This window comes from Diceros bicornis, chromosome 26, assembly GCF_020826845.1.
Source record: "Diceros bicornis minor isolate mBicDic1 chromosome 26, mDicBic1.mat.cur, whole genome shotgun sequence".
Taxonomy (NCBI): domain Eukaryota; kingdom Metazoa; phylum Chordata; class Mammalia; order Perissodactyla; family Rhinocerotidae; genus Diceros; species Diceros bicornis.
In genome coordinates, this window is record NC_080765.1 from 21,939,638 (window position 1) to 22,074,793 (window position 135,156).

The window sequence follows — 135,156 nt, forward strand, 5'->3', positions numbered from 1 at the left end:
ATGGGAGATAAAGAAGTGGTTGTCATTTTAAATCACAAAGTTTTGGAGTGATTTACTCTGCAACAGGTAACTGGGTCACCCAGCTCCACTCCTCCCCTTGTAGACATCAGAGGGTTCAGCCTCTGGACCAGAGGAATGAGGGAGCATATTGAGCTTGGGTAATGATGAGCAGCAAGGCCAGAAAGGTGGGTGGAGGAAGATCAGGAAGGACTTTGTACGCCACGCTGAGGGAGCTTCAACTTTCTCCTGAACGTGTTGAGGAGCTGATGGAGTTTTGTAAGGTAGGCATATTATGACCAGGAAGGTGACTTTAGCAATGCTGTAAAAGATGAATCAGAGGAAAGTGATTAGTCAGGGAGCTAGCACAGTGGTCCAAGCAACACAACTCAGGCAATGGTGGTGGGCATGGAGCCAAAGGGAGAGATTCAAGGTCAAGACTTCCTTCTCTGCGACGCTCTCCCCAAGGTGCAAATGGAACATGCAGGTCAAGCCATATACAGATCTTCCTTGACTTAGGATGGGGTTACATTCTGGTAAACCCATCGCAAGCTGAAAATATCGTAAGTTGAAAATACATTTAATACACCCAACCTACTAAACATCACAGCTTAGCCTAGCCTGTCTTAAACGTGCTCAGAGCACTTACATTAGCCTATGGTTGAGCAAAATCATCTAATACAAAGCTTATTGTATAATAAAGTGTTGAATATCTCATGTAATTTATTGAATACTGTACTGAAAGCGAACAACAGAATGGCTGCGTGGGTACAGAATGGTTGGAAGTGTATCAGTTGTTTACCCCCGTGACCACGGGGCTGACAGGGAGCTGTGGCATCATGAGAGAATGTAGTATGGCATATTGCTAGCCCAGGAAAAGATCAAAATTCAAAATTCGAAGTACGGTTTCCACCGAATGTATATTGCTTTTGCACCATTGTAAAGTTGAAAAATTGTAAGTCGAACCATCGAAAGTCGGAGAAGTCTGCAATTGGCAGTCAGAACTAGGGAGTGAGTGTGGGGGCAGGTTTGGGCTGCAGAGACAGATTGCGGGTTGTCAGCGTTTGTAGTTGCAGCTGCAGATGTGCATGAGATAGTGTGGGGAATTTGGGTGCAACAGAAGAGGTGGAGTCCTGGGGAGTACCCTATAGATAAGCAAAGGGAGAGACACTGCAGGGGATTGTGAGAGAAAGCTCCAGAGCAAAGAAGAGAACCAGGAGAGAGTGGGGTCTCAGACGCCAAAGAAAGGAAAAATTCCAGAGGGAGGGAATAGTCAGTAGCATCAGATGATCACCAAACTGGGCTTGTTTGATTTAAAGATCAGGAGGTTATTGATGGCCTTGGCGAGGGCAAGTCTGTGTGCAACGGTGGGAGCAGAAGCCAGACTCACATAGGTAGAAGAGGAAGTAGGAAGTGAGGGAGTGGAGACAGTGAGTACGAGCAGTTCTTTCAAGAAACTTGACTGTGAACCCTAAGAGGAAGATAGGGATGTGCTTTGAGGTCGCCAAGTTGAGAGGGGTTCCCCAAAGACACAGGGGACTTAAACTTGTTTTTACACACTGAAGAGAGAGGGTCTGGGGAGAAGAGAACTTGGCACAGCAGGAGAAAGAGGTTAAGTGATGGAGGGAGGTCACTGAGGAAATGGGGAGGAATGTGTCCCAAGAGGGAGGAATTAGCCTTGGGCCCAAAGAGGACGGCTGCTCTGTGATAACAGTCTGTGGCTGTTGATAGGAGCTGGAGATGCTGTTGCTGGTAGGAGCAGAGAGGTTGAAAGAGGTCTCCCTCTTTTCTCCGTAAAATAGGAGCAATGGTCATCTCATGAGAGTGAGGAAGGCGGCTTGAGTAGATGGCCAGTGAGAAGTGGCCAGCCAGGTTGACTTAGGCCTGAGCCTGTGGACATGGCATCCTATATGCCATCATAAGCCAGGATTGGTTTTTGAATGTGGGTCAGGGCTGAGCCTGCAGGTGAGTAGAAGACTACAGCTGTGAGAAGGCCTGGGGGCCACAGGAGCAGGGGCCAGGCTTCCAGAGTAACCTCTTGCAATAAGACCCTGTTACTTCTCAGAGACTTGTGTGGGCTTCTCCTTGCCTATAGGAGCGAACTCCTTGAGAAGACACAGGTTGAGTTCCCTCATGATCTGCCTTCTGCTGATCCTCCTAGCTCTGCCACTTTCCCCTTCATCCCCTAAAACGGCATTGTCTTCTCATTGCCTTTATTGGAATTGCTTTTCTCCCTCTCCTCTCCCTTCTCTACTGGGCAAACTTGTATTCAAGACTCTGTTCAAATGTAATGTCATCCATCTACTCGCCAACATCTATGGAGGATCTAGTTTTGTTCCCAGTCTGCCCTCTGCACTCCACTGCTCTCCACTTTTGTGCACGTCTCTGCTTCGAGAGGTCGCTGGACGGTTTGAATGGACTCATGGGTTTCAGAGTCAGGCAGATTTGTATTTGGATCACAGTTTGTGTCACCTAGGGTAGGTCATTTATCCCCTCTGAGCCTTGATTTCATCATCTGCAAAAGAGGGACAATAAAATACCTGATAGGGCTCTTGAACCTCTTCAGTGATGGAATGTTAGGACAGCACTGAGGACCTGGTGCTGCTTGGAGCAGTCAGGACCCTTTTGGTTGTAAGTGACAGAACCTAATTTTTTTTTTTTTTAAAGATTTTATTTATTTATTTATTTTTTCCCCCCAAAGCCCCAGTAGATAGTTGTATGTCATAGCTGCACATCCTTCTAGTTGCTGTATGTGGGACGCGGCCTCAGCATGGCCGGAGAAGTGGTGCGTCGGTGTGCACCCAGGATCCGAACCCGGGCCGCCAGCAACGCAGCGCGTGCACTTAACCACTAAGCCACGGGGCCGGCCCGACAGAACCTAATTTTTAAAATCTCCTTTTACAGTTGATTTGTTTGAATCAGGATCCAAAGAAAGTCCACATATTACAGTTGGTTGGTATATTTCTTGACTCTTTCAATATATTTCCTCTCCTTTTCTTTTAGTGCCATTTATTTATTGAAGCCAAGTCATTTGTCCTATAGAATTTTCCACATTCTAAATTTAGGTACTTGCTTCCTTGAGGTGTTACTTGACCTGTTCTTCTACCCCCTTTATTTCCTATAAACTGGTAGTTAGATCTAGAGGCTTAATTAGATTCAAGATGATGGTGATAATGATGATGATTTTGCTAAGAACACTGCACAGGTGCTGCTACATACTTACTGCCTCACTTTACAGGAGGCGCACAATGTCTGGTTGTCCTACTTTTGGTGATGTTAACATTGACTGCTGGGTTCTTTTTTTTAGGCAGACATGGAAATTTGATCATAACTTGGGTATTAGATGATATTAAGAAATTATTCCTGAATTTTTTAGGTGTAATTGTGTATTGTGTATTGTGTAATGGTATCGTGCTTAGGTAAAGTAAAAATCCTTATCTGACATACAAAAACAACATGGATGAATCTCAAAACATTATGCTAAGTGAAAAAAGACAGACCTATACTGTATGATTTCATTTGTATAGAACATTCTAGAACAGGCAAATCTATGCTGACAAAAAGCAGATCAGTGGTTGCCTGGGGCTGAGGGTGGGGATTGATTGTAGAAGGACATGAGGGAACTTTTAGGGATGATGGAAATATTTCTTATCTTGGTAATGGTGGTAGTTACACGGGCATATACAATTGTCAAAACTAATTGAACCATGCACTTAAAATGAGTGTGTTTTATTGTACGGAAATAAAGGTGTATTTTATTGTATGTAAATAAAGTTGATTTTAAAAAGAAATAAAATAAAATAAGGCTACAACTAAAATAAGAAGAATCCATTCAAAATAGCCACAAAACTATAATATACCTACAGGGGTAAAAATCTAATGATATACAAGACATTTACAGAGAAAATTATATTAAAGGACATAAAAGAAGACAAAATATATGGAGAAATACACTACATTTGCGAATGGAAATCTTAATATCCTTCCCAAGTTAGTCTATAAAGTGAATGCAATTGTATTAGAAACTCTAAGAGGTTTTTAAAAAGTTTCTCTCTTAAGAGGTAAATATGAAGTATTTAAGTTGAAAGCTGTGATGTCTGGGATTTGTTTTACTAGATTCCAAGAAAATAATGTGGAAGAAGAAATAAATCAGTATTGGCCACATGTTGATAATTGTTGAGGCTGGGTGGTAGGTACACATTCTATTTTTTTTTTGGTAAGGAAGATTAGCCCTGAGCTAACATCTGTTGCCAATCCTCCTCTTTTTGCTGAGGAAGACTGGCCCTGGGCTAACATCCACGCCCATCTTCCTCTACTCTATATGTGGGACACTGCCACAGCATGGCTTGATGAGCAGCGTGCAGGTCTGCACCCAGGATCTGAACCTGTGAACCCCGGGCTGCCGAAGCGGAGTACAAGAGCTCAACCATTACACCATCGGGCCGGCCCCCTGGGTACACACTGTAGAAAGTGAGCAGTGCTGTGCACCTTTTACAGGTGACGGAGCATCACTACACCGGGGCAGCAGGAGATGGTGAAGCCACGGTTCTCCAGGCCTGTCTGACTCCATCATGCCCTATAGCCTCTTTAGGGCAGGACAGACCAGAGAAGTCTTGCTGGCCTTGCTAAGGAGTTTGGACTTAGTCCCATGTGCAGCATTTCAGTCCCTCTTTACTGCATGTATCTTGCACCTTGGAAGGGCCTCGGCTTCTGTCTCCCTCCATGGTGGGTGTTCCAGTCGGAACTCTTTCCATTGTAAGTGCCAGAAATTCAACTCAAACTTATTGGCTTATGTGGAAAAAAGGAACTTACACTTTATGTGACAGAGAGGTTAAAGAGTTCAGGCACAGCTTGAGCCAGATACTCAAATGATGTCAAGAATATGTCTGTCTTCATATCTTGCCTCTGCAGTCCTCTGTGTGGGCTCATTCTGGCCAGCTTTTCCTACATAGTGACAAGATGGTCACTATTAGCGCTGGGCTCAGAGCCCACCAGTTTACTAACCCCCAGTGGAAAGAGGGCTCTTTTTCCTAGCAGCTCCAATGAGCCAGCTTCTGATGGCATAGACTCGAATCAAGTGCCCATCCCCGAACTAATCGAAAAAGGTTGCTTTGACCAGGGAAGTGTGGGCCATGTGCCTACCCTGGAGCCCCCTCTTGACCCTCAGAGACTGCCAGTGAGGAGATGTTGGTTCCCCAAAGGAAAATCCAGATGTGGCCACCAGTAAAGAGGGGATGGTAAGATGCTGGGCCAGCAGCACCCCCCAGGAACACCCTCCCAGCACCCCTCATAGGGAGGCATCAGCCCCTCCTTAGACACATGAAGAGCCTCATGGCAGGGCCTTCATCAGCCACCACTGAGCTAACTCTCTTGTGTGCCACTGCCGGCCTCGCGTCTGTCCTCCGTAGCAGCCCCGCACTTATCTGCCCCCATCCTGCACTGCAGACCAACTGCATGTGGAAGCGGCGTCTGTGCTTCTTGAACTTTCCCTCGCCAGGCCCATCAGGCTCTTGCCTTTGGGGGCATGGTTTTCAGGTCCCTCATCAATGTGCTTGTCCTCTGGAATGAGATGCTCTAGGGCTGAGGGCAGTGTGTGCCGCAGTCTCGTCTCTGTAAAGTGGAGGTAGTATCTGCCACCTAGGGGCGGTGTGAGGATTAAAGGAGTGTGGCATATTCATAGTGCTTAGAACAGTGCCCAGCACATAGCAGGCACTCAGTAAGCACCTGCTGTTATTCTTATCACTTCAGCTGGAGACTGTACATCACAGTCCCTCCTCATCCCTGTCCAGTCCGGTCCAGCAGCAGGCGCTCAGGTACAGTGCACCCCACAGGTTTTTACCATTGAATAACGTGTGGAACGCTTTTACATACATTGTCTCATTCGAGCCTCATAACTTTATGAGGAGGGCAGGACAACTCATATTTATCCCCCATTTATAGATGAAGAAACTCAGGTTCAGAGAGGTTAGACCTCTCGCTCAGGATCACACAGCCAGTTTGTAGTGGAGCTAGGATTTGAACCAGTCCCTTGAAGGCTCACGTTACCGGGCTTTGCTCAGGCTGCCCCTCAGCCTACAAGACCTCCTCCAGTCATGCCTGTTGGCGCTTTCTCACCCTTTCAGGTCCAGCCCAGATACTCTGTAAACAGTAATAATAATAAGGGCTAGCATATAGTAAGCGCTTGCTAAATTCCAGATGAGGCGCATAAGGCTTTCCTTGCCCCATAACCTCATGAAGTAGGTATGACTTTGTTACAAAGGGAGAAACTGAGGCTGAGAGAGGTTAAGTAACCTGCCCAAGGTCACTCAGTAGTGTGACAGCCAGGAGTCAAACTCATCAGGAAATCTGACTCTAGAATAGGCCTTTCTCGCCCTCTGCGTTGCTATCATCATGACAGGGTCTGTTATCCAGGGAGGAGAACAAACTCCTCCTTCCTCTTGAGTCTGAAGTCCAGGCTGCTGCCTCTGCTTAGCTCCCTGAGAGCTGTTCTTCACTCCCCTACTTCCATTAGGTCCTTGGGGGCAGGAACCTGACTCATTCACCTCTACAGACCCCGCCAAAGAGGCGCTCTGCATGGCCAGATTATTTCATTTGTTCCTTGTGAGGCAGACATGGCAGAGGTGCTCCTAGATGAAGACACGAGACGTGGGCGGTTAAGGGACTCTCCCAAGGCCACCCATCTGCAGATGTAGGAGCCTGGACAAGACCCAGGTCTCCCCGGTGCAGGGCGGCCCGGGGCTCTCCCTCCTCCGAGCCCCTCCTGGCCTCCATTCCTTGTCCGTGCGGGGAGAGAAGGCAACACAGCCTTAGCTGGGGTGGGCGTGGGGCCCGATGAGCGGGCCTGATGGGCGATTTGATGAACGCCAGGGAAAGGATGGTGAGTAGGCTGGGGATGGACGGAAGGAGGAAAGAAGGAACAGGGTATTTTTGCATTTTGACATTAAAAAAGTGCAGATTAGATTGTCAGTGAGTGGCCAGCAGCATCTGTTTTGATTCGGAATTGGCAGCGTAAGGCGCTGAGCTCCCCCGCGGCGGGAGGGGAAGGGAGGCTGCGGGCTCGGGCGAGGCGGCGCCTCCGCGGAGGGAAGGGCTATCCCTTTTAGGAGCTCCGCCCAAAGGGGCGCTGCCACCCCTAAGGAGGCGGGCGGCCGCCGCTTCTCATTCATTGTCTTGACAAGAGCATCCTCAGCGGGCAGTCTCCGGCTCCTCCACCTCCTTCCGTCTCCTTCTCCTCTCCCTCCTCCATTTGGGGGTCACTCAGCTCTCAGCAGCAGGTAAGCTTGGGGTGCCCGGGAAAGGGACTAGGCGTCGCCGCCCTGGGCCACCTGTGGGGCAGGCGTGAGCTTGGCAGAAGCCGGCTCTGGGGGCGGACAGACCGTCAGAGTGAGCTGGCTCTGAGATGGGGATAGAGACCATCCACGCCCCGCGTGCAGGGGACTCGCCTGAGGGTGTGGGGTGCGCGTGGGAAGGTCCATCTGTGTGTCGAGAGCATTGTGAAGGGGGAGCTGGTGAGGGACCACCAGAGCCAAGATGGAGGTGGGGGCGGGGGGGGGGGGGGGGTCAGGACATGAGCCGGCCCTGACTCTCCCCAGAATGGGAGTCTTTGGGATGGGGGTTTGGGGCAGGGTGGGGTGAGCCTAGCAGCTGCCCTGAGCTTGGAGACAGGAAGGAGTTGAGAGCAAAACAAGAAAAGACCAAGTTCCCCTTTCCGTGGTTTCCGGGCCTGGTACCTGCGGTGGGGGAGGAGGCAGGGTGGGGCGATGGCTTCCTGTCCCCCAACCTCCAGTTTGGGGCTCCCCTCTCCCCAGACCCAGGCTTCTCACCTGGGACTGATCCCCCTTTCCCCAGACTGCTTCTTCTCACACATGCTCCTTGCCTGCTTCTGGGCAGGCAGACCCAGAAGCCTCCTGGAGAGTCACCCAGCGGGCAAGGGCGGCTGGAGCCCCCAGTGAGAAGGGCCAGGCCCGAAGGCAGGGCAGATGGGTGAAGCTGGGGAGGTGGAGTAGAGGCCCTGGGGAGGGTGCCCTCAGAGCAGGCAACACGGGCCCCTACTCTGGGCAGAAGGCGATGCGGTTGGGCACCAGGATGGGGCCTTGAGCCTGGGGATCCAGAGGCAGTCCCCTTGGCTTTGCTTGCTCTCTGCCCAGCCACGGCAGGGGAAAACCATCCTAGCTGGACCTCAGAGAAGTCAGTGTCAGCCTCTCCCTTCCTGTGCATAGTTCCAGTGGGGGTGGAGATGGCACTTAGGGCACCTGCTTAAGTGGAGGCGAGAGGCAGAAGAATGGGGAGAAGGAGATACTGGGACTCGAGCCATCTGCCTATTTCTGGTGCCCAGAGACCTACTGGGGAGGCCATCCTGCTGCTGAGGACATGCCTCCTGGGCAGACCACTTTCCTCTGTGTGTCCAGCCCTGTGCCAGGAGGCGAGGTAGAGCCAGGCCTGCCCCTGCCTTTAGAAGCTCCCCATGTGGGTGTGAGGGATGTGAGGTCTGGACACTGAGACTGAGAGAACGCACCCTCCAAGCTGTCTGCACTGAAGCCCCCGGAGTGTGAACTATCAGAAGGGAAGGGCTCTGTGTCTGTCAGCCAGTCGGTTGACAGCTCGGCACTAGGTGCCACCCCACCTCAGGCTCTACTGTCGGGGCCGAGGGCACACAAGTGGGGCCTGGGGTGGATGGAGAAGAGATGGGCGTGAGGAAGACGAGCGTGAGGGTAGCAGGATGTCAGTTACAGAGGACAAGGGCAGGGAGCCCAGGGATGTGATGCTGGGGAAGCTAGCTGAGACCTTAAACTCCAAGCTGAGGGGTGTCCTGGGGGCCACGGGGGCCACTGTAAGGTCAGAGTTGACCTGAAGGGAGAAAAGCTCTCAACCCATGTGCTCCCCAGGATGAGCCGGCAGGTGGTCCGCTCCAGCAAGTTCCGCCACGTGTTTGGACAGCCAGCCAAGGCTGACCAGTGCTATGAGGATGTGCGCGTCTCGCAGACCACTTGGGACAGTGGCTTCTGTGCTGTCAACCCCAAGTTCGTGGCCCTGATCTGTGAGGCCAGCGGGGGAGGGGCCTTCCTGGTGCTGCCCCTGAGCAAGGTGAGCCCCTGGAGCCCTGGGGGCAGCAGTCCTCCACCTGAGGGGGCCTCTGGCTATCCAGTGGCCCCTTGGGGGTCCTGATTAGGTGATTGTCACCAAGCCTCCCTGGGCCGCAGCGCTGTCATCTGTAAAACTGAGCTGGGCACATGAGCCTTAAGCTTCCTCCAGCCCCTACAGGCAGTGGTTGAATGGAAACTGAAGCTCAGAGGGGAGTGAGAAGGGTCACAGTGAGTTCTGCAGACCCAGTGCCAGGTCTTCCAAGTCTCAGCCTGGGGCTTTCTCCCCTTGGGAGCACAGAGAGTGCTGGGATGGGGTCTGGGCAGGCCTAGCAGTGCTCTCAGGGTTGGGAGGGACGTCAGGTCTAGGCCTGTCTGAGCCTTTGGAGACCCAGCAAGCTGTGACCCCCAGTTCACAGGCAGGGATGATGTAAGAGGTGCTCTCCCCTCCCCAGCCCTGCCCTCCTCTGATCCTGCTCCCTCCTCCCCCTGCTGTCCGCTGACTCCACCCCCAGCACACTCCTGTGCTCTTGAGGGGTGAGACGGGAAGGGGAGATGGGCCCTAAGTTGTTACCTTAAAAGGGCCGATGGAAGCAAAGAGAAGAGGAAGTGGTTGTCGGGGTGAGAGCTGGGCCCGCGCCCTGCACTGCTCTTCACACCGGAAGCCCTGCTGTAGCAGCTGTCCCCGGAAGCGGCCATTTCCAACCCCCTGCTCCTGCCTAGGGGCCAGTTGTGGCAGACTTACCAGGTCCCTGCCCTTTTGGAAGGACCCAGCCCCACCATTCACACACACTTCCCTGGGGAACCCCCACCCCAATACAACCTACCCTCCACTACCTGTCCTGGGCCCAGGGCCTTGGCCTGTGGTCCCATGGAAGCTTTACTCAGGGAAGCTGGGGTGGGGGTGTGGGTGCCGGCCCCCAGGGCATGGATGAGAAACTGAGATAGAGACAACAGGAGCTTGGCCAGGGTCTGACAGCAAGGCAGGACCAGGGCCCAGCGTGGCCCTGGTGCTCAACCCTGCACCCCCATCCTGCGCTACTTGTGCCCAGCCCTCCTGAGTTGCCCAGACAACTCTGGGACTGGGGCACAGGACCAAACCCTCCCAGCCTAGGCCCTGCTCCGCCTCCCAGGGACCCCACAGCCTTCCTCTCTGTGCCTCTCTGAAAGGGTGTGGGGAGGTTGGCTTGCATTGGAGGGGAAAAGCGCCTCCCTCAGAGGCTCTGCTGTGCCCTCTAGACTGGACGTGTGGACAAGAATGCGCCCACGGTCTGTGGCCACACAGCCCCTGTGCTGGACATTGCCTGGTGCCCCCACAATGATAACGTCATTGCCAGTGGCTCCGAGGATTGCACAGTCATGGTGAGTGGGGGGGGGGACGCGGGACAGGAGGGGGCTCCAGCACTGGATCTGACATTTGGAGCCCCCAAGACTTACTCACTCCTCTGCAGGTGTGGGAGATCCCTGATGGGGGCCTGGTGCTGCCCCTGCGGGAACCCGTCGTCACCCTGGAGGGCCACACCAAGCGTGTGGGCATCGTAGCCTGGCACCCCACAGCCCAGAATGTGCTGCTCAGTGCAGGTGCCTGCGGGGAGAGGAGGGGTGGGCTAGTTGCCTGGCAATGAAGGTGGGGGCTCATGGCTTCTGACACTGGGGCCATCACTCAGGTTGTGACAACGTGATCCTGGTGTGGGACGTGGGCACTGGGACGGCCGTGCTGACACTGGGCACGGACGTGCACCCGGATACAATCTACAGCGTGGACTGGAGCCGAGATGGCGCCCTCATCTGCACCTCCTGCCGCGACAAGCGCGTGCGCATCATCGAGCCCCGCAAAGGCACTGTTGTAGCTGTGAGTTGCCTGAAAAACTGTGACCCTTGACTCTGGGACCCTTACCCCTCCTACCCACCACCAACCAGGCCCCTAGATGCTGCCCTCTCTTGCCTCCAGCTGGAGTCTGGCCCTTAAGGTGTGTGTCTGGGTGCCTGACGGACCACCTCCTTTTTCTTCCAGGAGAAGGACCGTCCCCACGAGGGGACCAGGCCTGTGCGCGCTGTGTTTGTATCAGATGGAAAGATCCTGACCACAGGCTTCAGCCGCATGAGTGAGCGGCAGGTGGCGCTGTGGGACACGGTGAGTGCCGGGCGGGAGCAGAGACTCAGAAGGCAGGAGGCTTAGGCCTTGCCTTGCCACTTGCCTGGCTATAAGGGCATGGGCCTCAGTTTACCCACCATGAGATGGGGGTTTCCGCTGACTGGTCTTTCCTGGGTCACTGCTCATGAAGAGCACCACCCCTGGGCCTGACATGGCCCCGCTCATTGTTACCTCCTGCCCGTCTTTACAGAAGCACCTGGAGGAGCCGCTGTCCCTGCAGGAGCTGGACACTAGCAGCGGCGTCCTGCTGCCCTTCTTTGACCCCGACACCAACATCGTCTACCTCTGTGGCAAGGTGGCCCAGCTGGGCAGGGGGTCAGGGGAGGGAGGTGGGCAGTGGGGCTTGGAAAGGACTGCGGATGGAGGCATCTGTCGGTGTTGATCCTCCCTTGCACCCACCACTTGCAGGGTGACAGCTCTATCCGGTACTTCGAGATCACTTCCGAGGCCCCATTCCTGCACTATCTCTCCATGTTCAGTTCCAAGGAATCCCAGCGTGGCATGGGCTACATGCCCAAACGTGGCCTGGAGGTGAACAAGTGTGAGATTGCCAGGTGACTGACTCCTGACTCTAACCTGAGCATGCTCCTTGGGCAGTGCTGACCCCATGCTGACCTTCAGCCCCAGCCCAACCATGCTGTGGGCGCTGCTCACCTTCCTGTTTCCACAGATTCTACAAGCTACATGAGCGGAGGTGTGAGCCCATTGCCATGACAGTGCCTAGAAAGGTGATGCTCCCGTGTCCCTCCCTGGGCTCTGGGTGGGGCACTGACCTCGTGGAGTTGCAGGGTGGTGGTGTGGCCTAAGCACTCTCTTAACCAGCCTTGGCCTTGCCCACAGTCGGACCTGTTCCAGGAGGACCTGTACCCACCTACTGCAGGGCCGGATGCTGCCCTCACGGCTGAGGAGTGGCTGGGGGGTCGAGATGCCGGGCCCCTCCTCATTTCCCTCAAGGATGGCTATGTGCCCCCAAAGAGCCGGGAGCTGAGGGTCAACCGGGGCCTGGACACTGGGCGCAGGAAGACAGTACCAGAGGCCAGTGGCACTCTTAGCTTGGTAAGAGGCAGATGGGAGCCCAAGAATCAAGATGGGAAGATGGGGTAGGGCAGGGGCTGCTACTGATGTGGTCATTGACCCAGTGGAAAGAGGCTGGCATTTGGGGCATCTTAAACTCACAAAGTTGGGGATCCCTTGGGGGCTGGGAGTGGGTAATCCTGAGGCCTCAGAAAACAGGTTTCAGGTTTATAGGCCTCCAGCTCTCTAGGCAGCGACTAGCTGAGAGAGGGAAGGGCTTGAGCCCTGGGGCTCTTGGGAGGGGGCTTAGGGGATGCCAGGATAAGGGGAGCCGAGGGAGGCTAATGCAGTGCTGGACCCCCAGGATGCCATATCCCGGCTGGAGGAAGAGATGAGGAAGCTCCAGGCCACGGTGCAGGAGCTACAGAAGCGCTTGGATAGGCTGGAGGAGACAGTCCAGGCCAAGTAGAGGACCCCTGGGCCTTCAGCTGGGGCTCGTGGCATCACCACCCTCCCTTCCATTCGTACTCCCACTCCTCAGACCACAATGGCACATAAAAAAAAAAAATAATAATAAAATGGCTTTATTTTCTGGTATCTCTGAGACTCTGATGACTGGTCATCTAGAGGCTGGGTCTGCTGAACTAACCTGCCCTTGAGCTTCCCTCTCCGTAGCCTTGATGGGACTATTCCGTGGCAGGGGCGGGGGGATGCCCTAGACCACAGGAAAAGGCCTTGGTGGGCGGGAGCCACTCCATGCTGATGTGGGTTGGGAGCCTGCTGTTTCCCAGCTCCTTCTCAGAGACAGCAGGTCTCAGGTACTCAGGGCCCTAGCCTGGGGCCTCAATAACTCCCATGTTTACCCCAAATCTGCCTTTCCTAGTCAACCACACATCAGGTTGCATGCAACTGTATTGACACTGTTGCTTGGGGAAATGAAACAACTAGCATTTACATGACATCTTTCAAACTATCAGCCCAAGGGATCAAAGGAAGGGGACCTTTTGTAAAGAAAAAGCTTAGAACCAAAGCAATGGCCCAACTCTAGTTTAGAGGTGAGGAAACTGAGGTACAGAGCAGGAGAGGGGCTTGCTGAAGGACAGATCCTGATTCGTGACCTAGGTCTCTCCCCTTCTAGTTCAGAGCCTTCCCGGCACAGTGCTGTCTCTCGAGCCCTTCGAGAGGCTCCTCCTGGCCTGGCCCCTGTGAGAGGGACCTGAATACATCTGTCAGGCCCTATCAAGAGGGGGCTTGAAGTCAGTTTCTGATGCCCAGCTTAGCAGGTGACCCCCTGAGCTGGGACACAGGGCTACTAGGGATGGGTGTCCTGGCCACAGCAGGGTTGGTTCACCCATGCAAGGAACACAGCAAGGACTAAATGCCCCATTCGCAGCCCCTGCTCCCTCTTCAGTGTGCTATAGAAAACTATCTGGGTAGAGAGCTGCACAAGGCAGCCATACAAACATCCCTGTCTGCCCATTTTGGTCTCAACCCCTGTGCAAGCGATGTGACCCTGGGCAAGTCACTTCCTCCCCAGGCCTCAGTTGCCCAACCATAAAACAGGGAGTGATACCATCACAGCTCTGTGAACGCAGTGGGTGGATCCAGTCACGGATGTGGTAAAGAGAATCAGAAAATTGGAAGCCTGGGCCTCATAAAGAGGTGAGGTCTCTTCTCGGAGCCTCTCTGGGGATAATGGGCCCTTCTAGTGAAGTAGACCTGTGAGTAGACTCAGTCACTCCTCCTGGCCCAGGGGAACTGAAAAAAAGTTCAGAAAGCATCCCTGGAACCCAGAAGGGTTAACCTGTCATGACCATGACTTCCAGCTTTACCAGCCCATTCTCTCTAATAGGAACAAGATGGGGAGGTAGGCGGTGGAGGTAACTTAGGGGCTAAGAAACCGGCCTTGAAAACACAGGGGAACAGGGTGGGTAGGATGGTTGAAACCTGCCATTTCTCTCTCCCAAAGAGCCCTGGCCCCAACTGGGTCACTTGCTATCCCTCCTGGGACTCAGGGACCTCATCTGCACGAGCCTCACCAACTCGGGCACCTCTGTTTACAACTGATCATAGGGGCATCCCCTGCCCCAATTTTGTGGCTCAGGTCGGCCTTACTTTCCTCCTCTAACCCTATCCCCATCCCCTGCCCACACCTCCATTCCTGAAAACCTCACGGTCTCTCCCTTAACTTCCCACATTAAGCCCATGGCTAAGGGGTCACTGGACCTTCTCCAGTGGGCCAGAAAACATCAGCATTCCAGGTGTTGGGGAGCCGCTGCTGGAATACTACATTCCTGAGGCTGTGAAGGGCTGGGGGAACTTGCAGGGGAAGTATGGAATCCTCTATGATGCCTCTGACACTGGGATGCTGCTGGGGAAAGGGAGAGCTTTGTTAAATTGGCCAGGGTCCTTTCTGAAACCCTGAGCACTTTCTCATCTGTGCATCTGGAAGGCAGGCAGAGAGCAGGAACCCCCATCAACAGTGAATGAATAGGTGCTATGGGTGGGTAGCGGTAGTACCCCTAGCAGTCTACCAGAAATTACAGAGAAGGCCTCTGAGGCTCGCCCTGGAAGGAACCTTAAGAACAAAACTTTTTATAAGTGCGGACACAGGCCTATCTGTGGAGAGGGACTTGCCCAAGGTAAAATAAGGGATGGCGGCGGGGCAGGGAGAAGCCAGGCCCTAGACTCAGTCTCAGGGCCCTCTCACCCTTCCACACACAACACACTGACACAGAAGCTGGCCCTAATTCATAATTTAATGGCTGTGCTGGTCCAGGTCCCTTATTTCTGCCGATCACGGGCCCACTGCTCTGGGGTTAGGGTTTTCTGCTCAAAGGCATGGATGTGCGGGAGTTCTTCTGCTAGGCACGTGTTCACCAGCCTGGGAGGAGAGATGGGATTAGGAGAAGGTAGACTGGGACCTGGGCTGTGGTCCCCGAAGCTAGAGTGACCCGGGCGGCTGGAAGTGTCTCCCAGGTCGTAGTCCCGGGGACCTGGGAACAAGCTGGGAGAGGGCCTAAGTCGAAACACCACGAAGGCGGGATCCTCGGGGTCGTGGTCCACAGTGCTGGACCGCGTTGGCTCGGATGAGGGAGTTGAGCTGCGGGGAGTGGCCGGGGTGTGGTCCCGGAGCTGGGACCGCGCTAAGCGAGGTGTTCCCGGGGCCTCACCGGTGTCTCTGAAGCAGCGGCTTCCCCTCAAACTTGGCCGACACCACCAGGACTCGGAAGCTGGACGCGCAACGGTCAGGAGTCGTGTCCTCCACTTCCTATGGGGCAGAATAGCGTGGATGGTGCCAAACCCTGCCCCCGGCAGCCCTTTTCCCCTCGTTGGGCGAGTCTTGGCCGCTCAACTCACCACGTGCTCTGCCTCCAGGTCCCGCTGCAGCTTCTCCCGGAGGTACTCAGCGCTGAGTTCCATGGCCGCAGCCCAGCGGGGGCGGCACCCGGGCTCGGACCCGGGCCACACTGCTTCCGCCCTTACCGACACCACTTCCGCTGAGATCTCTACTTCCGCCCTTACTACGGCGTCCGTAAACCCAGCACTTCCGCCCTCCCGCAAGCCGAGCTTTCCAACAGTCTCGGGTGTCCGCGCTTACCAGCAGTCGGCCAATCAGAGTCTGCATAAGGACGGACTCGGCCGGAGCGGACGCTAATTGGTGCCCGCCGCCTGCACAGCAGCCGGTTCTGTGGGCCGGTTTGGACACCCTAGCTCTAGCCAGGGAGGGGGCACGCACCTGCATGACTGTGGCCTCTAGGGTACCTCGGGATCTCCCCTAAGCGCTTTTTTCACATACAGGCAACTTGCGACCCTGGCCACCCAGCCATCCCCGTGCTCATAGGCCACAGCAATCAACCCACAAGACCCGATGGGCCCCGCGGAGGGCGCGGCGAGTCCCGGCCGCTTCTTCGGCGTCTACCTGCTCTACTGCCTGAACCCTCGGCACCTGGGCCGCGTCTACGTCGGGTTCACCGTCAACCCTGCTCGTCGGGCCCAGCAGCACAACGGAGGCCGCAAGAAAGGCGGGGCCTGGCGCACCAGCGGGCGCGGGCCATGGTAAGAGGGAACGGGTCACGGTCAGGAGCAGGGCTCCAAGGAGGAGGAGGGCTTCAGGTAGCAGACCGGCCCGGCGGAGGAGAGGCCAGTGACAGTGGGCGGGGCCCCTGTGGAAACTGAGAGACAGGATGTCGCTGGGAGGGCGGGGCGAGGGTTGGGGCGAAGGCGGGCCTATCAGGGGAGGAGCCTGGCGGGGAGGCGGAGCCCTGTGAAACTAGACAGTGGGACACAGAGACCGGGGTTGGGTAGGAAGGGGACTGATTCTAGGCTTGGTCCAGCGACAGGAGGTTGCTGAACGAGGCTGGGGCTGCAATAGAAACAGCCTGAAAGGAGATAAACTGAGGATAGCGGTGAAGTACGTGTTGGAGGTGGGGCCTGAGGTTGGCAGGTGCGAGGGGGCGTACCACAACGAAGGCGATAGGTCCTCGTGGGCTACACTTGAAGCCACGTGTGAGGACTCCACTCTCGGTTAGGACTAGAGGATAACCCTGGCGAAGGGATTCGACTTGACTCGGGGTGGGGTGGGGTGGGAGGGCTCACAGACCGCGCCTTCGTTCTCTTCCCCAGGGAGATGGTGCTCATCGTGCACGGCTTCCCTTCCGCCGTGGCCGCCCTTCGGGTAAGAAAGGCAATGGGGGCGGCGGGAGGACGGACTGGGGCTGGAGCTTCCCCGCGCGGCCCTCTTCCCAGGGCGGCCCTGAAGCCCCGCACCGCCCTCCCGCAGTTTGAGTGGGCCTGGCAGCACCCGCACGCCTCGCGCCGCCTGGCGCACGTGGGTCCGCGCCTGCGCGGCGAGGCCGCCTTCGCGTTCCACCTGCGCGTGCTGGCGCACATGCTGCGCGCGCCGCCCTGGGCGCGCCTCCCGCTCACGCTGCGCTGGCTGCGCGCCGACTTCCGCCGTGACCTCTGCCCGCCGCCGCCGCCGCACGTGCCGCTGGCCTTCGGGCCTCCGCCGCCCCGGGCCCTGGCTGCGAGGCGCTGCACCGTTCCCCTTGCTGACACCGAGTCCACGCCGGACCAGGACGCCGAGGCCCGCTGCGCCCTGTGCGCGCGTGCGCTCCAGGTGAGAGGCGCTCCAGGGGAGATGCTCCACCTGGTCTCCAGGTAGGGGCGGGTCTAGGATTCGGAGGACTCAGGATCAAGCTGTTTCTTGACGGACTGGGCAGCCACTCACACCCCTGCCCTCTCTGCCCCCATTCCTCCACACCAGTACCCTCCTGCTCAGGGCCTTTGCCCTTCCCCTTTGACTGGAAGGTTCTTCCCTAGACCTTCAGTCTTGATAGAATGCCGCCTCTCCTTCTCCCTGAGGTCTTCCTTGGCTCTCCATCTAAGGTTGCTGGTCCTTCTTGTGCACTTCCCTGCCAGCCTTTCTTCTTCTTCTTCTTTTTTTTTTTTTAGCGTCAACACTTATTATTGTCTGATATACTATGTATTTTATTTATATTGTCAGGCTCTCCCACCCCCCATACTGGACTCCACAAGGGCAGTTCTTGTTCACTACTGTAAACGGGGTCTGGCACAGACCAGGTGGCCAGTAAATATTTAATAGATTAACTGAGATGATGGGCCTGACTTCTGTTGAGCTCTCAGTGAATGTAAGGAAGGTGAGTACTTGCCATTCGGAGACTGAGCGACCCGCCTGAGATCACATAGCCTGTAAGGAACTACGGGTCTGGTTGCGGTGGCCATGCTGTTATATAATCACTGCTAATTCTCAGAGAAAACTGGCCAACTTAGTCCCTGTGGGCAAGTACTGTAACTTCCTTCTCTGTGCCTGTTTCTTTATCCATAAAATGCAAATAATAGCAGTCCGTTCCCCATAGGGTTGTCGTATGTAAAGCTCCTGGAACAGTGGTCCACAGAACTCGTCATGCGTGTTAGCTACGTCATTACCCCGTTTTCCTCTTACCTGCCTGCCACCTCTGACAGGATGAAGAGGACCCTCTGTGTTGCCCCCACCCTGGCTGCCCGCTAAGGGCCCATGTGATCTGCCTTGCAGAGGAGTTCCTGCAGGAGGAGCCAGGGCAGCTTCTGCCCCTAGAGGGCCAATGCCCTGGGTGAGTCCAGCACCCCTACCCTAGCCTGGTTTAGCTCTGGGAAGATGGTACCCAGTTGTCAAGGTCCAGGCCCGGGGCAGCTGAGCCCTCATCTTGGCACCCAGGGCCTGGCCTGGAGGCCTGCGATGCCTGACTCTGTATCTCCCACCAACTGCACCCCTTGGTAGCTGTAAGAACTCACTGCTGTGGGGAGATCTGATCTGGCTGTGCCAGATGGGCACCGAGGAGGAAGAAGAGGACTTGGAATTAGAAGAGGTGAGAAGCGGCTTTGGCCCCAGCCTCTCTACCCTACTTCATCCTCTAGGCTTCTTTTGACCAACACTGTTGTCCCCACAGGACCACTGGACAGACATGCTGGAGACCTGATCCTCAGCATCGCCAAAGCTCCACCCACTCCTCCTCTGTGCCACCCCCTGCGGTTCTGGGCCGTTTTTACTTGAGTACAATAAAAAGTCTGAGCTAAGGGTACCTCTGGTGTTTGCCGGGGGCAGGAGGGGCAGTGGAGCTGGACGCAGAGGCCCCACCAGTCACTGGGTCCTGAGGAGACCAGAGGAGGGAGGAGGGGCCGCTGGCCCCAGCATGGACCAGCCTCTGCCTGGAGGCTCCTCTGCCTCAGCTTTCCCCAGCAAGCTTTTTCTGAGGTCACACAGTTCTTTCAGGGCTTGGGAGACTTTACTCTTGACCCAGAACCCACCCACCTCCAGTGACCAGCTTGACTTGAGACTTGAAAACAAATAGTAAGCACGAAGGCCAAGGAGGGCAGGGGGGTGGCTCTGGCCGCAGAGGCCCTGTGCCTCTCCAGCCCTAACACCTTATCTCTGTCTGTGGAGCCCTCTTCAAACCCAGGGAAACAAAAGCAGCTTCTAGGGACCACTGTTCTTCCAGCAACCACGAGTGAGGCTCCATGAGGTCCCACGGCAGCCGTGGAGCTGGGCTCACTCCCAGGGTTATTACCCTCCAGCGTTCTCGCTCTTTCCTATCCTATGCTGCCTCAAAAAGAGCTTGCCCTACCCTGCTCTGCCCCAGACCCCATCACCCTGCCCCCCCACATCGCTCTGGACTGCCCTTGTGGTCAGAGCCAGCAGTTCCTGTGGGGCCACCCCCGGCCTGAACCCTTGGCGTCTTTAAGAGTGGCCTGGAACCAGCAGACAGGTGAGTGGCCCAGCCCATGCCTTGCCATCAAGATTTCCCCTCCACTCCTCTGCCCTCTCTGGACCGGGTCAGTTAGAAAGAGTTGTCTTTTGGGACACCCTGCAGGGGTGGAGTTTAGAGGGGAAGTAAGGAGTCAGGATTACACAACAAAACCAAAAAGAAAACGGTTGGGTGCTTTTGTCTAGTTGCAGTCCGTCTTTTATTTTCTACATGCTAAACCCACATCTTGGGTTGTCAGGCCACTGTAAGCTTGGCTCCGGCTGGGGTGCTAAGGAGGAGAGCATAGAGGTTCCTCCCATCCCAGACACCACCCTTTCCTTTCTGGAGGAAAGCCAAGTCCCAGTGCTGGCTCCAGATCCCTCCCACTTTGGACCTATAAAACCTTCAGCTCAGAGAGCAGTTCTGCACTCACCACACTGCGCCCACGCTAAGCCACAGCACAGCGAGGTGGTCAGAAGGCCAAGATCAGAGAGGTGAGGTGAGTGCCAGTGGGGGGACAGGCTGGGCCAGACCTCCCTCACCCTGCACTGCTAGCTGCTATCCTACCGTTTGATCTCTCTGCCTCTGCCTCTAACGTCCCTGCCCTTTCCCCACGGATAGCCCATCTCGATCTGCCAATTCCAGCCCGGCCTCTTCAGCTGAGTCAGCACAGTCTTGCTCATTCGCATACCACCCTCTGGCCCCCAAAACAAGCTCCGTTGTTCAACTGGCTGTGTTAACCCCAAGCCAAGATGGGGTGTGGCTGGGCAAGTGGGATCACAGGCCCGGCCAGCCTTCAGGAAGTTTCCATGTGTGAGGGGCCCAGGGGACTTAAGGAGGGGATGACGGGGGGAGGCTGGGAGCCAAGCAGGAAGGAGTAAGGCAGAAAACTGGCTGGCATGGAGTTAGGTCAGGCAGATCCTAGAGGAGTATTTCTTTCAAGGACTTGTTGGAATCTCCTGGAGAGCTTCCAAAAAAATTGCTATCTGGGTCCTGTCTGCAGAGAGTGATTTAACTGGCTTGGGGCAGGGCCCAGGCACTGGGAGTTTCAAAGCTCTGCTGGTAAATCAAAGGAGTAGCCAGAATTGTGACCGACTGTGCAAGCGTTAGATCTGGCTTTGAGTTCATCTCCACCACTCACTAGCTTTGTGGGTGTGGGCAAGTCGCTCAGCCTCCCTCAGCCTCAACTTCATCTTAAAGCAAGAATTCAACAGGTGGCATTCTTGTGACATCGTTGAGGGAAGTAGGCCACACTCTGGCCCCTGACACAGCAGCATGGAGCAGGTCCAGGACACCTCCCGCCCACCACTGGAGTATGTGAAGGGGGTCCCTCTCATCAAGTACTTTGCGGAGGCACTGGGGCCACTGCAGAGCTTCCACGCCTGGCCTGACGACCTGCTCATCAGCACCTACCCCAAATCTGGTAGGTGATCCTCATTACCACCCACCCTTCTCCTGGGCTGCAGTCCCCGCCTTGGGCCAGCAAGGGCATGCCCTCAGACCTGCTCACCTCCTGTTTCCCTCCCTCTCCAGGCACCACCTGGGTGAGCGAGGTCCTGGACATGATCTACCAGGGTGGTGACGTGGAGAAGTGTCGCAGGGCCCCTGTCTTCATCCGTGTGCCCTTCCTTGAGTTTAAGGCCCCAGGGCTTCCCTCAGGTGTGTGGCAGGGCGCTGGGAAGAAGTGGAGCAAAGGGTGGGAGGACCAGGGCTCCAGCTCAGAAGACCTTTCCCTACCCACGGCTTAGGTTTCGAGGTTCTGAGAGACACACCAGCCCCACGGCTCCTCAAGACACACTTGCCGCTGTCCCTGCTCCCCCAGACCCTGCTGGATCAGAAGGTCAAGGTGAGTGGCAGAGGAAGCCAGGGAGGGAGGCTGCTGGGGCCATCCCTGCTTTGGCCCACCTTCTGGGATGGTCTCCTACTTCCTCCAGCCGCCGTCTCACCTTAAGGCGGGAGGCCATCTGCCTCTTGTTCTGATGGAGTCAGATGACCAGTGAAAGGGAGCCTCCTCTGTACAGAGCTGAGAAGAGCAGAGTCTGGGTGCCCACCGGCCCATGGAGGAGGGGGCTGGTGGGCATCTGGCACACCTTGTTCCCAATGTGGGTATGCTGGCACTGAGGGGATCAGATTAGTATAAAATGTGGTTCCAGAGACAGGCCAGGACTTAGGCATCCGAGCAGGGTTCAGGTCCCAGCTCAGTGATGCCAACACCCATGGGAGCACGACCAGTTCATCCTCTAAGCCTGTTTCCCCCTTGGTCAAACCAGGAGGTAACCTCCCTCGCAGGGATGTCGTGAAGCGGAGATCCTCTAGTGCCTGTGTGCTGTGTGGTGATGACACGGGGGGTGGGGGGTCATCCGCCCCTCCAGGTGGTGTATATTGCCCGCAACGCAAAGGACGTGGCCGTCTCCTATTACCACTTCTACCGCATGGCCAGAGTGCACCCTGACCCTGGCACCTGGGACAGCTTCCTGGAGAAGTTCATGGCTGGGGAAGGTGGGCCTGACTCTAGAGGAAGGAGTGGGTGGGACTGAGGGCCAGCCAGCGCAAACTAATACCAACCCTTGTGACTGTGCCCCCTGCCCTTTTCCTCAGTGGCGTATGGGTCCTGGTACCAGCACGTGCAGGAGTGGTGGGAGCTGAGTCACACCCACCCTGTTCTCTACCTCTTCTATGAGGACATGAAGGAGGTGAGAGCACCAGCCACCACTCCCTCCATGTCACGGGGGGGGGGGGGGAGGCGGGAACCTCATGGGGACCTGCCAAGGCCCTCTAAGCCCCCGTCCCCTAGGGCAGCCCCCACCCCGCCTTCCCTGCCCCGGACTCACAGCTGCAGTGCCACCTTGGCGGCAGCACTTCGTACAGCTCTTACTTCCTGCCACCTGAGTCACCAAACTGCCACCAGCAATCTGTCGTTTACTGCTGTTGCTTCTCCCTGCGGCCAGAGTTATGAAAGAGCACTGGCCTGCCCTCAGCCATAAGGAGCCAGAGCTTATTCCAGGGCCACAGGGCAGAAGGCAATTTAATTTGCCCCGTGGAGAGAGGAGCAGAGAGTCAAGGAGCTGGGTCTGAGGTCTCTAAGCGGAAGTGAGAGATCCCAGAGAGGTTAGAGAGGGGCCTCCCTTTTGTTTGCCCAGTGAGCAACCCAAACCTCCACTGAAGAGCCCTTCTGCTGCTCCAGAACCCCAAAAGGGAGATTAAGAAGATCCTGGAGTTTGTGGGGCGTTCCCTGCCAGAAGAGACCGTAGATCACATTGTGCAGCACACATCTTTCAAGGCGATGAAGAAGAATCACATGGCGAACTACAGCACTATCCCCACAGACGTCATGGACCACAACGTTTCTGCCTTCATGAGGAAAGGTGGGTGCCCGCCCAGGACGGGCATGTGGGGAGGCAAGGGTGAAGGCAGCAGCTAGAGCCGGCCCCGAGCCACGTGGGGCCTCCTCTGTGGCCAGGACCTCCAGCCTCCCTCCCTCCCTCCCTCCCTCCTTCCCCAGGCGTCGCAGGGGACTGGAAGACCACCTTCACTGTGGCCCAGAACGAGCGCTTTGACACCGACTATGCTGAGAAGATGGCAGGCTGCAACCTCAGCTTCCGCTCAGAGGTGTGAGAGGTGTTCATCGGACATCACTGCAAAGGGAGTGGTGTGAAAGGAGCCCAATCCCGGCCTCGAGAATAAAATACGATTTGTGTCACACAGAGAGCCTCTGTTGGAAGCAAAGAGCAACCTGAGCTGAAAGAGTAAATGCCCCCTGGGGCCAAATGAGCCATCTGCCCTGTGGCCTCCAGTTCCCCAACTCGCCCTACATGGGGCAGGGAAGAAGGATCTGGAAAAGTAAAACCCAGGAGACACGGGCAAGGGGGAAGAATGTTTATTTGTTCACACAATCTTTTGTTGCATTCCCGCTTGAGGGTGGCAGGCGATAGCGAATCTGCCAGCCTGCTTCACTTTTTCTTGGGCTCCTTACAAGCCACCACGTACCTCTGGGCCACATTGAGGGGAGGGGAGTAACCATCTGCATAGGAGGTGCCTTCAAACAGGACCGAGTAGTCATCCTGGGGCTGTGGCAGGGGGCAGATAGGAGGGGCTGGTCAGAGGCCCCCAGGCCTAGAACTACAGGAACCTCGGGTGCCTAGGCTCCCAGCCTCTCCTGTCCTCCTCTTCGCTCAAGAAGTCTAGATGTTGGAACCCAGGCCCTGCTACTACAGGGCTCTTTCCTCAGCAACAGAGGGCCAAGGGTAGGGGGTCAGAGCAGGGAGAAGGGAGACTGCCTACATGGGTGGGCATAACTGGAGGCTCTGGTGCCTTTCGGGGACCCTGCTTAAAGGGATCAAGGACAACTTAGAGGGCAGTGGGCAGGCATCCTGGAGGAAGAGGGGACAACAGCCTTGAAACTGCCATCAGGTGATGGGTGAGCAGGGTGCCAGCAATGTCCCAGGAGCACAAGGGAGAGCAGCTTCAGGCCAGGAAAGGGGCAGTGGTGCAGGAGGCAGGGGTGGGAAGACAGGCCCTGGGCATGGCGCTTCCTGGCTCAGGGCTCAGGCTGCTCATCTCAGTGCAAAAGCGAGGTTAGACTAGAGGACACACAGGCTCCATTGCACTCGAGACTGGCTAAGGCTCTTAGGGTGGGAAAGAGGAGGGTCAGCTGGCGCTGCCCTGGAGGACAGGGCAGGAGGGGAGTTACAGGGCAGAGCATGAGCAGAAGAGGGAGGGCAACTCGCAGGACCCTCCCAGCCAGAGAGGCCGTGAGATGAGAAGAGGGGAAGGAAGTGGGACGATGACCCCACGACCCATCTGGTCATCCCGGTCCTGGTCTCTGGAGAGTCTCTCCCCTGGGGGCTGCCTTACCCGCTGTGGGGGCGTGTGGATCAGGGCACGGTAGAAGCAGTTGGTCTGGGGATACAGGGCCAGCACGAGCTGCTCCTTCTGGAACAATGCTTCGGGGTCCGTCTCAGGGTTGGCCTTCACTGGGGCAGTGGGATAATGCGCCACTGGCCAGCGTGTGTCTCCTGGAGGAGGGGCTTAGCTGAACCCATGGCCAGCTTGGGGTTCCTTCCCAGCAGCTCGGCTGTCCCCCAGGCTTTCACGGCCCCTCCCTGGCCAGCACACTCACTCTTTGCCTTCTTCATCAATGTCATCTACCTCATACCTGCAGGAGAAGGAAAGGAAAATGGTGGATGCAGGGAGGTGCAAGTTGGGGAGCTGTGAGGAGGGCAAAGAGCAGGGTGAGGAGGCGAAGGAGCAGGGCGGGGAGGAGAAGTAGCCCAAGGAGCCGGCTGCTTCGCTTCACCTGCCATCCCCGTCCCCACAGGCACCCTGTGGGGAAGCTCTTCTCCTGTCCTGCAGATGGGTGACAAAGGAGTAGCCCACGCAGGTGTGATGACAGGAGAGTGGCCCACAGAGCTGGGTGTCCACTCACTTGTTGGTGGCATGGCTGTAACTGACCACCTCAGCCAGGATCCACTGCTCATCCCCATCCATGGCCTTGACCCGGGCTGCCACCTTGTCTCCAGGTTTGGCCACATAGTCCCCAGAGGCCGGAATGGCCCCACAGAGGGGTGGGGGCCTGAGGGTGGGAGAAAGTGTTAGTCCTAGCCCCTTCCATGCCAGCTCCCTGCCAACCCCCGGGCCTGCCCTCACTTGTCACCAGGCTTCCCGATCCACAGGGGCAGGGTCATGGCTGACTGCTGCAGCAGGGTCATCAGCACGCCCCTGCGCATGGTCTTCCGAGGGGGCTCCGAGTCATTGTACAGGCCCGCGATCTTGGCCGCTGTGGGAAGGGAGCTCGAGGCACCAGGGACAGGTGCCTGTCCCCAGACCCACCCTAGCACGCCTGTGGAGCTGTCAGAGGAGTTCAGCCTGGAGCCCCATCCCCCGAGTTAGCACCAAGGGCCCAGATGTGATCCCTGCCCCTCCCACTAGACGCCCACGGTGAGAGAGACGGCCAGGCTACACTAACTGATTGGTGAGACATCAGGTTAGTGGGTACCCTTGGGGCGAGGGAACTAGAGGGGGCAAAAGAGGGCTTCTGAGGTGCTGTCATGTGTTTCTTGACCTGGGTGCTGGTTACATCCGTTTGTTCAGTGAGTGTAAATCTCAGCCGGCTGTAGGTACACTTACGTGCACTTCAGCAAGAGAGAAGTGGGAAAGCCTCAGTCTGAAAGCATTTGCAAGCCACACCCTGTGTAAACTCTGCCTGAAAGGCTGGCTTCAAGACACCTGGGGTGTGGCTCTCAAAAAACAGCCAGGTTCTCACCACGTCAAGAAATGGGAGTCGGGGGAAGGAGGAAGGTGACTGCCCCGTCTGTAGATCAAGAGGGAGAAACAAGAGGGAGCGGGGCAAATCGTCCTGGTCTGCAGAGGGAGAACTGGGAGACCCTGCCTGAGCACTGGGCATGCTCTCCATTCCCACCCCAGTCCCAGGCTGCACAGGTGTGCTTCTCTGTCAGATGCCCACGGAATGATCACACCAGGCTGAGGTTCCAGGCTCCTCCACAGGGAGACGTGACGCTGCTCTTAGGGCCCCTCACTCCGCCTGGTCAAGGAACGCCGAACTTGTCTCTCACTCACCAATCCGCCTCTCTTCCAACAGAGACTTGATTCTGCAATCTTATCTAGGGCTTTCCGGAGGATGCTGAGGTTGGGGAGAAGGGAGAGAAGAGGTCTGGATGAAGGACGAAGCACAGGCTTCTTTTTCTGGTTGCGGGAGGCCGGCTAACTCAGACCGAACCTACTGCCTAAAACTAGAAACCCTACGTCTGTGTTTCTTAATGTGAAAAGCATGAAAGAACTGATGAGACAGTAAGAAGTAGCAGGCCAAAACAATCGAAGGATCCTAGAGACATAAGCAAAGCAGAGAGAGCTGCCTTTGCCTGTGTGTGTTTGACAAATCCTGAAGAAGTTTTGCTGAGTGCTGGCAGCCTCCAACAACCTCCTGCGATTCGGAGGACAGAAGGTCAAAGTCAGGTCTGCCCAAGGCGGGACATGTAACAGGAGACAGTCCAGAGGACTGTGGGGAGTTTTCTTGGCTCAGAGCAGAGCTGGGGTGGAGGGGACTCGTCCCCGAAAGGCTGCAGCCCCAGGAATTCTCTTGAGGGAGGAAGAAATCCTTGTGGGAGGAAGGCTTCTTTATCCTAGACCTTGGAGAAGGTCCCCCAAAGAATACTTCAACAGCAATCAGCAGCACAGACTCCACTCTGGGTCATCTACTCTCCACCATTCCTCTAGCAAACCTTTGGTAAATGCCCACGTGGTTCTGAGGCCTTTGTTCATCGGGAGGGAGACACATGAGAACACAGCACAAGACAGTGTCCCAGTGGGCGTCCTAGAGGACTTGACTCTTGTGGATCTCATCAGGCAGAGGCCAGAATGGGGGCAGCCTTGGTAGAGGGAAGCGGGCTAACCAAAGCAGGGAGGGTGAACACCTTGCCCCATGTGCTCGGGGCGTCGCAGTTCAGCGTTCCTGGGCAGGACCCTGGGAGGGCTCAGCTAGCCCCCCCCGCAGGCTTGTCAGCACTGGGACACAGGGCCGTCAGCATCCAGGAAAGCAGAGACGGAGTAAAAGCAAGGAGGCCAAAGGGAACTTGGAAAGTCTGATCATTGCTGCTGGGCCTGTGAGGAGGACACGGTTTTAGGTAGCATGTCCTAAGCTGTATTCTGTGAGATATTAATGGAGTGGTTTTCAGCCCCAGCTGGACATTAGAATCCCCTGGGGAATTAAAAAAAAAATCCCAAATGTTTTAAGCAAGAATCGTAAACAGATGCCCAAACTAGTGGGTCTGATGTGAAATGGGACATTTACATAGTCTCCCAGTATCTTCCATAAGACACTTACTAATTACGTGGTGGAAAACAGCAATAACTGGATGCGGGAGAAACCAGGAAGAGACCACCTTAACCCACGGGACAGTGTCTTGCTCCTTCTAATATGATGCGCTGGGGACACCATCACTTCTGTGCTGTTACTGCCAAGAGCGTAAAACCTGAATGTAACCCTGAGGGAACCTCAGACAAACCCAAGTGAGGGGCATTCTACAAAGTCACTGGCCTATAATCTTCAAAATGTCAAGGTCATGAAAGGCAAAGACAGCCTGGGAACTGGTCCAGATTGAAGGAGACTGGAGAGACCTGATAATAAATGCAGTGGTGATCTGGGCTAGACAGATGGTCTTTTCTTTTGCCATAGAGGACATTAGTGGATGGTGATGAAATCTGAATAAGATTTGTAGGTTAGTGAATAGTTTTACATCAGTGTTAATTTCCTGACTTTCAGACATGTAGTACCACCGTTGTAAAAGAGTGTCACTGTCCTTAGGAAATACTGACTGATGTATTTGGAGGTCAAAGAGGATTGTGTCTGCAACGGAAAGGGTTCAGGAAAAAAAAAGGGTGTGTATACATAGAGAATGATAAAGCAGATGTGGTAAAATATTACATTTATGTAAGTCTGAAATTACATACAAATAAAAGGTTAAATCAATATCAACGTCTGAGCTCCACCTCAATTAAACCAGACCCTCTGGGCGCAGCCAGACTTGAGAACCAGAGTGTAAATGTATTCCACTGCCAGCAACTTTGTGAAACACTGAGTTAAAGAAATTGTTGTAGAACTTGGCAGAGCCTTTAATATCTTAACTTGCATCGTGAATCTCTAGGAGAGGAAGGCAGTACTCCATTTCGTAAAGTCATTGCAGTTCCACTGCAGAGACTGGACGAAACCAAGTTTTAAGCACCTCCACAAAGAACATGTACCTCCCTGAAGGGTGCAGGGCCTCGCGGGCTAGGCTTGAAGCCGTGTGTGCTTCAAGTCCCCATACTGGACTCCACAAGGGCAGTTCTTGTTCACTACTGTAAACGGGGTCTGGCACAGACCAGGTGGCCAGTAAATATTTAATAGATTAACTGAGATGATGGGCCTGACTTCTGTTGAGCTCTCAGTGAATGTAAGGAAGGTGAGTACTTGCCATTCGGAGACTGAGCGACCCGCCTGAGATCACATAGCCTGTAAGGAACTACGGGTCTGGTTGCGGTGGCCATGCTGTTATATAATCACTGCTAATTCTCAGAGAAAACTGGCCAACTTAGTCCCTGTGGGCAAGTACTGTAACTTCCTTCTCTGTGCCTGTTTCTTTATCCATAAAATGCAAATAATAGCAGTCCGTTCCCCATAGGGTTGTCGTATGTAAAGCTCCTGGAACAGTGGTCCACAGAACTCGTCATGCGTGTTAGCTACGTCATTACCCCGTTTTCCTCTTACCTGCCTGCCACCTCTGACAGGATGAAGAGGACCCTCTGTGTTGCCCCCACCCTGGCTGCCCGCTAAGGGCCCATGTGATCTGCCTTGCAGAGGAGTTCCTGCAGGAGGAGCCAGGGCAGCTTCTGCCCCTAGAGGGCCAATGCCCTGGGTGAGTCCAGCACCCCTACCCTAGCCTGGTTTAGCTCTGGGAAGATGGTACCCAGTTGTCAAGGTCCAGGCCCGGGGCAGCTGAGCCCTCATCTTGGCACCCAGGGCCTGGCCTGGAGGCCTGCGATGCCTGACTCTGTATCTCCCACCAACTGCACCCCTTGGTAGCTGTAAGAACTCACTGCTGTGGGGAGATCTGATCTGGCTGTGCCAGATGGGCACCGAGGAGGAAGAAGAGGACTTGGAATTAGAAGAGGTGAGAAGCGGCTTTGGCTCCAGCCTCTCTACCCTACTTCATCCTCTAGGCTTCTTTTGACCAACACTGTTGTCCCCACAGGACCACTGGACAGACATGCTGGAGACCTGATCCTCAGCATCGCCAAAGCTCCACCCACTCCTCCTCTGTGCCACCCCCTGCGGTTCTGGGCCGTTTTTACTTGAGTACAATAAAAAGTCTGAGCTAAGGATACCTCTGGTGTTTGCCGGGGGCAGGAGGGGCAGTGGAGCTGGACGCAGAGGCCCCACCAGTCACTGGGTCCTGAGGAGACCAGAGGAGGGAGGAGGGGCCGCTGGCCCCAGCATGGACCAGCCTCTGCCTGGAGGCTCCTCTGCCTCAGCTTTCCCCAGCAAGCTTTTTCTGAGGTCACACAGTTCTTTCAGGGCTTGGGAGACTTTACTCTTGACCCAGAACCCACCCACCTCCAGTAACCAGCTTGACTTGAGACTTGAAAACAAATAGTAAGCACGAAGGCCAAGGAGGGCAGGGGGGATGCTCTGGCCGCAGAGGCCCTGTGCCTCTCCAGCCCTAACACCTTATCTCTGTCTGTGGAGCCCTCTTCAAACCCAGGGAAACAAAAGCAGCTTCTAGGGACCACTGTTCTTCCAGCAACCACGAGTGAGGCTCCATGAGGTCCCACGGCAGCCGTGGAGCTGGGCTCACTCCCAGGGTTATTACCCTCCAGCGTTCTCGCTCTTTCCTATCCTATGCTGCCTCAAAAAGAGCTTGCCCTACCCTGCTCTGCCCCAGACCCCATCACCCTGCCCCCCCACATCGCTCTGGACTGCCCTTGTGGTCAGAGCCAGCAGTTCCTGTGGGGCCACCCCCGGCCTGAACCCTTGGCGTCTTTAAGAGTGGCCTGGAACCAGCAGACAGGTGAGTGGCCCAGCCCATGCCTTGCCATCAAGATTTCCCCTCCACTCCTCTGCCCTCTCTGGACCGGGTCAGTTAGAAAGAGTTGTCTTTTGGGACACCCTGCAGGGGCGGAGTTTAGAGGGGAAGTAAGGAGCCAGGATTACACAACAAAACCAAAAAGAAAACGGTTGGGTGCTTTTGTCTAGTTGCAGTCCGTCTTTTATTTTCTACATGCTAAACCCACATCTTGGGTTGTCAGGCCACTGTAAGCTTGGCTCCGGCTGGGGTGCTAAGGAGGGTAGCACAGAGGGTCCTCCCATCCCAGACACCACCCTTTCCTTTCTGGAGGAAAGCCAAGTCCCAGTGCTGGCTCCAGATCCCTCCCACTTTGGACCTACAAAACCTTCAGCTCAGAGAGCAGTTCTGCACTCACCACACTGCGCCCACGCTAAGCCACAGCTCAGCGAGGTGGTCAGAAGGCCAAGATCAGAGAGGTGAGGTGAGTGCCAGTGGGGGGACAGGCTGGGCCAGACCTCCCTCACCCTGCACTGCTAGCTGCTATCCTACCGTTTGATCTCTCTGCCTCTGCCTCTAACGTCCCTGCCCTTTCCCCACGGATAGCCCATCTCAATCTGCCAATTCCAGCCCGGCCTCTTCAGCTGAGTCAGCACAGTCTTGCTGATTCGCATACCACCCTCTGGCCCCCAAAACAAGCTCCGTTGTTCAACTGGCTGTGTTAACCCCAAGCCAAGATGGGGTGTGGCTGGGCAAGTGGGATCACAGGCCCGGCCAGCCTTCAGGAAGTTTCCATGTGTGAGGGGTCCAGGGGACTTAAGGAGGGGATGACGGGGGGAGGCTGGGAGCCAAGCAGGAAGGAGTAAGACAGAAAACTGGCTGGCAGGGAGTTAGGTCAGGCAGGTCCTAGAGGAGTATTTCTTTCAAGGACTTGTTGGAATCTCCTGGAGAGCTTCCAAAAAAACGGCTGTCTGGGTCCTGTCTGCAGAGAGTGATTTAACTGGCTTGGGGCAGGGCCCAGGCACTGGGAGTTTCAAAGCTCTGCTGGTAAATCAAAGGAGTAGCCAGAATTGTGACCCACTGTGCAGGCGTTAGATCTGGCTTTGAGTTCATCTCCACCACTCACTAGCTTTGTGGGTGTGGGCAAGTCGCTCAGCCTCCCTCAGCCTCAACTTCATCTTAAAGCAAGAATTCAACAGGTGGCATTCTTGTGACATCGTTGAGGGAAGTAGGCCACACTCTGGCCCCTGACACAGCAGCATGGAGCAGGTCCAGGACACCTCCCGCCCGCCACTGGAGTATGTGAAGGGGGTCCCTCTCATCAAGTACTTTGCGGAGGCACTGGGGCCACTGCAGAGCTTCCACGCCTGGCCTGACGACCTGCTCATCAGCACCTACCCCAAATCTGGTAGGTGATCCTCATTACCACCCACCCTTCTCCTGGGCTGCAGTCCCCGCCTTGGGCCAGCAAGGGCATGCCCTCAGACCTGCTCACCTCCTGTTTCCCTCCCTCTCCAGGCACCACCTGGGTGAGCGAGGTCCTGGACATGATCTACCAGGGTGGTGACGTGGAGAAGTGTCGCAGGGCCCCCGTCATCATCCGTGTGCCCTTCCTTGAGTTTAAGGTCCCAGGGCTTCCCTCAGGTGTGTGGCAGGGCGCTGGGAAGAAGTGGAGCAAAGGGTGGGAGGACCAGGGCTCCAGCTCAGAAGACCTTTCCCTACCCACGGCTTAGGTTTCGAGGTTCTGAGAGACACACCAGCCCCACGGCTCCTCAAGACACACTTGCCGCTGTCCCTGCTCCCCCAGACCCTGCTGGATCAGAAGGTCAAGGTGAGTGGCAGAGGAAGCCAGGGAGGGAGGCTGCTGGGGCCATCCCTGCTTTGGCCCACCTTCTGGGATGGTCTCCTACTTCCTCCAGCCGCCGTCTCACCTTAAGGCGGGAGGCCATCTGCCTCTTGCTCTGGTGGAGTCAGATGACCAGTGAAAGGGAGCCTCCTCTGTACAGAGCTGAGAAGAGCAGAGTCTGGGTGCCCACCGGCCCATGGAGGAGGGGGCTGGTGGGCATCTGGCACACCTTGTTCCCAATGTGGGTATGCTGGCACTGAGGGGATCAGATTAGTATAAAATGTGGTTCCAGAGACAGGCCAGGACTTGGGCATCCGAGCAGGGTTCAGATCCCAGCTCACTGATGCCAACACCCATGGGAGCACGACCAGTTCATCCTCTAAGCCTGTTTCCCCCTTGGTCAAACCAGGAGGTAACCTCCCTCGCAGGTATGCCGTGAAGCGGGGAATGTCTAGTGCCTGTGTGCTGTGTGGTGATGACACGGGGGGTGGGGGGTCATCTGCCTCTACAGGTGGTGTATGTCGCCCGCAACGCAAAGGACGTGGCCGTCTCCTATTACCACTTCTACCGCATGGCCAAAGTGCACCCTGACCCTGGCACCTGGGACAGCTTCCTGGAGAAGTTCATGGCTGGGGAAGGTGGGCCTGACTCTAGAGGAAGGAGTGGGTGGGACTGAGGGCCAGCCAGCGCAAACTAATACCAACCTCCGTGTCTCTGCCCCCTGCCCTTTTCCTCAGTGTCGTATGGGTCCTGGTACCAGCACGTGCAGGAGTGGTGGGAGCTGAGTCACACCCACCCTGTTCTCTACCTCTTCTATGAGGACATGAAGGAGGTGAGAGCACCTGCCACCACTCCCTCCATGTCACGGGGGGGGGGGGAGGCGGGAACCTCACGGGGACCTGCCAAGGCCCTCTAAGCCCCCGTCCCCTAGGGCGGCCCCCACACCGCCTTCCCTGCCCCGGACTCACAGCTGCAGTGCCACCTTGGCGGCAGCACTTCGTACAGCTCTTACCTCCTGGCACCTGAGTCACCAAACTGTGCCACCAGCAATCAGCCGTTTACTGCTGTTGCTTCTCCCTGCGGCCAGAGTTATGAAAGAGCACTGGCCTGCCCTCAGCCATAAGGAGCCAGAGCTTATTCCAGGACCACAGGGCAGAAGGCAATTTAATTTGCCCCGTGGAGAGAGGAGCAGAGAGTCAAGGAGCTGGGTCTGAGGTCTCTAAGCGGAAGTGAGAGATCCCAGAGAGGTTAGAGAGGGGCCTCCCTTTTGTTTGCCCAGTGAGCAACCCAAACCTCCACTGAAGAGCCCTTCTGCTGCTCCAGAACCCCAAAAGGGAGATTAAGAAGATCCTGGAGTTTGTGGGGCGTTCCCTGCCAGAAGAGACCGTAGATCACATTGCCCAGCACACATCTTTCAAGGAGATGAAGAAGAATCCCATGGCGAACTACAGCACTATCCCCCCAGACATCATGGACCACAACGTTTCCGCCTTCATGAGGAAAGGTGGGTGCCCTCCCAGGACGGGCATGTGGGGAGGCAAGGGTGGAGGCAGCAGCTAGAGCCGGCCCCGAGCCACGTGGGGCCTCCTCTGTGGCCAGGACCTCCAGCCTCCCTCCCTCCCTCCCTCCTTCCCCAGGCGTCGCAGGGGACTGGAAGACCACCTTCACTGTGGCCCAGAACGAGCGCTTTGACACCGACTATGCTGAGAAGATGGCAGGCTGCAACCTCAGCTTCCGCTCAGAGGTGTGAGAGGTGTTCATCGGACATCACTGCAAAGGGAGTGGTGTGAAAGGAGCCCAATCCCGGCCTCGAGAATAAAATACGATTTGTGTCACACAGAGAGCCTCTGTTGGAAGCAAAGAGCAACCCGAGCTGAAAGAGTAAATGCCCCCTGGGGCCAAATGAGCCATCTGCCCTGTGGCCTCCAGTTCCCCAACTCGCCCTACATGGGGCAGGGAAGAAGGATCTGGAAAAGTAAAACCCGGGAGACACAGGCAAGGGGGAAGAATGTTTATTTGTTCACACAATCTTTTGTTGCATTCCCGCTTGAGGGTGGCAGGCGATAGCGAATCTGCCAGCCTGCTTCACTTTTTCTTGGGCTCCTTACAAGCCACCACGTACCTCTGGGCCACATTGAGGGGAGGGGAGTAACCATCTGCATAGGAGGTGTCTTCAAACAGGACCGAGTAGTCATCCTGGGGCTGTGGCAGGGGGCAGATAGGAGGGGCTGGTCAGAGGCCCCCAGGCCTAGACCGACAGGAACCTCGGGTGCCTGGGCTCCCAGCCTCTCCTGTCCTCCTCTTCGCTCAAGAAGTCTAGATGTTGGAACCCAGGCCCTGCTACTACAGAGCTGTTTCCTCAGCAACAGAGGGCCAAGGGTAGGGGGTCAGAGCAGGGAGAAGGGAGACTGCCTACGTGGGTGGGCATAACTGGAGGCTCTGGTGCCTTTCAGGGACCCTGCTTAAAGGGATCAAGGACAACCTAGAGGGCAGCGGGCAGGCATCCTGGAGGAAGAGGGGACAACAGCCTTGAAACTGCCATCAGGTGATGGGTGAGCAGGGTGCCAGCAATGTCCCAGGAGCACGAGGGAGAGCAGCTTCAGGCCAGGAAAGGGGCAGTGGTGCAGGAGGCAGGGGTGGGAAGACAGGCCCTGGGCACGGCGCTTCCTGGCTCAGGGCTCAGGCTGCTCATCTCAGTGCAAAAGCGAGGTTAGACTAGCGGACACACAGGCTCCATTGCACTCGAGACTGGCTAAGGCTCTTAGGGTGGGAAAGAGGAGGGTCAGCTGGCGCTGCCCTGGAGGACAGGGCAGGAGGGGAGTTACAGGGCAGAGCATGAGCAGAAGAGGGAGGGCAACTCGCAGGACCCTCCCAGCCTGAGAGGCCGTGAGATGAGAAGAGGGGAAGGAAGTGGGACGATGACCCCACGACCCATCTGGTCATCCCGGTCCTGGTCTCTGGAGAGTCTCTCCCCTGGGGGCTGCCTTACCCGCTGTGGGGGCGTGTGGATCAGGGCACGGTAGAAGCAGGTGGTCTGGGGATACAGGGCCAGCACGAGCTGCTCCTTCTGGAACAATGCTTCGGGGTCCGTCTCAGGGTTGGCCTTCCACTGGGGCAGTGGGATGATACGCCGCCGGCTCAGTGTGTGTCTCCTGGAGAGGGGGCTTAGGTCAACCCATGGCCAGCTTGGGGCTCCTTCCCAGCAGCTCGGCTGTCCCCCAGGCTTTCACGGCCCCTCCCTGGCCAGCACACTCACTCTTTGCCTTCTTCATCAATGTCATCTACCTCATACCTGCGGGAGAAGGAAAGGAAAATGGTGGATGCAGGGAGGTGCAAGTTGGGGAGCTGTGAGGAGGGCAAAGAGCAGGGTGAGGAGGCGAAGGAGCAGGGCGGGGAGGAGAAGTAGCCCAAGGAGCCGGCTGCTTCGCTTCACCTGCCATCCCCGTCCCCACAGGCACCCTGTGGGGAAGCTCTTCTCCTGTCCTGCAGATGGGTGACAAAGGAGTAGCCCACGCAGGTGTGATGACAGGAGAGTGGCCCACAGAGCTGGGTGTCCACTCACTTGTTGGTGGCATGGCTGTAACTGACCACCTCAGCCAGGATCCACTGCTCATCCCCATCCACGGCCTTGACCCGGGCTGCCACCTTGTCTCCAGGTTTGGCCACATAGTCCCCAGAGGCCGGAATGGCCCCACAGAGGGGTGGGGGCCTGAGGGTGGGAGAAAGTGTTAGTCCTAGCCCCTTCCATGCCAGCTCCCCGCCAACCCCCGGGCCTGCCCTCACTTGTCACCAGGCTTCCCGATCCACAGGGGCAGGGTCATGGCTGACTGCTGCAGCAGGGTCATCAGCACGCCCCTGCGCATGGTCTTCCGAGGGGGCTCCGAGTCATTGTACAGGCCCGCGATCTTGGCCGCTGTGGGAAGGAAGTGAGCCCGAGGCACCAGGGACAGGTGCCTGTCCCCAGACCCACCCTAGCACGCCTGCGTGGAGCTGTCAGAGGAGTTCAGCCTGGAGCCCCATACCCCGAGTTAGCACCAAGGGCCCAGATGTGATCCCTGCCCCTCCCACTAGACGCCCACGGTGAGAGAGACGGCCAGGCTACACTAACAGATTGGTGAGATGTCAGGTACCCTTGGGGCGAGGGAACTAGTGGGGGCAAAAGAGGGCTTCTGAGGTGCTGTCATGTGTTTCTTGACCTGGGTGCTGGTTACATCCGTTTGTTCAGTGAGTGTAAATCTCAGCCGGCTGTAGGTACACTTAACGTGAACTTCAGCAAGAGAGAAGTGGGAAAGCCTCAGTCTGAAAGCATTTGCAAGCCACACCCTGTGTAAACTCTGCCTGAAAGGCTGGCTTCAAGACACCTGAGGTGTGGCTCTCAAAAAACAGCCAGGTTCTCACCACGTCAAGAAATGGGAGTCGGGGGAAGGAGGAAGGTGACTGCCCCGTCTGTAGATCAAGAGGGAGAAAGAAGAGGGAGCGGGGCAAATCGTCCTGGTCTGCAGAGTGAGAACTGGATGACCCTGCCTGAGCACTGGGCATGCTCTCCATTCCCACCCCAGTCCCAGGCTGCACAGGTGCGCTTCTCTGTCAGAAGCCCACGGAATGATCACACCAGGCTGAGGTTCCAGGCTCCTCCACAGGGAGACGTGATGCTGCTCTTAGGGCCCCTCACTCCGCCTGGTCAAGGAACACCGAACTTGTCTCTCACTCACCAATCCGCCTCTCTTCCAACAGAGACTTGATTTCCGCAATCTTATCTAGGGCTTTCCGGAGGATGCTGAGGTTGGGGAGAAGGGAGAGAAGAGGTCTGGATGAAGGACGAAGCAAAGACTTCTTTTTCTGGTTGTGGGAGTCTGGCTAACTCAGACCGACCCTACTGCCTAAAACTAGAAACCCTACGTCTGTGTTTCTTAATGTGAAAAGCATAAAAGAACTGATGAGACAGTAAGAAGTAGCAGGCCAAAACAATCATAGGATCCTAGAGACATAAGCAAAGCAGAGAGAGCTGCCTTTGCCTGTGTGTGTTTGACAAATCCTGAAGAAGTTTTGCTGAGTGCTGGCAGCCTCCAACAACCTCCTGCGATTCGGAGGACAGAAGGTCAAAGTCAGGTCTGCCCAAGGCGGGACATGTAACAGGAGACAGTCCAGAGGACTGTGGGGAGTTTTCTTGGCTCAGAGCAGAGCTGGGGTGGAGGGGACTCGTCCCCGAAAGGCTGCAGCCCCAGGAATTCTCTTGTGGGAGGAAGAAATCCTTGTGGGAGGAAGGCTTCTTTATCCTAGACCTTGGAGAAGGTCCCCCAAAGAATACTTCAACAGCAATCAGCAGCACAGACTCCACTCTGGGTCATCTACTCTCCACCATTCCTCTAGCAAACCTTTGGTAAATGCCCACGTGGTTCTGAAGCCTTTGTTCATCGGGAGGGAGACACATGAGAACACAGCACAAGACAGTGTCCCAGTGGGCGCCCCGGAGGACTTGACTCTTGTGGAGCTCATCAGGCAGAGGCCAGAATGGGGGCAGCCTTGGTAGAGGGAAGCGGGCTAACCAAAGCAGGGAGGGTGAACACCTTGCCCCATGTGCTCGGGGCGTCGCAGTTCAGCGTTCCTGGGCAGGACCCTGGGAGGGCTCAGCTAGCCCCCCCCGCAGGCTTGTCAGCACTGGGACACAGGGCCGTCAGCATCCAGGAAAGCAGAGACGGAGTAAAAGCAAGGAGGCCAAAGGGAACTTGGAAAGTCTGATCATTGCTGCTGGGCCTGTGAGGAGGACACGGTTTTAGGTAGCATGTCCTAAGCTGTATTCTGTGAGATATTAATGGAGTGGTTTTCAGCCCCAGCTGGACATTAGAATCCCCTGGGGAATTAAAAAAAAATCCCAAATGTTTTAAGCAAGAATCGTAAACAGATGCCCAAACTAGTGGGTCTGATGTGAAATGGGACATTTACATAGTCTCCCAGTATCTTCCATAAGACACTTACTAATTACGCGGTGGAAAACAGCAATAACTGGATGCGGGAGAAACCAGGAAGAGACCACCTTAACCCACGGGACAGTGTCTTGCTCCTTCTAATATGATGCGCCGGGGACACCATCACTTCTGTGCTGTTACTGCCAAGAGCGTAAAACCTGAATGTAACCCTGAGGGAACCTCAGACAAACCCAAGTGAGGGGCATTCTACAAAGTCACTGGCCTATAATCTTCAAAATGTCAAGGTCATGAAAGGCAAAGACAGCCTGGGAACTGGTCCAGATTGAAGGAGACTGGAGAGACCTGATAATAAATGCAGTGGTGATCTGGGCTAGACAGATGGTCTTTTCTTTTGCCATAGAGGACATTAGTGGATGGTGATGAAATCTGAATAAGATTTGTAGGTTAGTGAATAGTTTTACATCAGTGTTAATTTCCTGACTTTCAGACATGTACCATCGTTGTAAAAGAGTGTCACTGTCCTTAGCAAATACTGACTGATGTATTTGGAGGTCAAGGGGCATCGTGTCTATAACGGAAACCGTTCAGGAAAAAAATAGCGTGTGTATACATAGAGAATGATAAAGCAGATGTGGTAAAATATTACATTTATGTAAGTCTGAAATTACATACAAATAAAAGGTTAAATCAATATCAATGTCTGAGCTCCACCTCAATTAAACCAGACCCTCTGGGCGCAGCCAGACTTGAGAACCAGATTGTAAATGTATTCCACTGCCAGCAACTTTGTGAAACAGAGTTAAAGAAATTGTTGTAGAGCTTGGCAGAGCCTTTAATATCTTAACTTGCATCGTGAATCTCTAGGAGAGGAAGGCAGTACTCCATTTCGTAAAGTTATTGCAGTTCCACTGCAGAGATTCGAGGAAACAATGTTTTAAGACCATTTACTATGTAAAAAGCACTTTTCTGGAACTGAAACTTCTCCATCTCAGAACCATACAAGCTTTAGTTCATCTAGTATTACCTCCCAGGCAAAGCATGGGCCCCTACCTTCTGACAGGCAGCCAGCCTGCCTGACAGCACCCTTCGGGGATGGGGCCACCCCAAGAGTCCCCCTTCACCTGGGACAGTTAAGGAAGGGCTTTTTTCTGGCTGACGTTCCTTTGATCGCAGCCAACAGCCCCAAGCCCTAACCTTCCTCCCCCGACCCCAGCACCTCCTCCCTGACCATTAGCAAGGGGCTAAGACAGTGTGGGCCCTTTAAAATAATCCAATACAGCTGCATACAAATGCACAGTGTAATAATTTGATTAGGGGAACCTTTTAAAAAGAAAAAAGATAAAAAAAATTTCCTTTTAGGCCACCTCTCTGGCTGAGATGGTTGGAGTTGTGTTTGTAGAGCATCTTAGAAGGAAAGCAGCTGACCACAGGGGTGCTGGACAGGTGGAACCCTCCTCCCCTCCGCCCACCTAGAGCAGGAGGAACCTGCGGCCGCACCGCTGGCTTCTTTGCACCCTCTCGGCTGCAGGCTGCAGAGGGGGAGTGGCTGCAATAGAGGGATAAGGTAACAGGTGGTAGCTTCTCAGGCACATGGCTTCTTTGCCCACCTCTAAGTGGTCTCTGTTTGAGTGTGGTCCGTGTCAGGGGTGAGGAGGGAGAAATACCTTTCTCTGGCTTCCGAGCTGACACATCTCGTGACATGTCTAGACTAGAGCACGACCTCTGGTCAGCAACATGGGTCAATATCCATGCTGCAGGTGCCCACCAGCAAATGGTCTGCTTCCAGGCCTCAGCACCTGGCTCAGAAAGATGGTCCCACCACCACGGCCTTCATTCTCTCCTCCAGGCTTGTGAGTCATTCAGGCCCTTGGAAAGCTAAGCTACACCTCTGCCTGCACTGGCTTAGCCACTATTAAACGACCTTCCCTAGCTGGAACTGAGTGGCTGAGGCTGTTCAAAGAAAGAGAGATAGCCACTGTCTGTGGCCAAAGTGTCCCAGAGGACACTATCCCTTACGCCGTGCACTCGGCCCTTTGAGAGCTGCAGCTTGAGAAATGCCTTTTGAACTCTTAGAAAATCACTTTTTCCCACCCAGGAATGGCTGCCCATCCTCCACTGGAATATGGAGAGGGAGGCCTTTGACCTTGTTTCCCTTTGACCCCTGCTGCCAGTGTGCCACCTTAAGGCCTTTTAAAAAAAGAGATGATTGTTAAATGAAGACACAGGGGCTACTTTCCATTTTCTGCAAAGCAGGAGGAGGAGAACCAGCTGGGAGGCAGCTGTGGTGCACACGGCAGAAAGCACAGCAATGCACCACAGGACTCATGGGACTCGGGCTAGTTCCTGACTAGGGCTCTTGGCCTCTTCAGTTTCTTGAGAGTTTTAATTAATCCCTTTAGAAAATGGGCTGATGTGTGTTACACCACCTGGATCAGCGCCATAGGAACATACAGTAACGTATGTTTTCCCCAACTAGACTCGGAGCTCCCTGCGGGCAGGGGGAGTCTCGGCCATCTCGCCCGCTCTCCCGTTCCCAGGATGGCGTTTGGAGGTGAGGAGGCCTTACTCGGTGTTTAGTCAATAAATGTACGAACGTTTAAGAGTCTGAAAAGTGAAATGCAGCAGAATTGCAAGAAGTTGGGACTGCAGTTATGAAACAAGCTTATAAATGTTTAACCCTAGTTCAGTCAATGCCAGAGAGAGCCCACACCAAACTGGTCTCAGAAGCGGTCACCTCACTTTGCCAGCAGATGAGAGGGGAAGGGACAGTTTGCCTTTTACTGTCATGTGAGCCTGAGTCACTCTGACTTACGCAAGCCAAACTCCAACCAGGTGAGTGGGAAAGGGCCCAACTGTGGCCAGATGATAAACTTGCAAATCAGGGAGAATATGGGGGTGGGGAAGGGTGGGCTGGAGAGCCAAGAAGTCAACACCTCCAATCAGAATTCAGTGTCTCCTCTCCCCACCCCTAGTCGGCCTCACCCTTTTGTTCTGCTCCCCAACCTGGCATAGGGATCCCCATCAGATCCCTTTGTCCAAGCTAAAAACCTTGGAATCTTCAACTTCTCTCTTCCCAACTGGTCCCCCAATTTGATCTCAGAAATTGCCCTTGAACCCATTCTTGCTTGTCCATCCCCACTGCCACTGTCTCAGCTCAACTCCATTACCATCTCTTGTCTCCTAACTAGCCTTGCATCTCACCCAGTCTACTCTCCATGGAGCCTTCATTGGCTCCCTGTGGCCTCCAGGATAAAGTCCAGGTATTGGAGGCCCTCCACATCCTGCCCTCTCCTTCCCCAGCCATACAGGACTAGTTCTCACTCCCCACATGCACTGCCCTGCAGGCACTCCTTCACGGCCTTTGCACACTCTGTCCCTTCTGCCTGGGCTCTCAGTCTTGTCTGCCTACTGACCCCTAGCTCATCTCTCCTCCTTCCTGAGGCTGTCCCAGATCCCCAGGCACAGTAAGCCCCATCTCTGCCAGCCCACCAACTACACTGTCCTGTAACTGTTTTTTTTAGGGTATCTCTCCTTTCTGGACTGCTTGCCCTTCAAGGCAGGATCCTTGCTATCCTTGTGTCTCTCTACATGGGGACTGCCTAGTGCCAGGTGCAGGGTAAGCACCAGCAAAGCTTTGCAGAATGGCAGCAGGCAAAGAAAATATGAGACCACGAGCACAGGCAGAGCCTGTGAAGAGCCAGATGGGAAGAAAAGAAGAGCCCTGGAGCCACCAATAATGCTTAGGGTGTTGACTCCGGTGCATGGTTGTCACCCCCACTGGGCCCTGCGTGTGCCACCACCCATGTGTGCAAGGCAATTATTTCAACTGCAGGCTGAGACTCATTAGTGAGTCATGAAACTATTTCTTGGGTAACAACTGCCACTTAAAAAGTAAAACAGAGGGGGCCGGCCCCATGGCTTGGTGGCTAAGTGTGCGCGCTCCACTACTGGCGGCCCGGGTTCGGATCTTGGGTGCACACCAACGCACCGCTTGTCCGGCCGTGCTGTCCCACATACAGCAACTAGAAGGATGTGCAACTATGACATACAACTATCTACTGGGGCCTTGGGGAGAAAAGGGAAAAAAAGGAGGAGGATTGGCAATAGATGTTAGCTCAGGGCCGGTCTTCCTCAGCAAAAAGAGGAGGATTGGCAGATGTTAGCTCAGGGCCTATCTTCCTCACAAAAAAAAAAAAAAGTAAAACAGAAATAGACTATACATAGTAACAGTAAAAACTATAGTTCATGTTCCAAGTCTGATATATATACATATAAAATAAATATGTATGCTGTGGGAAGGCAAAAGAATATGGACTTTGGGTTTAAAATTGGGCTCCTCCACTTATTACCTGTGTGACTTTTGGCAGATTACGTATCCCCTCTGTGTCTCAGTTTCCTCATTTGATGGTAACCCCCATTTTAGGGTTGCTCTGAGGATTAACTACATAAAGTACTTGGAATAGTACCTGGCACACAGTAAGGCCGCATAGACATTATTATTATTATTATTATTGGGCCACAGTAGAGAATATATTTCCTACAGTGAGTTATGGTCAAAAGAGTTTGAAAAACACTGGTATTAGGCACTTTATACCATCATCCCATTTTATTTTGACAATTCTGTAGGCAACTGTCATCCCTGTTTTAATGATGGAGAAACTGAGTCTCAGCTGAAGTGATGGCCTAAGGCCACGTGACTAGTGATTGGCAGCGCTGGGATTTGACCTCCACCTTGCTGCATCTATAGAACAGGAGGGCTAGTGGGATGAGGGCACCTAGAAGTGGGCTCTAGGGAAGGTGGGCCCCAAGGGAGAGGCTGGGGAGTAGGAATCTGCTTATCCATGGCAGGAAAGGCAAGCTGGGGTTGTGGCCTGTAGGCTCCTGCAGCCCAGCGCCCGGCCGAGGAAGGAGGAGGTGCCGCAGACCAGTGGACGGTACTCACTTGCACTCGGCCTCTGCATCGGCCTTGGCAGTTGTGTAGAGGCCCCGCAGCTTTGTCCGGTAATAGGGAGAGACTGCAGAGTAAAGACAGGGAGAAAGAGGCATGGGTGAGGGGCAGCTGGCAGTAATGGGGTGCTGCTTCCAGGAAACTGGAATCAGACTTTGGGAGGCGCAGAGAGGCCACGGACCGAGGTATGAGCTTTACTGGCTCAGAAGTGCTCCCCGAGGCAGACAGCCCAAGTTCAACAAGTTTACATTTTCATATGGTAAAATGCTCTCGCTGCATCTAGGAGAGGACTTTCTAACCTTTGCCATAGCATGACACACGCAGAAAATATTTCTCAGCATAGGAGAAAACAGAAAACAATTCTCAAAGCTGCTCAGAGCTGGAAAGCACCAGCCTAGGAGCCTGACTGTCTAGGGCCTTGGGGCATGTGCAGGGCACACTGGGAGGGAAGCTGTCTCTAGAAAACACCAGCTAACTGGGGTGCCTGTGCACTCTAAGGGGGGTCCTGGATGCCTCCTAACAATTTCACTGACCTTCCAGTCCCTTGAGTTGGGGGATTCTAAGGTCCCTTAGCACTAGGCAGTCTGTCATCTGTCTCTGGGTCACCTTAGGTCACCCAGCCTAAAGGAAAACTGTCCCTCTGGCCTAAGGAGCAGTTCATTTTGGATTATGCAGATATATGCAATAGTCCCTTTCGGAAATGACACCACGTTCCCAGTCTTGGCCCACACCCCCACTCATCCCCTCCTCTCCTGAGCCCAGCTACTCACTCTTGTTCTCTGTCTGCATCCGCTCGTGGGTCTTCTGGATGTTCACTAAGTTGTGTTCGCTCCGCGAACGCTCTTCCTGCAAGGATCAAGTCAAGAGGACATGAGGAGGCCCTTCATCCTGCTGTGACACCCTGCATTCCAGGCCCGAGGACCCATAAACATGGCCCTCATTTCTAAATCCAAATTCAGGATAAGTTCAAAAGGATTTTCTTCCCTGACTAATAGAAAAGCGTTACAAAAGGCATTAAAGTTAAATCATAAGTTATACATTTAATGACTCTCCTTTACCAAAAAGAGAAAAATTGATCTACAGATTCAATGCAATCCCCATTTAAATTACAGCTGAATTCTTTGCAGAAATTGACAAGCTCATCCTAAAATTCATATGGAAATTCAAGGGACCCAGAATAGCTAAAAGAATCCTGAAAAGAAAAACCATGTTGGAAGACTCACATTTCCCGATTTCAAAATTTACTACAAAGCTATGGTAATCAAATAGTCTGGTACTGGCATATAGATCAATGGAACAGAACTGCGAGTCCAGAAATTAACACATATATCTATGGTCAATCCATCTGGGGAAGAGGGAATGGGGAAGGATGCTGGTACAATTCTTCCCCACATCAGAGGTCCTGGGACCAGCACTGCAACTAAAGATGCCGGAAGCAGAGATGATTCCTCAAGAAGACATTGTAACTATACGTTTTAACCTTTACATCAGAATTTCTAAGTGCCTGAGGGGATGGGTTGTGGCTTCACCCCTTCTGGCAAAATGGGGTTAACAGTGAACACAGCTGTACTGCCTAGTGGTCAGAATAGCCCACCAGTTCGCACCTATGTAACCCAACCCTACATGAATGGACTTGCTGGACTAGCGCTGCTGTCAGCAATCTGGACCAGCACAGTATAGCCAAACCTAATGTCCTTCCAAAGGTAGAAAAGTTGGTGTAAAAATCAATCACAAATGGATAGAAGGAGCAACAGTAGCTGAGGGTCAAAGAATGAATAAATGGGTTATGCAATGAGGGAAATTCAATAGTTAATTAATATCTTGAGAGAGGCTGAGAGCAAGAGAATAATATTGGCTCTTGGCTCAGTTATACCAGATGACCAGTTTGCCAAGATCACCCCTGCTTTTGGAACCTGACCAAGTCAAATGGATGCCTGCAAAGCTGAGTGGCATCCCTCTGAGAGGCATTTTAGTTATATGGTATAATGATAAACTAGACTAACTGTTGATGACTGAACAGAATTCTAGTAATGTGTATCTTTTCTTTCTTTATCTTTTAAATTTTATTAATAAAATATTTTTAGAGCAGTTTTAGTTTACAGAAAAACTGAGCAGATAGCAGATAACAGAGTTCCCATATACTATACCTGCTCTCCCCTGCACAGAGTTTCACCTATTATTAACATCTTGCATTAGTGTGGTACATTTGTTACAATTAACGAACCAATATTGATAATGATTATTAGCTAAAGCCCACAGATTACATTAAGGTTCACTTGTCGTGTTGTACATTCTATGGGTTTTGACAAATGCATAATGTCCTGTATCCACCATGACAGTACCCTACACAATAGTTGCACCTCCCTAGAACTCCCCTGTCCCCCTATCCATCTCAGCCTCTCTCCAAGCCCCTGCAATCACTGATCTTTTTACTTTCTCTATAGTTTTGTCTTTCCCAGAATGTCATACCGTTGGAACCATACAGCATATAACCTTTCAGACTGGGCTCTTTCCCTTAGCAATGTGTGTGCCAGTATCTTTTGACTCTTACTTTTCAGGTTACACCCCACTATGAAGGATATCTTCCGGGAAGGAATTTCCGGGAACTGCTGCCTCCTAAGCCATCGGGCTGTGTGGTGTGTGGCTGCCAGCACATTGACCACTGTGGAACTATAAACCGGGATGATCGAATGCTTAGAAAGGTCCCAGTTATAATGGACAGAATACAGCAGCGCATGCCCAATATGCCACAGCGAGTTATGCACAAGTATGTATCACCTTTGTTTTTGTGAATGAAACGCTATTTTTTAGAATAGGAAAAAAATGGGTTTCTGATAAGATTAAAGCAGCAGACACCACACGGTGGGTCCAAATTCCCCTGGGGAACAGCCTCACCCTGAGATGAGGAAGGTTTTGAGAGGCCATATGATACACTCAGGCTAAATTACATCTAGGTGTTCCCACCACGCATCTAACCCTAGTGTGGGGCACCCAACACTTTCGGGTCAAAGTATGTATCCTACCTGCACCCAGACCATGAGCACACAACAGCAACAAAATGCCTGGCGGAGTAAGCAACATTGTCCCACAGATAGAAAAGGGCTTTAGGGGAGACAGGTGTTGGTGTGTCCACGTGGGACAAGTTGAATTCACTTTTGGTTTTTTTTTTTTTTTTTGTGAGAAAGATCAGCCCTGAGCTAACATCCATGCCAATCCTCCTCTTTTTGCTGAGGAAGACTGGCCCTGGGCTAACATCTGTGCCCATCTTCCTCCACTTTATATGGGACGCCACCACGGCATGGCCTGACAAGCGGTGCATCGGTGCGCCCCGGAGATCCGAACCCGGGCCGCCAGCAGCGGAGCACGTGCACTTAACCGCTACGCCACAGGGCCGGCCCCTGAATTCACTTTTGGAGAAGCAGCATTACGGAGGGAAAGATTTGTTATTGAGAATAAACAGACTGAAGTGAGTTCTCCTGCAGGAGGAAGGCAGGAGAGTTAGCCTGGAAAGACAATGAGACTTTAGTAAAGCGGGTCAGGCCAACCCAACAAAGTAACGCCTGATAATTCTAGGACCTATCTGTTGCCGAGAAAGGGCTTGCACCCTGACCCACCAGAGTCTCTGGACTATTTTAATACAGATGGAGGCTGAAGTAATGGGGCAATGGCCCTCCGTCCTACCTGCTGAGCCCCAAGGGGCACACCTATGGGAATCTCATGGACCTCCAAACCAATGGAAGCCCTCTAGAGGCACTTGTAATTTACACTGATGCACCATGACTACCCTTGATCCAAGAATAGATCAAAGTAAGACATATGCTAAGTACAGCTAGCAGAGATAGGACTTTTACTTTGAATATCACCTGTGTCCTCCTTGTAGGTGGGAGGTAGGTCCTGCTGTACAACAGCACACAAGGGAAACCAATCTCAGTACAAGCTGTGAGCTGAGACAGAGTGCCTGGCTTTGTCCCCAGCTGACTTAGAAATAACTGAATCGTGGCCAACTGTAATAAGGCCTGTCCATAATAATATCTGTTAAATGGGCAGGGCCAATCCTCTTGGGAAGGCATAACAAAGAGCTCTGTAATTCTTACTGATTTGTTTTGTAATGAAACTGAGTTTTACCATAACCATACCTCAAAGAGGTGTCACACTCCGGCATTTTTTCTAAGATTCAACCACCTTATATAAATAAGTCTATGATAATACTGACACTAATGACAAAATGTATTAGGAGATTGAGTAAAATCCTTCTCAGAATGTAATACTCATGGAAAATGAGGAAAAACTGGATTTAGCTAAACATCAACTAATTTCTACGCTAAACAGTTCTGCACAAATTTATCAGGAGGTACAAATAGTGGTTGATGAAGGGAGGAAACGAATATAAAAATATGAAAATGTATGTACTGGTTCCATAGGACAGATGAGTTATTTCTTTAAATCTATCCCTACCCCACACTGGCTCCTCCAAATATCAGGCATATTCATACTGATCTGCTTGCTGTATCTGTTATATAAATGCTACACTAAATGTAGATAATCAGACAAATATGACTGTTTTGCTATAAAAGGGCCCAGCTCAAGGACCAGGGAGGTGGTGTGGGCAGTAAAAGATTAACTCAGCAGGCCTGGGTTTTCAAACCCTGCACATTTCAAAAAAGGTTTGGCCCTTGACCACCTCCTGGGAGATAACCTCTAAACCCTTAGAATACCTCGCCTGATAAGAGTTTGTTTACCTGGGGTAAAGGGGGGAGGAAAAGGGGAGTGGCTGCTATTGGGTACCAGGCATTTTTGTCAGGTAATGAAAATGTTCTGAAACTGATCGTGGTGATGGTTGCACAACTCTTTGAACATACTAAAAACCACTGAATTGTACACTCTAATGGGTGAATTGTGTGGTATGTGAATTATATCTCAATATAGCTGTTATTAAACAAAGAGAATCATGAAATCCTGCACATGATAGAAAATCAAACAGGAATGGTAGTCAAGATTACATCATCTTGGTTACTGCATGTCCAATCTCTCTGAACATTACATCCCCACCCCACCCCCTCGCGGCTCTGGGTCACAGTCCATGTTCCCCTCTAGGAGAGGAGGTCGTGGCTTTTTACCTGGGTTTGTTTGATCAGCTGATGGAGCTCTGTGAGAAGTTCTGCAATGCGGGAATCAGCAGACACAAGGGCCATGGTATATGGGGGCACCTGGGGTGGAGGAGGAACAGAAGAGAACCTCATTAGTGGCTGTTGTGGGTTAAACTGTGTCCTCCAGAAAGATATGTTGAAGTTCTAACCCCTGGTACCTGTGAATGTGACCTTATTTGAAAATAGGGTCTTTTCAGATGTAACCAAGATGTATGTTAAGACAACGTCATACTGGAGTAGGGTGGGTCCTTAATCCAATATGACTGGGGTCCTTATAAGAAAAGGAGAAGAGACACAGAGATAGACACACACAGAGAACACCAGGTGGAGAGACGGACACACACAGAGAAAAGTCGGCCAAGTGACAGAGGCAGAGATCAGAGTTATGTAGCAGCAAGCCAAGAAGTGCCAAGGAGTGCTAGCAACCACGGGAAGCTGGGAGAGGCATGGAACAGATTCTTCTTCTGAGCACCCAAGAAGGAACCCATCCCGGACTGTGGAACCAAGCCGACCCCCTGAGTTTGGAATTCCAGCTACCAGAACTGTGAGAGAATACATTTTTGTTGTTTTAAGCCACCCAGTTTGTGGTAATTTGTTACAGCAGCCTTAGGAAACTAATACAGCGGCAAGTTGTCCTGGAATTCTACCCCAATCCAAGGATGTCTATATTCAGTATGTTCACCAAGTCAAGCCGTACTTATTCAGTACCTTCCAAAAGCAGCATGCCTGGCCCTAGCTCTGCTGCTACTCTCCTGACAAATGATTCAAACATTCTGGTCTCCATTTTTTTAATCTGTAAAATCTTATTTAAGATTTTATATGAAGACATTTTCCCCGTCACAAAACACTTACTTCCTTACTGTACAGGGGAGAATTATTAACTACTAAAAAATATCTGACTTAAGATAAGAAGAATGTATTCTGATGAAAATAAAATGTAATAAAAATTAATTGGAAAAAGAATAAAAGACAATAAAAGGTAATAAAGGAGGAGTTATCTTTGCTATTTATTTTAACTAGGTAAAAATGGACATATGCCTAAAGATAAAGATAGATTGGAAAAAACAAGAAGAAACTTTTTAGGGTGCTGAAATTTTTGCATGATACCATGCCTTCTTAGAAAGATTGTTCAATTAATACATCTCTATATCCACAAAGATCAGATTCACACTGAATAGAATAAACTTCCCCCTCACTAATAAACTGTGAACTCCATGTATTTAAATACTCATATCTTCTTAAATTTTCTGCTTCTCTTTATTAAAAAAGCAATATACAACCTAGGAATAGAGGGGGAGCTTCCTCAACCTGATAAAGGGCATCTATGAAAACCCACAGCCAACATCATACTTAATGGTGAAAGACTGAAAGCCTTCCCCCCTAAGATCAGGAATAAGTCAACACTGTTCTGGAGGTTCTAGGGAGGGCAAGTAGGCAATGAAAATGCAATAAAAGAACCCAGATTGGAAAAAAAGAAGGAAAACTCTCTACTTGCAGATGACATGACCCTGTATACAGAAGATCCTGAGGAATCCACTAAACAACTATTAGAACTAGTAAAAAAAAAAAAAAAAAAGTTAGAACTAATAGCAAGGTCACAGGACACAAGATCAATAGACAAAAATCACTGTATTTCTATACAGCTGTAGTGAACAATCCAAAAATGCAATTAAGAAAAAAATTCCATTTACAATTGCATCAAAAAAATAAAATACTCAGGAATAAATTTAACCAGAGAGGTGCAAAAATTTTCACTCTGAAAACTACAAAACATTGTTAAAAAATTTTAAGAAGACCTAAATAAATGGAAAATTATCCTATGTTCATGGATCAGAAGACTTAAGAGTGTTAAGATAGCAATAGTCCCCAAACTGATCTATGGTTTCAATGCAATCCCTATCAAAATCCCAGCTGGGTTCTTTGCAGAAATTAATAAGCTCATCCTAAAATTCATTTGGAAAGTCAAGGGATCCAGAATAGCCAAAACAATCTTGAAAATGAAAAACAGTTTTCCCAATTACAAAACATACTGCAAAGGTACAGTAATCAAGATGGTGTGGTACTGGCATAAGGATAGACATAAAGATCAATGGAGCAGAACTGAGAGACCAGAAATAAACCCTTATATCTACGGTCGATTGATTTTCAACAACAGTGCCAAGACAACTTAATGGGGAAAGAACAGTCTTTTTGATAAATCGTGCTAGGACAACCAGATGTCCCCATGTAAAAGAATGAATTTAGATCCCTACCTCTGACCACATACAAAAATGATCTAAATAGACAGTTTTCCAAAGAAGTTATCCAAATGGCCAACAAGCACATGAAAAGATGCTCAATACCATTAGCCACCAACAAAATGCAAATCAAAACTACAAGGAGTTACCATTTCACACTCGCTAGGAAGGCTGTAATCAAAGAGATATAAGTGTTGGCAAGGATGTGGAGAAATTGTATGAATGGATAAAGTGTGGTATTATCCATACAATGGAGTATATTACTCCACAATAAAAAGATATGAAGTACTGATTCATGCTACAACATGGATGAAGCTTGAAAACATTACACTAAGTGAAAGAAGCCAGACACAACAGACCACATTGTATGATTCTATTTATATGAATTATCCAGAATAGGCAAATCCAAAGAAATCGGGGGCGGCGGGGAGGAGCGTGCTGAGGGAGAAAGGGGAGTGACTATTAATGAGTAAGGGGCCTTTGGGCCAGGTGATGAAAATGTTCTGAAATTGATTGTAGCACGGCTGCACAACTCTGAATACACTGAAAACCAACGAATTGTACATTTTAAATAGATGTAAATCCCCATCACCCCCAGCCCTAAGTAAACCCTAATATACTTCCTCTCTAATAGATTTGCCTATTCTGCACTTCATTTCTTTTTATTGCTGAATAATATTCCATTGTCTAGATATACATTTTGTATATCAATTCATCAACAGATGGACATTTGGGTTGTGTTGACTTTTTGGCTATTATAAATAATGCTGCTATGAATACTCACATACAAGTCTTTGTGGATATATTTTCATCTTCTAGGTATATACCTAGGGTGGAATTGCTGGATCACATGGTCACTCTGTTTAACCTTTTGGGGAACTGCCAGACTGTTTCCAAAGTAGGTGCACCATTTTTACATTCTCATCAGCAATGTATGAGGGTTCTGATATCTCTGCATCTGCACCAACACGTATTATTGTCTTTTTTATTACATCCATCTTAGTAGGTGTGAAATGGTAACCAGTGATTTTGATTTGCATTTCCCTGATGGTTAATGATATCGAACATCTTTTCATGTGTTTATGGGCCATTTGTGTATCTTTTTTGGAGAACTGCCCTTTGCCCATTTTTATTGGGTTATTTTTTATTATTGAATTGTGTCCTTTGAAGCACGTTTCTAATTTTTATGAAGCCTAATTTATCTATTTTTCTTGGATTGCTCGTGACATTGATCCATTTTTTCTCACATGTGCATCACAATTTTTACCAACACAGCTTTATATCATGCATTTTGGTACAGAGAAGAACATGTGCCTTCAAAAAAAAAAAGTCTAGTTGCATTAGCTAGGACCACACGAAATAATGGATCTCGAGTTTAGACATTGGAAGTGGATAAATTTGAGAATGATCAGCATACAGGTCGTTACTAAAGTCTTGGGAACTGATGACGCTAGGGACTGTCTGCTGAGTGAGAAAAGAGGAAGGAAGAAAGAGCCCCACTGAGCCACAAAGGTGAAGGTGTGGACCCAAGATACAAGTTCAGCGGAACGATGCTGGGAAGGAGGGAATTAGCATGGAAAAGGGTTGTTCTCTCCTGCTAAATAAAGAAGGAATCCTAGTCAGACCCACCTGCTTTCTACATGCCCACACCTGTGCATATTAAAATTGGGGGAGAGGGTCGGCCCAGTCGTGTAGTGGTTGAGTTCTTGAGATCCGCTTTGGCAGCCTGGAGTTCACAGGTTCGTATCCTGGGCGCGGACCTGTGCACTGCTCGTCAAGCAATGCTGTGCCAGCATTCCACATGCAAAATGGAGGAAGATGGGCACGGATGTTAGCTCAGGGCCAATCTTCTTCAGCAAAAAAGAGGAAGATTGGCAATAGATGTTAGCTCATGGCTGATCTTCCTCACAAAAAAAAAAAACGAAAATTGGGGGAGGCCCCACAACCGGGCAGGTGGGTTGTCTTGATATTGCACCGTCACCATATGGCCAGCAGGCACTCCCACCGTGCTGCCAGGTGACCCAGTTGCCCTTCCCTCATGATTCTGACATTTCAACCTTCTCTCTCCTCACCACCCTTGCTCCTGCCCTCCGATCGGGCCTGGGCCCCCTTAGCTGATGTCCAAGGTGCCTACTTTGCTCAGAAGAGAAGCCAAAGACTTTATTCCCATCATCAAAATGAGGAGCTACTATCAAAATGAGCAGCACCTGTCACCTGGGCCGCCCCCTATAGTGGGAAGAACTGTCTGTTACTTACTGAAGATCAGCCCCTCCTCTGTGCTCCGAACCCCATCTCCTCTGGGACCATCTGATACTCCTTTCCTAGCTTTAGGAGCAAACAAGTATACTTTAGGACAGCCCATCTTAAAAAAGCATAGGAGCTTCTGAACCCCACACATCTCTGTTCCTCTTCACAGCAAAACTTCTGAAGTTGTCCAAGCATGTGCCTCTACATCCTCGTTCCCATTTTACTTTTCAACCCACTTCAATTTAGCTTCTCTCCTCACCAGTCCAGCAAAAATGCTCTCAAGAGAATAACCTCCTACAGGTCAAAGCATTAGATCCTTTCCGGCTTTATCCGACCTGACCCGTTAGCATCTTGACACAGGTGCCCCCTCCCTCCTCTGACTTCAGGGCCTCCCTCGTGCGTGGTTCGCCTCCGGCTCCTCCCTAGTCTCTTGGGCTGGCCCCTCTCCTGCCTGTCCTCTAAGTGCTGGCACTCCTCAGGGCTTGAGCCTGGCCACTGTCCCACACACTCCTAGGTCTCCTCCAGCCCCCACCCCTCCCCCTGCCCCCGTCTGTGTGATGACATCTCCGTCAAAGCAGGAAAGTGTACACAAGGGGGTGATTAACAATACTGAATGCCACAGAAAAGGACGCGAGCTGTCTCTTGAACCTGACAGGACGTTATTGAGGACCTCAGGGAAAACTCTTTCAGTAGGAGAGACAGAAGCCACCATGCAGAAAGGGTGTGGTTCGAGGAGCAAATGTAGCTATTTCCTCTTAGCAGGCCTGTGACGCCAGAGAGAGCAGGTACAGGCTTGAGGGGGAGGCAGAGTGGCCAGAGAGTTTACAGGTGGAGGAAATGTGAGTGTTGGCTGAGCGGCGGGAGCATGCCTAGTCCAAGGGACAGGAGGGTGAGGGACGGGACCAGCCCTGAGACAAATCCAGTGTCCTCTCTCATTATTTGCTACATTCCCTCTGGCCTGTCTTACCTACACACAAACACAGATGTCCTGTCCCACCCCACCCTACCCTCCATAGAGGCTGAATGGCATACCCCTTCTCCTTGCCAAGGATACAAACGTTACACTTTTTTCAAGGACCAGCTCAAGACTGGTCTTGCCTGACTAACCCTAAATAAGCCATCGTTTCTCTCGGTTGACTCTTCCTGGAACCTACCTTGACTTTCCAACCTTTCCAAAGCCTTTATAAACTGGCTTTCTAGCCAGTTGATGTAGGTAGATCTTTTCTTCTCCAACCAGACTGGAAGCTCCTCAGGCAAGAAGAGCCTTCTCTGCTTTCATCAACAATCACCTTTCTTCAACAACCCCACTGATAAGCAGTGTCAAGGACTTGGCAGGAATCTCATAATTTTTTCTACCTTACACACCATCTCTCTCCTGCCCTGACCCCCATCCCCGCAGTTGAGTCCATCCTGAATTTCCCGTATCACCTATTCCAAACTTCTTTTTCAAGTGTAGGCTTTTTCCTTGGCTCTGGGCTACCGCATTATCAACAGTGAACCACATGGTACCGACTCATGAACCACATGGTACTGACTCCCGAACCTATCTCTAGCCCAGGCGGCTTCCCCAAGATTCAGAATCTTATATAATCATGCTGGCTGGACATCTCTACCAGAGAAGACTCCAAATCACCATGCCCAACACAGACATTCCTTATATGATTCTCTCTACTTCTGTATGCCAGGAACTTTCTATAATAAAAGTTTTTAAATCAATAGTCCAGAAAATATTCTAAAATTAGATTATGGTAATGGTTGTACCACTCTGTGAATATACTAAAAAAAAAAAACCCAATGAATTGTACACTTTGAATGGGTGAACTGTACGGTATGTGAACTGCATCTTAATAAAACTGTTAAAAATCAGCATGTCCAAACCCAAACTCTTCACCTCCCTACCCACCCCACCCCCAAAACTCCTACGTGGAGCATGCTTCTTCTCCGCTGATGTTACCATAACCCATTCAGCCACCTATGCTGGAAACTGAGTTATTTTCAAATCCCACTTCTCCTTCAATCCCCATGTCCAGTCAGTCACCACTGCTGTTGGTTTATTGTCCCAATAAATCTGTCTGCTTTTTATCCTTCACTCATTGTTTCAGGCCATATCAGGTTGGTCTCCCTGTAACCTAGGCAGCAGTGGTCCTAACTGGTCTTCCTCCCTGCATTTGCATCTCCATCAAATCCACCCTCTACACAGCACCAGAACCATCCATCTACAAGACAAGTGTGGTCATATTCCCCTACCAAAAGCTTTCAAGCCCCTGCCTCCAGGATAAGTCAAGCCCTTAACACAGGACACGGGACTCCATAAAGAGGCTTCCATCTCCATCTCTCCCCAACCCCATTACCTCTCATCACTGTCTGCCTCGCATTTTATATTCCAGCAATACTGAATTGTTCCGCTTTTGACCATATACCACGTAATTTCTTATCCCCATGCCCAATGTTCATGCTGTGCTCTCTGTCTGGGATGTCCTTCCCACAACCAGATCACTCCTAATCCTCTGCCTGATTTAACTACTTATTCTCTAAGACCGGGCTTACTACCCAGTCAGCTCCTCCAGTAATCACAGACAGAAGCCCCCAGTCTCCGAGGCTGGGTTAAGTTACCTGTCTCTGTGTTCCCATTACACCCTGTGCATCTCTCTACCTCTGTGCCTACCAATCATGCTCTAATTCTCTTTGTGTTTGTCTCCTCCCCTAGCTTATCCCATCTCTGAGGGTGGGGATCACTTTATCCTCCGTGCCTAGCACAGAGCTGGCACACAGTACCCACCATCCTCACTTCTACTCCCATTCATTCCTCAACCCTCCACAGTCTGGCTCTCCTTCAGTCCCCAGTGAGCTCCTGGACCTTTCTGCTGCACTGAACACCTGACCACACTGCTTCTCAAAGCTCTGCTCCAGGCCTCCAATCTCCCCTATTTCTGTAACCACCTCGCGTGGTCTTTCTGCTGCCCTCCTCCTCCAACCCAGTGGAAGATCACCTCCCAGTGGAGGATCACCTCCAGTGGAGGATCCTCTTCTCATTCTTTACGCCCTCCCTGAGCATTCTCATTGGCTTCAAGCCCCCATATTCTGAAACTTCCAAATTGATATCAGCCCTGACCTCTCTCCAAGGCTCCCAACTCAGACTTCCAGTTGCCACTTGAATAACTCAACCAAGATGCCCCCAGACACCCCCACTTCCTGTCCTGCACTGCTCTGCCTTCCAGATGTTGGTTAATGGAGTTTGTCACAGTCCAGCCAGCTTCCCGAGCTGGAAATCCGATAGTCATCGATTCCTCCTTCTTGCTCATCTCCAACCCCCCACCTCCTTGATCAACCTCCATTTCAAATTCTATTGATTTTGCCTCAGAAATTTCTCTCAAATCCACTGCCCTCTTTTCCACCACACCTGTCACTGTTATAGATTAGGCTCCCATCATCATCCCGTCTCTGTCTCATTATGGTTGGACACAAAGCCTGTTTCTCTTAAGGGAAAAAAAAACAAACTAACTTTGCGTAAGTAATATATGCACATAGTAAAAACAATTCAAACGATTCAAGAAGTACAATGAAATCTCCCACCCCTAGAGGCGACCACTATTGTTTCCTAGGTATTTCTCCAGAGATATCCCATGTATATACAAGAAAAAAAGTTATGTATCTCATAAAAACCTTTACAAATGGCAGATGCAGAGCCAGAGAGACAGACAGACAGACACAGACACAGACACAGACACACAGACACACACACACACACACACACACACGAGCTGGAGGTTGAAACTTTCAGCAAACCAAAGTGAAAAAGCTGACTCACATGGTATGGAGGGGAAGGAGGAGGTCAAATACCAAACCGGGCAGGGCCTACTCCTGCACCCAGCCGGCAGCAACCGGAAAGAAGGCCCCATTTTTGAAGAGGGACTTGTCGAAGGCCTCTGACTCTCAGCCCCTACACCAATTCTCGGGATGCCCTCACATACAAACGGTGACTTGTGACGTTTAAAACGCTTTCACGTCACCTCATTTCTGTCCGACGTGAAAGAATTTTGAAGTGCTGAGATGACTGACAGGATTCTGGAAGATCACTTTGCCTACTGGGTAGTACCCTGCCTAGAACAACCTCATTCTATGGTTTTACAACAAACTCCTCCTATCTCCAGATCCCGTCAGTGGTCAACTCTCAAAGTGACCATCAAGCTGTTTCCACTACTCTGACACCCCTTCCCCCAGGACTTAACTGACGAACGGCAGCCTGTTCTTACTACTCAAACTGCCCTCTCTTATTTGGGGCACCCCTTTAACCACCCAGGCAGTCAGTGGCTCCCCAGAGGACTCTGGCCACCCCTCTTTTTCCAATTTTTCCTAATTTAGGTGAAAAAAACAGTACAACGATATTAAAGAATATCTTAAAGCAAATGTCAGCAATCTAAAATGATTTTCATTTTGTATGCCACCTCCTGTATGTGCAATATAATTGCCATCAGTGTACACGCCCTTTTAAGACTGCTTCCTAACTGTGTAGGAGTCCACTTCTTAGACTTCCAGCTCCATAAGTACAAAGCTTAATCGTCTTTGTATCTTGGCACCCAAAATAAAGCCTGAAATAAAGGAAGGTTTGAGCAGCCATTTGTCAGAACCTACTTTGGTAAACAGGGGAAGAGGCAAACAGCATGCCCAGTGGCAACAGACGCATCAAGTCACTTAAAGAAATGAAGTATGCCACCTTCAAGAGAGCCATCAGGGAAATGCACTGACATGCGTATTTTAAGAGTGTTCCAAGGAGGGGAATGGGGACAGAACAGCTGTAAAGTTCTCAGAAAGCCATATGCTCACCCCAGGGGAGTTCCTTAACCTTTCTGAGTCTCAAAAAACCAGAGCTCTCAACTGCCAACCACCTACATAAGTAAGCTCCCAGGCAGTGCTCGGCACAGCGCACACTTAGTGAATATGAGCTGCCCCTCCTCATCTGTAGGAGATGGGGGGCACAGGACTGCCAGGAAAAAAGGCAGGGACCGTGGTAAGTTGAGCAAAGCAGTCACAGCACAAGCAAGAGAAAACACTGATGCGTCCCAGGCTGGGGGAGCACCCTGAGATGCTGGACTGTCCAAAGACCACGCCACTTAGGGCATGCTCCTGTTTGAGCTTTGCCTACTGGGTGGTGCCCCGCCTGGGAGAACCACCTCATTTTATGATTCTACAACAAAGTACTGCTATCTCCATATCCAATCAGTCATAAACTTGAACTGCCCCAGAAAACACCCTCTAAATGGAGGCAAAGGTTTCTGTGGCTCTCCACTCAGAGAAAGCCACGTCTGCTGGTGCAAAGCCAGTGGGAGCGAGGCACTGGGGACTGAAGTCATATCTGACGGAAAGGCCAGGCAGCTCCCAGGGTGGGGAACGGTCCCAGCTGATCTTAGCACTATTCTCAAACCATGGAAATCAGGTTAGGAATTAAGCAATTCCTGAGAGGTTTCAGGCATCCTTACGAAGTTTGAGGCAAGGCCCAGGACTCTAAACATTTTTTGGTCCCAGCACTCTCTTCTGTCCACTGACGCAGAAGGCCACACCTTCTATTTCTACACAGAGAGAACTACCGTTCTGATGTCTTCCACTGTCGATTAGTTATGCCTGTTTCAGAACTTCACAGAAACATAATCATGCTATCCAGAGTCTTTAGTGTCTGGATTCCTTCCCTTAACGTGTTTTTGAGATTCATCAGTGTTGCTGTGTGTAGCAGGAGTTTGTTCCTTTCTATTGCTGAGTAGCATTCTATTGTATGAACAAACTCGTTTATTTAACCAGTTCTGTTTTGATGGCGCCTGGGCTATTTCCAGTTTTGGCCATTACGACTAAAACCGCTCAGAGCAGTCATACGTGAGTCTTTTTTTAGACATATGTTCATTTTTCTTGAGAAATATTTAGGTCTGAGGTGGATATTTTATAAGAAACTGCCAGACCAGAACTTTTTCCTGAGTAGCTGTCCCAGTCTCCACTCCCACCAACAATGTATGGACGTTCCAGTTGCTCTATATCCTTGCCAACATACAAGGTTGTCATTTTTATTTTAAAAATTTTGGTCATCCTAGCCAGTGTGAAGTGGTCTTTCACTGTGGTTTTAATTTATACTTCCCTGGTGACTAATGATGTTGAGCACCTTCTCATGTGCTTATTTGGCTTCCTTTATGTTCATTTCAGTGGTTTCTAGCATATTTACAAGGTTGTGCAACCATCACCACTATCTAATTTTAGAATATTTTCATCACCCCAAAAGGAAACCTCGTACCCATCAGCAGTCACTCCCCATTCCCTCCTCCCTTCAGCCACTGGCAACCATTATTCTACTTTCTGTTTCTACGGATTTGCCTATTCTAGACATTTCATGTAAACAGAAACATATGATACGTGGCCTTCTGTGACTGGTGTCTATCGCTCAGCATAATGTTTTCAAGGTTCCCCCATGTTGTAGTATGTGTCAGTACTTCATTCCTTTCATGGCTGAATAATATCCCATTGGATAGATATACCTCATTTTGTTTTTCCATTCATCAGTTGATGGACATTTGCGTAAAAGAACTTTTATATAAAGAATTTGGAACTCCTTCTCTGCGGCTATCATCTTTCCAAGATGGGCCATTATCATGTGACAAGGCATTAAAAACAACAACAGACAAATAGGAGATTCACCAAGGCCACTCCCTTCTTCTGGGTGTCAACTCCTCTCTATTTACTGCCTGCTTTTGGTTGCTCTCCAGTACCTTCAGATAGCGGTCTTTTATATTTTGTGCAGGGTTTTTTAATCATTATTTGTGGGAGGGTTGGCCTGTTATGAGCTACTCCACCATTACCGGAAGCAACCTCTGAGTACACTGCCCAGCACCTTTTCTCCATTTTGATAACAGAGCTCCAACTTCCCTTTGGGAAACCATCTCTCACCTTGGCTCTAAGGATGGGTACATGACCTGGGCCCATGAACATATTACATTCTCCCTGACCACCAAGAGATATGTGACCCAAGTCTGGCCAAAATCAATTTCAGATCTTTTGCTGGCGCTATCTGCGAAGAGATACCCTCTTTCAGTTGATTGTTAAGAGAGTAGCACAGAAGCCCAGAACTGATGGGGGCTTTTCCCTGCTTGAGAGAGAAAACAACACGGAGGAAAGCAGAGCTGAAAGACCTGGAAAATACTGGTGACATAATTTAGGCTTCTGGATATAACCATGCCTGCAGCGGGTATACCCAAGACTCTTCAGTTAGATTCAATAGACACTCCTTTTCCGCTTAGGCTAGTTTGGGTTAGCTTTTGTTATCCACGACTGAGAAGTCTGACTAACGGGTAATTCTTAGGGACACAGGTTGCAAGGTGGAAGCACACATTAACTACAAAACACCCAGCCTAAAACTGTTTTCTGGCCCCTCTACTAGCAGCCAAGGACTCATACAAAGAAATCCAAACATCCTACACTTAAACCACTCTAAAATTAATCCCACGGGGCTTAAGACAATAAGAGCTTTGTTCTGAGTCACAGGGAAGCAAGATCTAAGACTCTACAGTCAGAACCCATACCTTCAATCCAGCCACCATCAATAAGAATCTACAATCATCAATTGGTTTAAAAAAAAAATTAAGGAGAAGACATGACTGTTTTTTCCCCTAGTACCTACCATGCTTCTGTACTGAAGCTCACACAAGTGATTCTCACTGAAACCTTACAGCAATCCTATAAGCACACCCACTTCACAGCTGGGGAAACTGAAGTTCAGAGAGGTTAAATGATGCTAGGTAACTCAGGAAATACAGGTAGTTGAGCTGGGATTGCCAGACTGCTAACTCTAAAATCTATGCTCTTCCTCCCAATTCCAAGTTTTGTTAGAACTTCAGCATACTCAATAGCAAAAGAGATCATGGAAATAGAAGCATTTTGTCTACTGTAAACTGCCAATCAACTGTTAGGTCATTACGATTACCCTGAAAGTGTCACCAGTAAGATGGTGACTCACTGTGCCATCTGAAAAAAAGAGCAGGAAAATAAAGGTAACAATGACAGCTATTCCTTACTGAGTACCTACCCTGTGCTAAGCACTTTTATGTAGGTTATCCTATTTAACCCTCCTAATAATCCTGCAAAGTAAGTACTATTCACTTAGCACCGTGGAAACTAGAGTCTTGGAGAAACAAATGATTTTACCAAGGTCATGCAAGTAATAGTGGCAGAGGAGGGATTCAAATCCAGATACGTCTGACTGCACAACCTAAGCCTTAAGGGCTCAAACAGCCCTTAGTATCATCAACATTCAACTACCATTGGTTCAGGGTCCACCAAACTACCCTCCACACCACAGACATAGTGACCACAAATCCTGAAGTGACATAAATTGGGTATTTTTTCAATACAAATGATTCATCCAAAGTCTACATGAGATTCATTTTTAAAACTTTTATAAGAATCTCTATATTCAAATTTAGACATCATAAAAAAAGGCCTGTGACTTACTGCATGTCCCTACTTCCAGCTCCACAAAGTTGGTTGCTAAAACTATGGACTCTAATGGACCTACCCACTGAGAAGAGGGTGCTTCATGGTTGGGTCAGGTATTTATAAAACACTTTCAAGGCATTGCTTCAGATCCTGGACAGCACCTCTCAAACGGCCCTCTCCTACTGAACCCTACCCTCCAATAACCACACTGAACAACTCCAGTGCCCCCAACACAGACTTTCATGCTTCTGTTATGCTTGCCTGAAATGCCCTTTGATCCTTTTCCCTCCTCCCCCTGGGTCTCTCAAATTTACTCATTATTCAGGGTCCAAATTAAATGGCAGCAAAATTAACACTTTTACAGCAGTACTTGCCAACCTTTCTCACACCACAGCACACAGAGAACGTGATAATATTTGTATAGCACGCTGGGGTAAAAGGGCAAAGCTGCTCACAGGCAGAAAAACCTGGCAGGGGGATCTGGCTGCCCCAGGCTCCTCTCACCTGCCCTGATGCCAAGGTCAATCAAAACTTCCGAAGCACCATAAACAAAATTCCATTCTTGTACTTGTCACACATACACTGAGACACTGTTTCATTTACTTGTCTCTCCTGTCAGACCACGAGCTCTCGGAAGACAGGGATGCAATTTTATGCATTTTATATTCTCAGCAACTAACACAGGTCCTGGCCCCTACTAAGTCCTCAAAATAGATTGCTGAACTGAACTGAATCCTGGAAACCTCTTCAAACAGTCTTTCGTCTTAGAAACACTGCAACAATTCTGAATCTGGGCTATTCAATATCTTCTCCTCCCCAACCGCAGAGAAAAAATTAGCTGCTATCAACATACTCTAAGAAGGATTGTCTACTTCCCACCTATAGAGAAGAGGTACTTCCTCCTTATAAATTCACTCATTCAATGGGGCCGGCCCTGTGGCATAGCGGTTAAGTTCATCGCATTCCACTTCAGCGGCCCAGGTTCATGGGTTCCGAACCTGGCACGGACCTACACCACTCGCCAGCCACGCTGTGGCAGCAACCCACATATAAAGTAGAGAAAGATTGGCACAGATGTTAGCTCAGGGCTAAGATTCCTCAAGCAAAAAAATGAGGAAGATTGGAAACAGATGTTAGCTCAGGGCTACTCTTCCTCAGCAAAAAGAAATTCACTCATTGAATAACATTTATCACCTACCTACTCTGTGCCAGACATGAGGGATATACAGCAGTGAATGAGACAAACAGTCCTTGTCTCGCTCCAGTCTAGAAATGAATGCAGATATTAAACAAATAGTTCCAAACACTTATTTGTAGGTGAAATAAACACTCTAAAAGGGACACAGAGGACAGAACACCCATAGAGGACAGAATAGATAAATCTGAATAAATAATGACAGAGAACGCCAAAAAACTGAAAACACAAATTCTCAGGCAGAAAGGATCCACCAAGTGCCAAAGAGAATACCTACAATAAGACACCCAGCAATGAAACTTCAACGCCTCAAGGATAAATATGTGCTAATAGACGGATGGAGGAGGAGGAGACGGGAGAAGCGAAAGACACCAAGGATAACTCAGGTGTCTGGCCTAAGCAACTGGAAGCATGGGAAGACTGGGGAGGATGAAGGCGTGTGGAGGGTAAAACTCCAAATTTCAGTTTTGGACATGTTTGAGATGCTGATTAGACATTAAGAGGCGACGTCATGCAAGAGCTGAATATAAGAATCTGGAGTTCAAGGTCGGGCACTGGTTGAAGATGGAAATTTGCGAGTTAGCACAATACGTGGTATTAATATTTAAAGCCTTGAAATGGTAACTCCTAGGAATTGAACACAGAGAAGAGATCCAGGATGAGGTCTTGGGGCAGCACAATCATTAAAGATAAGGAGGAGGAGCAAGAATCAGCAGAGGAGAGGCCAGAGAGAGCTGAAGCTCAAGACGAGAATGTTCCGCAAGCCCAATGAAGAACATGTTTCAAGAAGGGGCAGTGATCAGCCGCATCAGACACTGCTACGGGACTGAGAACTAAACACTGATTTTGGCGACCTAAAGATCATTGGTGACTTTGACAAAGAGCTATTTCAGCGGCATGCGGGGGCCAAGGCCTGACTGGAGTGGGTTCAGAAGAGACTCGGAGGAGAAACGGTGCTAGTAAGTACAGACTGAAGCTTTGGCTGCAAACCGGCGCAAAGAGATGAGGAGGCACCTGGAGGGAGAATGAGGTTGTTTAGTTAAAATGGGCACATCCTGAGCATATAATAAAACACGCCAGAGCTCGGGGCCCGTCCTCAGCTCTCATCTTCTCGCACCAGCACTGGGTTCCCCGCCTCCGCCGGCCCCCGCGCCCAGCCCCGCCAGCGGCTGCTTCCTACCCTCGCAGGGCCGGCAGCGCACGCGCAGACCCCAACGACGGGCGCGGGCCCTCCCTCCCCGAGCCCCGCCTCTCCTGGCCCAAGGCGCGTGCGCATCGCCACTCCACAGCCGCCTCAGCGCGGCCCGAGGGGGTGGGGAAGCAGGGGGGCGCCTGGGCCCTCTGCTCCCGCCATGCTGGGGGGCTCCCAGACCGCGACCCATCCCTGCCTACCGAGCCACGGTGGAACAAGAACGTCGCGCTGGAAACTGCGACGACGGAAGCAGGCGCGTTCCTCGAATCCTTTTCAAAGTCTGCGGATAATAACGCGCTTGCGTTCGAAGATTCGCGGCACGTTGAGAACCGCATACGTTTTTTTCCTTTCTTTGAGTCGCGTCGTGGAGGACCACTCTGCGCATGCGCCGTCCTTCTTCTGTGACGTACCGCGCTGCCCCTTGGGAAATGTAGTCTTTCCTTTGACACGCTGTTGTCGACCATTTCAGCTGAACCTTGTTTTAACAAACCAGGGTTCTTGTGCGTTTTCAGTATCCTCTCCTATTCCCCGAAGCCGCTATAAAATAGTAATAATTTTTTAAAAACCTAAAAAACGAGTAGATTGTTGATTGAGGGGGGAGCAGTGGGTATATGAGAGCTCTACTTTCTGCCTCGGTTTTGCTGTGAACCTGAAACTGCTCCAAAAAATAAAGTCTATTTTTAAAATTTTTAAATAAATAAAAACTAGCAGATCTGTAGACCCAGAAATCGTGCTTTTAGGGAATCTTCCCAGGAACATATTAAGGATGTGAGCAAATACTTAGCTACAATGGTTTACATCCCAGCATCTTATAATTTCTTACATACCATACCCCCTACCAAAGTTTATGGTTATGTATTTATTTGTTTGATTATTGATACACTTGCCAGCTCAGTGAGGTCAGGATCATCTGTTTCCTTCACCTGTGTATTCCCAGTTTGTAACTCAGTGTCTGGCACACAATAAGCCCTTAATATTTTTCTATTCATTAGAAGAATCTCAGACTTCAACACAAACTGTTTCAGCCCAGAACTTAACACATCATTTACTTCCATCAAGCTTGCTTCTTTCTGTGGTGTCTATCTCAATGGCATGACCACCTACCCAGTCTCAGCTTTATCTCTTGCATTTTATGAGGCGTATAGCAGGGATTTCACAAATTTTACATTTGTAAGTCTCAGGAGCTATTTCTCCTGAATGTCAAATATCAACCTTAGTTGCCCCACCAGAGAAATTTGGGGCTCACAATTGTTTTTTTGAATTTTCTTTAATTTCTGATCTTTCTACAATAAACATGTATTACTTGATTAATTTTTTAAAAGTGTTTTAGAGGGTTGTCTATATGTAAGGGATAGCTCTGTCTTCCCCTTCACATCCACATTTCTCAAAAGAATCACCTGTCCTCAGATTTCATTTTCTCACCTCCCTCTCTGCAACAAGGGCCCGAGCCAGCACCTGGGAGTTATCCTCGACAGCACCTTTTCCCTCCCCACTCTGTATTCAATCCATCACTAAGTGTCTGCAGTATAAACACAATAACAGCTCATGTGTTGAGCACTTACCATGTATCAGGCACTGTTGAAATGCTTTACATGTATTCATTCATATGACAGAGTCCATCCACTTTTCATCTCCACCGCACCTACCCTAGTCCAAGGTACTTCCGTTCTTGCCTAAATAACTAAGAAGCTTTTTATTTTTTTCAATCCCAGATGCGGAGGTTGAATCACTCATTTCTCACTTTATGGCACACTGTCATCATTGGGCTCTGCATGGCCCCTCTCTTGTTTTGTATATTGATGGCCTTTTATCTCTTTTCTTCACTCCTCCCGTCTTCCCCAGTGGTGTGTGTGTCTGTAAAACATTTGTGTTGTTTAGTGTGCCTTTATCTTTAATTCAGCTAAATGGTATTGTACTATAAACCTTGTTCTCTTTCTTACGTTTTCCACTCAGCACCATGCTTTGAAGACCTGTCCTTGTTGTGTGTACCCCTAGCCTGTTACTTAGAATAACTGTGCAATATTTGATAGCGGGCACCCATATTTTAGTTATTTGGACCCACGGTGAAGGGCCTCTAAATTGCCTCCAACTGCTGGCTACCACAAACAATGCTACAGTGAACGAACTCATACATGTCCCCTTGTGGCCTGTGTGAAGATTTTTTGGGATGTCTATCCACTAGTGGCAGTGAGCAATAGCTCCTTAAGCTGCCTCCCCTGATCCATTCTGGCCAGAATGAATGCAAGTGTGTTCGTGTCCTGGCACCCCCGGCCTCCTGCCCCACGGCCTCCTTTCCCAACCCACTCTACCTCCCTCTCCACTTCAGCTTCCCCAGGCTTCTTCAGGTCTCTCAGACCTGCCGTGTCCCTTCTCCCACAGGCCTCTGCAAAGGCTGCCTGGAGCACATTTCCCTCCCCTCTTTCCCTTCATATCTCTTACTCATCTTCAGATCTCCCTGACTGGGTCACATCCCTCTGATATAATCTCTCAAACCAAGTGTAGACCTTACATAATTGTGATGGTAAAACAAATGTCACAATTTTATATTTGTTTGTAACCTAATTTGGCCTATCTCTTACCCCTTAGATTATAGACTCCATGAAGCCTGGGCTCATATCTGTTTATGCTCATCACTGTATCTTTAGCACTTAGCCTTGTACCTGGCGCATAATATAAATATAAATATAATTTTTAAATATAAATATTTATTAGATGAAAGAGAAAATGAAGTTATCATCTCTGCTCAGGGAGAGTCATTGAGGGGGCAGCATCTTGGTGGGGGTGACTGTTACTGATTTTGGTCCTCAGCTCTGCAGGACCAGAAATTCCATTTTGTCAGCAACCTCTCAGGATAGATTCACACTGACACAACTCACAAGAGACAGAGGTATAAACCAGGAGCCCCATGAACCATATAGGGAGATTTAGAATGGTGGAACTGACTAGAACACTCCCTTTGCCTGGGCAGCACAGTCCCTTCCTGTGAGACAGCCACAGCATGGCAAAGAAATCTAGGCTTTCCTGGTCTATACTGAGTCTCATTGCTTCAGAACATCACATCTGAAATCCTTTCCAAAGAGCCTTGAAAAGTCACGGGGATCTTTACTGAAGGTCTCTTGAGGACACGAGGAGGGAGTTACATATCATGCCTTCCTAACAGTCCCTTTACAAGTCCCTCCCTTCACAGAATTCCACTGCTGAGGACAATGCTCACATCTCTCCCTCCTCGTTGCTTCCTTCCCCCACATAATTGGCCTTTTGCATGAGGGCTTCAGGCATCTTCCGTGTAAAGCCAGCTACCCCTCCCTCAGCTAGTCCCTGTTCGTGCCCAGCCATCACCCACTTGAGCAAAACAAAAAAGCTCTCTTTTGGATCTGACCGCCCATGGCAGGTAGGTGGGGAAAATCGTAACTATTCACATTTAATGGGTTTTGCCCCCAACACATACAAAAGAAGCCATATCATGGCCAGAAGGTGGCATGGTAGGCATGGAACCCAATGGAGGAAGGGGGTTAAATAAATTAACTCTTAAAAATTACTTTTGTTTCCTCTTTCTAAAATAAATATACACCGTGAGAAGCCAAACATTGCAGAGATCTAGAATCTATAATGCAGAAAGGAAAAGTTCTGCATAACCTCGGTCAAGGATATAATCACAGGGGCCGGCCCCTGTGGCGTAGCGGTTAAGCGCACGCGCTCGGTGTCGGTGGCCTGGTGTTCGCAGGTTCAGATCCCAGGCACGCACCGACACACAGCTTGTCAGGCCATGCTGTGGCGGCGTCCCATACAAAGTAGAGGAAGATGGGCACAGACGTCAGCCCAGGGCCGGTCTTCCTCAGCAAAAAGAGGAGGATTGGGATGGATGTTAGCTCAGGGCTGATCTTCCTCACACACACAAAAAAGGATATAACCACTGTGGAGAGTTTGGGACACATCCCATTAGCCCCTTTGCCTTTTTTTCAACAACTAAAATAATTTTTCAAACAGAAATGGGATTGTAGCCGCGCAGCAACCCCTTGGGCTCAGGCTCATGCTTGGGGTGGCGTGGGGGTCAGGGCAGTGGGCAGCAGAGTGCCAGGCCCCCGCAGAGTAGGGGGCTCCACAGCCACGACCTGCTCTCTCACCACTCCCTCAACCTGCAAGCTGCTGGTCTTCCCCAGCAAGAGATTATTTGAATAGATTTTCCTCTGTAAGGATGGAGTGATGTTTCACGTTGAACAAGCCACCAAGCTATGCTCAAAGATCACCCCGATCGGCCTGCAGGATCCTCTTGACATTCTTCAGAACCCCTTGAAGACCAGTACTCCACAGGGGGCCTCAGGGGCACGTCGCCATTCAGGAGTGGTCCATCAGTTAGCCTCTATGGAACCTGGATTGGCATTTACACAGTCAAGGATTGTTACCCTGTCCAGGAAGCCACCCAAAATTATAATGTGATGTTGTCCACCCAGTTTTTCAACATGCAGCCGGACATGAAAGACCTCTCGGTGTTGACTCCACCAAGCACGTGCCAGACTGCCCAGTGGAGAATGTGAGTGAGGACTGCTCTGGGTGAGCCTGGGAACACAGAGGTGACAGCATTGGACGTGAGACCCGGCGGCCCCAGCTGGAAACAGAGTTTAGACTTAAGGAGATGAGACTCTTCATTGGAGCTAAATATCATAGTTTTAGGAGGATAAACATTGTGAGTTTCTTTGTATGTATGTATTTTTGACGACTCAAGCTGTGTTTACAAAATGAAGCTGAATGGAGAATATATGGTAATAGGAGCAGAATAGATGGCGAATATGGATACTTCAGGTAGTTTTAAAATCTATTTGGTTCTGTTCTGTATGCGTGTGCAGGTCTATACAAAGTGTCTTAGTGTACTAAGGGGTGAGGTGTCTGCAGGAGCAAGGAAAGCATATTTTATCACGACATTGTTGAGAATTGATGGTGATAATAAAAAGCAGATGATTTTGGTCAGTTTATAAACAGTGACCCCTTTACTGCCAGCACCAGAGTATCAGGCTGCTCCTAGTCCCTCTCACACCACTGACAAAATGATCCCTTAAAATCCCTTCCAGTCTACACCTGGGTAAGCATGAGCCATGTATTGTATGCTGCTTTTTTTCCTATGCCAGTGTATTGATAGATGTGTTGAATCATCACGTATTTGTCAATAGACCTAGACAGACAAGTTGCATTTTAAAAATAGCACTGAACTGGGAGACAGGAGACTATTGTCTCCTAAATCCAGGACCAGAATTCCCTTATACTCCAACACCTTTGGTTAACTAAATGCACTACGCTTTCCCCCATTTTGGCCTTCCTGGGACACTGTCCGTAACCCTCTGGTCTATTTGACTTCTGTTCATCCTTCCCAGGTCAGCTCACACATGACCTCCTCTGGGCATTGCTCACAAGCCTGAATTAGGTGCACCTTGCAGCTTGAATGTGCTTGTCTCACATCTTACACTGTGTGGTAACGTCCTGCGTATTGGATGCCATCATCCACCAGCCTGTTGATGAGCTGCCCCTTGAGTGCAGGTACTGTGTTCCGCTTACTTTCATATCCCAGCACCAAGGAAGTGCCTGGCATGTGGTTAGTGCCCTAAACATGTGTAGAGTGGAGAATGCTACCTCTCTGGTCCTTACTTCCTCATCCATTAAATGGAGTTGGGTTTGCTGATCTCTAGGGAGACTTCCAGTAATAGAATTTATTATTCTAGATCCTTCTACTATTGTTTTATCTGGCCATCTATCTTCTTTAGTTACCAGGAGAAATGTGTGACACCTATATTATGCTGAAAACAATGTATTACAGTTTTCTATATTATTTCAATAAATTTAGTGCAAAAATTAGGATTATAGTATACATAATGTTCTGCAACCTGCTTTTCATTCCACTATTTATTATGGACAACTTTCTCATCAGAGCTAGAGACATAGCTTGTTCTTTCTAATGGCCACAGAACATTTCACAGAAGGGTGCTGATCAGTCACGTATTGAAGGACACTTAGGTCGTTTCTGTTTTTCACTGCTACAAACAAGCCTGGGAGCATTTCTGTAGGAGATTCTTGTAAGTAGAACTGCAATATCAGGGAGTATGTGCATTTAACATTCTTGTCAATGTTGCCAAATCACCCATGAAAAGACTGCATGCATTTATATTCAAGGGGATGAAGTCAGACAGCCAAGAAGAACGGCAAACAGCTGCCAGGTTCGAGGGTTTCTCCGCATGGGGCTATGAGGTCATGCAGACACATCCTGTTTCACCTCATTTAGGATTCTTGAGTCCCCTTGGCATACAGCAATGTCGCCAATCCCTCCTGATTACATATCCTGCCTGGGAAGCTCCTGATCCTTTGAGCCAAAGACTTCTGCACATCCCTCAGGCTATCCAGGCTTTCCTGACTTGGATGGTTTAACTCCTGGAGTTGGGCTTGTCTTGCTGTCTTTCTCACAGTTATTCTTGTTCAGATTCACCACCTCCGGGAAGTCTGCCCTGATCCTCTGCCCAGCCCCTACACACACACACACACACACACACACACACACACACACACACACACCCCCATGCTGGGTTAGGTACCCTCCTGAGAGCTCCCCCAGCCCCTGTGTTTACTCCAGACTGACCACGCTGGCTTGTAATCGGTGTGCCTGGCAATCTCCTGGAATGTCACGAAGGTGTAGTCATAAGCAGCGAGAAAATAAACTTACTTGTGGCTGATTATACACACACCTGGAGACTAGAGACTGGGAAAACACACCTTGACTTTTCCCATTGAGTCACCTTTTGGGCCCAACAGGTCCATGCCAATGGGTTCCCAAAAGTCCCTTCTCTCTTGGCCACCCTCCCTCTGCCCACTCCTGCCCCCAAGGTCTAGGCTTTATCCTTCCAGCACCTGCACACTCAAGGCCAGGGAGACCTCCTTCCCCGGCTCCACGGACGATGGTCACGGTGTCTTCACAGTCCTCTGCGGGAGCAGGATTGGGCCCCTCAGTTCCCTAAGAGCAGAGCATCTGGAAGCTGAAAAAGCAGTGCCGATCTTAGCATAGCTTCATGTATTCAACTAGGCATTTATTGAGTGCTCACTGTGTGCCAGCCATGGGGGAAATAATAATGATAAGACACACGAGATTCCTGCCCTCATGAATAATGATAATAATAATAATAGCTAACATTTATTGAAACTTATTCTGTTCTAGGCACCGTGCTGAGCCTTTATAAGAATTGGGTTTTTTTTAATCTTTTTTTTTTTTTTTTGGTGAGGAGGATTAGCCCAGAGCTAACATCCGATGCCAACCCTCCTCTTTTTTTTTCTTTTGTCTCCCCAAAGCCCCAGTACATAGCTGTGTATCATAGCTGTAGAGTTGTAGCTCTTCTATATGGGACGCCACCTCAGCATGGCTTGACGAGCAGTGAGTAGGTCCGCACACAGGATCCAAACTGGCGAACTCCAGGCCACCGAAGAGGAATGCATGAACTTAACCGCTGCACCACCAGGCCGGCCCCAAGAATTGGTCTTTTAATCCTCACAACAATCCCACTAGGTACTATTATTAATCTCATTTTACAAATGAGGAAACTGAGGCACAGAGAGGCTAAATAGCTTGTCTCAGGGCACTCAACTAACAAGCAGTAGAACCAAGCAGTCCGGCTGCAGAGCCTCCTCCTTTAACCACTAACTAAACCAAACCAATGATGGCCTTCTAGTGGGGACAAATCATGGAGACGTGAACAAATAAAAAAGACACTTTGACTAGTGATAACTAAATGCTATAGAGAAAGTAAAATAACGTCAGGGTAAAGGGGTAAAGAATAACTGGGGGAATGTACGGTATTTTGGATAGGGATGTGCGCTCATCTGCTCATGATCTGCCTCCTGCATTGCGCAGAGCGTCCAGAGGGCGCCACTGTGTGTAGTTCTGTGTGTCCTCAGCACCCTGCCTGGTCCAAAGCAGGCACTCACTGTTTGGGAGGAAGGAAGGAGGGGACAAGGAGGCAGGGAGGGAGGGACAACTCTCTGAGAGGTGCTTCCACACACAGAGCTACCCAGCCTTTGCCAGTGTTTGCCAGCTGTGCAGACAGTACGAGCCCTGGAACCAGGGTCAGGTAGACCGTGGGAGGAATCCTTCTCACACCAGCTGTGTGATCTTGGTCGCTCTCTGAGCCTCAGTTTTCCTTCTTTGAAGAATAGGGGAAATAGTACACCACATGCTGGGCTCTGGACAAAGCCCTTTCACACATCGGGTACTGTCACCATCTTCCCTTTACAGATGAGCAGACGGAAACTCAGAAGCGAGCCCAAGATCTCGCAGCCGGTAAACGGGGGTCCTAGTGGCAGAGGTGAATGAGTCAAAGTCCGCCCCCTAGGGGGCAGCTCGGGAATTTGTGGGAGTGTTCTTGGTTGTCACAATGACAGGGAGGGGGAGCAGGACAGTGGCACACAGAATTGCCTCATGTCCTACATGACATTTGACTGTCCTGCTAAATGTTCATGAAGCTAAAAAACTTATTTACAATGAGCTGAGCCTAGAACCTACCCTCTCCCACGTCATGATAGAGGAAATTATTTTGCTACTTTTACACGTAGTGATAAAGCCCACTACTTTGCAATAACACTGTATTTCTCCACCTTAATTTGTTGTGGTGCGTTATCTTTCTTTTTTTTGTGAGATCAGCCCTGTGCTAACATCTGCCAATCCTCCTTTTTTTTTTTTTTTTGCTGAGGAAGACTGGCCCTGGGCTAACATCCGTGCCCATCTTCCTCCACTTTATATGGGACACCGCCACAGCATGGCTTGCCAAGCACTGCATCAGTGCGCACCTGGGATCAGAACCGGCAAATCCCGGGCCGCCGCAGCGGAGCGTGCTCACTTAACCGCTTGCGCCACCGGGCCGGCCCCGTGTGTTATCTTTAAGTTAAGGTGACTTTCCTCTTTCTCTTGTCATCTGGTCTGTCATTATTATCCCAGCTGTTCTTATTCGACTACCCTCCTGTCTTCACTTTCATTTACTGGGTATTAAAGAACTCACATATCACCCAAATCTGGAAAACAAAAGCTAAATTTAATTCTGGCTCAGGCTAGAGAAGAACACAAGCAGAAGTGCTGCTTCTTGTTCAACAGAAGACAAGACTGGGTTATTATAGGGTTTGGAGAAGGATGGGGTTTAGGTAACACTGAGATGGAACACGTTTCAAAAGGCTCACAGCAAAGTCGCAGTGTGAACAGAGAATTAACACTGAGCAGGTCCTGTTGTGCTGGAACCACAGAGTAAAAAAAAAAAAAGAAAAAGAAAGTGGGGCCGGCCCAGTGGCATAGTGGTTAAGTTCGTGCGCTCCGCTTCGGCAGCCCAGGTTCGCAGGTTCGAATCCCAGGCGCAGCCCGATGTACTGCTCAACAGGCCATGCTGTGGTGGCATCCCACGTACAAAATGGAGGAAGATGGGCACAGGCGTTAGCTCAGGGACAATCTTCCTCACCAAAAAAAAGAATAAGAAAGTGAACTATTGTGTCTGCCTCCTTCCCTGATCTGGACAGCCGGGGCCGGGGGCTGGTGCACGACAAGCTGAGCTCAAGCAGGAGTGGGCACCCGAGGGTGTGGCCTCTCTGGGTCAGATCCTTAGGCAAGAGTGGAAAATTCTACTTTCACATGTTTCTTATCTGAACCCCTCCCTTTAATTCATATTAAATAGGTACAAACACCTATTCACTTCATAATGTTTTCTACCTCAGTCTATCCATGTTTTGAAATACATTTTATTTCATTATAAATTAATTTCCTTCTATGTCTCCTTTCCATTACAGTGAGGGTGTTATATGGAGTTGTTTGGAAACTGTGTGACTAACTCTTACATAGTGCAACTTATGCTGGGCCAGGCACGATTACCTCATTTGATCCTCTCACCGGCCCTATGAGGTAGATACAATTTTATCATCCTCGTTTTTACAGAGGAGAAAACTGAGGCTCAGCGGTGGAAGGTGACTTGCCTAGGATCACACAGGCAGTAGTGGATCAGGGGTTTGAACCCAGGGCATCTGGCTCCAGCATCTGCACTCGTAACCACTCTGCTAGCCTCTCTCTCAGGTGAGGAAATTACCTAGGGACCCAGTTCAGGATATTAAGGGGGCTTTCCAGATGTTTCTTATAAAAGAGGGGGTTGGGTGTCCCAGGGGTGAGAACCACTGACAGAGCACATAGAGTGTTGATATCCTCTCCCTCTCCCTTTTCACTCCGTATTCTGCCACCATGGTCCTGAATCTGAGCCACAATTGGGGTGGGGGTGGGGGTCAGCTGTGTGGCCATGAGCCCAAGCCCAGGAGGGGCACGTTGCAGAGGGCAGGAGACAGACAGCAAGGAGTTGGCCAAGTGAGGCCCTCAGTTCCCTGCTGGCCCTGATCTTCAGAACTGTTTATGCCCAGACCCTGCCTCTCCTCCTCCCCGCTGAGGGGCGGGGATCTCCTCTGTGGAAAAATACCCAGCTGGGCGAGCCCCGGTGAGAGGAGGAGGGAAGGGGGGCTGGGACTCACGGGACGACTCTTTTTCCCTCTCGTGACTGGTGTTTACTGGGCCGGGTTCTGGGAAAGGGCCTGATTGCATCAGACAGGGCCTGAGGGGCTGGAGCCAGACTGTGGGCTGAGGAGGAGACGTGGCCTTATAAGTTGGGGCCAGTGAACTGGGAGGTGTCAGGAAACCAGACACAAACAAAGCTTTAGAAGACGAGAGACAGACAGCAAGAGTAAGCCAGACATGATGGCCACCTTCCCGAAAGCAGCCAGCCCATCCCGGCAGCCCCCAGACCCGGAGGACGAAGACCCCAGCTTGGATGAGTACGACCTCTACAGCCTGGCTCATTCTTACCTGCGTAAGGCCTGGCCTGCCACCTTCCTGGTTCTTCTACTCTGATCCCCATCCCCCACAAACAGCCTGACGCCCCCACCCCCAAACGAGGTCCCCTCCTTGGGCTTCTCCCCACCCTTCACCCTTATCCAGCCAACCTGTTCCTTTATCCCTCGCATCACCCCCTGCTAACCCCTCCTCCACTGAGTGCTGTCCTATTCAGCCTGGGGCCTCATACACTTCTAGAATACTGGAGCAACAACAGCTCATTCCAGCGGCCCCTTCTTCCACAGATGGGGAACAGGGGTTACGGCTGCCCCCAAAGCTATGGTGACAACCCCCCAGTCTCCCTACTCCAGCCCAAGCTCTTTCCCCCCAAGTCCCAACCCCCTGCCTCTCCTTTGAGGCATCATGCCTCTGCCCACCTCACCTTGGCCTCTTGCCTCGGTTCCCAGGAGTGGGAGGCCGGAAAGGTCGCACCAAGAGAGAAGCTGCTGCCCACACCAACCGCCCCAGCCCTGGTGGGCATGAGAGGAAGCTGGTGACCAAGCTCCAGAATACCGAGCGAAAAAAGCGAGGGGCACGGCCCTGAGACAGAGCTGGAGGTAGGGAGTCGGGGGTCCCAAAGCAACAGCAGAGGTCCCTGTGCCTTGAAAGGGACAAGCTTGAATGTGCTGGTTGGGTGGGGAGAAGGGGTCAAGGGACTGTTGTTTCCACATAGAGTAAAATGAAACATACATTCGACTCTGAGTTTGTTAGTGACCAGAGCAAAGGGGAAACATAGACCCTTTCCAATTAGAGGGAAATTTGGTTTACAGAGAGGAAAACTGAGGCCCAGATAGGGTAGGCTCCTTCTCTGGAGTCACACAGCAAGTGAGCGGGAGAGGCAGAGTCAGAACCCAGGCCTCTACGCCTTTGGTCACCTGCTTTCCTTCCCCCAGATGAGGCCAGAGCACGGACACCACAGCAATGGAGAAAGGACTTCGGAAGAATCAGCACCTGGGGGCCGGATCCAGGCCTGCTTGCCCTCCGCCCCACCCCCAGGACTTACCCCACCTGACTGAGGCTCCAAGGGGCCACCAAGGAAGCGCCCCCAGCCCCAGAAAAAGGACAAGATGGGGAGCAAGAGGCAGGGGATAGAGAGGCAGAGTCATGAAGGTACCCCCAAAAAGAAAGACGCTGAAGACCCGGGAGCTCCCTAGGGTGGCAGCGACAATAAACAAAATTCAGCAGCTGCAGCCTGTGTGTGGTTTTTGTCCTCTCTCTCTGTTTCTGCCCGCATGTGTCTGCATTTGCATGAGCCAGTGAGAGCATTTCTTGTTAGTGTTTGTGTTTGGTTATGTGTCTGGGAGGGGCGGTTCCTGATTTTGTAGGGCACCTAGAGGTGAGCATGCATTTTTTTTTGGTATGCGTGTGTTTTGGTGCATACATTTCTGTGGTCTCTTTTGGGGTGCAGCGGGATTTCCTCTGTTTCTTTGTAATGCTGCCCATGAAAAAAGCCCCCTCCCCAGCTCCTCTCCATTTTCGGAAGAACAATCTTGTTGACGATGTCGTATTCATATAACATTGCCTTTTGAAGTGAATGTTATTTCTTGGCGCCACCTGCAAAATGGAGAAAACTGAGATTTAACACATTAAGGGACTTGGCTCAAGTTACCCAGGGCTCAACTTCAAGGATTCTTAGAGTGCTCAAGTGTGAGGGGGGTCCCTTTGCCCGGGGAGCTGCCCGAACAGGATTATGGGAGGTCAGCGAGAGGAGGAAGTTCTTACTTAGTGTTATCAGTCTTGGGATCACAGTTGGAGAAGAACATGGGGCAAAAAAGAGATGTGATTGAAGCTAAGAAGATATATTGATTGAGATACAGATTTGGCTGCTGTAATGAAGAGCCAAACAAAACAGGATGGAAAGTTCTCTCTGTGTCACATAACAGCTCCAAGGGTAACTACTCCTGGGCTAAAAGCAACTCCGTTGTGTCAGGGATTCCAGCTCCTTCTGGATCATTGTTCTGCCACTCTCAAAACATGGCTTCTACTTTGAGGTCCAATCTAGCTGCTCTGGTACCTGCCATCACATCTGCATCTCAGCCTGTGGAAAGAGAGCGGGCAAGGGACCAGGGGAGGCCACACCAATTTATTTCTAAGGCCACAACCTAAAAGTAGAACACATCACATCTGCTCAGAATTTAGTCACACGGCCACACCCAACCACACGAGAGGTTGGGAAATGTAGTATTTCCCTGCTTAGCCGTGTGCTAGCCAAAAACTTGGGGGAGGGCAGGGTTTTGTTATTAAAGTAAGCAGGAGACAGTAAACACTAAAAAAAACAGCAAGAAATATTTTCCGCAGACAGACTCAACATCAGTGGAGGGAGAAAACCCCTAGGTCTGGCCCTGGACAGAGCCTCTTTTCTCCTCTCCTGTCCCTTCCATATAAGCCCTAGGCTGCAGAATATGGAGCCAGTTTTTCCTAGGGCCCAAGAATACGGACAGAGGCGTAAGGCACCTGGTGAAGCAGAAAAAACTGCACAGCCATCTAAGACCAGCTTGAACCTTTGGGAACCTCTATCCATTGGCCTCCCCTGAGTCTAGCCTGATAACAGTCGCAGAATGGCTGGCTGAGAAGAACAGCAACAGTCCAGCCCCACCCCCCTCCGTACTGGGATCATGTCTGCTTGCTTGAATAGGGATAGGAAACTTGCTGCCTTTGAGTTGCCTGCTTCCTTCTCAGAGCAACTCATAACGTGGGTTGAAACCTGACTCTCCTGCCTGCCCCTTGAACAAACTTGTTTTTCTGGTCCTTTCTGTCTGAGACGCCTTTAATCTCACCCATCCTATAAGGCTCAGCTCAAATGCCTCCTTCTCCAAGTCTTCCCCGTCTTGCCCTCCACCACCCGTCTCCTCGCCTCCACCCCAGGAGACGCCTTCTCTGGGATTGCACACACAGCAGACCTGTGCCCAGAACCTCAGCCAGCCTGGCATAGAGCTCCTTCCCATTTCCCCTCGAACCCTCTTTCCATGACAAATTATTTATTCATTCAGCTGATGTTTATTGGATGCCTACTGTTTTAGCAGAGCCTGGTTGAAGGCGTGGACTGCACGAGGGACAAACGAGAGACCCTGGTATGATGGGAACCACGCCTTAGGGTCACTGTCACCTCTTGAACTCAGGAGGCAAGTGGCAGGAGCCGCACTGGGCAGCGAGCTCTCAGCCCAGCACACGTCTGGTGTGTCAGCTTCAGAAAGTCACAGCAACAGCTGCCACGTGTTGGGCAAATACTCCATGAAGGTGTTTTATAGGCATTGTCCCACTTAATCCTTATAATAACCCAATACGCATACTGTTATTAATCCCATTTTACAGACCAGAAAACTGAGGTTCAGAGAAGTTAAGTAACTTGTCCAAAGTCACAGAGCCACAGCCTGCAGGAGCTGGGATTTTGAACTCAGGTCGGTCTGATTTTCAAAGCCTGGGCTTTTCCCTTTTTTACTACACGCCTCAGAAGAACCATGTACTGACAATGAGGAATCCTAAATGCTAGTTAATTTCTGGTCAGTTACTCCTTCTGAGCCTCAGTTTCCTCACCTGTCAAATGGTGAGACTACTCTCTCCTCTGTCAACCTCAAAGGAGAAAACAGGCTGGGGAGTGTTGTGTCCCTAGCTGGCCATGGCCACTCCCTGGGTACTGGGTCCTTTGACACTTGCCAGGAGGCCTCAAACGCTACCACTCACTCCTGGCCTCGCTGTTCCCTGGCACAGCCTCTGCCTAGGAGGCCTTTACGTGACTGTTCCAGGAACCAGACAGTTCTTGGAATTACACAATGTTTGGATCCGAAAGGATCCTGGGGGTTAGAGCCCCACTCTTTCCCCTTTGCAGAAGGGGAAATCAAGGATGTGAGGGGCGGGGCTTAGGGACTGGCTTAAACTCACATGAGGCCCAGGGATCCAGTCAGGACAAGAACTCGCTCTTACCTCTACCTCTCCGGAACCTCCCTCTTCTGTTCCACCCTCTCTTTTCCTACACTCCTTCTTTTTTGTCCCCTGGTTCCACGTAACATATATTTCCACAATTTGTTGGGTTCCTCCTGAGAACTAGAGCGAGGACTGCCCTCTCTTTCCCCTCAGGGGCAGGTTGCCTCCATTCACAGGATTTCTAGCTGCTTGCAGGGAATTGGGGAAACTCACTGTGGGGTTCTTCATTTGCTTCACGAACACCTGGTCCTCTTCCGCCCAGTCCTTTCTCAAGGGCCAGCTCTCAGATGTATAGCTTTTAAAATTTCTGAATCACCCAAAGTTGACTTTCACTTAGCACTCCTTAAAGGTGATTCCAATAATAGTAATAGTCCCAGCTACCATGATTGATGAGCTGCCTCAGGGTTTCCCAGCCTCCTCTCTCACACTTTTGTGATATCTGCCCTGTGTGCATTTGAGCTATACCATTATTTACTTAGCATCTTAAAAATTACCTCCTCGTGTTTTTTACTCAAACGTATTTGAAAAGGAAACTACATAACCACCAAAAATGAAAAACCACAATCATTTGTCATCATTAGAGGAAAACTGTAAAAAGAAACACCTAACCATAATGTTTTTAAACCCACCTGTGCACTAGCTCAGATGACCTTGTGTACGGTCATAGGTGTTCCCACTTGGAGAAACAGCAGTTGTTCACGAGCCAGACACTGCCAGGTGCTTTGCATATATGAGCAAAGTCCTCGTTGTAATCACCTGGGGGTTAAACAAAATACTGATGCCTGGCTTCCATGCCCACAGATTCTGATTTCATTGGTCTGGGGAGTAGCCTGTGCATTGGGACTTTGAAAAATGATTCTAACGTGCAGTGGTTTGAGGACCACTGATGCGGTGAGCTGTTGTCTCAGATTGCATTTACCAAAGATGGTCACAGCAAGAGTTCCCATCCCGTATGCTCTCCTTACCACGTGACCTTGACACCTTCCCATCAAGCGGTGGGGCCCAGGACTGTGTCCCTTCCTTTTGAACATGGGAGGACTTTCTTGACTGTCTTGACTGATAGAATACGGCAGAAGTGGTGCTGTCATAAAACGCCATGCTCCTCAACCTCGCTTTCTGGAGTTCCTGGAATGCAGCCACCCTACTGGGAAGTCCAAAATAACACACATGGAGAGACAACATGGAAAGGCCACGTGTTATGGTTGTTCTGCCCTTCATCCCAGCAGCAGTCCTAGCTGAAAGCCCTCCTTCAGATCTGTGAGTGAAGGGAGACTGCAGATGGTTCCAGCCCCTGCTGTCAAGTCACCTCCAGCAACTGAGTCTTCCCGGATGAAGCCCAAGATATTGTGGAGCAGAGACAAGTCATCTCCAATTTCTGACCCACAGAATCTAGGAGCATAATAAGATGATGTTTTCACAGCACCACGTTTGGGGATGGTGTGTTATGCAGCAACAGTGACTAGAACAGCCTTAGAGTCCCCAGAACTATGTCCAGGCCCTGTCTGCAAACTTGGCTGTGAGCTGGAACACGTTATTGTTTACCCTGCATCTTGATTTCCACATCCGTAAACAGGAGATGAAGAATACACTCACCTCCTGGAATGGTTTCGAGAAGGCAAGGAAATCGTGTTTTTCAAGCACTTCGCAGGGTAGCTGACCCAGAAAAAGAACTTAAGGAGTCAGCCGAGTAGCTGCTGACAGCACGGGCTCTGGACCCAGACTCCGTGGGTTCGAGTCCTAGCTCTCTTACTCACAATCTGTGTGACCTTGGGCCAGTTACGTGACCTTTCCAGCCTCAGTTTCCCCATGTGTAAATTAGGAATGTCAATAACGTTCAACATAGAGTTGCTGCTGTGATTAGGTGAGTTAACGTTGTAAAATGCACAGTAAGAGCAATGTAAGTGCTTGATTAAAACAATGATACATAAACACAGCTCAAGTGTGCCAGAAACATGATTGTCTATGTTTAATTAAATTGATAATATCTGCTCCTTTCCTGCCGGCGGCAGGTGTTCAACGGGTCAGTTCGCAGTTTTTCTCTCCTTTCCCCAGGGCTGCTCAGGAGCAGAGTTGGAAGAGGCACGAATCCTCGTGGCCTCAACATGCCCTTGGTACAGTGGCATCTGCCAAGATGTCCCCCTTCTGCCTTTCCTGCCCTTTCTGCCTGCTCATTGCTGTCCCCCTACACAACCCCTGCTATTAGTCTGTGTGCTCTGGGCCACCTCCCACAGCTCCTGTGTCATGCCAGGGTGCAGGGGCACCGCTGGGGTCTGTCCACCTGGAAAATGGGGTATAGTCCCTGCCGTCCTCAGATCTCACCAAACTATTCAGAACAAGCAGGGCACGGGAACCCTTTATCAGGGACACATCAGTCCTAAGTTCTCTTTGTTTCCTTTCCAAATTGCCTCCTTCCTTCCTTGACTTGGGGGGTATTTTAGTTTGCCCCATCCCCAACCCTATCCACCTTGCTCTTACGTCGTCATAATTCTCTGTGCCTTGAGTCCCCCAAGGCTGTTGAACTAAAAATGAAACTGCAATGACATCCCTTCACTATAGCAATGAAAGCCACGTGGCCCTCACTGATTAAACCAGAACAGGATGAGCGTAAAAGGGAATATGGGGGAAACTCCACGTTGGTTTGTACAGTCAGTCCGCCGGTCCTCCATATCTGAGGGTTCCGTGTCCCCGGATTCAACCAACCACGGATGGAAAGTTCTACGATGGTTGTGTCTGTACTGAACATGGACAGACTATTTTTTCTTGTCATTATTCCCTAAAAAATGTAGTATAGCAACCATTTACATAGCATTTACTTTGTATTAGGTATTATAAGAAATCTACAGACGATTTAAAGTATATGGGAGGATGTGCGTAAGTTGTATGCAAATACTACTACCATTTTATATAAGGGACTTGAGCATCCCTAGATTTTTTGGGTGGGGGGAGAGGGGGTTTCCTGGAACCAATCCCCTGCAGATACCGCAGGATGACTGTATATAAAAATATTACCCAGCCACACGATTATTATTATCACACTGAAGATTTACCGAAGCCCTTGGGGAGGGAAAAGACCTGGGTCATGGGTTTACGACCGGTCACAGACCGAGCTAGGAGTAAACCAGGTGTGCTGACACCCGTGCCCAGGCTTTCGAGAGAGTTCTGTGGCCTTCAGAGAGTCCCAGGGGGCAGCAAGCAAAGAAGGGAGAGCACCCCAGCCCCCGAGTCCCTGTGCAGGCAGCCAGTCTTGACAGTGAAGACCTCTCCCCAGGGGCTGGACCCAGAACCCAGGTCTCTATCAACCAGAAGCACTTCCTTTTCTTTGTAAAACAAGGTTTTCGTTGCTTTTCTGATTACAGAAGCAGTTAATGCTGTGGAATCAGAAGATAACCCCTGACCTCTGGTTCGGTCCCCCTGACTAAACACGCACTCCTTCCAACTTTTGCAAAACACTCAAGTTATAAAATTAGAGTTCGTTTGTGGTCACTTCATAGAATGCTCGCACCGGCTCTGGGCAACCTTCTCCTGTTCTCTTTTTTCTGGAGAACCAGTTTGGAGAGGTATTTTTTTCTGTTTGAGGAAATAATGATTTATTCATTCAACAAAGGTTTGTTGAGCCAGGGAATATTCTAAAAGCTGTGGATACAGTGTAAACTAGTTCTTTCCTCGTGGAGCTTACATGCTAGAGGGGTAGACAAACATTTACAACTGAGCCAACAAGAACAACACTTTCAGTACAGCTTGTGTGATTTAAACACCTTGGTTAAGGAAGGCCTCCCTGAGAAGGCGGCATTTAAGCCAAAGCCAGAAGGAAGTCTGGGAGTGATTCACGCTGATATGCCTGTTTATTCCCTTAAGAGCACACAGTACCATCTGACATACCATATATTTTACTTATTAGGTTATCGTCTGGGGTTAGGAAAGGTGACCAGTGGCTGCTGAGAAACCCGAGGCAATGAGAAGGGCTGGGGTCTGAGTGACCACAGGCGGAGAGCAAGGGTTGGGGCAGGCCATGGGGGCCAGGCAGGGAGGCCTAAGTGTCCTCTCTTCTGCTTAGGCCCACCGCACCTTCGCCACGAGTCAGGTGCTGCTACCCCCGCTCCGTGGAGGAGATGCGCCACCCCCAGGAGTCTCCTGAAGTTGTTCTGTGGGCAGGCCTCTCTGTCACTATCTGTCTTAACAGGGATCCCCACTGGCCATTCGACACAGTCCATATTCTTGAGTGTGGTGTTCCAGGACCTTAACCACCATCCTCTCAGTCTGAGTGCCTTCTGGTTCCTCTTCTGCAGGGCTCGTGCCTGGCACAGAGCAGGTGTGCAATAAATACTCATGCGTGAACATGTCAGAAATAGTCTTGCTTCACACCATCCATTTTGCTGGGGACATTTCTTCTCTCCTCCTGACCTGTCAGAATTCCACTGATTCTCCACAATAACCATTTATGATAGTGCTGCATTTCCACTTGCAGAGTTTCCCTTATCCTGTCATCCGACAGATTTGACCCTCCCAATAACCTCATCAGGCTAGTATAGTCATCACCCCCTTTTTACAGATACGGAAACTGAGGCTCAAAAGGAAAATGACTTGCTAGGAGCCACACAGCTGTTGTGAGGCAAAGTTGGAACCGGAGCCCTCAGCCGGGTCCGGGTCAGAGACTCTCTCTTGCAGGAAGCTTCCTCCGATTCCTCACAGGAATCGCCCTCTCCTTACACTGAGCCCCATGCCTTCAGCACCTCTTGCTGCAGTCCAGCCTATTTTAGGGCTGTCTGTGTCAACATCTCTTCCCCTTTGAGCGAGAACGAAGTCAGGTGGGGGAGCCAACATAATTTGCTGCTTCTGTTTGACTTGGTTGGCCCTGCTCTGCTCTCCGCCTTCAGTGCCAAGTGGACACTTGTCTTCTGTGGCCCAGACCAGCAAGGACAGAGGCAGGGGCATTGAGGTGCTGACCAACCAGCTCTGCGAGGGGGTCCTGGTGAGCGGGACCAGTCTACGCACAAGATCTATCACCTGCAGAGGTGAGTGTGAGCCAGGATGGGAGTCGAGGAGGTGAAGAGGGGGAGCCTGACATGGCTCTGACTTCTGACCTCTAGCCAGCTCCCTCTCTGGCAGTAAGGTCCCTGCCTTCCTCCACCTCTTTGCTCCTGAGAACTTCCTGGTATTTACTGAGAAAGCTTGGAAGCATATTCCTACTCTTGGACAAGTGAGCAATTCCAGAATTTGGGGGAATGGCTTTGAGATTCCTGGTGGGGGGGTTGGTGGAGCTCCTGGGGGCTGGGAAACTTCTGGGTTCCACCCTCTCTGATTTGCCCCCTGCTCCTCTCCTCTGCCTCCTCATTGTGTCTCTTTCCTGCAGTCTTCCAACTTCTGCTGCTCACCATAGTCATCACAGAAAGATCCTCAGGGCTGGAGAAGACAGAGAGGTCTGGCCATTGGACAGTGGGGCTGGGGGCAGGGCAGGTAGGGTGCGCACCCTCAGTGACGGATGCTGGAAGGATCGTCTCTTTACCAAGACTGAACCCTGGCACTATTTGGACGTGGGGCCTCAGGGCTGTCCTTCCCTCCTGGGCCTGGTTTCTGTCTTCTTGCCCCCCCTTCATTCCTTTACTCATTCATTAGAGGCAGTATGGGCTAGTGGTTAAGAGTGCGGATTCTCGTGACTGTAGTTGATAACACTGTATTGTGTAATTGAAATTTTCTAAGAGAGCAGAACTTACATGTTCTCACCAACAACAACAAAAAAAGAAAGTATGTGAGGTGATGGATGTGCTAATTAAGTTGGTGGGGGGAATCCTTTCCCAATGTATACATATATCAAGTTGCTGTGATGTACACTTTAAATATCTTACAATTTTATTTGTCAATTATATCTCAATAAAGCTGGAAAAAAAAAAGAGTGTGGACTCTTGAGCCACACTATTTCGGTTCAAACTTCAGTTCTGCTACTGTTGTTTAACTTCAGTTTTCTCATCTGTAAATGGGTTGTTTTGAGGATTTCATGAGTTTATGTGTCTAAAGCCGTCAGAACAGTGCCCGGCACAGAGAAGGCTCAGTAAGTACTAATTGCTATTCCAGGCGGTATAGTACAGTGGTTAAGAAAGCCAAACATCCTGGGTTCAAATCCCAGAGCTGCCACTTACTAGCTCTGTGACCCTGGGCACAGAGCCTTAACCTCTCTGGGCTTCAGTTTCCTCTTCTGTATAAAATGAATGTGAATGATAATATCTACAACATAAGGTTATTGTGAGGATTAAATGAGCCAATAGTTGAAAAGTGCCAGGCACATATAAGCATTTGATTAAATTTTAGCTATAACTTGAATTTTATCCCATTCAGTATGAGCTCTGTGAAGGCAGAGCTTTCTGTGGGCTTCATTCACTGCCGTATCTCTAATGCCTAGAATGCCTGGGACATTGGTTGTGCTCACATGGAGCACATGGAGTTGGTGCTCAGCAAATACTGACCGAACATCTACTCTGTTTTCATACTGGTCTTTCCTTCTTTTTTTTTTAATTTTTGGTGAGGATGATTAGCCCTGAGCTAACATCTGTTGCCAATCCTCCTCTTTTTGCTGAGGAAGACCAGCCCTGGGCTAACATCCGTGCCCATCTTCCTCTACTTTATATGGGACGCCGCCACAGCATGGCTTGATAAGCGGTGCGAAGGTCCAAAGCTGCAAACCCTGGGCCGCCGAAGCCGAGCGCACAACGCCATGGGGCCGGCCCTGTTCACACTGTTCTTTCTATCTGAAATGGCTCTCCCACTGGCTGCTGACACTGTGCTCTTTCTACTATATGATACTGTTTGACTTTATCATGATTTTTTAAATCTAATCTGTGATTTTTGACATTGGAAATCAGTTGTGAAGGTAGATAAAAGCAGAGCAGGGGACATGCACTGCTGCAAGTGGCAGAAACACAATTCCAACCAGCTTCAGCAAAAAAGAAGATTGGCTTGTGAAACTGAACATTCCAGAATTAATCGCTTCAGCAATAGCTGGATCCAGGAGCTCAAAGTAAATGATAATCAAGATGCTTGTCTCCCTCTCCACCTCTCAGCTCTACTTTCCCTTGCATTGGCTCCAGTCTGAGGCAAGGTCTTCCCTCATGGTGGCCTCCAGCAGGTTCAGGTTCACATCCTACCAGCTGAGCAATCCCTGCAGAGAGAAAGCTCCTTTCCCGACTGCAAGGCCAGGGACTGACTCTCAGTGTGTCGTGTACCTTGAACCATTCACTGTAGTGACGGGCATGGGGCACCCTGACTGGCTGGGCCTGGCTGGTGCCCACCCTGGGAGGTGTGAACCTCTGAGAGAAATGATGGATAATTCCCCAATGGAAAATCCAGATGTTTTATTATTTTTTATTTAAAAAGGAAGAACGGGTGGGCAGGTGCAAATGACAGATGTCAACTTTATCCCAAGTGATGCCCGTCTGTCCTCGTCCTCTTGCCCACTGACCAGTTAGTTGACAATCTTTGCTTTGTGAGCTCCCAATATTAATACACTTTCCAGTTTCCAGAGCACACGTTCATGTGCTCTCTCTTTCTCTGTGGGGAAGGTATTGCTAGGCCCATTCTCCAGGTGAAGAAACAAAGGCCAGAGAGTGGCTTGCCAGGGTCTCCCAGTAAGTTATAAACAGCCCTGCTTTGTCTTGTTCTCTCTGGTTGCACATGTTTCTCTAGCTTCTCAGCAGGCAAGGACCATGCTTTCCACACCTCGGTACTCAACCCCTAATTCCTTCGTCCCCTCTCCTACCCAGGTGCACCATTTCAATTCAGAAACATGGAAGGAGTGGAAGTTGTTCATATTGCCAACAGGACCCAGATGTCTGTTGAGGCAGGTGGAGGCTCGAGGTCTGGAGAAGACCCCAGAGATTCGGGTCTACAACAGAATGTGTAGAAAAATTGATAAGCTAAGATACTAACCTCTAGATCTTAAGATTGTATGCAAAGTCTTACTGTAGGTGGGAACAGGATGGGACAGTCCTCAGAGCCAGAGAGGGAAGAAGGCTTTTATGAGAAGATGAGACCTGAAGGAGGAACAGGGAGCCAGTTATTTGAAGAGCCGTGGGAATAGTGTTCTAGGCAGAGGGAACAGCAGGTACAAAGGCTCTGAGGTAGGAGTGTGCCTGGTGTGTTTGTAGGGCAGCCAGGAGGCCGGGGAGAGAATAGGAAAGGTCAATGGGAGGGATCATGAGGACCTCCTAAGCCATGAGAAGGATTTTTGCTACACAGAGGGAAGTGAGGAGCCATGGGAATCAATGAATCGGTTGTGCAGGTAGTCTGCTGGAACCCAGGACCAAACTGAGGCAGGAGAAAGAAAAGTGCGTGGGCAGAAACATATGTGGTATCTATTCTTCGTATGAATTAGATGATACATAAAAATGCAAGTGGCAGGTGTGTCCCATTCCTGGGGAGTGCACTGTCCACTCACCTGGGGGTTCTACATGCGGTGGGCAGGACAAGAGATGGACATGGTGGCCAGGGGTGGCTGAGACCTCCCGGAGGCTGTCAGGTGAGAGCCCCAGGATTGGTGTGGGGCTCAGTGTCAGCCTGGGAGCCTAGGGACCTCGTGTCTTCCCGGGGCCTGCCTGCCTCTCTCAGACATGGGGCAGGGCCTGTCCTGCGGCTCAGCCCAGGGTCTGTCTCCATTCCAAGTTCTCTCCCTAGGGAGGCTTCATGGAGCCTCACCTGGCCCGGGAGGTGAGTCCCACCCAGTGGTCCTCAGATCTGAGGCTGTCCACACCCTGGCCCAGGGCCCGATAGGCTGCCTCTCTGAGATTTCTCCTCCTGGCCCGAATTCTGTTCTGATGCACATCTCTGGGCCACCAGGCACCCTCTGCCTGTGGCCTCTTGACCTGCACCTGCTTCCTCCCCTACTTCCTAAGCTCTCACTGCAGCCTCTTTGCTTCCTCACCCTCTTCCTCCAACCCTCCTTCGGCCTTTTTTTGCCTGTTGATGACAACCATCCTTTGCATTTATTAAAGATAACTAACATTTCTTGAGAGCTTTCTTGTGGGTCAGGTCTTATCCTACTAAGACTAGCTAGAACCCCAGTCGTACCACACGCCAGGCCCTGTTCCAAGCACTTTACAAACAATAGCTCAAAGAATCATCCAAAGTCTTTTGAGTTTGTATTATTTTCCTCATGTTACAGATGATAAAACTGAGGCGCAGAGAGGTTAAGTAACTTGCCTAAGATCACACAGCTACTTGTAGGCAGTGCCAACCATTTATGTGCATAATCATCACAGCTGTCATAATTATCTGGCTGGTATGAGTAGCATCCCCACCTGGTAGATGAGCCTAACACAGGGAGGTTTCACGCCTTGACCAAGGTCACACTGGGAAGTGTGGGAGCTGAGAAAGGAGTGTAGAGCTGTCTGGCTCCTGAGTGGGGCGCTGCCCCGTGATTCCCTGTGTCCTCCCAAGTTTACCTTCATGTCTGGGCCGAGAGGTGGGCTGGGCCAGGGTGGTGGGCCTCCTCTTACAGACGGGGAAACCGAAGCGCAGAGTGTTGGAGCCGCCTGCTCACGCAGGGGCGCGCGGGAAAGGGCAGAGCAGGGCCGGGACTTGAACCGGGACTTTTCATCCCCTGGCGGGTGTTTTTCCTCTGCGGCCCTGCCTCCTGGGCTTCGGCCTCTTCCTTCCCAGCACTCAACAGACCTGGCCTCTCAACTTCTCCTCGAACTCTTCCTTCCCAGCACTCAGCAGGCCTGGCCTCCTAGCTTCTCCTCACACCCTGCGTGGCTTAGTGTCCCACCCCTGCATCGTGTGCCCTTTACATAGAACACCCAGCCATGAACATCTCGTCCATGGGAAGCCCCCCTTCCTCTCAGCCCTGCCCAGGTGCCTGCCATCGCATCTGCCTTAGAGAGAAAAAAGAGGTGGCAGTGAGGGAAAAAAGCTCCCCCTCCCAGGGTCGGCAGTCCCACAAGAGACGCCATGTTTAAGAGCAGCTCTCTAGGCTGCTGGAAGAGGGCGGGACCCCCAAGCCCCCTTGCTCCTGCCGTGAGTGCGTACTGCAGAACAAATCCCAGCAGACGCTAGGTCTGCTGTGGGGTGGGTGCAGGTGCAAACAGGGAGAGAGGTCCAGTGAGCAGGGCTGGGACTGCGGCCTGCGTCCACCTCCACTCTCCAGGGAGGGGCGGTGCTGTGCCTACCTGTGTCTGGGAGACTCAGAGGGGTGGTCCCAGTTCCAGCCCGGCCTCACCTCCTCCCAGCCTTCCCCCATTCACCAAAGACCATCTCGCTTTCAGCAAGGGGTTAGTTCCAATCCTTGGAGCTGACATCACAGGGCCCAGGGATTCCCCTCCCCAGCCCAAGCTGAAAATGGAGGACTCGAGTTCCAGTCTTCGTATTGTCGCTGATCTGCTACATGACCTTGAGCAAGATTTCCCCTCCCTGATTCCATCCTGATGTCACATCTGAAGCTTCTAACTTCTGCTTCCTGAGCTCGGGATCCCCAGGCAACCCCATGGAGTGCCCCACAGGGTCAGAGCTGTAACAGGGCTTGGAAAATAATCAGAAAATTGGTGGATGGTTCTTTTCTCTCTGTTTTTAATCATCCGGGTTTTAACTTCTCTACGTAATAAGAGTGGTAACATTTGAAGATTGCTATCACTTTTCAATGAGGAAACTGAGGGCCAGAGCAGGCTAATGATTCACCTGAGGTCACCAGGAGGGTTGGTTGCACGCTGGAGCACCCAGGGCTCTCGGCTTCCCTTCCAGAGTTTTCACCCCTCACCACATCCTTTCCATTTCCTGCCTGCTCCAGCCCAAGCCTCAGCCCACCAGCCAAGATCTGCTTGTGGAAACTGAGGCCTAGCTAGGCAGAGACGGCCCGTCCTCTGAGGATATGGACAGAGGCAGGTACTGCCCTCGCTGGCCCTCTGGCTTCTTGCCAAGGATCTGCTAAGATCATCAGCCCAGGGCCATGCCCAGCAGCCCAAGTGTCCCCTTCACATCCCTCAGCACCTGGCTGGAGACTTGGCTGGGGTGGGAGAAGGCTGATGGTGAGACCTCAGGACTCAGGTTGGTCCCACACCTGCTACTCCATCCGGGCAACATACAGATCACCAGCTATGAGCAGAACCTGGATTAGGCAGGATTGTGGCAGAAGACAGATTTGTTTGATGATTTATTAAGAACCTGCAATTGTTAGCTACTGGGGTACATCAGTGCACAAAACAGGCAAAAATTCTCACCCTTGTGGAACCCATAGTCTAGTGCATAGAGACAGACAAAAACGATAACTAAGAAAATGTTAGGTATCTAAAATGCTATGTAGACAATGCAGGGAAAGGGACTGAGAGTGCCAGGGACAGGGTTACATTTTTTAGTAGGATGGTCAGTGAAGACTCCATTTGAGACAGACATTTGAGCAGAGATCGTAAGGAGAGAGTGAGCTTTGCAGATATCCAGAAGAAGAGTGTTCCAAGCGGAAGGAACAGTAAGTGCAAAGACCCTGAGGCAGGAGCATGCCTGGCATGTTCTAGGAGCAATGAGGAGGCCAGTGTGGCTGGAGTGGTATGAGCAAGGACAGAGTGAGCAAGATAAACAAACACGAAATGTTCATTGGAGAGGAGATTTATGGCAGTAAGGGATGTGCCATTCAGGGCAGGAAGGCTGTGACACAAGGGGTCTGGGTACAGAGAAGGTTGAGGAGAGGGAACTCCAGAGAAGGCAGTGAGGGCACTCTAGGCGGAGAGAACAGCTTGCGCAAAGGCAAGGACGTACAAAGCGGCTCATCACATTCAAGTACAAAGCTCCAGTTGCTGGGGCAGAAATAGGGTGGCAGTGATGGGCGAGGCTGGAGGAGTCAGCTGCAGCCAGATTGAGAAGGGCAAAGAAGCAGCAAGGGACAGGAGGTCTCAGGGACCCCTAAGAGAAAGTTGGGAGGTCGTGGTCACAGAGTGGGAGATGGGGTTCAAGGCTTGAGAGGTACAGCAGTTCCGGGTGATGGCAAAGGGTCAGAAAGTGGCTGTGGTCAGGGGATGAGTGGAGTGGCTGTCCTCCAGGATGACAGCGGGACTTGGGGATGTGAGGAAGACCAGCCAGGGCCTCTGTCTGTCCTCTGTGTTGGACCCCGCAGTGGGAAGCCCTAGTTGCGTGGCATGTGGGAGGATGAGCTGCCACCACTGAGGGGCACTGCAAGGGAAACCAGCCTGGGCTAGGCAGGTGCAAGCCACTCTTCCCTTCCCTTCTCCTCCAGCAGCCCTCCAGGATTGCTCCCCAAAAGGCGCTGGTACTTCCCTGGAAGTTGGTCCCAGGCAGCCCTGGTAGGCAGTGCCCAGGCAGGGCTCAGGAGGAAGAAGGTAGGAAGGGGAAGCCCCCTTGGTTTCTGTCTCACAACAGGGACCCAGCAGGGAAACCCCACAGGTCCCAAAAGGAAAGTGGCAGCAGTAGGCCTTGGGGAAGACCAAGAAACCCCCATCTTCTCCCTAAAGATGGGAAATTCAGGGTGGGGCTGAGGGCAGGGCTGTGCTGGAAGGGAGGTCTGGGCTGATGCAGCCCAGCCCTGACAGCCGTCCATAGGGCAGAAACCCCACGATTATTCTGGGACCTGGCTGAGCCCCAGTCCTGACCTCACACAACCCCAACCTGGCCGCAGGCTGAGCCCTGACCGTGGTTCTCGACTGAGCTCTTCTCCCAGTCCAAGCCTGAGCCCTGACCTGAGTCACAGCCTCAGTCAGAACCGTGGCCGCAGACCGAGCTCTGTGCCACATCTGGACTGAACTCTAAGCGCAACCCTGACTGGTCTCAAGCAGAGTCCCCAGGTCATTGGGAGCTCTGAGCCCCAACACAGACAGAGCCAGGATGCTGGCCCCGCGTGAAGCTCTGAGTCCAGCCCTAGACCAAGTCCTGATCCTGGTTATAGACTGAGTTCTAATCCTAGATCTGGCTCTGTCCAAAGACTGAGCTCTTGGCCTTCAACAGACCTGTTCTCATCCAGCCCTGACCCTAGTCTAGACTGAGCTCTGACTCTGCCCAGACTGAGAGCCCACTGCCCCACACAAAGCCCCATTCCAGCCACCACTGACTCCCGACTTCCCTGGCACTCCCTCCTTCAGCCATTTGTTAAACCAGAAGACAGTAAGGATGACTCAAAACGCAAGTACCCTCTGATGGGCAATCCCCTTACCTGGCCATCCATCTGCCGAAGGACAGAGGGCTGGTGACGGCACTAGGATGATAATGACAGAGAAGAGAAACGGGAGGGAGTTCGACCTCTGGGACCTACCAGCAAATAGAGTGGGTGGCTCACCCAAGAGTGGGGAGGTGAAGGGAGGGCTGGACCTGGAAGCTCAGTAGGGGTCTGAGCTGGGATTGACCGAAACTCCGGCTTCCCGCCACCCCCCACTGCACCTCCCACCCCCTCTGGGAAGGGAAATTACATTTCCCCATTTTAGCAAGGGGTGGTGAGGAGGGAAGACTGACTTATTGCAAAGCTGAAAGTACAAGCAGGACGGAAAGTGAAACCGGGCGCAGCCCCCAGTATAAGACTCCCCCTACCCGGGAGATGGCTGGCCAAAGAGGCTGGGCCCCGCCATGGGCCAGACGGCAGGCGACCTTGGCTGGCGTGAGTTTGAGGCTGGGGCTTGGGCCAGAGGGGTGTGAGGCTTAGTTGAGACTGGGCAGAGGGTGGGAGAGCTTGATGGTGTAGATGGGGCCAAGGGCTGAGGGGCAACTACTTGGCCAAGACTAAGGATACAGGATACAGCTGACTGGAGGTTGGGAATGAGGCTGGCATGAATGGGGAGATGGGTTAGGGGAAAGGGGGTGGTGGTTTGGTGAGGGCTAGGTGGAGGACAGGATAGTTAGGCTGGCATGAATGGGAGGGCAGGGGTGGAGGGGTGGTGGTTTGATGAGGGCTGGGTAGAGGATGGGACAGTTTGGCTGGCATGAATGGGGGAGAGGGGTGGAGGGGTGCTGGTTTGGTGAGGGCTGGGCAGAGGATGGGAACTCTTGACTGGCATGAATGGGAAGAGTTGGGCAGGTGGTTTGACTAGGACCAGGACCAGGCAGATAAATGAAGAGTTTGGTTGGAGTGAATGGGGGCCAGACAGCTTGGCTGAGAACTGGAGCTGCCTAGAGGGAACAACAGCAGGAGGAGTTGGCACGAGTAGGGGGCTGGGGGCAAAGTGTTAGCAGCCTATCTGGGTCAAGGGTTATAGTTTGAAGCTTGGAAAGAGGTCCAATCTGCAGTTGGTGACTGAAGGACTCAGAGGCTGGAACCAGGGCTATAGGCAGAGTAGCAGATGGTAGGGCCAGAGCAGGGACCAAAGGCTGGGGGATGAGGACAGAACCCTCAAATCCAAGGGCCAAGGGCCTAGGATTGCTGCAGAGGGGAGGGAGAAGCCAAGGGAAGGGTCTGGGGGCTCCAGAGTTCAGGCAGCAAGCAGAGGGTCTGTAGGAAATGGCACAGCTCAGTTCTGGGTGGACAGTATCCATCAAGGTCTGGGGGCACCCACTCTCCCTCATCATAGAGCTGGGAAGAACCCCACTCTGCCTTAGGTCTCCAGGATGCCAGAGTGGCCCCCAAGCCAGGGAGCCTGAACACTAGATATCGCAGGCACTGCCTGCCACCACTGGAAGTCCATGGTGGAAGTGGTAGTACCCACTTAGTCTTCACTGAGAGGACATTTCATGCAAGGAGCAGAGCCCAGAGGCTGGAGATCAAGAATGACAGGGAAGAGGCATGGAGAGGAGGGCGTGCAGGCATAGATTTAGACCTACGGGCCAGTTTTGGTTTGTGTTTCGAGGAGAATTGTGTAACTCCAGTGATTGCTAGATTTCCTCTCTCTGAGGGAGAAACCGCCGCGCACTGCCCTCTTCCCAGAGTGCCCACCCCATTGCCCCTCTTCCTTCTGTCCAGGAAACATAGGGCAGGAAGCTTTCAGAAATCAGCTGGTCTGACTCTCTCATTTTACAGATGAGAGCCTGAGGCACAGAGATAAGAGGCAACTTGCTCAAGGGAAGAATCTGGACGAGAGACAGAGGGTCTGCCTCCCATTTCAGGCCCTCCTCTGCCTCCTGGCACCCCCTCTTCCTCCCACACTGCAGAATGACTCACCTCCCTGGGAGGGGGCTGGACCAATCTGTCCTTCCGACTCCTTGGGATAGAGCCTGCCTCATTGCCAGCCCATCTCTAGGGCCCTAGTTCAGGACATCAGAGCCGCCTGGCTAAGCCCAAGGAATCCTTGGCAGAACAGTGTGCCCACTCCAGGGGAGGTGGCTGCCTCCTCTGAGTTCCCTGGGGGAAGCACACAGGTTCTGCTTTGGGCAGATCTGGAATCCAGTCCTGCTTCCCTCACTCTCTGGCTATGTGACCTTGGGCAAATCAACCTCACTTTCCTCATCTGCGAAATGGGGAGAATAACAGCACCCAGGCTGCCACGTACAGTTGTGCGGTTTGTTCACTGAAAAAGACACTTGGCCAAGGGAGTTAGGGGAGGTCAAGATCCAGCCTGAGATCTGCTTGCAAAGGTGGGCAATCTGCAAGGCTGTGTCTACCTGGGGGAAGGGGCACTTTCCTTTCGTTCCTACAGAGACGCCTTCTGGTGTCCTCAAAAGCTTCCATCCCATTAGTGGTTTTGAGGGGTCTGGGAGACAATGCACAGTGCTTACCCCTAGGGCAGTCTCAGAAAAGGCGTGTTGCTTTCCTTCTCATGAGTTCTCCTCAAGCTCTCCCTTCATCTTGCCCACCCTCTCCTCATCTCTCCAGGGCTCAGCCTTTTGCTGCTCTCCTTGCTCCTGGCTCGAGCTGGTGTCTGGGGATTCCCAAGACCGCCAAGGAGGTCCCCCCTGAGCCTGCAGGAGTTGCAGAAGGAGTTCAAGGTCAGCCTGCATCTCGCCAGGAAGCTGCTCTCCGAGGTTCGGGCCCAGGCCCACCGCTTTGTGAGTCTCCCTAAAGCAATTGGCTCCGGGGATGGGCAGATCCTCAGTCCCCTCTAGCCCCCACTAACAAACTTTGCCCCACAGGCTGAATCTCACCTGCCAGGAGTGAGCCTGGACCTGCTGCCCCTGGGAGATAAGCTCCCCAACGTTTCTCTGACCTTCCAGGCCTGGCGCAGCCTCTCTGTGAGTGAGGGTGGGGCTGGTGGGGTGGGGCTGGTGGGCTGGTAGTTAGGCTTGGCTGGGTGGATGGAGATGAAGTCGGGGATTGAAATGAAGATAGATTTAGTTGGGGATGAACTGAGGGACAGAATCTGGATGAGGTTGAGTATGTTGTTGGATATAAAGACGAAGCTGGAATAAAGAAATGGAGTTAGGCGGAGAGTGAGAGTGAAGCTGGGCGTGGAAGGAGCTGGGGATGGAACAGAATGGGATTGGGGATAGAGATTAGTATGGAGGAGGAATGCAGTCGTTAGAGAGGAGAATGGGGATAGATTAGGGCTGGGAAGAAAGTTGGGGCTGAGTGTGACTGGAGGATGGAGAAAGGATGGGGATTGCTGGTGAGGATGGGAGTGGAATGAGTTTGGGTAGAGTTGGAGATGGGAGGGAGAGACAGTGGGAATGAGGCCGGACATATGGAGGAGGGATGGAATTGGGGTTGTGGATAGAGAGTGATAGGACAATGGAGATGGGGTTGGGGTCAGAGATGAGTTTGCATGGGACTGAAAATGAGGTTGGAAAGGGAGGTAGGATAGAGGTCAAAGACAGTGGAGATGGGCATGCTGGTGAGCAGAGGAAGGGAGTGGAGAGGATGAAAGCAGATATGGGATGAAACAGGGATTGGGGTTTGGGATGTGAATGGGACCCAGAGAGAGAGATGGGGTTGGGTTTGAAGTGGGTCATCCTTGGCCTGCGAGCCTTTCCTGACCCTTTCCCTCCCCCTCCACAGGACCCAGAACGACTCGGTTTCCTTTCCATGACGCTTCGCCCTTTCCATGCCCTGTTGGGAGGGCTGGGGAGCCAGGGAGGCTGGACCAGCTCAGAGAGGACACAGCTGTGGGCCATGAGGCTGGATCTCCGGGATTTGCAGCGGCATCTCCGCTTCCAGGTAGAGTGTCCACCTTCCTCAACCCCCAGAGACAAAATTGAAGCTCACTGGCTCCCTTTTTAAAACACCCCCTGTTCACAGGTGGGGTAAGTCTAGAGGAAAATGCTCCAGATCCTCTGAGTGTGACTGTGTGTGTGTGTAGTTGCACCAGGCCCTGGCTCTGCCCCCTGAATCTTTGCCTTCTCTTGGGGTCTTAGTCTTAAACAAGAGAACAGCTCTGAAGCACTGGCCTCAGTAGGCCCTACAGCAAAGTTGGTTCCCTTCTCCCTCATCCTCTGACATCATCAGATCCTCCTGAACAGTTCAAAGGGAAATAGGAATTTTACCCTTAATAAAAGGAGAATAGAAAATGCAAGCAGCATAAAAGCTAGCTATATCACTTTTCTGCCCATTTCTGATCCTAAGACGACACTTAAGAGAGGAAATTCCAGAAGCCCAAATGCTCAGGGTAATCTGGATGAGTGAGCTAGCTCTGTGAGCATCATCTTGCTCTGTGACTTCCATTTCTTGAACCAAAAAATCAGGCAGGACACATGAGATGATGACATAATGGAAGATCTGAAGTAGGGGTTGTCCGGGGAAGTCATGACCTTGTGGCGCCTGATGTCATTCTGCACCACTGGGCACATAAAGGAACGAGGATTCATGCAGGGTCTCAGCCTGGCCATTCTCTGACCTGTGGGCCTCTCCTTACAGGTGCTGGCTGCGGGATTCAACCTCCCTGAGGAGGACGAGAATGAGGAAGGGAAGGAGCTGCTCGCAAGGGCTCCGGGCGGCCCCTCACAGATGTCCGGCCAGGGGTCCTGGCCCCAGCTCCTCTACACCTACCAGTTGCTGCACTCCTTGGAGCTTGTCTTGTCTCGGGCCGTGCGGGACTTGCTGCTGCTCTCCCAGGCCGGGAAGCCAGCCCAGGCCTTGGGGTGCCCAACACCCAGCTCCTAGCCCTGACGGAGTGAGGCCATCCCCCTTCACCCTTTAGGACTTTAGGACTGGAGTCTGGGCCAACAGGACAGCCTCCAGCTCATTTGCCTTAGACAAGGCAGGTCTCCACCGGCCTCCCACCCCAGACCCTGCCAATAACTTAAGGCCCCTCCAGTCCTTGCCAGATATTTATTTCTTGGATATTTATTTATTGTTTAGGGAAATGATGGTTTATTTATTGTTTCAGGGCCTGCTACTCTTCCTTGGGCTAGGCCGCCATGCAGGGTGCCTAATAAAGCACTGTCACCCTCTCTCTGCCTCGGCTTCTTTTCAGAGAAGGGGTACCTGACACCCAAAGGGGGCCTGGAATGGAGTCTGCAGCCTCTGGCCACCCCACACCCCTCTCTGCTCCTAGATTTTGTGGGTTCTTTGCCCACTTCGCCGACTCTGGCTTGCTCAGTGGTTAGTTGCCATAGTAACCAGCAGGGTTCTGAGCCCAAGCTCCCATTTTGGAAGCTCAGGGTGTCTAGACTGCTTCCCATCACCCTTTAATGGCGAATGGAGCTCTGTAGGCCCTCCTGACCTGTTTCCTCTGGGCCGGCTGCAACCCCAGAGGTCTGTGTTACTCCTACATAGCTCTCTGAGGGCTCAGGGAGGGGTTTGGGGGTAGGTGGGGAGTGGGGGCAGTCAGAGAGGGACCGCTGTGGGGAGAACTGTCTCTGTCCCCTCAGTCCTTTGGACAGGTGAGACAGGCTGGGGAGGGAGTCAGGACAGGCCGTGAGAGGTGGTCCCAGTGGGGCAAGTGGTCCGTTGGCTGCACTGGAGGCGCAGACTCCTTAAGTTCGTAGTTCTAGCAGACATCCGCTTCTGTCTGCTCCGTGAATGACACACCAAGAATCTAAGGCCCAGAGGGTAGAAGGGGTGCGTCCAAAGTGGCAGAGGGAGTCAGGCTGAGCAGGGTTCAACAGAGCCTTCTGACCCTCACTCAGGCCTGGCTCCCAGGGTCTCGGGTCCCAGTCACTGGGGCTTCGGCTGGCCCAGCCTGGCTTGCAGTTCCTGCATCATGCCAACGTGCGCAAGACCAAACCTGGAGATGGAAGACAGGTGGGGGAGCTGGTCTCCAGGTGTCCACAGCCTCCTCCCCAGCCCAGCCCAGTCACCTCACCCTGTGCTTACCCATGTCCCAGGGGCCTTCTCCTGGCTGGCACTGGGGTCCCTTCGGGCCTTGGGGGGCTTGACTCTGGGGGTTCTTCTGGCTGGAGAAGTCTCTGCTCAGGGGCTGACAGCTCTTGCTCGGGTGGGGGGCTGGGAGGCTCCTCCTGCTGCTCAGGGGCAGGGCTCCGTCGGAAAGAGGGCCGGGAGCGGCGCTGTGAGGAGCTGCGGGAGAGGAGGACACGGCTCCGTGGGACAGAGACGTCCAGGCGAGACCCAGGGAGCAGGGCCTACAGGGAAGAGGGCACAGAGTACTATGGGGCCAGCTTCGAGATTCTGCTCCGTCTGGCCCTGGACCCCACCTGGAGCCCTCACCTCACTCCAGCCGCTGTGAGCATCCCCTCTGGCACTTCCTGCAGCCTCAGCACCTGGCCCAGGCTCAATCTCTGTGGGGTCCTGGTTTGCTGACAGGTCCTCCTGGCTCTGGACGTCTTCCAGGCTTTCTGGATCAATCTCCTCGGCCCCTGCCCTCTGGTCTTCAGTCACCTTGACATCCTCCACCTCAAGGAGCCTTTGTACCTCTCCCTCGGGATGGTGGTCCCCATCCTGCCCCTCACTGCCTTGCCCCTGCTCCCTTGCTTGCCATCCCCCAGCCTCTTTTTCCAACTGCATCTTCCCTCCTGGGAGCCCCTCGGCCTCCACTATGGCCATGGTCCCCTCTGCACCAGCTTCGTGGGAGCCCGAGGTAAAGCCATCCATCCCACAGCTTCCTTCTGCCACCACAGATTCCCTGGCCTCAGCCTGATCTCCCCAGGGCTCACCATCCTTGGCCTCAAAATCCTCTGCTTGGCTACCTCTGTCAGTCACCTCCTCCTCTGCTGAGCCCTCCAGGCCAGACTCTTGCTCACCTCTATTCTCTCCCTCTGCAGTCTCCACCAGGTCCTCACTTTCCCCAGCTTCGTCTCTTCCTCCTGAATCCCAGCCTCTCCCAAACGTTTCCCCAGCCTCTCTTTCAGGCCCTTCCCCAGCCCTGGCAGTCCTTCCACCCAGAGCTGCCTTTTCCTCCACAATCTCAGCAGCCAGAGAACTGGCCCAGGTGTCCTCGCTGTCCTGGAGGCTCAGAGCTGCCTCCTCCAGCCTCCAGCCTCTCCTGGATGTTCCGTCGGCCCCCCAGGGCACTGCAGCCTCCACCTCCTCATCCTTGGTTTCTCTGGCATCTGACTCTCCCAGTGGCTGGCCTGTCCCTGCTTCTGCCCCATGCCTTCCACCCAGTTCCTGGCTCTCTGCTCCAGGGGCCTCTCCCTCCTCTGCTCCACACCCTGCTTCCTTTGCTTTCTTCCACTCCCAGCCTGCCTCCGGAACCTCTGGTAGTGCAGACTCTTGCCCTCCTTTAGCCTCAGCCTCTAGTGCCTGGCCTCCTGCCGCCTCCTCCTCCCCCTCTTCAGCATCTGCTTTTTCCTCCTGAGAATGTCCTCTCTCCACATCCCTTCTCCTCCGGTTTTCCCAGACTTCTGCCTCAGAGGTATCAGGCTTTACGTACCCCATGTGCCTGGGATATTCCTCCAGGCGCCCTTCTGTCTCCTCTTTGCTCAGGGCTGGAATGCTCCAGAGCTCTTCCTTACACCCCTGTCCTTCCTCAGGTTGCTCTCTCAGGGTCTGGGGGCCTCCTATCAGCTCAGGTTCCTCGCCTTCAGTGACCTCGTGCTTGAGGCCACTCCACTCCACCTCTGATGCTTCTTGACCCATCTGAGCCTCCTCCTCACTCCTCTCCCCGCAGAGCTCCTTCTCCGGCCTGGCCTGTGGGGTCGCCTCCAAGTTGGCGTCACCTTCAGCCTCGTTTGCAGCTTTGTCCTGAGGCAGCTCAGCCTCTGTGGCCCAGCAACTCTGTCTCTTCTCCTCGGCCTCCTCTGCCGGCGGCACCTCCTCCAGACTGGCTTGAGTAGCCCTGATCTCTGAGTCCTGCCTCCCCTCCGCCTCTTTCCCACCCTGATCTTCCTGGCCCTCAAAGCCCTCCCCTACCTCCCCCTCTGACTCCTGGTCTTCTGCAGCCTTTCTCTCTGCTGTCTGGTCCTCAGCCACTTCTTCCACTCCCTCAGTTCCCAGGCCCTGGGTCTGTTTGGGGAACAGGCTTCCCTCATCCTCTCTGTTCTCATCTACCTCCTCCTCCTGGTCTCCCTCGGAGGCTTCCTCTAGGGCCCAGAATCTCTCCGTATCCTCTGGGATCCTTTTTCCTAGGACTGCCTCATATTCTGTCTCTCTGACTCCTAGGAAGTCAGCATCCTCCCTGCCTGAGGTTGTCCCGGCCTCCTCCCAACCTGAGAGTGTCTCAGCCTCCTCCATGCCTGAGATTGTCTCAGCATCCTCCCTGCCTGAGGTTGTCCAGGCCTCCTCCCTGCCTGAGAGTGTCTCTGCCTCCTCCATGCCTGAGGTTGTCCAGGCCTCCTCCCTGCCTGAGAGTGTCTCAGCCTCCTCCATGCCTGAGGTTGTCCAGGCCTCCTCCCTGCCTGAGGCTGTCCAGGCCTCCTCCTTGCCTGAGGTTGTCTCGGTTTCCTCCCTGCCTGAGGTTGCCCCAGCCTCCTCCCCACCTGAGAGTGTCTCAGCCTCCTGCATGCCTGAGGTTGTCCAGGCCTCTTCCCTGCCTGAGGTCGTCCCAGCTTCCTCCCCATCTGGGAGTGTCTCAGCCTCTTCCCTGCCTGAGGTTGTCTGGGCCTCCTCCCTGCCTGAAGCTGCCCCACCCCCAGATTCTTCCCCTTGTTCCTGTGTCCCCTGTGCCCTTGTGCTTTGGCTACCTCTCACCACTACCACCACCTCCTCTTCCCTCCCAGCCCCTTTAGCCCCAGGCCCCTGGATCTCCTCTGCAACTGCCTTCTTGACTGCCGGCTCCATCTCCCTGCCATCCCCTGCCACCTTTTGCCCGTCAGCAACGGCCTTCTCCTCAGACTCCCTGTGCCAGGTCCACACTGACTCCGCCCCTTCAGCCACCCTTGGCTCTCTTGCCCTGACCTCTTCCTCCTCCTCCTCCTGTTCCCAGGTTCTCAGTGTCTCCCCTCTGGTCACTTCCTGCTCATCGGGCTCCTGACTCTCCTGGGCTTGGCTGCTCTCATCTCGACCAGCCTCAGACCGTGCCTTGGACTTTTTCCTGGCCTCCAAGGGAGCACTTGGCTCCTGGCACCTGGTGGCCTTGGCTGCCTCCCAGGCTCCAGTGTCCTGCCTATCTGCTTGAGACCCATGGGAGCTGCCTTCTCCCCAACCCCAGGTCTGTTCTGTAGTTGAGCTTCCCTCCTGGTGTCTTCCAGCCTCTCCAGCCCCTCTCAGCCCTCCCTCCCCCTTGCTTTGGCTGCTGCCAAGGCCCCCCAGGGCCTCCTGGGCTTCCTCTTCCATAGTCCGCCCTGACCTTCCTGCTGCCACCTCCCGTAGTTCCTCAGCTGCCCCCGCCCCCCTCGTCTCTGCAGTGGGGACCTCATCTCCCATAAGGTAGGAGAGAAAGGTGCTCAAGGAATCCTAGAAGAAAAGAGGGAAGGGGTAAAGCCATTAAGGGGAGGCCCAGCCCTCTCTCTGGGGGCCCTGGGCCAGAGGAGCTCAGGCTAAGGAAGAAGGGTTCTGGGATCTGAGAAGAGAAGGAGAACAAGATCTGTAGAAGGAATAGGAAAGGGCCTAGATTAGGGGTATGTGGATGCGTTTGTGGAGGTTAGGGGTTGAAATACAGAAAAGAGTGGGCTAGGAGGCTGCCTGATCCTGGGGAAGGAATCTCAAGTCTGAGGAGAGGCTCAAAGGGAGGAGGGAAGGTGAGGCCCCAGGAAGCAGGGTGAAAGTCTCTGGCATCCCTCTCACCAGTGCCCCCCTCAAGGCCTGATGCAGCCCAGGGAGATGTAGCCGGAGGAAATCCATCCTGTCTGTCTCTGTGTGTCCAGAAAGCTGATAATGACGGTCCCCACCCACCAAGACAGGCCAGTCTTCCCCCGGACCCAAGACACTTCCTCTTCCCCTGCCTCTCCCTGACGCATCCTCACCCAGGCTCTGCCCACCCTCCGCAATGCCCACAGTAACTTTCAGACCAGGCTAAGAAATGGGTGTGTATCACCCAGGGGACTCAGGGGCACATTTGGAGCTACAGGGCAAAGGAAGAGGCCAGGAAGGAGAAAGTGGGAGCAGGAGAGCTCAGAATGGGGGAGAGAGAGGGGGCATGTGGCAACTGCAGCTCTACTGACTCAGGTCTTGTATTCACACCTCAGCCATTTCCGTCTCCCCCCAAGCCACAGCCACTCTGTGAGAGGAAGCTGGGGTTTGTGGTTCCTGTTTTGCCTGGGGACAAGGAGTAGGAGCAAGGAGGGGGCTGGTGAGAGCTCTGGCTTCTCATTTCAGGATCATTAATGCTTCCCCAAGAGGAAGGGACTGGATTGGTGACTCCAATGCCATTCCCTCATCTGTGTTCATTCGTGCAAAACAAAACTTGGCTAAGCTTTGTACTGTGGTTATTTGTGTCTACCTCCCACCCTCCTGTGAGTTCCTTGAGGGCAGAGGCCATGTACAACACGTTGCTGAATTTCTAGATCCCTGCATGGGTAGTAGGACTCCAATTTTCATTGGTTGAGTGACCTGGGAAGCAGACCAAAGGGGGCACATTTCAAACAGCAGTCTGAAGGCCTGGTGGTGAGAAAGAGCTGGTAGAGTTGGGCACCAGCTGTTGGACGCCCAAAGGAGAGATTAGCAGGGGAAGGACATGATGAGGAAAATTCAGGATGCTGCTTTACTACCTAGAGGAAGGTAAGAGAATCACTCCTTATTGGGACTATGTGAAGTGACCTTCATGTACACCTCTTCCCCCAGTTACCTCTTGAGCCCCACTTTCCTAATTTCTAATTTGAGAAACTAGATGACAGCACAGAATCAGAATCTCCGGCCTTAGAATCATCTGGCCTGAGCACCCTTGACACAGGCAGGAATCCTGCAGCAGCCTGCTTAATGGCTGCTTGCCTTTGGTGCTCTGCTTCTTATTGCTAAAAGGGCCTCTGAGGTCACCTTTAGGTCTAACATTGTATGATCATCAGTAAGTTTCCTTTTTTGTACCTCAGTGTTCCCATTTGTAAAACCAGGGGTTGGACTACTTCTGTGATATTCAATTCTAGGATAATTTGGGAAAAGGGATCTCTTAATGCCTTGGATACTGCCAACAGATAATTCATGAAATCCTCTTAAGTGGGTGTTACCTTTATTTTTGGTTTCTAAAGCAATCTAAGAGCAACAGATAGGAATAAGTATGACCTGAGGCTGACTGCCTTTGTTCCCAGCCAGAAACACTCCTGTCTGTGGCCAGGTGACCATATTTGTTTCTGGCTAGTGAGGGCCGAGAGACGGGCTGAAGCCGCTTGCAGCCATGATTAGTGCTGGCATGATACGGTCAAGGCCTTGGGCGCCGCTAATCGAACGTCACGGCTCTTATTGCTGATACCAGCCGCTCCAGTTGTAAACCAGCGGTTCCAGGGTCCTCCTGGTCTGTCCCTGCCCCGTGCCCCGTAGCCGGGAAGGCTTGAAGCGAAGACAAAGACAAGACCCGGAAGTGGTGAGGACTTCCAAGCACGTGATGGAGGACCCGCCTGTGCTGTCACATGACCCACCAACCTGTCTTTCCTCGGAGCGCACTGTTCAGCTGCTCTTAAAGGTACAGGCTGCCAGGCCCCCTGCTTTAGAGGGGGCGGGGGCAGAGTCCGACGGGTGGGGCGTGGTGGGGCATGCCAGGGGCAGAGATGGAGCCCAGAGTTAGCGTGGTGGATCCAAGAGCGCGAGTGCAGCAGAGAAGCCGGAGCTGGGACAGGCAATGAGGCGTTGATCCTTCTCACCTGTCGCAGACCCTCATCCGCCCCATCGGAGCCAACTCTGGACTCTCGCTGACTTTGGACCCTTACGGGGACAAGCACTTGATGCCATGGGAGGCTGTGCGGGCTCGCGGCGGCGCCTTTCGGATTCCGAGGGTGAGTATTCAGGCCCATCCTCACGGGAGTGAATGCCTCTGCCCGCGACAACCCTGATGGGCTGGAGAATTCGCTCGGCCCCGGGAGAACCCCCGTGGGGTTTTCGTGCACCTGAGAGTCGGGTGGGGATCATGCCCACTTCTTCTCGCCCTCCCAGAGGAGGAGACCGTCCCCGAACCTCGGCGGCCTCTGCTGGACCCTCGGGGCGCTCATTGGAAGAACGCGGTGGGCTTCTGGTGAGTGGTCTGAAGAGTTCAGCAGGAGTAAAAATGGGGTAGGAAGAGGGAAGTGACAGGAGGACAGAGAGAAGAAAGAGTTGAGCTGCGGAAAAGGAGCTGAATCCACAAACATTTACTGAACCAGTTAGTTTGCCCTACAGCATGTAAATTTCCCTAACTTTGCTGATTTACTTACTACTCTCATGTTTTGGCCAGATCCTCATACTACCTGTAGGATTAGTTCCTTCAGGTCTCTACTCCAACCAATTCAGCCTTTCAATTTGCAAGTGCACGTATTTTTTAAAAGAAAACTTTAAATCACTACTCTAGACGGAAAGCCAATATTTCCCTAATACACATTTAAATAAATGCATCGCTACTTTTTGAAAGGTCATCCATCTACCTCCTAAAATCATTCAAATTCTGAGTCTTGGGAAGTACTTGTAACACTGACCTAAACATTGAGGTCTTGGGTGGCAGATTGGGCTGGAGGTGACTTCCCATGTGACTCTGGAAGAGTCGTATAACCTCTCTCAGCCTCCGTTTCTCAGCAGTGAAATGGGAAGAGCAGTGGTAGCACTTCCTAGGATCGTGACAAGGACACATGAGGTCTCCGGCGCTGAGCCCTGTTCCCTTCCCATCACTGAGCGCAGCGCTGGGAGATGAGAGTAGGCGAACAAGATCCTTCACGGATCGTGAAAGACTTCGCTATTATCTTGTTTTGATCCCTACAGCACTTTGTGAGGTAGTCAGGAGAGAAATTTGCATCCCCATTTTACACGTGAGTAGACTGAGACCGCTCATGTAGGAAGTGGCAGACTTGGGACCCCAGGACCTTTCTTCTGTGCCAGAGCGCATCCGAGACAGTGGAGCGTGGATGAGAAACGCCCCAGGAACTGAATCTTGGCGGGAGCTTGGAGGAAGGAGTCATCAAGGATGACTTCCTTCTCTTCCTGGGAGAGGTCTTGCAGATTAGATGTGAACCTAAGTCTGTGATCCCACAGACCATGCTTCTAACCCTAACACTGAATGGAGATGGGGCTGGTGATAGAGAAGAAAGAGGGAGCTGATTGAAGGGCACAGGTAAGGGGGAGGTTTGGTGCTAGGACTATGGATAGATTGTAGGCATGAAAGGAGGTTAAGATCTGTTCTTATATGTCAATTATATCTCAATAAAACTGGAAAAAAAAAATCTGTGCTGCTCCCTCCAGGCTCCTGGGCCTTTGCAACAACTTCTCGTATGTGGTGATGCTCAGTGCTGCCCATGACATACTTAGCCACCAGAGGGCGCCTGGGAACCAGAGCCATGTAAGTGACCCTCTCAACCACCATCACCACCACGTTTTGTCCCTAGGGGAGGATGAGGGCCTCATCCTGGGGCAGAGGTCCCCTTGAAAAACTCGTGGAATGGGGTGGGGCATGGGGGCTAAAGTTCCCAGTCTCCCAGACCTTAGAGCAGGCAAGGTCTTTAAGAATCAATTGGTGCCAGGTGTGCAAACTCAATTGTTGGCTGGGTGGGTCATGGTCTATGGCAGGGTTTTTTAACCTCAGCACCGTTGACATTTTGGGCTGAATAATTCATGGTTGTGGGGCTTTCCCGTGCATTGTAGGCTGTTTAGCAACATCCCTGGCATCTACCCACTGAATGTCAATAGCATACCTCCCGCCCTCCAGTTGTGACAACCAAGAATGTCTCTAGGGCCGGCCCCGTGGCTTAGCGGTTAAGTGCGCGTGCTCCACTGCTGGCGGCCCGGGTTTGGATCCCTAGTATCTCTAGACATTGCCAAATGTTCCCTGGTGGGTATGATCATGTTTTTTTTGTTTTGTTTTTTTTTTGCTGAGGAAGACTGGCCCTGAGCTAATATTCGTGCCCATCTTCCTCCACTTTATATGGGATGCTGCCACAGCATGGCCTGACAAGCAGTGCATCAGTGTGCACCCGGGATCTGAACCTGGGCCGCCAGCAGCAGAGTGTGCGCGCTTAACCGCTATGCCACGGGCCGGCCCGATAATCACCTTTGTTGAAAACCTGTCTATGATGAGCTGGAAGGTGCATGCCCAAGGGGAGCAGCTGCCATTTTGCAAGTCCAGTGGGGAATTTGGCTTAGCGTTAAGGTTAGGGGATCAGATTTTCTGGTAACCCTAATTTCTTAATGAAAGCTTTTGAATGTGTTACCCAAATAAAGTCCATTTACAGAGCCGTCTTTGGCCTGTGGGTCATTAGCTTCAGGTTTCTATGGAAACCTCCCCCTCCCCATTGTGCAGATAGAGAAACTGAGGTCCCAAGAGGCCAGTGCTGACCCAAGGCCATCCTTCAAGTTAGAGCATTGCTGGCACTGGAGTCAGGACCTGTTTGTCTACACTCCTGCCTCCCTGGGTGAAAGACTTTCTTCTCTCCCATCAGGTGGACCCAGGCCCAACGCCCACCGCCCACAATAGCTCATCTCGATTTGACTGCAACCCTGTCTCCACGGCTGTGAGTACCCATCTGGTCCTCCCCTTACCCAGGCTCTATGGGTCTACATACCCCACCTCTACCCTCTCAGCACCCAGGTGGGACTGTCTTGATTATAATAATTAAGACTGCCATTTACTGAGCCCTTTCTGTGTGTGGTGTATATTGGCTCATTTAATCCACACAACAGTACTGTGAGTGAGGCACTATAATCATCCCCATTTTTCAGATGAGGAAACTAGAGCTCAGAGAATGTGAATGCCTTGACACACAGCTAAGGAGCGGCAGAGCTGGGACTTGAACCCAGACCTATCTGACTTCAGAGCCGGTGTTTGTAGCAGGTCTAACTGGCCAGTCCCTGTCTTTCCTTGGCCACTTGGTTGGGTGGTCTGTCCCAGGAAAGGTCTGGGGTCTCACTGTGTTCTCCTGTCCTAGGCGGTGCTCCTGGCAGACATCCTCCCCACCCTCGCCATCAAATTGCTGGCTCCTCTTGGTCTTCATCTGCTGCCCTACAGGTCTGGGTGGGGGTGGCAGGAGGAAGGGCAGGGGGATCTGAGAGTGGGGAGGCTGGGATGGTACAGGAGGTAGTGAGAGGGCCGGGGAGCTGAGAGCAGAAGCTGACTCCCCCTTCCCTCCCCCATCTCCACCTCAGCCCCCGGGTTTGCATCAGTGGGGTTTGTGCCGCTGGAAGCTTCATCCTGGTTGCCTTTTCTGGTTCAGTGGGGACCAGCCTGTGTGGTAAGCGTGGGGTGTCATGTCAGGTGAGGGGCCCAGAGAAACTACAACAGAGCATTTGTAGGGTAGTCTCCCCAATTTCCCAGAGGAAAGGGATTCCAAGACTCTATGACGCTATGATGGGAATGGAGGAGGTGTCAAGGATGAATTCTTCCTCCTGGTTTGACTACTGGGTGGATGGAAGTACCATTCCCTAGGAGAGGATGAGCAGAGGAGGGGTTGGTTCTACTTCAGATCTGCAGCCCAGCCTATCCAAGGGATCTGTTTTTAGCTCCTCTGAACTAATGTGTAGGAGGCCGTGGCCAGACACCTCAGGCAATTGGGGTATTGGGGAAGGGCTATCTATGGCCACTGCTGTGCCTGTTCTCCCCCCAGGTGTGGTCTTGGCTAGCATCTCATCAGGTCTGGGGGAGGTCACCTTCCTCTCCCTCACCGCCTTCTACCCCAGGTAAGCAGGCAGAGCAGGGAGTGAGGGAAAGGAGGTCCCACTGCTGACTTTGGTCCTGCTTAGTGCTCCTGTGTTCTCCTTCTCAGGGCTGTGATCTCCTGGTGGTCCTCAGGTACTGGGGGAGCAGGGCTGCTGGGGGCATTGTCCTATCTGGGCCTCACCCAGGCTGGCCTCTCCCCCCAGTACACCTTGCTGTCCATGCTGGGTATCCCCGCCCTGATGCTGGCCAGGTAAGCAGCCCTGGGCTGGGAGGAAGGGGGGTTCACAGAGAGAGAACTTGATTGTGATTCCAACCTTCGGATCCCTACAACCTTGTCATGAGGGGATGTGGGTTCTGGACACTGGTAGGCCTGAGTTTCAGTTCTGGAGCCACGACTTGTTAGCTGTGTAGTGTGGGACAAGTTGCTTCACCTCTCTGACCCTCTGTTTCCCCGTATCTCACGTGGTGGTAATCCTCCTTGCTTCCCCGTGAGGTGACGTGTGAAGCATCCGGTGTGGTGTGGTTCCCATGATGATTCGAGGGGGACAGGATGGACTTTCTTTTGCTAATTTTGTGTGTGTTTCCATGTGTATTAGGAAAAATATTTTATCTAGTGAATCAAACCTGTGATTTCACAGATTATTGCTTAGGACAAGGCCATGTAGAAAAAGTGAATCAGCTTAAAGGAAAATATTATATACAGGAGGAGTGTGGATATGGCAAATATCACGAAGGCAAAACATAAGTGGCTGAAATTTGGGAAACTCTGGCCCAGCACAGAAGGAACACATAGTAAATGGTAGCTAGAGCAATCGTTAGGACAGTAATGACAAGGAAACAGAGCTGACCCACTTGGTGTGAGTCAGGAGTCAGAACGAGGGCCCATGGGTGGAAGCAACAAGGAGACAAATTTCAGCTCGAGAGAAGGAAGCCTTTTTCCGCAGTGGGAGCTCTCCGGCCCAGGATCGGGTGACTTGGGGGGTGTAGAAATGAGGAGTGGCTGCCTAGGAGGGCGTGGCCTTTCCAGCCCGACAGAGGCTCTTTGATTTTATGTTCATTCTGTCCACTCCTAGCTATTTCTTTTTGCTCACGTCTCCCGGGACCCAGGACCCTGGAGGGGAAGAAGAGGCAGAGACTGCAGCTCGGCAGCCCCTGATAAGCAGTGAAGCCTCAGAGTTGAAGCCAGGTAGGAGACACAGGAGGTCACTTTCTCTCTCTGGGTTTTAGTCTTTTCCTCTCGACAGTGGACACAGTCAGGAGGGGAAGTGGATGGGTGTGCTGGTTATGGTAAGAGCCAGTCACATTCATCTAGTTAAGAAATACTCCTTGAGTTCCTGCTATGCGCCAGGCATTCCGGTTGCTGGGGGTGCAGTAGTTACTAAGATAAGGAAATGAGATGGATTCAGAAACAAATAACTGAGTCGGAAACATGTTATTTTCACATATTGATAGGTGCTAGAAGAACCTAATACAGTTTTGTGCTAGAAAATGGCCACTGGGGGGCAATGGAGAGGGGTTCTACCTTTAGAGAAGGTGGTGGTCCATGAAGGCCTTTCTGAGGCGGTATCTCTGGGCTGAAATATGAACGACAGGGAGTCAGCCCTGTGGACCTCGCAGTGAACAGGTTCCAGGTGGAGGGAACAGCAAGTGCTAAGGCCCTGCAGTAAGAATGAGCTTGGCATTCAAAAAACAGAAAGAATGGCCGGTGAGCCTGGGGTGGAGAGGTACAGCCCTTAGCTGGACAGGAACCATGAAGAGGTCTTATCTGGTTAGTTCTTTTTTTTTTTAAGTTGTGGTAAAATATACATAACATGAAGTTCACCAATTTCACCATTTTTAATTGTACAATCCCATGGCATTAAGTGCGTTCACACTGTTATGTCAGCTGGTTAATCCTTGCACACCAGCACCCCTTTGCTGAGTCAATGTGCCAACCTCACCTGCACTTCTCTCCCTGCTCCCCTGCAGACTACAACCCAAACCTCTCCCTTCGGGAAAGATGGACTGTGTTCAAGGTATGGATGGTGGCTGTGGCGTGTCCCCTGTGGCCAGTGCCTGTCTCCCAGCCTCCTGCTTATGTCTTCTGACTCTTCCAGGGCCTGCTGTGGCACATCATCCCCTTGGTCCTGGTTTACTTTGCCGAATATTTCATCAATCAGGGACTTGTGAGTGAGGGCTTCTGGGAGGGGTGTGGAAGTAGTGAGTGAGATGGGGACCCACACGTCCCCGTCCCTCTCCCCTGTCTGGTCTTTGCTGCAGTTTGAGCTCCTCTACTTCCGGAACACATCCCTGACTCATGCTCAGCAGTACCGCTGGTGAGAAGAGTGAGGGTGGGTGGCAGGACGGGCAGTGGGCTGAGAGGGCCCCTTGATGATAAGGATGGGGGTTGAGAGGGGCTACCCTGCTAAGTAGGCTCCGCAGGGTTTCCTCCCACTCCCTGCCCCTGTCCAAGGTACCAGATGCTGTACCAGGCCGGCGTCTTTGCCTCCCGCTCTTCTCTCCGCTGCTGTCACATCCGCTTCACGTGGGCCCTGGCCCTGCTGCAGGTACCGAGCCCCTGGCCCTCACTCCATTCGCATGTTGGCTCCTGGTTTCCCTGGGCCCCGAGGCTTCCCTCCCTCAGCAGGAAGTATTCATTGCATACTGTCATGCACTAAGCACGAGGAACAGAGGCCAGCAGAGCCCCGTGTAAAATGTATGACCTCAGGAGCTGGGCAAACCTGGATGCAAATCCCAGCTTCTGTACCCAGTAGCTGTGTGACTTAGGCCAGGTCTCTGAACCAGTCTGAGCCTCGGTTTCCTCATCTATAAATCGGGCATGGCTACCATCTACTTCTCAGGGTAGTTGTGGGAATTAGAGATGAGAAGAAGAATGAAAGAACAAGATTTTGTATTGTGTTTAATCAGCTAGAAGCACTTACCTAATGATTATTTGCACAAGCCTCATGCAGAGACACAGGCTTTCAAATAATGTTTCTAACACTAAGAAAATGTACAGTTCTGTTCTGGATGGTTAACGATAATAGAATCAGTGATGTTGTCGTCAACAGGTTATCTATCTCAAGACTGGTGAGCAAATTCACCCACCCACGGTGAAAGTGGTCTAAAGCTTTAAGTAAACAGACACCGTTCCCTACAACAGTCTAACAAAAGTAGTTTCAGAGGGGCCGGCCCAGTGGCATAAAAGTAGTTAAGTTTGTGCGCTCCCCTTTGGCAGCCCAGAGTTCACAGTTTCGGATCCCAGGTGCGGACTTATCAAGCCATGCTGTGGCAGGTGTCCCACATATAAAGTGGAGGAAGATGGGCATAAATGTTAGCCCAGGGCCAATCTTCCTCAGCAAAAAGAGGAGGATTGGCAACAGATGTTAGCTCAGGGCTAATCTTTCTCACACACACACGAAAAAGTAGTTTCACAGAACCAGCATTCACTGTTTCAAGGTCACATATCTACAGCCCCTGAAGGTCACTTAGAATAAACCTTCAACAATTACAGGAAAATGCTTTGCCATTTTTAATAAACTTAATTCAATTCTATGATAACAAGATATAGAATAAGTATAGATGACACTAATGTTACGGCAACAGCATGTAAATGTCCTCTTTCTTCCTTATTTATCTAAGCAGTACTTCCAGCCCAGGCCTTTGTACCCCCAAAGTCCCAAATTATTGTGTCAACACTTCTTAACTCAGGGTTCTTCAGGAGATTCCACTGAAATGCAGAGCTTATGATTTTAGCTATAATTTTAACCAAGGCTGCTTCATAGAATTAGGGATCATTTAATTCCATTCCAGATGAATCATTAATCATTTAATTCTATTCCAGAAATTGCCTAGCTAATGCTACAGATGAAAGTGTTTGGAGTGTTTTGCCTGTCACGTTAGTATTACCAGGGTGTGCTTTAAATGCAGATCTCGGAACCCACCTCAGACTGAGTGAATTAGAACCTCTGAGGACGAGGCCTTGTGGGTAACAAGATCCCAGGTGATCCTCATGGGCATCGAGTGTGTGAACCACCATGGTGGCCTACACACTGGGGAGGCAGCCCTGTGCGCTCAGGGCTGCGATAGCGGGATCCCCTGGGGGACTGGGGCACAGAGGAGGGACTTCCACCCTCTCAACCTCAGCACTCCTGACATTTGGGGCCAGACCATTCTTTGTTGTGGGGCTGTCCTGTGCACTGTAGGATGCTGAGCAGCACCCCTGGCCTCTACCCACTAGGTGTGTGTAGCACTTCGCCCCCCCAGTTGTGACAACCAAGAACATCTCCAGACGTTGCCAAATGTCCCCTAGGAGGCAAATCACCTCCAGTAGAGAACCATTGGTCTAACCATAGCCTCTATGGTAAAATGAGGGAGAAACCCTCTATTCAGGGAGCCCTTGGGAGAAGGAAATGAGATCACAGGAGTGAGAGTGACCCTGATCCCAGCTGAGCTGTGAACGGTAGTGACTAGGAGATGCCAAGTGAGGGAAGGTAGATAGCATTCCAGGCGGTAGGAGTGACACAAGCACGGGGCAGAGGTGGGGGCTGGGGACGGGGTAGGGAGAAGGCCTCCCCCAGATCCCAGGGTCTGGTGGGCCAGCTGGGTGTTGGGATTTGATCCAGGCCTGTCAGCCCTCTCCCTCATCAGCATCTCCCAGAACTGGAGGCCACTGAACAGGATGGCAGCCTCCCTTCCTGCCCACCTCTGGTCCCAGGCTCAGCCCTCCCCTCTGCCTGCACCCACAGTGCCTCAACCTGGCCTTCCTGCTGGTGGACGTGTGGTTTAGCTTCCTGCCAAGCATCTACCTCATCTTCCTGATCATTGTGTATGAGGGGCTCCTGGGGGGTGCGGCCTACGTGAACACCTTCCACAACATTGCCCTGGAGGTCAGCACCAGCCGGGCGAGGGCTGTGGGTAGCATCTCTGGGGAAGTTCAGGGCAGGAGTCTCTAGGACTAAAGCCTCACCCCTGCACCCCACCATTCCCAGACCAGTGATGAGCACCGGGAATTTGCCATGGCAGCCGCCTGTATCTCTGACACCTTGGGGATCTCCCTGTCAGGGCTCCTGGCCCTGCCTGTGCACAACTTCCTCTGCCACCTCTCCTGACATTCCAGCTTCTTGGGACACAGGACACACTGACCTGGGCCTGCACTGGTGGGCAGGCAGTTCAGACTCCCGGGCCCACAGCCCAGAGCCCATCCGTGAGCTCTGACCCTGGACTTCCCTGCACAGCTGGGGTGTAGAGAAGTGCTGATTCCCCTTTGAGTGAGGGGCAGCAACTTTCTCTCACTCCCATGCGGCTCTCGGGAAGTTTCTTCTTAACATTATACCTTCGGAATAAATGCCTATTTTATCAGTTGACTCTTGTGCCATTTTTCTCCTTGAAACATAATTTTCTTTTATTATAAAAGTAATACAAGCCCACTTTGGAATATATACAGGGGAGTGTAAAGAAAGCCTTTCAGCAGATTTCTGCCTAGTCTTTACTTTTAATTCATTTATTCATTCACTGTATGGGGCAATCTATACACAATTTTTCCCATGAAAGTTTTCAAACATACAAAGAAGTTGAAAGAATTGGTCCTCAGGTCTGCACCACCTGGGCTCTACAAGGAACATTAAGCTATAGTTGCTTTATTAAGGAACATTAAGCTATAGTTGCTTTATTAAGTATCCAACCCTCCGTCCAAATCAATCCATTCATCAGTCCATCTTATTTTTGTGATGCATTTCAGAGTAAGAACCTGATTTCAATACACTTCCCTCTAAGCACTTCAGCATGCACATTGTTAACTAGAGTCCAGTATTTTTGTACAGTCCTTTTTTGGGGTATAATTTATATACAGTAGAGTGCATGAATTGTTATATATTTTCAAAGTAACTGAGGTTGGTGACCTAGCAGTGTTTCCCATACTTCACCGTCTCTACCATATTTGCCATATCTGTGTATAAGAGTACTTTTATTTACTTTTTTTCATTAAAGTGACTAACTTTTAATGTAAATTAGTTTAAAGGGAAGTGTAACGTTACTACTGAAATCATGAGTTTGAAATGCTAGTTACATATTTTTTCTGCTACACATTAAAATAAATAACATAACTCTTGGAGTTTAAAATGAACCTCCGGGTGCCCCCTGAGACCACCCCGTCACTGCCAGTGATATTTGGGGCCCCCACTGCTGACACAGTGGTGAACAGCATGGGCTTCGGAGGCAGAAAAACCTGGCTTTCAGGTCCCAGCTCTGCCATTCACTAGCGCATGATCTTGGGCAAGTCTCTTCTCTCTGCACGTCAGTTGCCTGACTGTCGAATGGGGGTAACAGTAGTACCAACACATAAGAAGGTGGTTGTGGAAGTTACACAGGATCATGAGAAAGCATAGGACTCAATAAACGTTACTTTCAATCACATCATGGTTTGAATCTTGCCTTTGCCTTTTACATGGCATTATGCCAGTTGTTATCCAACTTTTGTGTGAATCAGAGAGCTTGTTAACATACAGATTGCTGGGCCCACCCCCAGGGGCTCTGATTGAGGAAGCCTGGGGTGGGGACCAAGTGTGGGGGGTGTTTCTGTCATACACCACCCTTTGAGAACCTCTGAATTATACTTTTCCTTTACAAACATTCTTTATAAGCCTTTTTCTTTCTTTTCCGTTCATCAAACTTATGAGTGTGTTCTTCAGGCCAGGAACTGTTTTGCTGTGAAAACAGGTTTCATTTTGATGGGTGCATAATATTTCATCACAATGGATCTTTACAACTTATTTAGTCATTCTATTAATATTGGCCATTTAGCTTGTTTCCACTTCTTGTTATTATTTTTATTAGAAGTAAATTTTTGTGCATTAGGTACTTTTTATACATAGGAGTATTTCTTCAGGACAGAGTCTCAAAAGTGAAGTTTGTAGGGAGGAGCGTGTTTTAGGTTGTTGCTATGTCACCACATTGTTTTCTGAAAGGTTTTTTGTGTGTTTTACCAGTTTACATGCACCAGTCGTGTGTGTGTGTTTCACAGCACCCTCCTCAGCACTGGGTATAATCCTTTTTAATTCTTTGCTAAGTAGATCAGTGAAAACTCATTCAATATTGATTATTTTAAAAATTATTTTTCACAGCTTCATTGAGATGTGCTTCACATACCATACAATTGGTTTTCAGTATAATCAAACGTGTGTGACCATCACCACAGTCGACTTTGGAACACCTTTATCACCTCAAAAAGAAATCCTGGACCCTTTAGCTACCACCCCTCCTGCCCTTTCATCTACACACAGCCCTAAGAAACCACCAGTCTGCTTTGTCTCTATGGATTTACCTATTCTGGACATTTTGTATGAAGAGCATCATATAATATGTCATCTTTTGTGACTGGCTTCTTTCACTTAGCATGATATTTTCAAGGTTCATCCATGTTGTAGCATGTATCGGTGCTTTATTCCTTTCTATGGCTGAGTATTATTCCATTGCATGGATAGACAACATTTTGTTGATCCGTTCATCAGTTGATAGACTTTTGGGTTGTTTCCGGTTTTTTGGCTATGATGAACAATGTTGCTATAAACATTTGTGTTAAGTTTTTGTGTGGACATATGTTTTCATTTCTGTTGAGTAATACCTAGGAGTAGAATTGCTGGGTCATTTGGTGACTCTATGTTTAATCCTTTGAGGAATTGCCAGATTGTTTTTCAAAGTGGCTATACCATTTTACATTCCACCAGCAGTGTGTGAGAGTTCTAATTCTCCACATCCTCACCAGTATTTGCTATTTTCCTTTTCTGTTTGGTTTTGGGTTTTGTTTTATTATAGCCATCTAGTGGATGTGAGGTGGTATCTCATTGTGCTTTTGATTTGCATTTCCCTGATGGCTAATGATTTTGAACCTCTTTTCGTCTGCTTCTTGGCAGTTTGTGTATCTTCTTTGGAGAAAAATGGCTATTCAGATCCTCTGCCCATTTTTTAATTGGATTATTTGCCTTTTTATTTTTGAGTTGTAAGAGTTCTTTATGTGTTCTAGATACAAGTCCCATATCAGATACATGATTTGCAAATATTTTCTCCCACTGTGTGTTGTCTTTTTACTTTCTTGATACTGTCATTTGATACAGAAAAGTTTTTAAATTTTGATGAAGTCCAATTTATCTACTTTTACTTTGGTTGCTTGTGCTTTTGGTGACCCATTGCCAAATCCAAGGTCATGAAGAATTACCCCTTTTTTCTGCTAAGACTTTTATAGTTTTAGCTCTTACATTTAGGTCTTTGATCCATTTTGAGGGGTTTTTTTTGGGGGGGGGTTGGTTTTTTGCATATGATGTGAGGCAAGGGCCTGTGCAGAAAAGAGTTAACATAGCAAGCCTAAACTGCTAACCTTGTAAAAGCCTGCTTGCAAGGTTGGCCCTTGGCTGGAGTTTGGGAACTTAGAGCAGGAGGATTCCGACCATTAACTGATAAGAGTGACTCATACTGACTAAATTGTTTGTACAAATATGGTTTTGTCAACTTTAAAAATAAAACAGCCAGTTATTTTACCAGCAAAACAAATTTATTCAGAGTTAGCCAAAGAATTTCCATTTGGGCTGTGCATGCTATGGCAGACCATAGACAAATCCAATAAACGAGGAGGCAGAACATTATTTTACAGAGAAAAAGGAGGAAATTGGGAGGGGTTGTTTTAAATGAAAGTCCATTGGAGAAAAGCAAGTGTTCAGGGTGGTGATAGTTTCCCATTGGCTGAGTTGCTGGGATAGTTGATTTCTGTTTGGGGTGCAATGTACATTTCTTCCTATAATTAACAAATTTTCCTTTTGATGACTTCTGGTAGGGTCTGTAATTGATGACTCTTTCTACTGAGGACTTCTTTCTGTTGGGGTCTCTAATTGACTATCTTTCCTATAATTGACCTTGAGTGGTACTGCCTGGGAGCTCCCCCTTCCAGCCTCCTAATTCCATTTTAAATGAGGTTTCCCTTTGTTAATGTTCATAGTTTATACTGAACATCTACTTTGCTTCTGGGAGTCTAGAATTTTGGTATGTGCTAGGCAGAGTGCCTATGTGACCACCCCCCAATGAGAACCCTGGCACTGAGTGTCTGATGAGCTTCCCTAGTTGTCAACATTTCACAGACATCACAACTCATTGCTGGGGGAACTAAGGACAGCCTGTGTGACTCCACTGGGAGGGCACCCTTGGAAGCTTCCATCTGGTTTCCCTCAGACTTCACCCCATGTGCCCTCCTTTTCTCTTTGCTGATTTTGCTTTTTTCCTTTTGCTGTAATAAATCGTAGCCATGAGTATGACTATATGCTGGGGCCTGTGGGCCTTCCTAGCAAATCATCAAAGCTGAGGGTGGTCTTGGGAACCCCCAACACAGGGTCCAACTTCATTCATTTGCACGTGGGTATCCAGTTGTCCCAGCACCATTTGTTGAAAAGACTTTTCCTGTTGATTTATTTTGGCACCTTGTTGAAAATCAGTTGACTGTAAATATGGGGTCCTATTTCTGGCTCTCAATTCGATTCCATTGATTTATATGTTGATTCCTATGCCAGTACAATACTGTCTTGATTACTGTAGTTTTGTAGTGAGTTTTTGAAATTGAGAAGTGTGAATCCTCCAACTTTGTTCTTCTTTTTCAAGATTGTTTTATGAATTTTAGGACAAGCTTGTCAATCTCTGCAAAGAAGCTAGCTATGATTTTAATAGGAATTACATTGAAACTGTAGATCAATTTGGGAATTACTACCATCTTAACAATATTAACTCTTCTCATCTATGAATATGCAATGTCGTTCCACTTATTTAGATCTTCTTTATTTTCTTTCAGCAATGCTTTGTAGTTTTCAGAGTATACTTTTTTGGGTTTTTTTTTGGTGAGGAAGATTAGCCCTGAGCTAACATCTGTTGCCAATCCTCCTCTTTTTGCTGAGGAAGATTGGCCCTGGGCTGACATCCATGCCCATCTTCCTCTCCTTTATATGTGGGATGCCTGCCACAGCGTGGCTTAATATGCAGTGCGTAGGTCTACACCAGGGATGCGAACGTGCAAACCCCAGGCCTCTGAAGCAGAGCGCGCGAAATTAGCTACTACGCAACCGGGCTGGCCCCCAGGGTATACATTTTGCACTTCTTTTGTTAAATTTATTCCTAAGTATCTTATTCTTTTTAGTGGTTTTGTAAATGGAATTGCTATCTGAATTTCATTTTAGGGTTGTTCATTACAATTGATTTTTGTCTATTGATCTTTTACCCTCCAACCTTGCTGAACTCATTATTAATTCTAATAGGATTTTGTAGATTCCTTAGGATTTTCTCTATACAAGACAATGTCCTCTTCAAACCTTTCTAATATAGATGCCTTGTATTTCACTTTATTGCCTAATTGCCCTGGCTAGAACCTCCAGTAAAACATTGAATAGAAATGGCAACAGTGGACATTCTTGCCTTGTTTCTGATTTTAGGGGAAAAGCTTTCAGTCTTTCATCATTAAGTATGATGTTAGCTGTGGGTTTTTTGTTGATGCCCTTTATCATATTGAGAAAATTCCCTTCTGCTCCTAGTGTGTTAAGTGTTTTATCATGAAAGGGCTTTGAACGTTGTCAAATGCTTTTTTTCTTGCATCTATTGAGATAATCATGTGGTTTATATCCATTAGTCTATTGATATAGTATATTACATTAATTCATTTCATATGTTAAACCAACTTTGCATTCCTGATAAATCCCACTTGGTCATAGTCTATGTATTAGATTTTCTAGTATTTAGTTGAGGATTTCTGTGTCTATATTCATAAGACATATTGGTCTGTAATTTTCCTTTCTTGTGTTGTTTATGTTTGGTTTGGGTATAGGGTAATACTGGCCTCATAGAATGAGTTGGGAAGTATCCCCTCTTCTTCTATTTTTGGAAGAATTTGTGAAGAACTGGTATTAATTCTTCTTTAAATATTTGTAGAATTAACCAGTGAAACCATCGGGATCTAGGCTTTTCTCTGTGAGCAGTTTTTGCTATATGTAGTATTTAAGCACTTGAAATGTGGCTAGTATAACTGAGAAACTGAACTTTTCATTTTAGGTAATATTAATCAAGTTAAGTATAATCAGCCACAGATGGCGATTGTTACTATATTGGACAGAACAGGTCTTGAACGGTGGTTCTCAATGGGGTGGTACTGCCCCCTGTGGGCATTTAGAAAGTTTTGAATCTTTGGAAGTTTTGAAGTTTTGAAGTGAGGGTTTTGAATCTCACTGTGAGTGGGGGCATTGCCCTGAGAGGGTGAGGGCCAAGCCATCCTGCCATGAGCAATATGGTCCTGTATGAGGAGTAATTTTCCTACACTGAGTGGCTTTTCGGTGTCCCCCCCCCCCCCCGACATCTAACACTATGTGCCAAGAATCTAAGTTCATTTTACATTGGAACCTAAAGTATATCTTGCTTCATTGTAATGTACACTGACTTTTCCAGGAATTCAACTATCATGTGCATTGAAGGAAGACTGTATTTTGTTTTGTTTGGATCTTTACCAAGAGCGACTCACTGTATTTGGAAAATCCCCTCACTGAAGGCAACATTCATAGTAAAACAAGTTTTTTTCTGGCTGCATTGTAGCTGCCTTAATCACCATGATTCTAAGTATATATAAAAGCGCTAAGTATATACACACTTATTTCAAAATGTTAGATATAAAGAAAAAGTTCAACATTTGTTCATATTATAATTATCTTCTCATAATCTAAACTGTTATTACAAGTAGGTAGAAGTCTTTGATTATTTCTAGGGAAATCATGTCTCAGCATTTACATATTTAAATACATATTTTTGATAAAAAACATTTTCCTTTTTCTCCTTTATAAATATATTTAGAGCATGGACATATTTACTAAAGCTGAATGTACACTTACTCTATGACCCAGCTATCTCACCTAAGAGGAAAAGTATTTATGACCACAAAAAGACTTGTATAAAAATGTTGATAAAAGATTCATTCATCATACCCCCAGATTGGAAACAACCCAAATCAACAGGAGAATTAGTACATTGTGGCATAGTCACACAATTGAAGGCCATTCAGCAATCAAAAGAGAAGGAACTACTGGTACATGTAACAACACGGATGAATCTCATAGGCATGATGTTTAGCAAAAGAAGCCAGACACAAAAGAAGACATACCTTATTATTCTATTTATGTGAAGCTCAAGAACAGGCAAAACTAATAGATGATGGTAGAAGTCAAAACCGTCGGGGCACTTAGCCACATGTATGTTGTCTATCAATAATAATAATAAAAAGAACACATTATTGAACACATACTATGTGAAATGCATTGAGAGGGATACTAAGATGTGTAAAAAGATACTATCCCTGTCTTCAATTTTCCTGTTTAGGAAAATAAAACACACACAAAGTAAAATAAAATGAAATAGTGTTTGTCAGAATGTTATATTATCTATGAATTTCATAAAGTGTTTCAAGATATTTGTTTGAAAAATGGGGCATTGGGTCTGCCAGAGCTGAGGCCTCAGTAGCCAGAGTTGAGTGAGTAAGGGAGAGTGTGGACCTGAGATTTAGTGTCAGAGAGGAGTCCTAAAGCCACCCCTTCCCTTTCCCCCGTGCTCCTTCCTCTGCCTCCTCTCAGTCCACTCCCCTTCCACAGTTATGATGTATCCTGCTACGGTCCACATTAGAAAATAAAACAATACATCCAGAAGAGTCTTCTGTGGCCTCCGAGTTAGAAGACCTGATTTCAGGACCTCACTCTGGCACTAGCTTTGCCATCAGCTGCCCTTTCAGAGTCTTGGTTTTCTCAACTGTAAAATGAGGATAGCAATTGCTGCTTTTCCTGCCTACTTACAAGTTTGTCACGAGTTTCAAATGCCTTTATGCATTTGAAATTGCTATTCAAATGCCCGTAATGACTATCACCTTTCTGCTTGCTGGTTGCATTATTACAGGCACTGGGAGAGAAGCAATCTGTTAAGGGACATGTGACACCCTCATGAACTGGAGACACCAGACTGATGGAAGCTCCTCCGGGGTGTGCTTCGCGCTCCAGGACCATTAAGGTTAAGAACCCCATCAAAATCTAGGCATTGACAAAATTCACCCATTAAAGACGCCCATGTTCTGCTTGGCTCCAGTTATGGAGCCTAGTTATGCTCATAAACGAAGAAATTCTCAGGTTTTCTTTCCTCTGCTGCCCTCATTCACATCCATCCCATTCACAAGAGCAAGGTGTGTCAACTCAAAACTTATTAGGATCTAGCTCTAAATCAGCAAAGTTCTCAATAGTTCAGATGGCTGTGAAATGATGTTTGGGTTGGAATACAGGCTAGCAGTGTGACCTTGGGCAAGTCACTTGGCCTCTTAGGATATCAACATCTTCTTCTCTAAAGTCGAGACAATACTACCTGCCTTACAGGGTTGTTGTGAAGATTTAAAAGAGGTGTTCATCAAGAGGAGACTGAGGAAAAGCATTTTATGGTTCATTATATAATAGTACAAAAGTCTGCCATTAAAAAGAATGAGATAGATCCATTTGCATTACAGAGTGAGCTAAAAGATATATGAATAATGAAGTAAGATGCAGAAGAGCACATAAAGTATGCTATGATGTGTATAAGAAAAAGGGTGGGGAGATATATATATATATTTATATATTTGTATATATTATTCCATCTCTCTCTTCCATCTTGATAGATAGATATCGATAGATCTATCAATATGTCTCTCTATATGTATAGACATAGATACATAAAAGGATATAGATACATATATGTATGTGTATGTATAAGGATTATATAGATAAGGATATATAATATATAGATATCTAGCTAGCTAGCTAACTAGTGGATATCTATATATAAAGTATCTGATATTAGATATCACGTACATATATCCTTATCTATATAATCCTTATACATACACATACACACATGTATCTATATCCTTTTATGTATCCTCATCTATATATCGAGACATCTGGAAGATTACACTATAAGCTGATAATTGTGTTTGTCTCTGGAGACAAGCTAAGGAACTGGAGGTCAGGGGTGGGAAGGAGATTTTTTTTCCCCTGTATATTCTTTTGAATCATTTACATTTTATAATCATGCACATGTATTATTTTAAAATAAAGAGAGATCATCATGTAAAAGGGCCTGGCACATGCTAGGTGCTTTAAAGATACTTATGGATGTGCAGTGAACCTTGTTCATTAACACCTCCATTTACCTAGGCTGTCCCAAGTGTATTTTTAATTTTTCTTAAAAAAAAAAATAGTGGGGCTGGCCCAGTGGTGTAGCGGTTAAGTTTGTGCACTCTGCTGTGGCGGCCTAGAGTTTGCGGGTTCGGATCCTGTGCATGGACCTACCCATTGCTTATCAAGCCATGCTGTGGTGGCGTCCCATATAAAGTAGAGGAAGATGGGCACAGATGTCAGCCCAGGGCCAATCTTCCTCAGCACAAAAGAGGAGGATTGGCAACAGATGTTAGCTCAGGGCTAATCTTCCTCACAGAAAAAAAATAAATGATGAGGCCTGCCTGGTGGCATAGTGGTTAAGTTTGTGTGCTCCACTTCGGCAGCCTGGGGTGCACAGGTTTGGATCCTGGGTGCAGACCTATGCACTGCTTATCAAGCCATGCTGTGGTGGCATCCCACATACAAAATAGAGGAAGATGGGCACAGATGTTAGGGCTAATCTTCCCCAGCAAAATGAGGAGGACTGGCAGGCAACGGATGTTAGCTCAGGGCCAATCTTCCTCACCCCAAAAAAAAAAAAACAAAAAAAGAGCCACAGCAAATGTGGTCTGTGGTATCATATTAAGTTTTGACAATGCTGGATGGATTGTGGGTACATAGATGTTCATTAGAATAGTCTTTATTCTTGTCTCTGTTTGAAATATTTAACGATAATAAATAAAATTTAAGAGCCTTCTGGGTAGTGATTGGAGGAGGATACGAGAAGGGAGCTTGGGTGGGGGGGTCTGGTCATGTTCTATTTCCTGATGTGGGCACTGGTTGTAAAGGTATGCTCATTTTGTGAAAACTCATCAAGCTGTGCACTTATGATCTAATACTCATCTGAATCTATGTTACACTTCATTAAAAACTTTACTAAAAAAGCCCCCTCTCTGTTAAATTGAAAATTTTCGTAATGACTTAGTAAAGGATTAGTGAAAAATAAAGAGTTTGATATGATTTTCCTTTGCAAATGATCAGGGCCTTGGGAGTAACGGGAAACCACTCTAAAATGAGTAGCTTTACTTTCGTGTGAATTTGCATTTCATCTTCCGTGACACTGATCTTCATCTCACTCAACCTCCTTTACCCTTTACTTCAGGCTCCCTTGGCAATTTCAGTGCATTCCACTTCTGTTTTGAGAGATGAAGAGGTTGATGTCAGAATCAAGTGGATCCGTGGGGAGAGAAGAAGGGAGAGAGGAAAGGAGAGAGAAAGAGAATGAGAGACAGAGAGGAGAAGGGGGAGGGAGGAAGGAGAACAGAGGTGACAGGCCAGGATGTATGGAGAGTCGCTGCTACAGTCTAACCCCAATATATCAGCCTCTGAATGTGCTCTGAGCTTTCCTCTCTCCAGGATTTTGTTCATACTTTTTTTCCTACCTAAAGTGGCCTCCTTCTTTCCACTCAGTCTGCTAATTCTCACTTTTGTTTCTGGGGAGCACTGTGCCTCCAGTGTTAAAAAAGGCCGAACACGCAGCAAATGTTGAATGAATGAAACCACCTTTAAAAATGCGAAACAGTCCCTGTGCTGCTAAAAGTCTCTGCTGCTGGCTTCTCCAACCCACCTGGATTTAAATCCACAGGCCTACAAAGACCTGTATGATCTAGTATTGTCTACTTCTAGATTATTAATGCCTTACTTTGCTGATAGCACACTAGCCTTCTGTTTATTCCTAGAACCTGGCCAAGCTCATTTCTGACTCAGGGTCTTTGCACTTGCTGCTCCCCTTCCTTAGAAGAAGACTTGAGAATACTCTTTCCCTTGATGACCGTTTCTACAGGGCTCCCTCCTTCCCATCATTTGGATATCAGCTCAAATGTCATCTGAGAGGCCCTGACCTTCCTATTCAAAATAATCTTACTAACAAGTCACATAAATATTTTTATGGTGCTTATAATGATCTTTTATTTTTTTACTTGTTAATTATACCTCTCCACTAGAATGTGAATTCCTTGTGAAATCAGGGACATTTTCTGTTTTGTTCACTGCTGTGTCTAGTGCCTAGGACACTGCTGGTTCATAATAAATACTCAGTAAATAAGTATTTGTGGAATAATGAATGAATACCAGCTAATTAATATGTCAAAATTGACTATAATGGGGCTATTTTAAATGGAGTCAGAGCTGCCTTTCCAGAGAAAATGGCTTGCTGTCTTGAACTTTGGACTGGGCCAAAATGGCAATTATTTTACAAGCAATTGTTTGAGACGTCAACAGGAGAACGGATATCCTGATCACAAAGACTGAGGATTGTGGACTTTCTGATGATAGAATCAATGGTCAATCAATGTTTAGCTGACTAGCTCTCTACCTCCAATTAAAGTTCTTTGTAATACAACTTCCCTTCTTTGCCTTTAAAAGCCCCTGACTTTTACTCCCTAGTGGGACACTATTTGGATTTCTACCTGAATCTGTGACCCCAGAATTGCAATTCTTGAGCCCTCAAACAAACTTTTCGCCTCACTTGCAGTTTATGTCTCTTATTCATTGACAATTACATGCTTATTTTGTACAAGTCACTGTCCTAAATACTTCATATATACCAAGCCATTTAATACTCATGACACTCTATGAAGTAGGTGCTATTATTGTCATTTTATAGCTTGAGGAGACTGAATCACAGAGAGGGTAGGAATTTACCTAAATTCACACACTAATAAGTGGTGGTGCTGGGATTTGAATCCAAAGTCTGATTCCAAGTTCGCTCTACGCCTAGCTCCAAAACCTTGCAGCTCATCAGCATCACGTGGGCATTTTAAAAAAGTAAACTCCCGGCCCTGAGATTCTGATTCCGCAGGTGAGGGGTGAGGCTGCCTCTCTAGGAGTAAGGAAACACGACTACAACGCGCCGTCGGAGCGGGAAATCTGGAAGCACCGTCCTTCCCGCCAACGTTACATCAGGCCCGGCCCCTTCCGCGTGGCGCGAAGGCCCCTGGGAGCTGTAGTCGCCCAGTATACGCGTCAGCGCTTCCTGGAAGTGACGCAAGGGACCCGCCCTCTCCTCTCTCCGCGTTTCCGCTGTTTCGGTTACGCGGTGCGCCTCGCGAGCTCAGCTGGTGCGTGTTTCTTGGACCTCGTGCTCCGAGAGGGGGTTCCGGGTCGGGTATGTGCGGGGTCGGTGCGGTGTAGCGGTCGAGGGGTGGCGGCCCGCGACCCTGCTCGTGGCCCGTGACTCCGGCTTTCCCGCAGGTCCGGCCGCGCCCGCCGCAGCCCCTCGGCGTCGTCGCCATGTCGCGGTTTTTCACCACCGGTTCGGACAGCGAGTCCGAGTCGTCCCTGTCCGGGGAGGAGCTCGTCACCAAGCCTGTCGGGGGCAACTACGGCAAACAGTGAGTGGAGGACCTGGCCGCGGTGCCCGCTCGGGGCGTGCGGGGCTCGGCGGGCTGTGGCCGGCGTGTATGTGGGAGGGGAATGAGGTGCGGGCGGCGAGAGCCGGCCCTGAGCGTGTTGAGAGTCTAAGGGGCCGGAGCAGGGTTGGAGGGACAGCCTTCACGCTTTGGGTGCTGTGGATTTGGGAGTCTGCCCACCAGATACAAGGGATTTCCCACTGACTGGGTCTGCTGCATCAGTTTCCTAACTGGGCTCCATGTCCCCAGTCTCTGTACCTCCCCTCCCTCCCCTCCTCCGCTCGGCATCGGACTCCAAAAGTCGTAGTTGTACTTACTTTTACCACCAGGAAATCCTCAGTGGCTTCTCACTGCTCACAAAAAAAAATCCGCAATGCTCCCTTGGTATCTGGGAGCTCCTGGAGGTGGCTCTCAAGCCCAGCCGCCTGGTGCTGGCGGCAGGGTCTTAAACATCTACTGTTTCCTGTTGTTTACCTCCACTTAAATCTCTTTCCCCCACCTTTTCAAATTAAAATTCTTTTCATCTTTTGAAGCAGTGGAATGTTATTTCTCAAATTTTTGCCATATACATGCCACCTTCGTTATTTTTGTCGTATGCTTGTGCTACTGTTTAAAAATATGTGTATACCCGTATATGTGTGTACCCATATGAATTCATATCATGTGATTTCATATCACTGCCATAAGTGGAAGACCATCGCTTGCTGTAAAATAAAATGATTGGAAAAATTAATAAAGTGGAAAGAAAAGAAAGATTGTTTCCAGCGAGTGCTGTCTGTGCTCTGGTCTCTCATTATTAAAGGAAAGTACTAGCAGTGGAGGTGTTAAAGCCACAGAGACTTTTTGCCTGTCCTTGGCCTCTCACACTCCGAGTAAGGTTGCTTTCTAGGACCTAGTTCAGGTACCAGCTTCTTGAAGCCTTTTCCATTTATTCTAGCTGAAGTATCCTGTCTCTCAACTGTTTTCAGTAGTTCTTAGTAACCTCTGTCTGTATGTAATTAGTTTTCTGGCACAGTAAATAAGCACCTTCATTTGTTAATTTTTGCGAGGATGGAGACAGTCGTCTTTGTGTGTGCTACCTGCCCCATCTGAGAAGACAAATAGAATAGCTTGGAAAGGCTGGAACTAGGAAGGAAGGTTAATGGTCTCTGTTCCCTCCAAACAGGCCGTTGTTGCTGAGTGAGGATGAAGAAGATACGAAGAGAGTTGTCCGAAGTGCCAAGGACAAGAGGTGAGACCGTGGGGAGGCTGCGTGGTGGGGAATCTCTGGAGTAGTGGTGGATTTTCTGGTTGGTGATGGTGGGCATGTCCAATGTGGTGTTGGGCTCCCCACCCAGGTTTGAGGAGCTTACCAACCTTATCCGGACCATCCGTAATGCCATGAAGATTCGGGATGTCACCAAGTGCCTGGAAGAGTTTGAGCTCCTGGGAAAAGCATATGGGAAGGCTAAGAGCATTGTGGACAAGGAAGGTGTCCCGAGGTTCTATATCCGCATCCTGGCTGACCTAGAGGACTATCTTAATGAGGTGTGATTCCTATGGGTGAGGGGGCATCCAGAGAGGGATTGTGGACCTGCGGCCTGCTCCTAACCCACTTCCAAGATCATGTCCCCTCTGGGTTGTTTGCTGTGTATACAGTGTTTCCTAGAATACAAGAAATAGGAGGATAAAGCAAGGAGAGGGACCTTTTTTGGCTAAGAATTTTAATTGTGTCTTATTTTTGTATTACCTCTTATTTGTAGTTTTGTACTTTTAGTGGCGATATGTAAAGGATCTTTAAAAAGTAAGTTAACAGATGTAGTTAGTAAGTAGTACAGATGATGTACAGATAGCGAGACTTATAAAAGTGCTGGTGAAGCCTGAATTTCAGGAAATAGCACTTAGTCTCAGATCCTTGTTTTCCCGTTCTTCCCTCGCCTTTCCTTTAGCTGTGGGAAGATAAGGAAGGGAAGAAGAAGATGAACAAGAACAATGCCAAGGCCCTGAGCACCCTGCGCCAGAAGATCCGAAAATACAACCGAGATTTTGAGTCCCATATTACAAATTACAAGCAGGTGGGTTGCTAGAGGCAGACTTTTTGAACGGTGGGAACAGTGACCCCATGACTGAGAGAGAAAAGCATTTGCAAATGGGAGGTGTGACTAGAGAAGGAATCATGACAAAACTCTCTGGGGCCGAGGGGTAGGATAGGGTGGTGGTTGTCAGGCATCCTTTATTTTTCTCTCGTTTTCCTCTGTCAAGAACCCTGAGCAGTCTGCAGATGAGGATGCTGAGAAGAATGAGGAGGATTCAGAAGGTGAGAGAGGAGACCCTAAGGGCAAATGGTTAGGGGTTCCCTTAGTGTGGTTTCTTGGTTCCCTTCAGCCTTGCTCTTCATCATTCTAGCTCTTTTCTCTCCTCTTTGCCACCAGGCTCTTCAGATGAGGATGAGGACGAGGACGGAGTCAGTGCTGCAGCTTTCCTGAAGAAGAAATCAGAAGCTCCTTCTGGGGAGAGTCGAAAGTTCCTCAGAAAGATGGAGGTAGGAGTCAGGAGGGGTGATTTGCATGCCGTAGACCATTCTTGGGTCCCTGGGGAGAGAAAAATCTCACAGAACCCTAGGGTGAGGAGGGCTTGGGTTTAGCAGAGCCTGGTTTGGGGACAGCCTTCCTCTTGGATTAGAGCACTGAGTGGACTGGAATCTGGAGAACTAGATTCTGGGCCCAGCTCTGCCCCGGGGGAGCCGTGTGTCCTTGGGGCAAGTCACCACTTCTCTCTGGGTCTTGCTGGTCCAGTTCAGCTCTTGATATCCTGATTCCGTGAATAACCACGCTCGTTCTGCTCCTGAAAATCCCTGAACATGTGTCAGCAGGGAGAGGAGAGAGACCAGTCAGTCTTCCCATCTTCTTTCTGCTGATCTTGTTTTTTCCTCTAAGGATGAAGATGAGGACTCAGAAGATTCAGAAGATGATGAAGACTGGGACACAGGTTCCACATCTTCTGATTCAGACTCGGAGGAGGAAGAAGGGAAACAGACTGTGCTGGCCTCAAGATTCCTTAAAAAGTAAGAAAAGTAGTGGTACCTTGAGCTGCAGTGGGAAGGGTAGGACGCCCTTAATCATCTTGAAGGTTTTGGTTTTCACACGGAGTCCGTTTAGGTCGTAGACGCCTTCTGCTCCCTTTTCGCGGAGGGGTCTCAGAGTCAAGTATGTTCGTTGGCTATGGTTGCAAAGCTAATGGGTCATGCCAAAGGGATTTGAAGGCTCCAGAGTCCAAGTATTTAACTATGACCTTACTGCACGTGGACTGGGTGTAAATCTCAGTTTGGCGTCAATTAGCTGTGTGATAGTGGACGGATACTTAAGCTTTCCAATCTTCAGTTTTCTTGTCTGTAAAATATACTTGACCCTACCTCTGAGGATGACTGCAAGAACACAGGGAGGTGATACAGGGAAGTGGTTCAGCCCACCACTGGCATGTGGTGAGCCCTCAGTGATAGTTGCTACTCTTGTCACCCTTCCGAGAACTTCTTAGTGTATAGCATATAGACTGCAAGCCTTCCTGAACTTTACTGAGACAGTCACTGAATGGGGAAGGATTCTGATTTGGATTTTGGTCTTAGCCCTTAGTCTTTTAGTAGCTGTCAACTTTGGGCAAGTTACTATAGCTTCTTAGGCCTCAGTTTCCTCTTTTGGAGTCAGAGTGATACCTGCCCCTGTGTGTTGCACAGGAGTCAAATAAAAAGCTCTGATAAACAGTGCTCTTTTAATAGGAGAACCATTGCTGCTCTTTTGCTTTTTGGGTTACTTTCCTGCTTTCACAAGTTGAGTTATGCTGCTTCAGGAGGTAGGGAGTTCCCTGACACTCCAGAGGCTTAGGTGTAGACATTTTGTTGAGAAGCATTTTTCACTGTGTTCCAGGGAACAGTGTGCTCAAGTCTGGGGAGCATTGCATGTCTGATTTGTTTTTACTCAGAACACTTCTGACACTCTCTCTGTGTGGATTTTTTTCCTCACACCAATCGGTTCTCCAACTCTCTGGACACCAACTGGATCTTCAACAATTCACTTCAGTTCTGACACTACCCAGGGTTAGTGCAGACCCCACAGGTTAAGGGCTCAGTCCCACAAGACTGCCCCCACCTCAGACGCCAGTTGCAAGTCCCAAGTTTGGCACCTGTGCTCCCGACCAACCAGCTCTAAACTTAGAGTTCCCACAACCACCTCCTCAGGTTCAGTAATTTGTTAGAATGACTCAGAACTCAGGAAAGCACTTTACATACCATTACCAGTTTATTATAAAGGATACAACTCAGGAACAGCCAAATGGAAAAGATGCATAGGGCAGGGTATGGGAGAAGGGGCACTGAGCTTCCAAGCCCTCTCTGGGTGCACCACCCTCCCAGCACCTTGATGCTTTCACCAACCCAGAAGTTCTCTAAACCTTGTCATTTAGGGATTTTTATGAAGTTTTCATTACTTAGGCATGATTGATTGAATCATTGGCCATTGATGATTAATTCAATCTCCAGCTCCTCTTCCCTTCCCCAGTGGTCAGGGAGTGGGGCTGAAAGTTGTAACCCTGTAATTATGCCTTAGTCTTTCTGGCAACCAGCCCCCATCCTGAAAGCTATGTAGGGACCTGCCAAGAATCTTCTCATTAGAACAAAAGAGGATCCTATCATTCAGGAGATTAATCCTGTCTTCTGTTTCATTTCTCACCCTCTTTCTTTTTTTCCCATTTCTAGATTGTATTCTTTTTTCCTCTTATTCAGTTTGTTTCTCTCTACTGGTTTAGAAGTTACATGCTATTCTTTTAGAGAGTACCCTTGATATTTTTTTCCCCCCCCAAAGCCCCAGTAGATAGTTGTATGTCATAGATGCACATCCTTCTAGTTGCTGTACAAGGGACGCGGCCTCAGCATGGCCGAAGAAGCGGTGCGTCGGTGCGCGCCCGGGACCCGAACCTGGGCTGCCAGTAGCGGAGCACGCACACCCAACTGCCAAGCCACAGGGCCGGCCCTTGATATTTTTTTTAACCTGTGAAATTTTACTTTGTACATTTAGCCAAAAAAACCCACTAAAATTAGATTTAGTTAAAATTTCAAGTATCAGAGGTTTGGTTAACCACGGAGTCCTCAGAGGCCTTTTTGGCATTGAGAGTTTGTGGCTTTGTAATGTCAAAGAATAATTCAGAGATACTATTTTACGTGTATAAGGCAGACCATTGTTTAGGATTGATTTCCAACCAAGACAAAATAAGAATTTATATAAGAGGAAGAAGAATGAGGAGAGAAGGAAAAACCCAGACTGTGAGAATGATGGATTTTGTTTGCACATTTTTTTGTGTAAACTCATTAGCTATCTAAGCCAACCAAGGTTAGTTTTGGTGGTTAATGAATTTTCTAGAAACATGATAGGCTGTGTCTATAATACTGGCCAGTATCCTTTTTCATTATCTCCATATTAAGCCAGTCTGTACCCCTTCCCTCATCAGGATTTCTCAGCTTTCATCTTTTGGTCAAAACAAGCATGTAAAGGAATGGGTTTAGTCTCGAGCTTCAGTCTCTTTGATGTGGGATAAGGCTGTTTAGCAACAGTAAAGCACCTGGGTATTAGAGAGTGGGTTTGGGCAGAAAATATGAGGACAGTCGCAGATGTTATTAGAAACATTTAGAACCTGTATTCTAAGAATCAGTTTAGTGAATTTTTAATCAAGCAGCTTTTTTCTTGATTTGCTTTTTCCACATATTTATTTGGGCACAATAAGGTGTTATTTATTGCTTAGACTTAGTCTTGACTGACCAGTACTTGGGATCAGTTTTATTTAGGGTTAATTTTTAGCTAAGGAATTTATGTTAGTTTGGGGCTAAAATATTTAAATTATTTTGCGTGTTTTTTGGACCACATTAAAAGTAATTTACAGATCATACATTCTTGTTTCTGAACTTGTAGTGGGAGTAGAAATTCTTAAGTACAAACTGATGAAATCTAGTGTCTTGGGCCCCTTCTAAGTTACCATGTCAGACTCGTAATCAAAATGTGAGCAAGCAGGATTCTTGTTTTGAAACTTGGATGCTGTTTAACTGTTGAAAAGATTAGCAGTGGAGAAAAAAGCAAAAATGATTCACTTGACAGAAGTAAAACAGGTGGAAGACACAGTTATAAGTCTGTTGTCTCACAGGTTTTTGGAGGAAGTTGTCTACATCTGATCTGACTGACTGATGAAATCTCACAGAAATGCTATCCACTTCTAAGAGTTATCTACTTCTGGGGCCCTTTTTTATTTAAGTGAACCTCAGGATAGATCTCTGGTGGGATTGGATGTCCAAGTTGTTAGGATCCTAAGAAGAGTGTGTGTCTAGGGGGCTAGATAAGTAGTTGTGGTTAAGAGAGTGAAGTGGTCCTTTTCAGTGTAGTTTTAGGGCTAACTTCTCTTGGTGTCTCTTAGTATCCTCAGTCTCTTAGCTATGTATTAAGTAGAGGCGTATCTGGTGATGTCCTTTTAGAAAAGTAGCTTGCATCTGTTGGATATATAACTGAGAGCATAAACATTAGTTTTCTGATAATTTCCAACAAGATGTGAATATACCAAGGTGTAATCTGTCATAGAGGAGAGGTCAAGCCAAGTCTTAGGTCATTCAGTTAGTTTCATAGGGTGAGAGTTCATTGTGCTTTTGAGGTATGAATCACAATATCCTTAGGACTAGGAGTAAAACTTTAAGCCTAAGAAGATTAAGTTGTTTTGAAGTTTAGACAGCATTGATTTTTAAAATAGCATTAGGTCGTTTGATCTTCTCAGAGCTTTGGGGATGATGTACACCAAGCAGTTTCAGTGTAATGAACGTGCTTTGCATGTTTGTAAAGTGAGTTTTTATCATTAGAGAGTGTCCTAGTAGTATTGGGGGAGGGGCATATGCTTTTATTAGGAGTTACAGTATAAATCTTTTGGCAAGGGAAAATTTTAATCCCATAGGCTAATTTATAAACTATTAATAAAATATATTCAAACCTTTTAAGCCATTAAAGTGAAATTTATTTGTAAATGTCTAAATGGTGGTTTATGATAATTATAGATAATTTGAATGTCTGTTGTATCTTTGTGTGTGTGTGTGTGTGTGTGTGTGTGTGTGTGAGAGGAAGATCAGCCCTGAGCTAGTGTCTGCCAATCCTGCTCTTTTTGCTGAGGAAGACTGGCCGTGGGCTAACATACATGCCCATCTTCCTCCACTTTATATGGGACGCCGCCACAGCGTGGCTTCCCAAGCGGTGCATCAGTGCGTGCCTGGGATCCAAACTGGCGAACCCCGGGCCGCTGCAGCGGAGCGCACGCACCCAACCGCTTGCACCACCGGGGCGGCCCCTGTTGAATCTTTCTAGAAAGATTTTTTTCATCAGTATCTATGTAAAGTTTGAAGTAATTTGTCTCTGTCATTTGGTTTATATTTTGTTATGTAAGTGTTAAATTGTGGACATGATTTCAGATGTCATGTGGCCTAAGACTGCTTTGAGATAGTCAATGATCTTTTTCTTTTTTGTGGGGGCATTTTGTTGTATTGAACAGTTGCTTTTTTTAATTCAGAATTTAGATTAGGGGCTGGCCCAGTGGTGTAGTGGTTGAGTTCATGCGCTCCACTTCTGCAGTCCAGGGTTCACAGGTTCGGATCCTGGGTGCAGACCTATACACTGCTCATCAAGCCATGCTGTGACGGCATCCCACATACAAAATGGAGGAAGACTGGCACAGATCTTAGCTCAGGGACAATCTTCCTCACCAAAAAGAAAAAAGAATTTAGATTAATCAGTTGTAAGAGAGGAGAGAAAAGAAGGGGGAATGCAGAGAGTCTGGGAACAGTAATTTTTTTTGCACTTTTTTTCTTTTCCTTTTTTTGTTTTTAAGCTGATTAGTTGGTGGCTGGTAAAAAGATCAGTCTGGACAGAGCAGCTAGTAACAGAGAACAACTGTGTTGCTTATGGATTCTCTGGAGAACCTTAGAGGTTGGCTGTGTCTATGCCTACAGTGGCCTGGTTAGCACCTCTACCTTATTAGACCACACCGTACTCTTCTCTTCTTGAGTTTCTTGGTGTAGTATGGTGACAGACCTTGGTAAGTAGTCTGGCAAATTCAAATGCTTAGTGGTCCTTGCTTTGGTTGTGGTTATGGTTAACTCTAGGTCATTCTTGTAGAGTGTAACTTGGACCCAGTGCTTGGTGGAGGAAGAGAGAAAGTTCATGGGAGGAAGAAGCCTCGGAAGTGGAGAGGGAGCTAGTCTTTCATCTTCTCCCGTGTCTCCTGGCAGGGCCCCCACCACAGAGGAGGACAAGAAGGCAGCTGAGAAGAAACGGGAAGACAAAGCCAAGAAGAAGCACGATAGGAGATCTAAGCGCCTGGATGAGGAGGAGGAAGACAATGAAGGCGGGGAGTGGGAAAGGGTCCGGGGTGGAGTGCCCCTTGTTAAGGTGAGGGTTTTAGAATTAAAAGGAATTGGGAAACAGTTTGGGAGAGCATACAAGTGCCTTCCTGGTTGGGTTGGGAGAAAAGTTAAGGCAAGAACGGGTTCCTATTGGCCTGCACGTGACAGGATGTGTGTTGCTTAGGAGAAGCCAAAAATGTTTGCCAAGGGAACTGAGATCACCCATGCTGTTGTCATCAAGAAACTGAATGAGATCCTACAGGCACGAGGCAAGAAGGGCACTGACCGGTAAGATTTGTGAGCCTGGGCTGTGGGATTACAGGGTGAAAGCTCTTTTTCTCTAAGATACAGGGTGGAGGTTGGTGGGGAAATAGTGCTGTTTTGGGAAGATCTGTGTGTGACTACAGTAGAAGAAATGGTATACTTGGAACATACTAGTCCATTTTCTGATGTTTATTCTCCCTTTGACGTTAAACTGATCACTTAACCTTTTGGGCCTGTTTTCCCATCTGTAAAATGGGAATAATGCTCACCACCTTTATTTACTCAGTTACTGAAGAGGATGGTAGATTGTTAGCGCTATTACTGTTTCTGTTTGGAACTTATAAAGGAGAAGCAAGTATATAGGCGGTGAGGATAGGATTGTTGGGAGCAAGGCTGCCTTGCTTGTCTGAAGAGGGCATGACAGGATGAGGCTTTGTGATTTGTCTCCGATGCCTCACCCAGTTCTGTACCCCTCCAGTGCAGCCCAGATTGAGCTGCTGCAGCTGCTGGTTCAGATTGCTTCTGAAAACAACCTAGGGGAGGGTGTCATCGTCAAGATCAAGTTCAATATCATTGCCTCTCTCTATGATTACAACCCCAACCTGGCCACATACATGAAGGTAAGGGCAATGAAGAGGAACATCCCAGGGCTGAGCTGGTGGGTCAGGGGAAGGTGCTTAATGTCTTAAACTAAACAGCTGTGGAAACAATCTTGGGAGTTGAAGGCCCTGTGGATTCCTGGTGAAGGGGCTCCTGGGAGGCATCTGCTGATTCCACCTCACACCTCTCACCACTGTCTGATCTGTTGACAGCCCGAGATGTGGCAGAAGTGCCTGGACTGCATCAATGAGCTGATGGACATTCTGTTTGCAAACCCCAACATCTTTGTTGGAGAGAACATTTTGGAAGAGAGTGAGAACCTGCATAATGTTGACCAGGTAAAGAGAGAAATTAACAGCTAATTGGTAGTGTTTGTTGTCTGCTTTGGGAAGACTCAGTGGAGACAGAAGGGTTGAAGTTTGGGACTGAGATCTGGACTAATTTATTTACTCCTCCTTTGCCTCCCTCTTTAGCCACTGCGTGTCCGTGGCTGTATCCTAACTCTGGTGGAACGAATGGATGAAGAATTTACCAAAATAATGCAGAATACTGATCCTCACTCCCAAGGTAAGCCTAGCAAATGTGGGAGTCAGTGAGAGGAAAAGCTCAGGGAATAATACTGAAGATTATACTACATGAGCGTGTTTGGAAAGCCTGCCCTTCCTTACGCCAGCATTCACACTAGAGGGATTGTTATGCTGTGCCCCACTCCCATAGCTTCTGATTCAATAGGTCTAGATGGGGCCTGCAAATGTGCATTTCTAACATGTTCCCAGGTGATGCTGCTGTCTGGGGACTGTACTCTGAGAACTATTGGTATAGCCTCTGTCCACTTGGCTTGTTTAGTTTGGATCAGAGGCACTGGGATGGGGAAAATATAGGACATTTACTCTAAAATGTGAATGCCCACATGTGCCCACCGAGTTGAGGGCATAGTGATGGACAAGGCAGCCGGCGGCCTTCGTGCTCTTGGAGCTAGCATTTCGGTGCTGGAGAAAGGTAGTTCAACAAACAAATAAATGAGGTGATTGTAGATCATGCAAAGTGTAAATTAGAAATTTAGATAGGGACCTGTGATAAAGAGTGACTGGAGGGGTGGCTGCTTTCTGTAGTGGTTGAAGAAAGCATCTTTAGGTAGGGGCCATTTGAGATAAGATTTAAACGAGGAGGAACAGTACCATAGGGGAGTAGTTAGCATAAGAGAGCGCCTGACAGGAGGAAGGGAAAGTGAGCTTGGCATGTCCCAAGAGAGGATGGTGTTCTGAGGGCACAGCAAGTAAACTTTTCTGATGGGTGCAGAAAACAGGTAACTGGATTGACTGGGGAAGCCTGGGTGCCAGGCTTAGATGAGGGTGGGTGCTCTCCCTGCCAGAATACGTGGAGCACCTGAAGGATGAGGCCCAGGT

The 135,156-nt window shown here is 50.1% G+C and overlaps 12 protein-coding genes and 1 pseudogene across 28 annotated transcripts in view; 9 read left to right on the forward strand and 4 right to left on the reverse strand.

The window, feature by feature from the left end:
- Window positions 1-7,148: 7,148 nt before the first annotated feature.
- CORO1A (coronin 1A) lies at window positions 7,149-12,843 on the forward strand. Its single transcript, XM_058569703.1, has 11 exons — window positions 7,149-7,271; window positions 8,883-9,081; window positions 10,317-10,439; window positions 10,529-10,658; window positions 10,745-10,929; window positions 11,092-11,211; window positions 11,423-11,527; window positions 11,641-11,786; window positions 11,903-11,960; window positions 12,073-12,288; window positions 12,611-12,843. The coding sequence occupies exons 2-11, from the start codon at window positions 8,884-8,886 to the stop codon at window positions 12,713-12,715; spliced, it is 1,386 nt and encodes a 461-aa protein (XP_058425686.1). The 5' UTR covers window positions 7,149-7,271; window position 8,883; the 3' UTR covers window positions 12,716-12,843.
- Window positions 12,844-14,985: 2,142 nt separating this feature from the next.
- On the reverse strand, window positions 14,986-15,991 carry BOLA2B (bolA family member 2B). The gene is given in 4 exon segments (XM_058569715.1): window positions 14,986-15,130; window positions 15,420-15,517; window positions 15,607-15,804; window positions 15,806-15,991. Coding segments are annotated over 4 exon segments (582 nt in total). The 3' UTR covers window positions 14,986-15,030.
- A 116-nt stretch (window positions 15,992-16,107) lies between these two features.
- SLX1A (SLX1 homolog A, structure-specific endonuclease subunit) lies at window positions 16,108-18,853 on the forward strand. 3 transcript variants are annotated; one of them, XM_058569712.1, is made up of 6 exons: window positions 16,108-16,305; window positions 16,873-16,924; window positions 17,030-17,368; window positions 18,235-18,362; window positions 18,467-18,617; window positions 18,699-18,853. In XM_058569712.1, exons 1-6 carry the CDS (start codon window positions 16,118-16,120, stop codon window positions 18,726-18,728), a joined length of 888 nt encoding a protein of 295 aa, XP_058425695.1. In that variant the 5' UTR covers window positions 16,108-16,117; the 3' UTR covers window positions 18,729-18,853. The 3 variants fall into 3 exon arrangements, with proteins under 3 accessions (XP_058425695.1, XP_058425696.1, XP_058425697.1); XM_058569713.1 differs by having other exon boundaries at window positions 18,530-18,617; XM_058569714.1 differs by lacking the exon at window positions 16,108-16,305 and adding an exon at window positions 16,521-16,660.
- A 9-nt stretch (window positions 18,854-18,862) lies between these two features.
- LOC131422453 (sulfotransferase 1A1-like) lies at window positions 18,863-23,193 on the forward strand. 7 transcript variants are annotated; one of them, XM_058569707.1, is made up of 9 exons: window positions 18,863-19,514; window positions 19,842-19,992; window positions 20,708-20,916; window positions 21,027-21,152; window positions 21,242-21,339; window positions 21,866-21,992; window positions 22,092-22,186; window positions 22,678-22,858; window positions 22,996-23,193. In XM_058569707.1, the coding sequence occupies exons 3-9, from the start codon at window positions 20,769-20,771 to the stop codon at window positions 23,106-23,108; spliced, it is 888 nt and encodes a 295-aa protein (XP_058425690.1). In that variant the 5' UTR covers window positions 18,863-19,514; window positions 19,842-19,992; window positions 20,708-20,768; the 3' UTR covers window positions 23,109-23,193. The 7 variants fall into 7 exon arrangements, with proteins under 7 accessions (XP_058425690.1, XP_058425689.1, XP_058425691.1 ...); XM_058569706.1 differs by having other exon boundaries at window positions 19,847-19,992; XM_058569708.1 differs by having other exon boundaries at window positions 18,863-19,099; window positions 19,439-19,992.
- Window positions 23,194-24,561: 1,368 nt separating this feature from the next.
- LOC131421978 (SAGA-associated factor 29-like) lies at window positions 24,562-28,187 on the reverse strand (annotated as a pseudogene).
- A 221-nt stretch (window positions 28,188-28,408) lies between these two features.
- Window positions 28,409-29,362, forward strand: LOC131421979 (structure-specific endonuclease subunit SLX1-like). Its single transcript, XM_058568851.1, has 4 exons — window positions 28,409-28,450; window positions 28,776-28,903; window positions 29,071-29,158; window positions 29,240-29,362. The coding sequence occupies exons 1-4, from the start codon at window positions 28,409-28,411 to the stop codon at window positions 29,267-29,269; spliced, it is 288 nt and encodes a 95-aa protein (XP_058424834.1). The 3' UTR covers window positions 29,270-29,362.
- Window positions 29,363-29,413: 51 nt separating this feature from the next.
- Window positions 29,414-33,730, forward strand: LOC131422458 (sulfotransferase 1A1). 5 transcript variants are annotated; one of them, XM_058569721.1, is made up of 9 exons: window positions 29,414-30,055; window positions 30,383-30,533; window positions 31,249-31,457; window positions 31,568-31,693; window positions 31,783-31,880; window positions 32,407-32,533; window positions 32,633-32,727; window positions 33,219-33,399; window positions 33,533-33,730. In XM_058569721.1, the coding sequence occupies exons 3-9, from the start codon at window positions 31,310-31,312 to the stop codon at window positions 33,643-33,645; spliced, it is 888 nt and encodes a 295-aa protein (XP_058425704.1). In that variant the 5' UTR covers window positions 29,414-30,055; window positions 30,383-30,533; window positions 31,249-31,309; the 3' UTR covers window positions 33,646-33,730. The 5 variants fall into 5 exon arrangements, with proteins under 5 accessions (XP_058425704.1, XP_058425703.1, XP_058425701.1 ...); XM_058569720.1 differs by having other exon boundaries at window positions 30,388-30,533; XM_058569718.1 differs by having other exon boundaries at window positions 29,414-30,533; window positions 31,235-31,457.
- Window positions 33,731-33,873: 143 nt separating this feature from the next.
- SGF29 (SAGA complex associated factor 29) lies at window positions 33,874-63,606 on the reverse strand. Its single transcript, XM_058569716.1, has 10 exons — window positions 63,458-63,606; window positions 47,888-47,977; window positions 43,541-43,616; window positions 42,765-42,837; window positions 36,608-36,672; window positions 35,679-35,808; window positions 35,458-35,604; window positions 35,152-35,187; window positions 34,885-35,047; window positions 33,874-34,097 (listed from the first exon to the last, which is right to left on the reverse strand). Exons 1-10 carry the CDS (start codon window positions 63,590-63,592, stop codon window positions 33,981-33,983), a joined length of 1,032 nt encoding a protein of 343 aa, XP_058425699.1. The 5' UTR covers window positions 63,593-63,606; the 3' UTR covers window positions 33,874-33,980.
- Window positions 63,607-73,194: 9,588 nt separating this feature from the next.
- NUPR1 (nuclear protein 1, transcriptional regulator) lies at window positions 73,195-75,452 on the forward strand. Its single transcript, XM_058569722.1, has 3 exons — window positions 73,195-74,110; window positions 74,541-74,690; window positions 75,027-75,452. The coding sequence occupies exons 1-2, from the start codon at window positions 73,996-73,998 to the stop codon at window positions 74,675-74,677; spliced, it is 252 nt and encodes an 83-aa protein (XP_058425705.1). The 5' UTR covers window positions 73,195-73,995; the 3' UTR covers window positions 74,678-74,690; window positions 75,027-75,452.
- A 16,034-nt stretch (window positions 75,453-91,486) lies between these two features.
- Window positions 91,487-96,093, forward strand: IL27 (interleukin 27). The gene is made up of 5 exons (XM_058569729.1): window positions 91,487-91,627; window positions 93,773-93,945; window positions 94,030-94,128; window positions 94,892-95,050; window positions 95,747-96,093. Exons 1-5 carry the CDS (start codon window positions 91,597-91,599, stop codon window positions 95,990-95,992), a joined length of 708 nt encoding a protein of 235 aa, XP_058425712.1. The 5' UTR covers window positions 91,487-91,596; the 3' UTR covers window positions 95,993-96,093.
- Window positions 96,094-96,146: 53 nt separating this feature from the next.
- On the reverse strand, window positions 96,147-101,105 carry APOBR (apolipoprotein B receptor). Of its 2 annotated transcripts, XM_058569723.1 has the most exons (4): window positions 100,955-101,105; window positions 97,499-100,624; window positions 97,148-97,413; window positions 96,147-97,058 (listed from the first exon to the last, which is right to left on the reverse strand). In XM_058569723.1, the coding sequence occupies exons 1-4, from the start codon at window positions 101,009-101,011 to the stop codon at window positions 96,989-96,991; spliced, it is 3,519 nt and encodes a 1,172-aa protein (XP_058425706.1). In that variant the 5' UTR covers window positions 101,012-101,105; the 3' UTR covers window positions 96,147-96,988. The 2 variants fall into 2 exon arrangements, with proteins under 2 accessions (XP_058425706.1, XP_058425707.1); XM_058569724.1 differs by lacking the exon at window positions 96,147-97,058 and having other exon boundaries at window positions 97,360-97,437.
- A 1,470-nt stretch (window positions 101,106-102,575) lies between these two features.
- On the forward strand, window positions 102,576-112,273 carry CLN3 (CLN3 lysosomal/endosomal transmembrane protein, battenin). Of its 4 annotated transcripts, none has more exons than XM_058569728.1 (15): window positions 102,835-103,092; window positions 103,250-103,328; window positions 104,522-104,618; window positions 105,715-105,786; window positions 106,201-106,280; window positions 106,418-106,503; window positions 106,876-106,948; window positions 107,035-107,178; window positions 108,002-108,114; window positions 108,897-108,943; window positions 109,025-109,093; window positions 109,188-109,243; window positions 109,381-109,474; window positions 110,838-110,910; window positions 111,656-111,689. In XM_058569728.1, exons 1-14 carry the CDS (start codon window positions 103,047-103,049, stop codon window positions 110,859-110,861), a joined length of 1,080 nt encoding a protein of 359 aa, XP_058425711.1. In that variant the 5' UTR covers window positions 102,835-103,046; the 3' UTR covers window positions 110,862-110,910; window positions 111,656-111,689. The 4 variants fall into 4 exon arrangements, with proteins under 4 accessions (XP_058425709.1, XP_058425711.1, XP_058425710.1 ...); XM_058569725.1 differs by lacking the exon at window positions 110,838-110,910 and adding an exon at window positions 111,899-112,273 and having other exon boundaries at window positions 102,837-103,092; window positions 111,656-111,796; XM_058569726.1 differs by lacking the exons at window positions 103,250-103,328; window positions 104,522-104,618; window positions 110,838-110,910 and adding exons at window positions 102,576-102,782; window positions 111,899-112,273 and having other exon boundaries at window positions 102,970-103,092; window positions 111,656-111,796.
- Window positions 112,274-124,148: 11,875 nt separating this feature from the next.
- Window positions 124,149-135,156, forward strand: part of LOC131422466 (eukaryotic translation initiation factor 3 subunit C) — an 18,868-nt gene continuing 7,860 nt past the window's right edge. The window contains exons 1-14 of the mRNA XM_058569752.1: window positions 124,149-124,250; window positions 124,337-124,476; window positions 125,660-125,725; window positions 125,832-126,021; window positions 126,423-126,548; window positions 126,736-126,790; window positions 126,906-127,015; window positions 127,410-127,537; window positions 132,773-132,932; window positions 133,071-133,174; window positions 133,629-133,770; window positions 133,963-134,088; window positions 134,224-134,317; window positions 135,123-135,156. The exon at window positions 135,123-135,156 is cut by the window's right edge and continues 157 nt beyond it. Coding sequence (XP_058425735.1) covers window positions 124,376-124,476; window positions 125,660-125,725; window positions 125,832-126,021; window positions 126,423-126,548; window positions 126,736-126,790; window positions 126,906-127,015; window positions 127,410-127,537; window positions 132,773-132,932; window positions 133,071-133,174; window positions 133,629-133,770; window positions 133,963-134,088; window positions 134,224-134,317; window positions 135,123-135,156 — 1,436 coding nt within the window. The 5' untranslated portion in view covers window positions 124,149-124,250; window positions 124,337-124,375. The remainder of the gene's footprint in view (window positions 124,251-124,336; window positions 124,477-125,659; window positions 125,726-125,831; window positions 126,022-126,422; window positions 126,549-126,735; window positions 126,791-126,905; window positions 127,016-127,409; window positions 127,538-132,772; window positions 132,933-133,070; window positions 133,175-133,628; window positions 133,771-133,962; window positions 134,089-134,223; window positions 134,318-135,122) is intronic.

Excerpts from the sequence above, each read along its gene's own strand:
- CORO1A (XM_058569703.1), top strand. The coding sequence starts at position 8,884 with ATGAGCCGGCAGGTGGTCCGCTCCAGCAAGTTCCGCCACGTGTTTGGA. Across the intron at positions 10,930-11,091 it reads GCAAAGGCACTGTTGTAGCT|GAGAAGGACCGTCCCCACGA; the intron begins GTGAGTTGCCTG and ends TTTTTCTTCCAG. Across the intron at positions 11,961-12,072 it reads CCATGACAGTGCCTAGAAAG|TCGGACCTGTTCCAGGAGGA; the intron begins GTGATGCTCCCG and ends CCTTGCCCACAG.
- SLX1A (XM_058569712.1), top strand. The coding sequence starts at position 16,118 with ATGGGCCCCGCGGAGGGCGCGGCGAGTCCCGGCCGCTTCTTCGGCGTC. Across the intron at positions 16,306-16,872 it reads ACCAGCGGGCGCGGGCCATG|GGAGATGGTGCTCATCGTGC; the intron begins GTAAGAGGGAAC and ends TCTCTTCCCCAG. Across the intron at positions 18,363-18,466 it reads CTAGAGGGCCAATGCCCTGG|GGCCTGGCCTGGAGGCCTGC; the intron begins GTGAGTCCAGCA and ends CTTGGCACCCAG.
- LOC131422453 (XM_058569709.1), top strand. The coding sequence starts at position 20,769 with ATGGAGCAGGTCCAGGACACCTCCCGCCCACCACTGGAGTATGTGAAG. Across the intron at positions 20,917-21,026 it reads CAGCACCTACCCCAAATCTG|GCACCACCTGGGTGAGCGAG; the intron begins GTAGGTGATCCT and ends CTCCCTCTCCAG. Across the intron at positions 21,340-21,865 it reads TGCTGGATCAGAAGGTCAAG|GTGGTGTATATTGCCCGCAA; the intron begins GTGAGTGGCAGA and ends CCGCCCCTCCAG.
- LOC131421979 (XM_058568851.1), top strand. The coding sequence starts at position 28,409 with ATGGGCCTGACTTCTGTTGAGCTCTCAGTGAATGTAAGGAAG. Across the intron at positions 28,451-28,775 it reads TCTCAGTGAATGTAAGGAAG|GATGAAGAGGACCCTCTGTG; the intron begins GTGAGTACTTGC and ends CACCTCTGACAG. Across the intron at positions 29,159-29,239 it reads AGGACTTGGAATTAGAAGAG|GACCACTGGACAGACATGCT; the intron begins GTGAGAAGCGGC and ends TTGTCCCCACAG.
- LOC131422458 (XM_058569718.1), top strand. The coding sequence starts at position 31,310 with ATGGAGCAGGTCCAGGACACCTCCCGCCCGCCACTGGAGTATGTGAAG. Across the intron at positions 31,458-31,567 it reads CAGCACCTACCCCAAATCTG|GCACCACCTGGGTGAGCGAG; the intron begins GTAGGTGATCCT and ends CTCCCTCTCCAG. Across the intron at positions 32,534-32,632 it reads GAAGTTCATGGCTGGGGAAG|TGTCGTATGGGTCCTGGTAC; the intron begins GTGGGCCTGACT and ends CCTTTTCCTCAG.
- SGF29 (XM_058569716.1), bottom strand. The coding sequence starts at position 63,592 with ATGCGGTTCTCAACGTGCCGCGAATCTTCGAACGCAAGCGCGTTATTA. Across the intron at positions 42,838-43,540 it reads GATGCAGACAGAGAACAAGA|TCTCTCCCTATTACCGGACA; the intron begins GTGAGTAGCTGG and ends TTTACTCTGCAG. Across the intron at positions 35,048-35,151 it reads ATTGATGAAGAAGGCAAAGA|GAGACACACACTGAGCCGGC; the intron begins GTGAGTGTGCTG and ends CCCCCTCTCCAG.
- NUPR1 (XM_058569722.1), top strand. The coding sequence starts at position 73,996 with ATGATGGCCACCTTCCCGAAAGCAGCCAGCCCATCCCGGCAGCCCCCA. Across the intron at positions 74,111-74,540 it reads CCTGGCTCATTCTTACCTGC|GAGTGGGAGGCCGGAAAGGT; the intron begins GTAAGGCCTGGC and ends CTCGGTTCCCAG.
- IL27 (XM_058569729.1), top strand. The coding sequence starts at position 91,597 with ATGGGCCAGACGGCAGGCGACCTTGGCTGGC. Across the intron at positions 93,946-94,029 it reads GGGCCCAGGCCCACCGCTTT|GCTGAATCTCACCTGCCAGG; the intron begins GTGAGTCTCCCT and ends TTTGCCCCACAG. Across the intron at positions 95,051-95,746 it reads AGCGGCATCTCCGCTTCCAG|GTGCTGGCTGCGGGATTCAA; the intron begins GTAGAGTGTCCA and ends CTCTCCTTACAG.
- APOBR (XM_058569723.1), bottom strand. The coding sequence starts at position 101,011 with ATGGATTTCCTCCGGCTACATCTCCCTGGGCTGCATCAGGCCTTGAGG. Across the intron at positions 97,414-97,498 it reads CTCACAGCGGCTGGAGTGAG|GCCCTGCTCCCTGGGTCTCG; the intron begins GTGAGGGCTCCA and ends TCTTCCCTGTAG. Across the intron at positions 97,059-97,147 it reads AGAAGGCCCCTGGGACATGG|GTTTGGTCTTGCGCACGTTG; the intron begins GTAAGCACAGGG and ends TTCCATCTCCAG.
- CLN3 (XM_058569725.1), top strand. The coding sequence starts at position 103,047 with ATGGGAGGCTGTGCGGGCTCGCGGCGGCGCCTTTCGGATTCCGAGG. Across the intron at positions 105,787-106,200 it reads GCAACCCTGTCTCCACGGCT|GCGGTGCTCCTGGCAGACAT; the intron begins GTGAGTACCCAT and ends CTCCTGTCCTAG. Across the intron at positions 109,475-111,655 it reads GGGCCCTGGCCCTGCTGCAG|TGCCTCAACCTGGCCTTCCT; the intron begins GTACCGAGCCCC and ends CTGCACCCACAG.